Source organism: Lampetra fluviatilis, chromosome 53 (genome assembly GCF_964198595.1).
Source record: "Lampetra fluviatilis chromosome 53, kcLamFluv1.1, whole genome shotgun sequence".
In the NCBI taxonomy this organism is placed as follows: Eukaryota; Metazoa; Chordata; class Hyperoartia; order Petromyzontiformes; family Petromyzontidae; genus Lampetra; species Lampetra fluviatilis.
Genome location: NC_136327.1, coordinates 9,737,893 through 9,882,071, shown reverse-complemented (window position 1 = coordinate 9,882,071; position 144,179 = coordinate 9,737,893). Strand labels below are relative to the sequence as shown.

Sequence of the window (144,179 nt, the reverse complement as noted above, 5' to 3'; positions counted from 1 at the left end):
GGGCCCGGAAGGGGCCCGGAAGTGGCCCGGAAGTGGCCCAAAAAGTGGCCCGGAAAGTGGCCCGGAAAGTGGCCCGGAAAGTGGCCCGGAAAGTGGGCCGGAAAGTGGGCCGGAAAGTGGGCCGGAAAGTGGGCCGGAAAGTGGGCCGGAAAGTGGGCCGGAAAGTGGGCCGGAAAGTGGGCCGGAAAGTGGGCCGGAAAGTGGGCCGGAAAGTGGGCCGGAAAGTGGGCCGGAAAGTGGGCCGGAAGTGGGCCGGAAAGTGGCCCGGAAAGTGGCCCGGAAAGTGGCCCGGAAAGTGGCCCGGAAAGTGGACCGGAAAGTGGCCCGGAAAGTGGCCCGGAAAGTGGCCCGGAAAGTTGCCCGGAAAGTTGCCCGGAAAGTGGCCCGGAAAGTGGCCCGGAAAGTGGCCCGGAAAGTGGCCCGGAAAGTGGCCCGGAAAGTGGCCCGGAAAGTGGCCCGGAAAGTGGCCCGGAAAGTGGCCCGGAAAGTGGCCCGGAAAGTGGCCCGGAAAGTGGCCCGGAAAGTGGCCCGGAAAGTGGCCCGGAAAGTGGCCCGGAAAGTGGCCCGGAAAGTGGCCCGGAAAGTGGCCCGGAAAGTGGCCCGGAAAGTGGCCCGGAAAGTGGCCCGGAAAGTTGCCCGGAAAGTGGCCCGGAAAGTGGCCCGGAAAGTGGCCCTGAACTGGCCCGGAAGGGGCCCGGAAGTGGCCCAAAAAGTGGCCCGGAAAGTGGCCCGGAAAGTGGCCCGGAAAGTGGCCCGGAAAGTGGCCCGGAAAGTGGCCCGGAAAGTGGCCCGGAAAGTGGCCCGGAAAGTGGCCCGGAAAGTGGCCCGGAAAGTGGCCCGGAAAGTGGACCGGAAAGTGGACCGGAAAGTGGCCCGGAAAGTGGCCCGGAAAGTGGCCCGGAAAGTTGCCCGGAAAGTGGCCCGGAAAGTGGCCCGGAAAGTGGCCCGGAAAGTGGCCCGGAAAGTGGCCCGGAAAGTGGCCCGGAAAGTGGCCCGGAAAGTGGCCCGGAAAGTGGCCCGGAAAGTTGCCCGGAAAGTGGCCCGGAAAGTGGCCCGGAAAGTGGCCCGGAAAGTGGCCCGGAAAGTGGCCCGGAAAGTGGCCCGGAAAGTGGCCCGGAAAGTGGCCCGGAAAGTGGCCCGGAAAGTGGCCCGGAAAGTTGCCCGGAAAGTTGCCCGGAAAGTGGACCGGAAAGTGGCCCTGAACTAGCCCGGAAGGGGCCCGGAAGTGGCCCGGAAAGTGGCCCGGAAAGTGGCCCGGAAAGTGGCCCGGAAAGTGGCCCGGAAAGTGGCCCGGAAAGTGGCCCGGAAAGTGGCCCGGAAAGTGGCCCGGAAAGTGGCCCGGAAAGTGGCCCGGAAAGTGGCCCGGAAAGTGGGCGGGAAAGTGGCCCGGAAAGTGGCCCGGAAAGTGGCCCGGAAAGTGGCCCGGAAATTGGCCCGGAAGTGGCCCGGACGCGGCCCGGAAGGGGCCCGGAAGAGGCCCGGAAGTGGCCCGGAAGTGGCCCGGAAGTGGCCCGGAAGTGGCCCAAAAAGTGGCCCGGAAAGTGGCCCGGAAAGTGGCCCGGAAAGTGGCCCGGAAGTGGCCCGGAAGTGGCCCGGAAAGTGGCCCGGAAAGTGGCCCGGAAAGTGGCCCGGAAAGTGGCCCGGAAAGTGGCCCGGAAAGTGGCCCGGAAAGTGGCCCGGAAAGTGGCCCGGAAAGTGGCCCGGAAAGTGGCCCGGAAAGTGGCCCGGAAAGTGGCCCGGAAAGGTGCCCGGAAAGTGGCCCGGAAAGTGGCCCGGAAAGTGGCCCGGAAAGTGGCCCGGAAAGTTGCCCGGAAAGTGGCCCGGAAGTGGCCCGGACGCGGCCCAGAAGGGGCCCGGAAGGGGCCCGGAAGAGGCCCGGAAGTGGACCGGAAGTGGCCCGGAAGTGGCCCAAAAAGTGGCCCGGAAAGTGGCCCGGAAAGTGGCCCGGAAAGTGGCCCGGAAAGTGGCCCGGAAAGTTGCCCGGAAAGTGGCCCGGAAAGTGGCCCGGAAAGTGGCCCGGAAAGTGGCCCGGAAAGTGGCCCGGAAAGTGGCCCGGAAAGGTGCCCGGAAAGGTGCCCGGAAAGTGGCCCGGAAAGTGGCCCGGAAAGTGGCCCGGAAAGTTGCCCGGAAAGTGGCCCGGAAAGTGGCCCGGAAAGTGGACCGGAAAGTGGACCGGAAAGTGGCCCGGAAAGTGGCCCGGAAAGTGGCCCGGAAAGTGGCCCGGAAAGTTGCCCGGAAAGTTGCCCGGAAAGTGGCCCGGAAGTGGCCCGGACGCGGCCCGGAAGGGGCCGGAAGGGGCCCGGAAGAGGCCCGGAAGTGGCCCGGAAGTGGCCCGGAAGTGGCCCGGAAGTGGCCCGGACGGGGCCCGGAAGGGGCCCGGAAGGGGCCCGGAAAGGGCCCGGAAGGGGCCCGGAAGGGGCCCGGAAGGGGCCCGGAAGTGGCCCGGAAGTGGCCCAAAAAGTGGCCCGGAAAGTGGCCCGGAAAGTGGCCCGGAAAGTGGCCCGGAAAGTGGCCCGGAAAGTGGCGCGAAAAGTGGCCCGGAAAGTGGCCCGGAAAGTGGCCCGGAAGTGGCCCGGAAAGTGGCCCGGAAAGTTGCCCGGAAAGTGGCCCGGAAAGTGGCCCGGAACTGGCCCGGAAGTGGCCCGGAAGGGGCCCGGAAAGGGGCCCGGAAAGTGGCCCGGAAAGTGGCCCGGAAAGTGGCCCGGAAAGTGGCCCGGAAAGTGGCCCGGAAAGTGGCCCGGAAAGTGGGCCGGAAAGTGGGCCGGAAAGTGGGCCGGAAAGTGGCCCGGAAAGTGGGCCGGAAAGTGGCCCGGAAAGTGGCCCGGAAAGTGGCCCGGAAAGTGGCCCGGAAAGTGGACCGGAAAGTGGCCCGGAAAGTGGCCCGGAAAGTGGCCCGGAAAGTTGCCCGGAAAGTGGCCCGGAAGTGGCCCGGACGCGGCCCGGAAGGGGCCCGGAAGGGGCCCGGAAGAGGCCCGGAAGTGGCCCGGAAGTGGCCCGGAAGTGGCCCGGAAGTGGCCCAGAAAGTGGCCCGGAAAGTGGCCCGGAAAGTGGCCCGGAAAGTGGCCCGGAAAGTGGCCCGGAAAGTGGCCCGGAAAGTGGCCCGGAAAGTGGCCCGGAAAGTGGCCCGGAAAGTGGCCCGGAAAGTGGCCCGGAAAGTGGCCCGGAAAGTGGCCCGGAAAGTGGCCCGGAAGTGGCCCGGACGGGGCCCGGAAGGGGCCCGGAAGGGGCCCGGAAGTGGCCCGAAAGTGGCCCAAAAAGTGGCCCGGAAAGTGGCCCGGAAAGTGGCCCGGAAAGTGGCCCGGAAAGTGGCCCGGAAAGTGGCCCGGAAAGTGGCCCGGAAAGTGGCCCGGAAAGTGGCCCGGAAAGTGGCCCGGAAAGTGGCCCGGAAAGTGGCCCGGAAAGTGGCCCGGAAAGTGGCCCGGAAAGTGGCCCGGAAAGTGGCCCGGAAAGTGGCCCGGAAAGTGGCCCGGAAAGTGGCCCGGAAAGTGGCCCGGAAAGTGGCCCGGAAAGTGGCCCGGAAAGTTGCCCGGAAAGTTGCCCGGAAAGTGGCCCGGAAAGTGGCCCGGACGGGGCCCGGAAGGGGCCCGGAAAGGGCCCGGAAGGGGCCCGGAAGGGGCCCGGAAGTGGCCCGGAAGTGGCCCAAAAAGTGGCCCGGAAAGTGGCCCGGAAAGTGGCCCGGAAAGTGGCCCGGAAAGTGGCGCGAAAAGTGGCGCGAAAAGTGGCTCGGAAAGTGGCCCGGAAAGTGGCCCGGAAAGTGGCCCGGAAAGTGGCCCGGAAAGTGGCCCGGAAAGTGGCCCGGAAAGTGGCCCGGAAAGTGGCCCGGAAAGTGGCCCGGAAAGTGGCCCGGAAAGTGGCCCGGAAAGTGGCCCGGAAAGTGGCCCGGAAAGTGGCCCGGAAAGTGGCCCGGAAAGTGGCCCGGAAAGTGGCCCGGAAAGGTGCCCGGAAAGTGGCCCGGAAAGTTGCCCGGAAAGTGGCCCGGAAAGTTGCCCGGAAAGTGGCCCGGAAAGTGGCCCGGAAAGTGGCCCGGAAGTGGCCCGGAAAGTGGCCCGGAAAGTGGCCCGGAAAGTTGCCCGGAAAGTGGCCCGGAAAGTGGCCCGGAAAGTGGCCCGGAACTGGCCCGGAAGTGGCCCGGAAGGGGCCCGGAAGGGGCCCGGAAAGTGGCCCGGAAAGTGGCCCGGAAAGTGGCCCGGAAAGTGGCCCGGAAAGTGGCCCGGAAAGTGGCCCGGAAAGTGGCCCGGAAAGTGGCCCGGAAAGTGGCGCGGAAAGTGGCCCGGAAAGTGGGCCGGAAAGTGGGCCGGAAAGTGGCACGGAAAGTGGCCCGGAAAGTGGCCCGGAAAGTGGCCCGGAAAGTGGACCGGAAAGTGGACCGGAAAGTGGCCCGGAAAGTGGCCCGGAAAGTGGCCCGGAAAGTTGCCCGGAAAGTGGCCCGGAAGTGGCCCGGACGCGGCCCGGAAGGGGCCCGGAAGGGGCCCGGAAGGGGCCCGGAAGTGGCCCGGAAGTGGCCCGGAAGTGGCCCGGAAGTGGCCCAAAAAGTGGCCCGGAAAGTGGCCCGGAAAGTGGCCCGGAAAGTGGCCCGGAAAGTTGCCCGGAAAGTTGCCCGGAAAGTTGCCCGGAAAGTTGCCCGGAAAGTTGCCCGGAAAGTTGCCCGGAAAGTTGCCCGGAAAGTTGCCCGGAAAGTGGCCCGGAAGTGGCCCGGACGGGGCCCGGAAGGGGCCCGGAAAGGGCCCGGAAGGGGCCCGGAAGGGGCCCGAAGTGGCCCGAAAGTGGCCAAAAAGTGGCCCGGAAAGTGGCCCGGAAAGTGGCCCGGAAAGTGGCCCGGAAAGTGGCCCGGAAAGTGGCCCGGAAAGTGGCCCGGAAAGTGGCCCGGAAAGTGGACCGGAAAGTGGCCCGGAAAGTGGCCCGGAAAGTGGCCCGGAAAGTGGCCCGGAAAGTTGCCCGGAAAGTGGCCCGGAAAGTTGCCCCGAAAGTGGCCCGGAAGTGGCCCGGAAAGTGGCCCGGAAAGTGGCCCGGAAAGTGGCCCGGAAAGTTGCCCGGAAAGTGGCCCGGAAAGTGGCCCGGAAAGTGGCCCGGAAAGTGGCCCGGAAAGTGGCCCGGAAAGTGGACCGGAAAGTGGCCCGGAAAGTGGCCCGGAAAGTGGCCCGGAAAGTGGCCCGGAAAGTGGCCCGGAAAGTTGCCCGGAAAGTGGCCCGGAAAGTGGCCCGGAAAGTTGCCCCGAAAGTGGCCCGGAAGTGGCCCGGAAAGTGGCCCGGAAAGTGGCCCGGAAAGTTGCCCGGAAAGTTGCCCGGAAAGTGGCCCGGAAAGTGGCCCGGAAAGTGGCCCGGAAAGTGGCCCGGAAAGTGGCCCGGAAAGTGGCCCGGAAAGTGGCCCGGAAAGTGGACCGGAAAGTGGACCGGAAAGTGGCCCGGAAAGTGGCCCGGAAAGTGGCCCGGAAAGTTGCCCGGAAAGTGGCCCGGAAGTGGCCCGGACGCGGCCCGGAAGGGGCCCGGAAGGGGCCCGGAAGGGGCCCGGAAGTGGCCCGGAAGTGGCCCGGAAGTGGCCCGGAAGTGGCCCAAAAAGTGGCCCGGAAAGTGGCCCGGAAAGTGGCCCGGAAAGTGGCCCGGAAAGTTGCCCGGAAAGTTGCCCGGAAAGTTGCCCGGAAAGTTGCCCGGAAAGTTGCCCGGAAAGTTGCCCGGAAAGTTGCCCGGAAAGTGGCCCGGAAGTGGCCCGGACGGGGCCCGGAAGGGGCCCGGAAAGGGCCCGGAAGGGGCCCGGAAGGGGCCCGAAGTGGCCCGAAAGTGGCCCAAAAAGTGGCCCGGAAAGTGGCCCGGAAAGTGGCCCGGAAAGTGGCCCGGAAAGTGGCCCGGAAAGTGGCCCGGAAAGTGGCCCGGAAAGTGGCCCGGAAAGTGGACCGGAAAGTGGCCCGGAAAGTGGCCCGGAAAGTGGCCCGGAAAGTGGCCCGGAAAGTTGCCCGGAAAGTGGCCCGGAAAGTTGCCCCGAAAGTGGCCCGGAAGTGGCCCGGAAAGTGGCCCGGAAAGTGGCCCGGAAAGTGGCCCGGAAAGTTGCCCGGAAAGTGGCCCGGAAAGTGGCCCGGAAAGTGGCCCGGAAAGTGGCCCGGAAAGTGGCCCGGAAAGTGGACCGGAAAGTGGCCCGGAAAGTGGCCCGGAAAGTGGCCCGGAAAGTGGCCCGGAAAGTGGCCCGGAAAGTTGCCCGGAAAGTGGCCCGGAAAGTGGCCCGGAAAGTTGCCCCGAAAGTGGCCCGGAAGTGGCCCGGAAAGTGGCCCGGAAAGTGGCCCGGAAAGTGGCCCGGAAAGTTGCCCGGAAAGTGGCCCGGAAAGTGGCCCGGAAAGTGGCCCGGAAAGTGGCCCGGAAAGTGGCCCGGAAAGTGGCCCGGAAAGTGGCCCGGAAAGTGGCCCGGAAAGTGGCCCGGAAAGTGGCCCGGAAAGTGGCCCGGAAAGTGGCCCTGAACTGGCCCGGAAGGGGCCCGGAAGTGGCCCGGAAAGTGGCCCGGAAAGTGGCCCGGAAAGTGGCCCGGAAAGTGGCCCGGAAAGTGGCCCGGAAAGTGGCCCGGAAAGTGGCCCGGAAAGTGGCCCGGAAAGTGGCCCGGAAGTGGCCCGGACGCGGCCCGGAAGGGGCCCGGAAGAGGCCCGGAAGTGGCCCGGAAGTGGCCCGGAAGTGGCCCGGAAAGTGGCCCGGAAAGTGGCCCGGAAAGTGGCCCGGAAAGTGGCCCGGAAAGTGGCCCGGAAAGTTGCCCGGAAAGTTGCCCGGAAAGTGGCCCGGAAAGTGGCCCTGAACTGGCCCGGAAGGGGCCCGGAAGTGGCCCGGAAGTGGCCCGGAAAGTGGCCCGGAAAGTGGCCCGGAAAGTGGCCCGGAAAGTGGCCCGGAAAGTGGCCCGGAAAGTGGCCCGGAAAGTGGCCCGGAAAGTGGCCCGGAAAGTGGCCCGGAAAGTGGCCCGGAAAGTGGCCCGGAAAGTGGCCCGGAAAGTGGCCCGGAAAGTGGCCCGGAAAGTGGCCCGGAAAGTGGCCCGGAAAGTGGCCCGGAAAGTGGCCCGGAAAGGTGCCCGGAAAGTGGCCCGGAAAGTTGCCCGGAAAGTGGCCCGGAAAGTGGCCCGGAAAGTTGCCCGGAAAGTGGCCCGGAAAGTGGCCCGGAAAGTGGCCCGGAAAGTGGCCCGTAAAGTGGCCCGGTAAGTGGCCCGGTAAGTGGCCCGGTAAGTGGCCCGGAAAGTGGCCCGGAAAGTGGCCCGGAAAGTGGCCCGGAAAGTGGCCCGGAAAGTGGCCCGGAAAGTGGCCCGGAAAGTGGCCCGGAACTGGCCCGGAAAGTGGCCCGGAAAGTGGCCCGGAAAGTGGCCCGGAAAGTGTCCCGGAAAGTGTCCCGGAAAGTGGCCGGGAAAGTGGCCCGGAAAGTGGCCCGGAAAGTGGCCCGGAAGGGGCCCGGAAGGGGCCCGGAAGAGGCCCGGAAGAGGCCCGGAAAGTGGCCCGGAAAGTGGCCCGGAAAGTGGCCCGGAAAGTGGCCCGGAAAGTGGCCCGGAAGGGGCACGGAAGTGGCCCGGAAAGTGGCCCGGAAGGGGCCCGGAAGTGGCCCGGAAGAGGCCCGGAAAGTGGCCCGGAAAGTGGCCCGGAAAGTGGCCCGGAAAGTGGCCCGGAAAGTGGCCCGGAAAGTGGCCCGGAAGGGGCCAGGAAGGGGCCCGGAAGTGGCCCGGAAAGTGGCCCGGAAAGTGGCCCGGAAAGTGGCCCGGAAAGTGGCCCGGAAAGTGGCACGGAAAGTGGCCCGGAAAGTGGCCCGGAAAGTGGCCCGGAAAGTGGCCCGGAAGGGGCCCGGAAGAGGCCCGGAAGTGGCCCGGAAAGTGGCCCGGAAAGTGGCCCGGAAAGTGGCCCGGAAAGTGGCCCGGAAAGTGGCCCGGAAAGTGGCCCGGAAGGGGCACGGAAGTGGCCCGGAAAGTGGCCCGGAAAGTGGCCCGGAAAGTGACCTGACACGATAGATTTAGAGGTAAAACATCTGACCTGACACGGGAGATTGAGATAAAACCTCTGACCTGACACGAGAGATGTAGAGGTAAAACCTTTGACATGACACGAAAGATTTAGAGGTAAAACCTCTGACCTGACACGAGAGATTTAGAGGTAAAACCTCTGACCTGACACGAGATTGAGAGGTAAAACCTCTGACCTGACACGAGAGATCTAGAGGTAAAACCTCTGACCTGACACGAAAGATTAAAAGGTAAAATCAATGACCTGACACGAGAGATTTAGAGGTAAAACCTCTGACCTGACACGAGAGATATAAAGGTAAAACCTCTGACCTGACACGAGAAATCTAGAGGTAAAACCTCTGACCTGACACGAGAGATTTAGAGGTAAAATCTCTGACCTGACACGAGAAATTAAGAGGTAAAACCTGTGATCTGACACGAGAGATTTAGAGGTAAAACCTCTGACCTGACACGAAAGATTAAAAGGTAAAACCAATGACCTGACACGTGAGATAGAGGTAAAACCTCTGACCTGACACGAGAAATATAAAGGTAAAACCTCTGACCTAACACGAGAAATCTAGAGGTAAAACCTCTGACCTGACACGAGAGATTTAGAGGTAAAATCTCTGACCTGACACGATAGATTAAGAGGTAAAACCTCTGACCTGACACGAGAGATCTAGAGGTAAAACCTCTGACCTGACACGAGAGATTTAGAGGTAAAACCTCTGACCTGATACGGGAGATCTAGAGGTAAAACCTCTGACCTGACATGAGAGATTTAGAGATAAAACCTCTGACCTGACACGGGAGATCTAGAGGTAAAACCTCTGACCTGACACGAGAGATTGTGAGGTAAAATCTCTGACCTGACACGAGAGATTTAGGGGTAAAACCTCTGACCTGACACGAGAGATTCAGAGGTAAAAACTCTGACCTGACAAGGGAAATTGAGAGGTAAAACCGCTGACCTGACACGAGAAATCTAGAGGTAAAACCAATGACCTGACATGAGAAATCTAGAGGTAAAACCTCTGACCTGACACGAGAGATCTAAAGGTAAAACCTCTGACCTGACATGAGAAATCTAGAGGTAAAACCTCTGACCTGACACGAGAGATCTAAAGGTAAAACCTCTGACCTGACATGAAAAATCTAGAGGTAAAACCTCTGACCTGACACGAGAGATCTAAAGGTAAAACCTCTGACCTGACACGAGAGATTTAGAGGTAAAATCTCTGACCTGACATGAGAAATCGAGAGGTAAAACCTCTGACCTGACACGAGAGATTTAGAGGTAAAATCTCTGACCTGACACGATAGATTAAGAGGTAAAACCTCTGATCTGACACGAGAGATTTAGAGGTAAAACCTCTGACCTGACACGGGAAATTGAGAGGTAAAACTCTGACCTGACACGAGAGATTTAGCGGTAAAACCTCTGACCTGACATGAGAGATTTGAAGGTAAAACCTCTGACATGACACGGGAGATCTAGAGGTAAAAACTCTGACCTGACACGAGAGATCTAAAGGTAAAACCTCTGACCTGACATGAAAAATCTAGAGGTAAAACCTCTGACCTGACACGAGAGATCTAAAGGTAAAACCTCTGACCTGACACGAGAGATCTAAAGGTAAAACCTCTGACCTGACATGAGAAATCTAGAGGTAAAACCTCTGACCTGACACGAGAGATTGAGAGGTAAATCCTCTGACCTGACACGGGAGATTGAGAGGTAAAACCTCTGACCTGACACGGGAGATTGAGAGGTAAAACCTCTGACCTGACACGAGAGATATAAAGGTAAAACCAATGACCTGACACGAGAGATTTAGAGGTAAAATCTCTGACCTGACATGAGAAATCGAGAGGTAAAACCTCTGACCTGACACGAGAGATTTAGAGGTAAAATCTCTGACCTGACACGATAGATTAAGAGGTAAAACCTCTGATCTGACACGAGAGATTTAGAGGTAAAACCTCTGACCTGACACGGGAAATTGAGAGGTAAAACTCTGACCTGACACGAGAGATTTAGCGGTAAAACCTCTGACCTGACATGAGAGATTTGAAGGTAAAACCTCTGACATGACACGGGAGATCTAGAGGTAAAACCTCTGACCTGACACGAGAGATTGTGAGGTAAAACCTCTGACCTGACACGAGAGATTTAGGGGTAAAACCTCTGACCTGACACGAGAGATTCAGAGGTAAAAACTCTGACCTGACAAGGGAAATTGAGAGGTAAAACCGCTGACCTGACACGAGAAATCTAGAGGTAAAACCAATGACCTGACATGAGAAATCTAGAGGTAAAACCTCTGACCTGACACGAGAGATCTAAAGGTAAAACCTCTGACCTGACATGAGAAATCTAGAGGTAAAACCTCTGACCTGACACGAGAGATCTAAAGGTAAAACCTCTGACCTGACACGAGAGATCTAAAGGTAAAACCTCTGACCTGACATGAGAAATCTAGAGGTAAAACCTCTGACCTGACACGAGAGATTGAGAGGTAAATCCTCTGACCTGACACGGGAGATTGAGAGGTAAAACCTCTGACCTGACACGGGAGATTGAGAGGTAAAACCTCTGACCTGACACGAGAGATATAAAGGTAAAACCAATGACCTGACACGAGAGATTTAGAGGTAAAATCTCTGACCTGACATGAGAAATCGAGAGGTAAAACCTCTGACCTGACACGAGAGATTTAGAGGTAAAATCTCTGACCTGACACGATAGATTAAGAGGTAAAACCTCTGATCTGACACGAGAGATTTAGAGGTAAAACCTCTGACCTGACACGGGAAATTGAGAGGTAAAACTCTGACCTGACACGAGAGATTTAGCGGTAAAACCTCTGACCTGACATGAGAGATTTGAAGGTAAAACCTCTGACATGACACGGGAGATCTAGAGGTAAAACCTCTGACCTGACACGAGAGATTGTGAGGTAAAACCTCTGACCTGACACGAGAGATTTAGGGGTAAAACCTCTGACCTGACACGAGAGATTCAGAGGTAAAAACTCTGACCTGACAAGGGAAATTGAGAGGTAAAACCGCTGACCTGACACGAGAAATCTAGAGGTAAAACCAATGACCTGACATGAGAAATCTAGAGGTAAAACCTCTGACCTGACACGAGAGATCTAAAGGTAAAACCTCTGACCTGACATGAGAAATCTAGAGGTAAAACCTCTGACCTGACACGAGAGATCTAAAGGTAAAACCTCTGACCTGACACGAGAGATCTAAAGGTAAAACCTCTGACCTGACATGAGAAATCTAGAGGTAAAACCTCTGACCTGACACGAGAGATTGAGAGGTAAATCCTCTGACCTGACACGGGAGATTGAGAGGTAAAACCTCTGACCTGACACGGGAGATTGAGAGGTAAAACCTCTGACCTGACACGAGAGATATAAAGGTAAAACCAATGACCTGACACGAGAGATTTAGAGGTAAAATCTCTGACCTGACATGAGAAATCGAGAGGTAGATCCTCTCACCTGACACGAGAGATTTAGAGGTAAAACATCTGACCTGACACGAGAAATTAAGAGGTAAAACCTCTGATCTGACACGAGAGATTTAGAGGTAAAACCTCTGACCTGACACGGGAAATTGTGAGGTAAAACTCTGACCTGACACGAGAGATTTAGCGGTAAAACCTCTGACCTGACATGAGAGATTTGAAGGTAAAACCTCTGACATGACACGAGAGATTTAGAGGTAAAACCTCTGACCTGACACGAGAGATTTAGAGGTAAAACCTCTGACCTGACACGAGAGAATTAGAGGTAAAACCTCTGACCTGACACGAGAGATTGAGACGTAAAACCTCTGACCTGACACGAGAGATATAGAGGTAAAACCTCTGACCTGACACGAAAGATTAAAAGGTAAAACCAATGACCTGACACGAGAAATCTAGCGGTAAAACCTCTGACCTGACACGAGATTGAGAGGTAAAACCTCTGACCTGACACGAGAGATCTAGAGGTAAAACCTCTGACCTGACACGAAAGATTAAAAGGTAAAATCAATGACCTGACACGAGAGATTTAGAGGTAAAACCTCTGACCTGACACGAGAGATATAAAGGTAAAACCTCTGACCTGACACGAGAAATCTAGAGGTAAAACCTCTGACCTGACACGAGAGATTTAGAGGTAAAATCTCTGACCTGACACGAGAAATTAAGAGGTAAAACCTGTGATCTGACACGAGAGATTTAGAGGTAAAATCTCTGACCTGACACGAGAAATTAAGAGGTAAAACCTGTGATCTGACACGAGAGATTTAGAGGTAAAACCTCTGACCTGACACGAAAGATTAAAAGGTAAAACCAATGACCTGACACGTGAGATAGAGGTAAAACCTCTGACCTGACACGAGATTGAGAGGTAAAACCTCTGACCTGACACGAGAGATCTAGAGGTAAAACCTCTGACCTGACACGAAAGATTAAAAGGTAAAATCAATGACCTGACACGAGAGATTTAGAGGTAAAACCTCTGACCTGACACGAGAGATATAAAGGTAAAACCTCTGACCTGACACGAGAAATCTAGAGGTAAAACCTCTGACCTGACACGAGAGATTTAGAGGTAAAATCTCTGACCTGACACGAGAAATTAAGAGGTAAAACCTGTGATCTGACACGAGAGATTTAGAGGTAAAACCTCTGACCTGACACGAAAGATTAAAAGGTAAAACCAATGACCTGACACGTGAGATAGAGGTAAAACCTCTGACCTGACACGAGAAATATAAAGGTAAAACCTCTGACCTAACACGAGAAATCTAGAGGTAAAACCTCTGACCTGACACGAGAGATTTAGAGGTAAAATCTCTGACCTGACACGATAGATTAAGAGGTAAAACCTCTGACCTGACACGAGAGATCTAGAGGTAAAACCTCTGACCTGACACGAGAGATTTAGAGGTAAAACCTCTGACCTGATACGGGAGATCTAGAGGTAAAACCTCTGACCTGACACGGGAGATCTAGAGGTAAAACCTCTGACCTGACACGAGAGATTGTGAGGTAAAACCTCTGACCTGACACGAGAGATTTAGGGGTAAAACCTCTGACCTGACACGAGAGATTCAGAGGTAAAACCTCTGACCTGACAAGGGAAATTGAGAGGTAAAACCGCTGACCTGACACGAGAAATCTAGAGGTAAAACCAATGACCTGACATGAGAAATATAGAGGTAAAACCTCTGACCTGACACGAGAGATCTAAAGGTAAAACCTCTGACCTGACATGAGAAATCTAGAGGTAAAACCTCTGACCTGACACGAGAGATCTAAAGGTAAAACCTCTGACCTGACACGAGAGATCTAAAGGTAAAACCTCTGACCTGACACGAGAGATCTAAAGGTAAAACCTCTGACCTGACATGAGAAATCTAGAGGTAAAACCTCTGACCTGACACGAGAGATTGAGAGGTAAATCCTCTGACCTGACACGGGAGATTGAGAGGTAAAACCTCTGACCTGACACGGGAGATTGAGAGGTAAAACCTCTGACCTGACACGAGAGATATAAAGGTAAAACCAATGACCTGACACGAGAGATTTAGAGGTAAAATCTCTGACCTGACATGAGAAATCGAGAGATAGATCCTCTCACCTGACACGAGAGATTTAGAGGTAAAATCTCTGACCTGACACGAGAAATTAAGAGGTAAAACCTCTGATCTGACACGAGAGATTTAGAGGTAAAACCTCTGACCTGACACGGGAAATTGAGAGGTAAAACTCTGACCTGACACGAGAGATTTAGCGGTAAAACCTCTGACCTGACATGAGAGATTTGAAGGTAAAACCTCTGACATGACACGAGAGATTTAGAGGTAAAACCTCTGACCTGACACGAGAGAATTAGAGGTAAAACCTCTGACCTGACACGAGAGATTGAGACGTAAAACCTCTGACCTGACACGAGAGATATAGAGGTAAAACCTCTGACCTGACACGAAAGATTAAAAGGTAAAACCAATGACCTGACACGAGAAATCTAGCGGTAAAACCTCTGACCTGACACGAGAGATTTAGAGGTAAAACCTCTGATCTGACACGAGAGATTTAGAGGTAAAACCTCTGACCTGACACGGGAAATTGAGAGGTAAAACTCTGACCTGACACGAGAGATTTAGCGGTAAAACCTCTGACCTGACATGAGAGATTTGAAGGTAAAACCTCTGACATGACACGGGAGATCTAGAGGTAAAACCTCTGACCTGACACGAGAGATTGTGAGGTAAAACCTCTGACCTGACACGAGAGATTTAGGGGTAAAACCTCTGACCTGACACGAGAGATTCAGAGGTAAAAACTCTGACCTGACAAGGGAAATTGAGAGGTAAAACCGCTGACCTGACACGAGAAATCTAGAGGTAAAACCAATGACCTGACATGAGAAATCTAGAGGTAAAACCTCTGACCTGACACGAGAGATCTAAAGGTAAAACCTCTGACCTGACATGAGAAATCTAGAGGTAAAACCTCTGACCTGACACGAGAGATCTAAAGGTAAAACCTCTGACCTGACACGAGAGATCTAAAGGTAAAACCTCTGACCTGACATGAGAAATCTAGAGGTAAAACCTCTGACCTGACACGAGAGATTGAGAGGTAAATCCTCTGACCTGACACGGGAGATTGAGAGGTAAAACCTCTGACCTGACACGGGAGATTGAGAGGTAAAACCTCTGACCTGACACGAGAGATATAAAGGTAAAACCAATGACCTGACACGAGAGATTTAGAGGTAAAATCTCTGACCTGACATGAGAAATCGAGAGGTAAAACCTCTGACCTGACACGAGAGATTTAGAGGTAAAATCTCTGACCTGACACGATAGATTAAGAGGTAAAACCTCTGATTTGACACGAGAGATTTAGAGGTAAAACCTCTGACCTGACACGGGAAATTGAGAGGTAAAACTCTGACCTGACACGAGAGATTTAGCGGTAAAACCTCTGACCTGACATGAGAGATTTGAAGGTAAAACCTCTGACATGACACGGGAGATCTAGAGGTAAAACCTCTGACCTGACACGAGAGATTGTGAGGTAAAACCTCTGACCTGACACGAGAGATTTAGGGGTAAAACCTCTGACCTGACACGAGAGATTCAGAGGTAAAAACTCTGACCTGACAAGGGAAATTGAGAGGTAAAACCGCTGACCTGACACGAGAAATCTAGAGGTAAAACCAATGACCTGACATGAGAAATCTAGAGGTAAAACCTCTGACCTGACACGAGAGATCTAAAGGTAAAACCTCTGACCTGACATGAGAAATCTAGAGGTAAAACCTCTGACCTGACACGAGAGATCTAAAGGTAAAACCTCTGACCTGACACGAGAGATCTAAAGGTAAAACCTCTGACCTGACATGAGAAATCTAGAGGTAAAACCTCTGACCTGACACGAGAGATTGAGAGGTAAATCCTCTGACCTGACACGGGAGATTGAGAGGTAAAACCTCTGACCTGACACGGGAGATTGAGAGGTAAAACCTCTGACCTGACACGAGAGATATAAAGGTAAAACCAATGACCTGACACGAGAGATTTAGAGGTAAAATCTCTGACCTGACATGAGAAATCGAGAGGTAGATCCTCTCACCTGACACGAGAGATTTAGAGGTAAAATCTCTGACCTGACACGAGAAATTAAGAGGTAAAACCTCTGATCTGACACGAGAGATTTAGAGGTAAAACCTCTGACCTGACACGGGAAATTGAGAGGTAAAACTCTGACCTGACACGAGAGATTTAGCGGTAAAACCTCTGACCTGACATGAGAGATTTGAAGGTAAAACCTCTGACATGACACGAGAGATTTAGAGGTAAAACCTCTGACCTGAAACGAGAGATTTAGAGGTAAAACCTCTGACCTGACACGAGAGAATTAGAGGTAAAACCTCTGACCTGACACGAGAGATTGAGACGTAAAACCTCTGACCTGACACGAGAGATATAGAGGTAAAACCTCTGACCTGACACGAAAGATTAAAAGGTAAAACCAATGACCTGACACGAGAAATCTAGCGGTAAAACCTCTGACCTGACACGAGATTGAGAGGTAAAACCTCTGACCTGACACGAGAGATCTAGAGGTAAAACCTCTGACCTGACACGAAAGATTAAAAGGTAAAACCAATGACCTGACACGTGAGATAGAGGTAAAACCTCTGACCTGACACGAGAAATATAAAGGTAAAACCTCTGACCTAACACGAGAAATCTAGAGGTAAAACCTCTGACCTGACACGAGAGATTTAGAGGTAAAATCTCTGACCTGACACGATAGATTAAGAGGTAAAACCTCTGACCTGACACGAGAGATCTAGAGGTAAAACCTCTGACCTGACACGAGAGATTTAGAGGTAAAACCTCTGACCTGATACGGGAGATCTAGAGGTAAAACCTCTGACCTGACATGAGAGATTTAGAGGTAAAACCTCTGACCTGACACGGGAGATCTAGAGGTAAAACCTCTGACCTGACACGAGAGATTGTGAGGTAAAACCTCTGACCTGACACGAGAGATTTAGGGGTAAAACCTCTGACCTGACACGAGAGATTCAGAGGTAAAACCTCTGACCTGACAAGGGAAATTGAGAGGTAAAACCGCTGACCTGACACGAGAAATCTAGAGGTAAAACCAATGACCTGACATGAGAAATATAGAGGTAAAACCTCTGACCTGACACGAGAGATCTAAAGGTAAAACCTCTGACCTGACATGAGAAATCTAGAGGTAAAACCTCTGACCTGACACGAGAGATCTAAAGGTAAAACCTCTGACCTGACACGAGAGATCTAAAGGTAAAACCTCTGACCTGACACGAGAGATCTAAAGGTAAAACCTCTGACCTGACATGAGAAATCTAGAGGTAAAACCTCTGACCTGACACGAGAGATTGAGAGGTAAATCCTCTGACCTGACACGGGAGATTGAGAGGTAAAACCTCTGACCTGACACGGGAGATTGAGAGGTAAAACCTCTGACCTGACACGAGAGATATAAAGGTAAAACCAATGACCTGGCACGAGAGATTTAGAGGTAAAATCTCTGACCTGACATGAGAAATCGAGAGATAGATCCTCTCACCTGACACGAGAGATTTAGAGGTAAAATCTCTGACCTGACACGAGAAATTAAGAGGTAAAACCTCTGATCTGACACGAGAGATTTAGAGGTAAAACCTCTGACCTGACACGGGAAATTGAGAGGTAAAACTCTGACCTGACACGAGAGATTTAGCGGTAAAACCTCTGACCTGACATGAGAGATTTGAAGGTAAAACCTCTGACATGACACGAGAGATTTAGAGGTAAAACCTCTGACCTGACACGAGAGAATTAGAGGTAAAACCTCTGACCTGACACGAGAGATTGAGACGTAAAACCTCTGACCTGACACGAGAGATATAGAGGTAAAACCTCTGACCTGACACGAAAGATTAAAAGGTAAAACCAATGACCTGACACGAGAAATCTAGCGGTAAAACCTCTGACCTGACACGAGAGATTTAGAGGTAAAACCTCTGACCTGACACGAGAGATTTAGAGGTAAAACCTCTGATCTGACACGGGAGATTGAGAGGTAAAACCTCTGACCTGACACGAGAGATCTAGAGGTAAAACCTCTGACCTGACACGAGAGATTTAGAGGTAAAACCTCTGACCTGACACGAGAGATCTAAAGGTAAAACCTCTGACCTGACACGAGAAATCTAGAGGTAAAACCTCTGACCTGACACGAGAGATTTAGAGGTAAAACCTCTGACCTGACACGAGAGATTTAGAGGTAAAACCTCTGACCTGACACGAGAGATTTAGAGGCGAAACCTCTGACCTGACACGAGAGATTTAGAGGTAAAACATCTGACCTGACACGGGAGAATGAGAGGTAAAAGCTCTGACCTGATACGAGAGATCTAGAGGTTAAACCTCTGACCTGACACGAGAGATTAAGAGGTAAAACCAATGACCTGACACTAGATATTTAGAGGTAAAACCTTTGACCTGACACGAAATATTTAGAGTTAAAACTTCTGACCTGACACGGGAGATTTAGAGGTAAAACCTCTGACCTGACACGAGAGATTTAGAGGTAAAACCTCTGACCTGACACGAGAGATTTAGAGGTAAAACCTCTGACCTGACACGAGAGATTTAGAGGTAAAACCTCTGACGTGACACGACAGTTTTAGAGGTAAAACCTCTGACCTGACACGGGAGATCTAGAGGGTGTCTGTTTGAGTCTATGGGTCTCTGTGCGAGTGTATAGGTATCTGTTTGACACAACTTAAACCGAGAAGATGGGTACAAACTGAGCAATCATTGGAAGGACATTATTAACCAGGTAAAGTCTTAACTGACTATCCAGACATAACTTCAACCGAGAAGATGGATACAAATTGAGCAATCATTGGAAGGATGTCATTAACCAGGTAAAACCTTAAATGCTTCATGGTTGTTCCATCATATTTGCCGGGCACTAGTCTATTTTGCCGAGTTAATTGCATCCCCAGCGTTTGGCATTGCTGCTGCATTGGCTTTGTTGGCTTCATTGGCGTCGTTGCTGCAATGGCGTTGTTGTTGCTTCCACCCCCCCGTGCATCCCCAGCTCTCTCAGCCTCTCACTTCCAGCGCCGCCCACTTCCCCCCGTCCAGCTTTACGTCCCTCTCCGAGCGTCCATGCAACGCTCCCCTCCCCCTACCCCCCTCCCTTGCCCCTCCCCCCTCTCTTACCTATGTAGTACCGTTGAGGACGCGTGGACACCCGAGTAGAGGCACACGTATTTATTTCACAACAGTCACTGGGGACATACAGTACTGGAGGGGGTATCGGCCCCCTCACCCGGATAGCTGGGAACACACGGCTAGCTACCCCTAGCCTGCCTCCTAATCCTCCAAATACTGGGCTAGGGGAGGCTGTCTGGCCCGACACTGGTCAGTCGGGCTACGGTACCCGGAGTCCCAGAGCACTGGCTCTGGTTCACGGGACCACGCCGCTGGCTCGGTCCTACGCGGCCCTGACAAGGGCGGCGTCCCAGGGGAGTCCAGGGCTCTAGCTAGGCAGTCTTCGGTCTTCAAGAGTTTACTTAAACATTCTGCCCCGAGCCCTCTGACACATCCCCCTTTATACTCCACCCCCGCTGAGGGGTGGGGCCCCGGGCTGCCTGGTGCGGACGTCGTTGAGAGCACCCCCCCCCGTGTACTCACGTAGCCCCGCCCACTGTGTTTGTTTCCCATAAGCTGCCATGCATAACGGCTCTCTCTCTAACACCCCTACACATACAGCTCCTCCGTAACACCCCTACATCACCCCCCCCTGTACAGCTCGCAGCCGTCCCGGCTGCAACCTTGACAATAAAAGTTTATTGACCCCTCGATCCCCCAGCGTGTGCCTCATTTTTACAACAATAACGCAACGAGAAGAACAACAGGAAGGGAAAATAACCCGACGCACCCCACCCCCGAATAAATACGAAATCCGTACAACCAACGTATATACATTTTTTTCAGAAAACCCCCCAGCACACACACAACACACAGCGAACACAACATTCGTACAATGCAATGTGCCAGGAGCACACCACCGACGCCGCACACAGTGAGCATAACATGTGAACGTACACAGGAAAAAAATATTTCAAAAAAAAATCTTTTTTTCCTTTTTTTTTTTCCCATTTTCACTCCGTGCGTCACAAGAGTCTGCGCATTTTTGCGCGCGTCCTCGCCGCAGGCCCGTCCACACGGGATAACCCCGGCCGGCAGGCCGTCGGGTGGCAAGTGTCCATCTCCGAGTGAGTCTGTTGTTGACGTGGCAAGACCCTCGGCATCCCCCGTGGGGGTCGTCGGGCGTGAGCCCGTCACTCCCGGTGCACCTGGGGGCGGGACAGCCGGCAACGCGTCAGGCGAGAGCAGCGGAGACGAACTCTTTGAGTCGGTCGCCCCCCCACATGTTTGGCCACGCGCATGTGTAGTGGGACCTCGCACCGCAACGAAGGGTTTGAGCCTGGAGGGGTGTACAAACCACCGGCGCTTCCCCCATTTAATGCGTACGCACTGAGGTCTCAGGACCTCAACCACCTCGACGGGGCCCCGCCACGGCCGCACCAGTTTTGAGGAGGTCGCGAGTGGTACCTGGGGACAGTGCAGCCATGCCCTGTCCCCCGGCTTCCACTGTAGCACATGCGCGCGACCCAGTCTGAGGCGCTCATTAGCCCTCTGCCGCATGTCAGAATTCTGCATGGCAGCATCCCGCGCCTCTGTCAATTTTTCCAGGTTAAATTTAACATGTTCGGCCAATTGAGTTTTTCCCTGTGGCGCTGGGATCTGCAGCTGGGCCCGAACAGGTGGGTCAGGTTCGCGGCCATACATAAGGAAGAAGAGGGAAAATCCCGTCGCAGCATGGGGGGCCAATCTGTACGCTGCCAGGACCCCCTGAATTTTCAAGTCCCAATCTGTCTGTGAGTCCGAAACCTGCTGTGACAACATCGACGTGATGGTACGATGCAACCGCTCGACCATCCCGTCGGTTTGTGGGTGATATGGAGAGGTACGAATCTTTTTCGTGCCCAGGATCTCACAGACCTTTTGGAGCAATTTGCCAGAAAAATTTTTACCCTGGTCGGTCAGCAGCCGCTCGGGAGCACCTTTGTCAAGGACATATCCCTGGACAAAGGCCTCCACGATGGCTGCTGCCGACTGGTTGGCCAGGGGCCAGGCCATAGGCCAGCGCGTGAAGTACTCCACCCCGGTTAACAAATATCTATTTCCCCTGGGGGTGGCGGGGAACGGTCCCAGAATATCCAGCGCGACAAGTTCGTTCACCCGGGAGACCCTGATAGACTGCAGGGGCGGGTTCGACTCCCTCGCTGGTGGTTTCCGCTGCGCACACCTAGGGCACGACCCTAACAGATCCCCGACATCCCTTGTCATGCCTGGCCAAAAAAAAATCAAGTTGGAGCAAGGCCAGGGTCTTTTGGGTTCCCAGGTGGAGGAGGCGCTCGTGAGCGGCCCACACCACCCTACCCCGTAACCCCGAAGGGACCACCAGCCGGTGTCGATGGGATTTCCCGTCCCAATGCATTAACAACCCACCGAGCATTTCCCATGCGTCGGCATCACCCCTCCCCCGCCCCCGGTCCCCGACGCGGCGGCGCAACGCAAGGAGGGAGGTATCTTCCATCTGCAAACGCCCCCATTCCGTGGCAGGCAACCCCAACAGGGAATCAGATCCCTGTTGTGCGATGGAATTCGTCATTGACGCTGCGTCGTCAGCAGCCGCCAAGACCGGAACAGGCATTTCACCAGGATGCCTGCACCGACCCGACCCCAGGAGGCATGCGCATTCGGGGGTGGTTGGCATGCGCGACAGAGCGTCCGCGTTGGTGTGGCGAACGCCCTTACGGTACGTGGTCTCAAAATCAAAATCCTGGAGAACCTCCAGCCATCGAGACAATTGTCCCGATGGTTGTTGGACTCGCAGGGCGTACTGTAGCGCCGCATGGTCTGTACGGACGGTGAAACGCTGCCCGTACAGATATGGCCGGTACTGCTGGATGAAATAGACAATTGCCAGCAGTTCCCGACGGGTGACACAATATCGTTGCTCCGCTGGAGACAACACTCGACTACCGTACGCGACCACCCGTTCCACGCCCTCAACCACCTGGGAAAGCACGCCCCCAATACCTGTGTTGCTTGCGTCGGTATCGAGCACAAAGGGTTTTGAAAAATCGGGATAAACCAGGGGAGGGGCATTAACCAGAGCATCCCGAAGGGAGCGGAACGCAGCCTCCTCCTCCTGTCCCCAATGGAAGCGGACCCCCTTTGACGTCAAAGCGTGCAGGGGCTTAGCAATGGTGGCAAAGTCCGCGACAAAGCGTCGGTAATATGACGCGAAGCCAACGAAGCTCCTGACCTCTCCCACCGAGGTGGGAGTCGGCCAGGAGCTGACGCACTGCGTTTTGGCGGGATCGGTAGCAATACCCGAGCGTCCAACGATGTGCCCCAAATAACGTACCGATTCGCGCAATAAATTACACTTTTGGGGTCTAAATTTCAAATTAGCAGCCCGCATTTTGAGGAAAACGGCCCGCAACCTCTGGAGATGCTCGTCAAATGTTCTGCTAAAGACGATAACGTCATCCAAATAGATTAAACACGAATCCCACTGCAATCCAGCCAAAACCAATTCCATCAATCGCTGAAAAGTCGCCGGCGCCGAGTGTAATCCCATCGGCAACCGGTTAAATTGGAAGAGACCATGTGGTGTACGGAATGCAGTTTTAGGCTTAGATTCATCGTCCAGAGGAAGCTGCCAGAATCCCGAAAGCAAATCCAATGTGGAGAAGAATCGCGCCCCCGCCAAGGCGTCCAGCGATTCGTCAATACGGGGAAGCGGGTATGCGTCAGCAACGGAAATTTTGTTGAGGCGGCGAAAATCGACGCAAAACCGCAACGATCCATCCTGTTTCTTAACCAGAACGATCGGCGCTCCCCACGGGCTGGTAGAGGGAGAAATGATGTCGGCGGCTAACATGTCATCAACAGCCGATTTGACACGGTCCTTCTCGGCGGGACTCAGCCGGAAGGGATTTTGGCGTATGGGCGCGCTGTCACCTGTATCAATATGGTGACGCAGCAAATGGGTACAGCCTAAATCGAATTTGTTCTGACTGAACACGTCGGCAAATTCGCGCAGGAGTGTCCTAAGTTTTTGACGCTCTACATCCGACAGGTCCGTCGATCCCGCACAAAGCGCCTCAAGCCACCCTTCATCGGTGTCCGAATGTGGAAGCGGCAGAGTGGCAGTGCCAACGTGATTGGCGACAGGTTCCTCGCAGGGCACCGGCGTTGCGTGAGCATGCACGGTCCCTTGAGGAATTACCACGGCCTGCGACCCCACATTGAGGACCGCGATGAAAGGGTCCCCGTCCCCCCTTACGATGGTCTGGGCGGGAATCAAATGCGGCCCGCTAACCCCGGCCCTAGATGGCCCCAGCAGGACACCCTGGTCCCCAACACCCTTAGCGAAGGGCCTACAAAGTTTTAGGGGCACCAACATTTGTGCCCCCGGCGGCACGCGAACCGTTTGAACGACAAACGCCGGTACCGTCGCGAACGCCGACCAAGCCGCAGTAGGGGAAGGCAAAAACGCCATCCGTCGTCCCGACGGGAGCTCAATGCAACCTTGATCAATCAAAATCCGAATTGGCATTTTGCCCAAGAAGTCCATCCCCAGCAGGCACGGAACCGCCAGCGAGGAGGAAACAAAAATGGGGCCGGACAATTTAATATCACCGATCGAAATTTGTGCGCGAATCTGACCCATGATACCCAATGAGCCCCCGTTAGCAGCGTAGAATGGGACATTAACCGGTAGCAAAGGACGACTCTGGACGGGGAGAATGTTGTATATGAGTTCCGAAATGATAGTCGCCGACGCTCCTGTATCGACGAGGATACTCACTTCGACCCCGTCAATGTGCCCTACTACGGCCGACGACCCCGACGACGCCGCCACAACGCGGTGGGCCAACACGGACCACTGCCTGGGTTCGATTTGGGTCCCCATAGTGGTGCGTGTTGGCCCGACGGTGCGCAATGTTGGCCCCCCGTTCGTTGCGGTGTGCTTGTGTGTAACGGGTGTGTGCTTTGGCCAAACATGTGGGGTGCCGCGACTCGCCGGGTCATGTTGATGGAGCTTGGAAGGAGGAGGAGGGCCGGCGTCCCGGCGAGGCGTCGTCCCCCGCTGTCGAGGAGAGCGGCACCCAGAGGCGACGTGGCCCCGGATGCCGCAGTAATAGCAGCGCGGGAGCGCAGGCGGTGATGACGGACGGTCGGAGCGGCCCGACCCATCCCGGCCCGCCCGTACTCCCACCCTCTGCTGCTGTCGGAAGTCGGCGGCGTAGACCTCCTCCGTCGGGGGGGTGACGGCAGCCACCGTACGCCCGGCCGCTGCCCTGCTGGCCTTCCGTCGCTGTGACAGGAGGTTAGCGTGGAGGAGCTGCGCCGCCTGGAGGGAACCCATCTCAGTGTCCTCCTGTGCGACGATGGCGATGTCCAGGTCGTCCGCCAGCAGAAGAATTTTCTCAGTGACCATCGCGTCCACGCCTTGGTCATCCATACGAGGGAAGGCCGTCTTTGCCAACGCCAGAAGGCTCGTACGGTAGGCGAGGGGCGACTCCTTTGCACCCCGCTGGCGATCGTAAAATCGCTGTCTGCATTCCGCCGAAGGTCCGTAGACCCCAGCCAGCAACTGCAGCACCATCTGAAGAGTGGAGCGCTTGTCCCTCGGTGCCGACGTAAGAGCGGCGAGGGCGTCGCCGTCGAGGAGCGCCGGCAGCGCGCAGAGGGCTTCGGCGTCCGACCACCCCGCCATTTCTTGGTGTGCGAGGAAGCGCCGCTGGAACCCCCCCCAGTCGCCCTCCTCAGCTACAAACTCTTTCAGCGGGGGCAGCCTTTGGTGTAGCGCAGCGATCGCCGTGGAGGCCCGCGCTTTGCTGTCCCCGCAACTCGGCTGAGCGTCGGCACGAACGACAGATGGAATCGCCTGTCGCGCTGATGGTGACGCTCCGTCCGTTGGTGGTGACGCGGCAGCCCCTGCGAGGCCGATGTCGGACCCCAGGTTGAGGCTGGCCACGCCCTCGGCAGCTGCTGCGGCGATGGCGGGAGATTCAAAGTTGTAGTCAGTAGAAATGGCGGGAAGGCGCAACGGTCGTCGGCCGTCCTCGCCCCGCGGCGGTCCAGCAGTCCCCAGCCGAGTGATGCTCTCGAGTGTGGCGGCAGCAGCATACAGCAGCTCCGCCAGCCTCGCGTGCGCCAGCCGAAGTCCGTCGGATGGCGACTCTCCTTCCTCCCGATGCCCCGGTAAGGATGCATTCGGCCCCGGCTGCTCGTTGCCTCCATCAGCCGTCTCTGGCACCGCACTTCCCGCGGTGTCCTCCGCCTCCTGCACCCCGGCCCGAGCTGTTCGGCGCGTGTCCATGTTCGTTGTTGTTCACTTCTGTCACCAGATGTAGTACCGTTGAGGACGCGTGGACACCCGAGTAGAGGCACACGTATTTATTTCACAACAGTCACTGGGGACATACAGTACTGGAGGGGGTATCGGCCCCCTCACCCGGATAGCTGGGAACACACGGCTAGCTACCCCTAGCCTGCCTCCTAATCCTCCAAATACTGGGCTAGGGGAGGCTGTCTGGCCCGACACTGGTCAGTCGGGCTACGGTACCCGGAGTCCCAGAGCACTGGCTCTGGTTCACGGGACCACGCCGCTGGCTCGGTCCTGCGCGGCCCTGACAAGGGCGGCGTCCCAGGGGAGTCCAGGGCTCTAGCTAGGCAGTCTTCGGTCTTCAAGAGTTTACTTAAACATTCTGCCCCGAGCCCTCTGACACATCCCCCTTTATACTCCACCCCCGCTGAGGGGTGGGGCCCTGGGCTGCCTGGTGCGGACGTCGTTGAGAGCACCCCCCCCGTGTACTCACGTAGCCCCGCCCACTGTGTTTGTTTCCCATAAGCTGCCATGCATAACGGCTCTCTCTCTAACACCCCTACACATACAGCTCCTCCGTAACACCCCTACACCTATGTAATAAACCTCTTGGAGACGGCTTGTGGAATCGGTCCTCAGTTCACAAACACTCCCCGTTGCTGGCAGGCAACGGGAAGCGGGCAGACAGCCCACAAGAGACGCCGAATGTTCCAGATTCCCCATCAACTCCCGGGACCACGCCCCTTACTTGTCTTCCCATTGGCTGAGGCCAAGACCAGCAGAACCAATCACCCTAGCTGACATCCCGTGATCACGCCGAGGCCATGCTCCCAGGCTCTCCCCCCATTGGCTGTAAAGTGGGACCGGCAGAGCCGATCACCACGTGAGCCGGACATAGCCTCTTATTACACCTATATAACCTCTTACCACGGCATCTCTCTCCCACTTCAGCAAAAACAAATCTTGCTGTGGTGTTCCCACCTGATGATGATTGCTTGTGTTGCAATCGAAACGTCATGATTTTTTTTATACCTATGTGGCTTTACCGAAAAACCAAAGAGTACCTTAATTGACTATGATGTTTCCATCCTACCTGCCTATGTCAGCTGTTATTTCCGACTCTCTGAGTACGTCGTACATCACCAGGTTATATATCTGTGAGGCGGCCCAGCCACAGGAGGATCCCCGCCACTTCTGGTAGCTAGGACCGTCTCACATTGACATGCTAATCTCTCACATTTACGTTCACGTGCAAGTTCCTTCTCTAGCTCTGCCCACTTACCCTTGGGTTGAGCCCACCCACATCCTATATCGACTCTTGTTGCAGCAGCTCTTTCTGCTATGTCAGCAGTTCTCCTGCTGTAACTGTTCCAGCTGATGAGGATCGCTTGTGTTGCGATCGAAACGTCGTGATTGATTTTATTTTTTTGTTGCAGCAGCTCTTTCTGCTATGTCAGCAGTTCTCCTGCTGTAACTGTTCCAGCTGATGACGATCGCTTGTGTTGCGATCGAAACGTCGTGATTGATTTTATTTTATACCTACGTGACTTTACCGAAAAAACCAAAGAGTAGATATATTTTCCATGTTTCGACAGGTCTTTGTTTGAGTTAATTCGTTTCTGTGTGAGTCTATGGATCTATGTGTGAGTTTTGGGTCTCTATATGAGTCTATGGGTCTGTGTGAGTCTATGGGTCTATGTGCGAGTCTTTGGGTCTTTGTGTGGTGCACATAGCCTGGCATGTGAGTGGGGGGTACCGTACCCCTGTGTGTGTGTGGGTGGGGTACCGTAACCCTGTGCGAGGGGATCTTTCCCCCCCGGGGCAGAGAGAGGATCATGAAGGTGGACCTGGAAGTCTCGGCTTGGGAGACAAACCATTCTCCTCCTGCATCTTGTTGTTGTGCTGGGGGGTGGGGGTGTGGAGAGAGAGGAAGGGAGGAGGAAGAGAGGAAACTAAACTATTTATATTTTACCAGGTAAGGCCCACCGAGCTACACAGGGAAAATGCCATAAATGATAGATCAACCAAGTAGCTTATCATCACGTCGACATTTATAGAAACCAAACAATCTGAACACGACCACGGGTAGAGAGAGAGACACGCAAACTAAAAATATACAGCAGGTGAGGGTAGGGATCGCACCCACGAACTTCTGTATAACAGGCGAGGTAGTTAAGGGAGAAAGGAGAGGGAGGTAGAAAGAGTGGGGGAGAGTGAGAGAGAGAGAGGGGGGAAGAGTGGGTAAAGGGAGGGAGGAAGAATAAGTGAGTATTGCTTGCACTCACCATGATACAGTCACCATCACATCCACACTGTCACATACCATCACTCACATACTCACTACGATACTCACACACCCACACACATTCACCCATATAAACACACCCCTACCATCCAACTCACACACACGACATAATAGTCACACACGATATAATAGTCACACACTCACAACCCCACAAACTCACGACAATGGTCACCATTCACCACGATGTGGCGGTGATATCATAACAACCCAGGTGCTATGGGTTGACTGCTGTACCAGACTAAATGCAGGAGGAGAAGGTCACGAGGCAGATCCAGGTGCCATGGGTTAACTGCTGTGCCAGGCTAGGTGCAGGAGGAGGTCATGGGACAGATCCGGGTGCCACAGGTTGACTGCTGTTCCAGGCTTGGTGCCGGAGGAGGATGTCACGGGACAGATCCTGATTCTATGGGTTGACTGTTGTGCGACAATTCCACTCGGGTGACAGCCAAGGTCAAAGATCGGAGTGCAACCAGTAAACTCCTGACCCCTGAACCTGGACCACCCAAAAAGAGGGGGGGGGGGGGATGGAAGGAGGCAGAGGGAGAGAGAAGAGAGGTAGGAGAAGAGATGCAAGAGGTAAAGATGCCCCAGAATCAATAACGACTGCAAGGTCATGTGACCCATGTGGTACAGGGGCAGCAGTGCGGGCTGGAACCATCGCTGTTGGAGCCGCATGGGCAGGGGACATGGAACGCATCCTTAATCCCAGCACCTGCACCAACCACAATCACCACCACAATAATCAAAATAACCATAAAATAACCACAACAATAAGCACACCTCAAATTAGCACGGTTGGCTGGGTACAGTGCGATAGAAGTTCAAAATACATACAACTACCATAAGAACCATCATAACCACCTACACCACAACTATGACCATTACAATTATAACAACAAATATAACCACAAATGTCAATGAATCCACCCCGAATTGACCGAGGGAAAGAAGATCGAATGGCCCTATTAGAGCCTGGTACATTTTACAGAGACAAATCGTTTGAGAAAACAAAATTTTGCAAATATTTTAGAAATGTAATGAACCACCATAACCAAACAACAAAAACATTGATGCAGATACGACACAACCACTGCATGAAGGGTCTTATCCCTCTGTGGGTGTGTGTGGGTGGGTGAGAGGCTGAGTGTGAAATGGACTCGAACCTGCACCTCTGCATTGCAAGTGCAGTGAGCTGACACCCCGCGTGTGGAGAGGTAAAGTTGTGGGTACGCCAACCTCGTTCCAACGGGTCCGGACCAGCGTGGAAGAGTAGACCAAATATTCAACATCGCGGCCTCAAGTAGAGGTCATTTCTGCCATGACAACAAATCCGTCCCTCCAGAGATACAAATAAACTAAATTTAACTCATCCCATCAGCCACAATCTGGCAGTGCCTCTCCTCATCATCATCAGCAGGGCCGCGCTCTGCTTGGAGCAGTGCCGTGAACTCAGCAGGCGCCTAGAGCGTGACGGCTGTGGACCAGGCGCCTCCTCTGCCTCCCCTCCCCACCACCGCCACTACTGATGTGTCCACACTGTGCAAAGTTCTCACCTTCTTCGGGCTGAGTCGACGTAGAGGAGGCCCAGCCAACGAGCCGTCGGTTCAGAAGCTTTCGCGAGCCACCGACGGTGGCCGTGAGCGGGAAACCAAATCAGCCGCTCGCCACCCACAATCCACAGCGCGCGCCGGCCGCCTCCACTCAGCCCTGGCCTAAGCGGAAGTAGCAGCGGGGGGAGGGGGGTGGAGCATGGGGGGTGAGGGAGCGGGTGGCGAGGGGGAGGGGCATGGGCGGGGGTTGCCAGGAAGGGGGGGGAAGGGGGGGGAAGGGGGGAGTCGTGACGGCGGGTCAGGGGGGGAATGGGGGGCAAAAGGGGGGGTCACGATGGTGGGGAGGGCGGGGGGGGGGTCACGATGGTGGGGAGGGCGGGGGGGGGGTCACGATGGTGGGGAGGGCAGGGGGGGTCACGATGGTGGGGAGGGCGGGGGTGTCACGATGGTGGGGAGGGCGGGGGGGTCACGATGGTGGGGAGGGCGGGGGGGTCACGAGGGGGGTCAGGCGGGTTGCAGGGAGAGCCAAGAAGGGGGTTCGCGAGGGGGGGGCATGGGAGGGGGGCATGGGGGGTCACGAGGGGGGGCAGGAGGGGGCATGGGGTGGGTCACGAGGGGGGGGCATGGTGTTAGTCACGAGGGGGGGGGGGCTGGGGGGACAAGGGGGTCGCGAGAGGGAGGGTAGAGTGGCATGGGGGGTTGAGGGGGGGCAAGGGGGGGGCGGCATGGGGGGTCACGAGGGGGGGGGGGCACGGGGGGCATGAGGGGGCCGCGAGGGGGAGGGCAGGGGGCATGGAGGGGGGTCACAAAGGGGAGGGGCAGGGGGGGCATGAGGGGGCGCGTGGGGGTCATGGGGGGGGTCGCGAGGGGGGGCATGGTGGGAGTCACGAGGGGGGGCTGGGGGGGCATGGGGAGGAAGTCGTGAGGGAGGGGCATGGGGGGGCATGGTTGGAGTTGTGAGGGGGAAGGAACAGGGCGCAAGGGGGGTCGCGTGGGGGAGGGTAGGGGTGCATGGGGGGTTGAGGGGGAGCATGGGGGGAGGCAAGGGGGTGACAAGGGGGGGTCGCGAGGGGGTGGCGGGGCCGCATTGGGGGTCACGAGGGGGGGCGCAGGGGTAGCAGGGGGGGCATGAGGGGGGCCGCAAGGGGGAGGGTGGGGGGCATTGGGGGTCACGAAGGGGAGGGGCAGGGGGGGCATGAGGGGGGTCGTGAGGAGGGGTATGGGGGGGGGTAGGGGGCATGGCGGGTTGAGGGGGAGCAAGGGGCGGCATGGATGGTAGCGATGGGGGGGCAAGGGGGGGCATGGGGGGCCACGAGGAGGGCAGGGGGGCAAGGGGGGAATCGCGAGGGGGGGCAGAGGGGGCATGGGGGGGTGGTCATGAGGGGGGGGGCAAGGGGGGGTTGCAAGGAGGAGGGCAGGGGGGGCAATGGGGGGTGAGGGGGAGCATGGGGGGGGGGTTCGTTAGGTGGAGGGAAAGGGGGGGCATAGGGGGTCGTGACATGGGGGATTGCGAGTGTGGAGGGGTGGGGGGGCAAATGGGGGGGTCGTGAGGGGGTGGGCAGGGGGCATGGGCGGGTCACGATGGGGGGGAAGGAGGGCAGGGGGGGCATGGGGGGGTAGCGAGGGGGAAGGAAATAGCGGGCCATGGGGGGGGGTGGTCGCGAAGGGGGCCATAGGGGGGTGGGTGGGAGCATTGGGGAGTCGCGAGGGCAGGAGGGGCATGGGGGGGGGGGCATGGGGGGTTCGCGAGGGGGGGGGAAATGGAAGGTGGTCACTTTAAGATGTTTTCTTGTTCATGTTTTTGTTTTTTGTTTGTTGCGGTTGCACCGATTCAAGAGCCGAATGGCTCACAGGGCTATACCTAATAAATGAACTTGAACTTGAAGGGGGGGCAGGGGGGGCATGGGGAAGTAGCTCATGGCTGTTACGTCACGGGGGGCGTGGTTACCTTGTACCGCCCCCACGTCTCGCATCATGAGCTTTCCACTGGCAGTTTGGCCGTTAGAGACGTGCCGACAGACCCCTGAGCAGGTGAGGAGTGGAACTGAGCTGTGGGTGAGTGGTGGCGGTGTGAGTCTCTCTATGTGAGTCTGTGTGTGAGACTCTGTATGAGTCTGTGTGTGAGACTGTGATGCCACAGCAACGGAGCTCTGCCGGCGCTGCTGCCCCCTCGCAACCCGTCACACGAGCACACACACATACCCCCACGTAGGACCTCGTGGGGGAATCACCTGGCCTCTGGGTTTTCACCCGAGAGCCCCCCTCGTGGTGGTGCTCCACGGTTTCTCGGGGCCAGCGAATTGGCAGATTCCCCCCAGGTCAAATTGCACCGCGGCGCAGTGGATTGACTTAAAATTGCATGACCACGGCGAGCCACTGAGGAACCGCGGTGAGGGTACTCCCAGCACAGGGAAGGGGAGCCTTGGGGGGAGCCGAGCTTCCAGCGGGCAGCGACAGATAGTGGGGGCGGGGTAGCGGGCAGCGCCAAATAGTGGGGGCGGGGTACCGAGCAGGCTGATGGTACGCCGAATGGGCCGGAGCTGAGCCAAATAGTGGGGGCATGGTACGGACGCGTACACAAGGGACTTGGGCGCAATGGGCCTGAGGTTGAGCGAAATAGTGGGGGCGGTGTACCGGGCGGGCTGGGAGGTGCTCCGTCTGTATACCCACGCAGACAAGCGTCAGGATTGGCTGGGAGGGCCCGCCAGCTTAGCCGGGGAGTCCTTTGATGTAGGACGGGATAAACGCAGGACAGAGGAGCACCGCGAGGGAGTCTTCACTTCAAGTCAGCGATCCAGGCAGTCAAACTCCACTCGAGCGTCCGAGTGACGCGTCCGAGCGCAGCTGGAACACGACAAAGGCTGGGACCTCCTGCACCCCCGTCTCTCCGACTCCCAGCACGACCGTGAGTACGTAAAAGGGGTGAGGGATAGCGTGAGGGCTCCCCGAGGGCTTAGTGAGAGATAGATGAGGAGGGTTGGGAACAGCCAGGTGAGACGCTGCTCGCTGGGTGGTTTCAGCTCCAGGTCACGTGGTATTTACTTGCAGTTGCACCGGGAATAAACTCTAGCATAGAATGCCGACGTTGCGTGGTTTATTTGGGTGTGGAGAGGTACTGGGAGGGGTGTGGCGCAGGCGTGAACAACGGGTGAAACGTGTGAAGCAGCCTCTATTCGATTGTCATTGTATTTTTGTGCCGCACTAACCCCGCGCATTTTACGCAGTGGGGTCTCGTTGCGACGCTCGCCTTAAGGGTGTCGGCCGGTGCGTAATTCAAGCACGTGGTGCTGCTGGTGGTGGTAGTGCTGGTGGTGGTTGTTGTTGGTGACTGCGCCCGCGCCCGCAGCAGCGTTCACGGGTATGCACGCGCAAGGAGTCACCTCCGAGCATTTTTGGCGCGTGCACGTGGTGGGCAGCAGGTCCGGGTGTGCGCGCGCCCGCAGCCCCCGCAGGGTGAGGGCTGGTTTACGCGGGGGGGTGGGAGGCCAGTTTAACGTGAGGCGGTGGAGGGACAGCCACGAGCCATGTTTCACAGGGAGGGAGCTGGTGCGGGGAGGCCGATGACTCGATCCGATCGGTGGCAGCCCGGCGTGAAGAAGAGGAGGTCGAGGGGGAAGAGGAGGAGGGGGGCATCAGCCGCCACATAATGGTGTCAGAGGTGGTACGATCCCCCACACCTCCAAGGGAAAGAGGGGCTTCACTCCAAGCCAAGGTGAGATGTGTATTCACCGGCCAAGGGATTCCTTCATGGAAGTCGTTTGCCCGCAACATTACATGTGCTAAAGATATGAATGGGTTGAAGGAGACCGGGCTTGGCTTCATTGCCCTCAGGTGCCCCTGGCAACGTCTCCTAAGTTGCTTAAACCCTGGAAGGGTCCCGTCGAGATTGTCCGCGTGCTCCGCCCCCAGTGTGTTAGAATTCTGTTCAGAAAACGCTCATGGTATGTCCACCCCTCATGCCTCAAACCTTTCACTCCTCACACCTCCATGCCACTGTATATGGGCCGAGAACGTGTTGTGTCCGACGAGTCGGGTCAGGTGCCGGGGGAGTCTAACCCTCAGCCCAGTCATGTCATTCCGTCTTCTGGAGCCACAGGAGTGAAGTCGTCCCAGCCGCCTGTGACGGCGGATTCGGGGGTCGGCGGGTCACCGGCCGTCCTGTGCGTCCTGCCTCCACAGGCCCCTTCTGCTCCGGATGGGCCGGCCTTTGGGACTCGTTCTAAGTCCCGGAGATTTTCTTGAACCATCACGAACCTTGCCCCCACGCCACCCACTCACCTTGCGCCGTGTTGACAACCGTCGGTCACTTGTTGTTTCTCTGTTGTTCCGAAAAGGCGGGTGGGGCATGAGGGGTCTTCATGTATATATGTTCTGGTATTCCCTTGTACAGGTGGGCTGGGGTATTTATTAAGGGTTCGCCTGCATTTATTTTTGTTACTCGCGTTCGCACAATGAGGCACACATACACTTTGTTTGGTTATTGTTGTATTGTTGCCAGCCGGGTTGGCTGGATGCTACGAAGAGGGGGGTTAATGTAGTGCCGTAGATGGGCTGCACTTACCTGCAATGGTGGACGAGGCCCATCTAGGGCGGTACCTCGTACTGCCAGGGGAGGGGCTGCAGTGCCAGCCTAAGAGGGGAGGGGCTGCTGGGGGCTCAGGATCCCACACAGCTAAGCCCCTTGGCGCCCCAATGGGGGGAGGGGGGCTGCGGGGGATCTGGGATCCCACACAGCCCCACCCCTCGATGGGAAAGGGGCATAAAAGAGGACCTCCCCAGCCGATCTGGATCCAGTTGAAGACAGAAGCCGAAGACCAGCTAGATAGGACCCTTAGACCCCTAGCCCAGCTGTTCTTAGCAGGGCCGGGACTCTGTGCAGCTCAGTGGTGAGACACTGGGAATCCCTGGCCCGACGTCCTTGTAAGGGCTGGGTCCAGTGGGTCAGTGGTCGGAACTCGCACCCTGGCTAGGGCGAGTTAGAATAGCCTCCCCCTAGGCACCCATAGCCAGAGGACCCTGAGTGTAGTCCTGTGTCAGGGCAAATTATCCCGGAGGCAGTACCTCCCCAGACAGTGGTGTAGGAGGACAGTAACCCTGAGTGTGGTGTTAATAAAGTATTGCCTCCAAGAACCGTCTCCGATGTCTCCTGAATCCACAACACTACACTTGTATCCACGCTCTTGCGGCCGTGGCAGAGGGAAGTAGATTTACCAAAGGGGAGGGAGGCAGGATAACGTGGCTAGGCGGCAGAGAGCCAGCCACGAGCCATGTCCCACAGAGAGGACGCTGGTGCGGGGAGGCCGATGACTCGATCGGCGGCAGCCCGGCGTGCAGGAGAGGAGGAAGAAGGGGGAGAGGAGGAGGGGGAGCATCAGCCCCAGCAAACTCTAGGGGCTGGAAAGGGCTTTGTTTTATTGTTCGAAGTTGGTTAGCTTGATGCATTGTCATCAAAATATTTTAATTCTTTGAAGGTCTCAGATTAAATAGCCAATGGGCATTGTCATGCTCCAGTGAGACCACATGTGTCAATATTTACTCTCATTTTGTAAAAGTGGAAGCTTTTACCATGACAGTGATCTCGACCACATCAATTCCATACACCCAGCCATCAGATTCACCATGGAAGTCGAAAAAGATGGCAAGCTACCCTTTTTGGATGTCCTAATTAAAAGGAGACCTGATGGTTCAATGAGCCACTCTGTCTACAGGAAAGCCACCCATACGGATGCTTACCTAAAACCGGATTCCCACCACCATCCATCCCAGAAGAATTCCCTCATCAAGACTCTATACCATAGAGCCCAATGCATCTCCGACCAGGAACACATTGCCAGTGAACTCAAACACGTACGCCAAGCTCTTAAGGCTAATGGTTACTCCGACTACACAATCCGCAAAGCCATCACTCCAACTATCAAGAAGGATTCTGTTGAGGAGCCTTTCAAGACCATCACCTTACCCTACATTGCTGGGGTCACAAAAAAGATCTCCAAAATCCTGAAAAAACACAAGATCCAGGTCCGATTCAACACAGTACATAAAACCCGTGATCTGGTCCCGTCTGTAAAATGTGGTTCCAGACATACAGTACCCTGGCGTCTACAAACTAAGTTGCCTCTGTGGTAGCAGTTACATTGGAGAAACCAAACGACATGTCTCGGACCGCATCCGTGAACATAAAGCAGACTTGAAACACGGTAGGACAAACACCTCAGCCGTGGCAGATCACTGTTACTATTCAGTGGGCTCACATGATATTGACTTCTCCAAGACAGAGGTTCTCTGCAAGCCATCTGGCTACCATGAGAGATTCGTTCATAAGGCGATCCACATAAACAAACACAGAGACAATTTCAACCGAGAAGATGGATTCTGGCTCAGCAATCATTGGAAGGACATAATAAACCATTTCAGATCTTAACTGAGTGTGTTCACGTTTTCGGTGACTTTCAGACCGCAGTCCACTCATTGGCATTGACTATATAGCTTGTATTCTCCGCACGGAATGGATTCTTTGCTCCGCTGCAAGTCTCCGACCCCCACTCTCACATTGACATATTTCGTTGCTTCCTCTTAGTATCTTTCACGCGACGGTCAATGGTATAGTGCAGGGGTCTGCAACCTTTAAGACATAAAGAGCCACTTGGACCCGTTTCCGAAGGAAAAAATAAACTGGGAGCCGCAAAACCATTGCAACTATTAAAACAAATATAACACTGCATATATTGTTTCTTACCTTATTGCTATATACAGGATCGTGCAGTCAGCTGTCAATCTGAATAAAAAAAGGACTTTTTCACTTAACAATGTAAAACATATTTTTGCAAATTAATAGCTAAATTACCTGGTTAATGGGATTTTTACTCCTGAACCTCAGTGCACAGTGTCTGCACATCAGGGCTGTAAGACGTCACCTTCATTTTCACACAGGCTTGCAAGCTGTCATCTGTGAGGCGTGATCGATGTTTGTTTTTAATATAGTTCATGTTGGAGAAGACCTGCTCACATACATATGTGGAGCTGAAGATCGACAGGACTCCAAATGCATACTTTTTCATGTTTATATAAGTGTTGGGGATGGCATTCCATGTTTCGAATACAAGTTTGTCCTGTTTGGGAAGGTTTTCAATATCACTCCATTTATGATTCTGAGCCAGAATGGCCTTCTGACGGGCAACATCCTCAAGAGTAGCGGTCAAGCATTTGAACTTGGACACCCATATATCTTTGTCGGCTATATCGGCCAGTTCCATCTCAAGATCAGGTTGACTTACACCTGCAAATGCAGTCATATTCAATAGGGATGGATCGATCGCCAGGGGAGTGACAGGGAAGGATAATGTCGTTTTTTCCTCTCTGAACTCACAGAATCGTTTCCCAAACGAACTTTGCATTGTGGTGATTGCAGACTTGAAATATTCCAAATTTATCGTATCATGACTTTGTTTGAACTCTCTCAAAGAGGGAAAGTGAGACAGTGTACCTCTCTGTAAATCTTTGACAAACACTGTCAACTTGCGCTCGAATGCCAAAACCTCCTCCAGCATGTGCAGGGCTGTGCCTCCTTTCCCCTGAAGGGTTGTATTTAGCGTGTTTAGATGTGCTGTCATGTCTACCATAAAATGTAATTTTTCCAGCCACTCTGGCTGTTCCAGCTCAGCAAAGGTGAGCTCTTTGCTGCCCAGGAAGGTTTTTACTTCTTCCAAACATGTGACAAAGCAACCGCAACGTTATTGCCTGTCACCGGGCGGGCAGTGTGGAGCGGAGCGGCGACCTGTCAGCAGCGGCAACGCCAGAGCAGGTGTCACAGTGCGCCTCCTCCCCTCGCTAGCATCCGCCCCGGAGCCGCGGTCAAGGTTCAAAAGAGCCGCATGCGGCTCCGGAGCCGCAGGTTGCCGACCCCTGGTATAGTGTATAGCGGATTGTATAATAATAAATAGTATAAAATTGTAATGTTTAATACAATGTACAAAGTAATATATAGTATCGTAATTGTATAGTGAATATACAGCAGTGTGATATACAGTAGGGTGGGTAGAATACATAGTGTAATATTACAATGGTGTATAGTAATACAGTATATAATTTAATGTTGGGTTTGTCTATGGCAGTATATAGTACGGTGTAGACCCGTGTGATGTAAGAGAATAAAGTTTAGCTGGAAGCATATTATATTTTTTGCGACATAGAATTGTAATGTATTACTTACTGTTAGTAGCTCAGCTTATTGGAGAGTATATTTAGTATACTGATGATACTATGTAGTTTATACTTTAGTTGTTTACGTGGTGGTTTAGTTACTGCAGCTACAGACTATTAACATTCCTTCCCTTTATTAATGCTTCCCCCTATCCCCTCCCTTTGATGCTGCTAATCCTGCATAATGCACGGGCAAAACATAACTTTAAACCCCTCGCCAAACCTACGCATTTCTCAAGTAGTACTAAGCGCATATCTGCATTTCCCATATGCTAAAATTCCTCTTGATATGCAAATTCTGTTGTCAAGGCGCTCTTCCTCCTCCCTCCCAGCTTAAATATACGCTCCAAGCCTGGGGTGTGTCATTCAGACTCTGTCGTCTCGACAGACCTGTTCTTCACCTGAGGACGGCTGCTTGCCTTGTGGCCAAAACGTCGTGAGAATTATTTGATTGGTTTATTTTTATTATTTTATTATTTCCATTCTACGTGACTTTACCGAAAGAACCAATAAGATGAATCCCTGCAGTCACGAAAGCTTTGAATCAAGTTTGAACCACCTGTACGGGGAGGGTGTAAGTTGTTTTCGCTCTCTGTCAAATTTCACACTTAACTGGAGATCGTAATTAGCCCAGCTATGCGTTAACTGTGTTAGCCGACTCTTGCATTGCATTACATTTCCAATTTTTTAAAATAAGTTTGTTTTCTCAAACGGCCTATTTCTCTCTCAAAAATTTACCAGGCTCTCAGAGGTCCATTCGCTCTTTCTCTCCCCCCAGACGCTTCGGGTTGGATTTCCACACCTCTCTGTGTCTCTGTTCGTCAAATTTCACACTTAAATTCCAATTTTACCAATCTTTGGAGATCGTAATCAACCAGGCTATGTGTTAACTGTGTGTTAGCCGACTCTCTGTGTTGCATTACATTACATTTCCAAAAGGTTTACTAAATTGTAATCTCAAACTATTTCTCTCTCTAAAATTTACCAGGCTATCCTCATAGGGGCATTCGATCTTCTTTCCCTCGGTCGCTTCGAGGTGAATTGGCAAGAACACGAGGACACAAGCGCATTTTGTCTCTATACTCATCCCACTGATTAAGTATGTCTAAAGACGAAAAACATGTTCTGCGAAGCTTGACATAAACCATGCCTGTAAATAATTATTCCTGCCTTGTTAAGTGGTGCTCCGCTGCCGTCCGTGACCATAATTGTTTGCAAACGGCGCTCCTGTGCTGCACAGCTCAAACACGTAGGGATCCTGGAGCAGCTGAAGAAATTCAAGTTGGAGGAGCTGGTCATGCCACCGCTTCGAAAACCAAGATGCCGACATCAGGTACCACCTCTCCGTGCCTCCCCCATGACCCGGTCTCCTCTCCACTCGTGCAACATCACGCATTCACTTGCTCGCCCAAAGCAGTGGACGCCATCCACTGGCCTGCACAGGCAAAATAGAAATGGTTGTTTGTTGACCTGTCATGGTAGTCCAGGAAGCGGCGTGTGTTTCGATGCTATCTGTTGGACGGGAAACTTTGTTTTTCCGTTACCCGGCCGCGCCATTGTTGGATGTGCAAGCTTGCATTTGTGTGAAATTGAGTGCACGAAAAGGCGCTCACAAATCCATCGCTCTGACCTAAGCGAAACGACCCCTCATCCTGGCACGAGGTCTCTGATTGTCTCAATTAAATACTTTAACTATAGAATTGGAGGCACAAAGGCTAACAACTCAGTGGTTTTATAGATTATATACTGTTCTTGCAACTTATTGCTTGAAGACAATGTTGGTTAAGTGGTATTAAATAACGTGCTTAAAATAGTTCACCACTTCCAACGTGCTGCAAAGCGTCCATCACATACGTTTTCTTTCATTGTATAATTGTACTGGACCATGGACCAAATATTGTCTTGAGTCAAGCTGCAAGGCTCTTGGGTTTAACTTGGCAGCAGAGGATTGTGTAAAGGCACAGAGGAAATTAGGACCTTTGGGGGGTTTGGTAGCAAGGACGGTGCCAGTTAGTGCAATCGCCCTGTGCTCGTGTCCCATTTCTCACATGCGTGCATGTGTGCGTGTTTCAACAGCGCCATACAAATACGGTTACCTACTCTCAAGAAGTTGGTGAGTGCCCACAGATGCCTTTCCTCACACCTTCTCACCTCCTTTCGAGATTCATGTTTCCAAACATTCTGGTTTACCCACACATTCATAAATATTAATAATCATAAGTTCGTTTGCCAAATACAACCATTGAAACGCTCTTGAAACAGTTCACCATTACCAGCGATGTGCAATCCACTGCTGGATGAAGCTCTCCTCAAGCCGCTGCTATTTGATTTGATCTTTGGATGTAATAATCCACCTCATACCAGCACAGCAGCTGATTTCATAATTCAATCTCCTCGGTGGACATCTATTGGATGCGTTCCATCCGTTAGTTGCCACTCCCATCATTATTTATCACAACCATTATCACCTTCATAATTGCCATCGTCGCCATGATCACCATCACCACTACCAATTTCATTATCACCATCAGGATGGTCAGCAGCTACTGCAGCTGAATGTAACCTCAACCACGCTGGACGAAATGCCTGAGTTGGCTTCCAACCCTGCAACAGCCTCAAACCCTGTGGTGGCTTTCAACCTTGCGGCTGCCTCCAACCTTGCGAAAGGCCCCCCAAGCTTGCGAAGGCCCCTAAGCTTGTGAAGGCCCCCAAGTTTGCCAAGGCCTCCAAGCCTGCGTAGGCCTCCAAGCCTGCGGAAAATTCCACTCCTGCAGCGGCCTCCATGCCCGAGGCAATCAATGTAACATATACGGAGCAGCAAATGTTGCAGTTCTCCAACTCGGGGATTAACGTCTGATGGTCACTGATTTGAGTGAGCATGTGTGAGGCAATACGGCCCAGCGTGGCTAAGTTATTCTCCCAGCACCTTGAGGGCCGTGCAGCTCTGTGGACCCAGCCCCTTCCATTCTTTCCTGCCCCTTTCTTCCCTTGAGTTACATTCAATTTTACCAGGTTAATAATGTATGCTTGGTTTAGTTGATGTACATCCCAAGTTGATTTCTATTACACGCTTTCTTTTAACTCACGGTCTGTCGTTGTTTTCGTTGTATCCTCAAATCTTGTAACTCAAAATTTACCCACTTCCCAATGTGGTATCGACTTGGTATACTTACGTCATACTGATGAAAATACTATATTCTATCATAAAAAACACATTTTAAACGTTCTCTTTTATATGTTATGTTTCGGCTTGGGTCTAATTGTCCACGGTCAACTGACGTTGGCTGTAAATCACCACGGTTCCTTACATTATGCCAAGCTTCAGGGACACTTCCTGGAGTTGTGGAGTTCTTCCATTATTAGTAGGGTACATTTAATTAAAGCGTGTTTTTAAATTTAAAAAAGAAAATATTACTTATTTTCATCACTGCCATTGCCTCCCTTAATGCCACTACCTCCATCATCACCCTAACTGCCTTTACCTCAATAATCACCATCACCTCCATAATTACTGCTACCACCTCCATTGCCACCATCACCGCCTATAATTGCCACCACCACTTTCACCGCCAGCATGGACATGAGCACCCAGTGCTCCTGCGCTTTATTAGTCTCACGAACGCAGCAGCAAAAAAAATCTAGAAATGGACATGGACGTCCACATGAAGGCTGAGCGAGTGTACGGCACGCGGCTTCATAAATACCAGGGGGGTGGGGGGCGTGGGGAGTTCTACATTCATCGACACCGCGAGAACCTCTGCCAGACAAGAAACGCTACGAACACCGAGGTGAAGGCATGGGGGGGGGGGGTGTGCCTAGCGACCCCCTCCTCAGAGGACGGTTGTAGGTCCCTGGTGCAAATGTGTGAAGGTGCGTCAAAGAGTGTGTGCGTACGTAAGGATCTCTAAATACGTAGGGACGTATAAGTGTGTGATTAAGGATACATGGGTGTGTATGGTTTATGTGTGTCCATTCCTGAATGTTCTCACACATGCTTATCAGTGTGCCAGAGTGTAAACTAAACTAAAACTTTTTTTTTATTTTACCCGGTAAGGCCCACTGAGCTACGTATCTCTTTTTCAGAAGCGACCTCACCACAAATGATAGCGCAACGAAGTGGCTTATCATGTGGATATTTATAGTAGCCAAATACTCTAAACGCATGTTTCTAAATGTGGAGGGAAAAACTGGAGGACCTGGAGAAAAATCCACGCGACCATGAGGAGAGAGACACGCAAACTCCAAATATACAGGCATCAGGGACAGGATTGAACTCACAACCTCCTGTGTACCAGGCGAGGTAGTTGACATCTCACCACTGCGGTGTAAGGGTGTGTATGGGTGTGAGGAAGCAGGCGTGTATCAGGATGTTTATGGGTAAGTGAGCGAGTAGGAGTGTGTACCGGTGTGTATGTGGGAGCAGGAGTGTGTCAAGGTGTGTGGGAGCAGGAGTGTATCAGGGTGTGTGGGAGCAGGAGTGTGTCAAGGTGTGTGGGAGCAGGAGTGTGTCATTGTGTGTACAGGTGTGTAGGGGTGTGTCATGGTGTTAACGGGAGTGTACAGGTGTGAACGGCTATGTACTGATGTGTCCAATCTGTACACATCCGTACATCGCCGTTCACAGCCGTGTGTGGGTGTATACAGGTGTGTACGGGTGTATACGGGGGTGTATGGGTGTATATGGGGCTGTACTGGGCTCAGGCCCCGTTGATTCAAAAGGCCGCCCTCAGCGTCACAGTCGTCTCACTGGGGCACCCGTCCCAGATGCAGCGTCGTTGCTGCAACCGTGCCACACGCAGGGGCCGCTGGGCCCGCATATACGTGCGTACGTGCCACTGGAGCATGGCACCTAGTTGAGTTTGGGCGTGCGCGGGGACGTGGGCCAGTCGTAGATGTCGGGCAGGAAGGAATCGTACTCCGTGGTGTAGAGCTTGGAGCGCACGTATGCGTCCTTGTCGTGCGGCTCCGGGTAGTGGAACGCCATGTTGTTGGCGTAGACGAACTGGGACACCTGGTGGGCAGGGGAGGGCAGTAGGAGAGGGTGACAGGGTCAGCGCAAGTAGGGGGGCCCGCGCGGGCACGTGGGACGCGCGGTGGGAAGAACGCACGACGGAACACGTGCACACGCAACACATACACAAACAGCACACACAGCGCACACGCAACATGGTACGTAATACACGCACACATTGTGTACACACAAGACACACACGCACATACGTAGCGCAAACATACAAAACATGCACACAGCATACACACACACACCCAAACATTCATATCTCAAACAAAACACCCAAACATTCATATCTCAAACAAAACACAACAACCGCCATTCACCAGTAAATGGTGGTGACGTCACCACGGCGCTTGTGCCATGCTAGGTTCACTTTGAGGTCACGTGAAGTGTCAAAGACCTGCTGGCAAGAGGTCACAGAACAGACCCAGGTGCCATTGGTTGACCGACTGAGATGACTGGCAGATGCACCAACTATTTTACCCACTCTGCCAACTTTTTTTAGCCGCCCAGCGCTCCACTCGTTGTTGCGAGCGTCCCCCCTCTACCCTCCGCTGTTGCTGGAGGGCAACTGCCTCCAACTCCCCAACAGCGGAAATGCTTAGTAAACCTGCATATCTGACCTTGTGGGTTGGAGATTGGATCGACAGTTTTTTCTCTATGCAGTACTGCACGGCTCTCAGAACCTCCGAGTAAAGGCTGCGGTAAGTCCCCTCATTTTCCAACGTAAGATGCTGTAGATGGTGTAAGTGGGCCTGTCACTTTTTCTAAACTTGCCAGTACTGAACCTCATCCATTTCCCCTCGGCATCAGGAGGAGGGGGGGAAGATGCCAACTCCACCTGCAAGCGATGATGATAGTATCGCTTACAACCTTCATGAGCTAGGCGAGACCAGGCTGTGGTTTTGAATGGGTCTGAGGTGGATGCCCACCACCATATTGAAAGAATGGCAGCCACATTTTACAGGTGACAAGCTGATGGCCTGGGCATATCAGCTCAACGGGAGGTGCTGGTGTCAAGGATATGGGCCCGCATTCACTGTTCCGTCACTAAATAGTCCAGCAGGTGTTCTTGCTTGAACCCAGTGTGCATTCATGACGTTGTATGGATGTCGGAACAGCGTGTTGGTGATTAAAAGCCCATACAAACCCATGGGCTGCACAAAAATATAGCAGCCTCCTGTCGTTGTTATTGAGCTGATTTGGTCATTGCCTTCCAATCACTGCAGCCCAGGTTCCTGCGTTATTGACCCACTCGTGCATTAAGTCACCCAACTGGACGACTATCTCGAGGGCCACATTAGCTACCACCTTTGACAAGAGGTCATAGAAGGAATCAGACGCATCTGCTTTGCCTGCATCTCTCTACTGATGTTCATTTTCAGTGGCAGCGTAAGCCACCGATCACCATTTCTCGCCTCCCGAGTCCACAGTAGCCTGGAACTCAGATTCAAACATCTCACCACCACGCACCCACGCCCCCTTCATTATTTGCTTCAGAAGAAGAGCCACTCCCTGTTGTTTGGTGGTTTCCTGCCCTGAGTGGAGGACTCTCTACCCCTCATGATGACTGGAAACAGAACCAGTCTACTAGACCTCCTGTATTCCACAGATGTCCAGGCGGTACCGGTCCAGCTCCCGACAGAGGAATGGAAACCTCTCCTCCGCAGTAAGAATTCAGAAATTCCATTTGGCGGACCTCAGTAGTTTCCTGCAGTTTTTAAAGGAACTCCAGTGATCTGGCTCCGATAATGGAGTTTGGCCAGGAGACGTCAGATGCCTGTTCCACCGGGATCTCCGACACAAGCTTGTTTTGATCTTTTATTCGTGGTTTAGTGGTACTTGAATTGAAAGTAGAGAAGTTGCCAGCCCCTTGCACAAGTCCGCTATATCGGCTCCAAACAACATGAGGGGAACTAGAGGATAGAATCGGCCTTCCCCCCCAATGGCATTGCTCAAAAGTCACCACAGTGCTCCCGAGCCGCAAGCACCGAGGAGGTGGGGGTTGTTTTTCCGGTCATGTATACATTTACACAGACATATGCATGCAGCGTACACACCACACACACATGCACAGACCATGCACATAACATGCACATAACATGCACATAGCATGCACATAGCATGCACATAACATGCACATAGCATGCACATAACATGCACACACACAGGGCAAGCGGGGAATGGAGTGGATGCAGCACCTTGACGGCGATGTTGATGGACACCTCTTGAATGTCGGAGAGGGGCGGATACAGGAGACCTTGGCTCAGTGACTCCTCGGTCACCTGCTCAGCCAGAGTCTGCGGGGCGGGGAGGGCCGGGAGGAAGTCTCTCTTGAACACCCGATAATGTGGGTGACACATGGGTGTAGGTGAGGGCAGCGCGCAGACGGGGGCTACGTGCAGGTGAAGGTGACAATACCTTGGCCGCCTCGAGGAACACCTTGTCCTTAATGTGGCGCACGCCGCAAAGAATCATGGCCAGGGCCACGCCTGCCAAGGGCACACACGTACACGCACATAAACGGACGCATACACATATACGTAAAGCAATGCATGCACACATACACACACAGGCACGTGCACACACGACGTTACACACACACACATACAATGTGTTTCAGCATAAAAAGTGTGAGCATGGGGTGTATGTGTGTGCTGCAGTGTGTGCGTAGTAGTTTAACGCGCGCCAAAGGGGGTAATTGTATACACGTGCGGGTTGGGAACAGTGGGGTCGAATCGGGACATGCTGTTGTTGCTGGGGGCCAACGAGTGAGTCGGAGATGGCCCGTTAGGCAATTATGGATGCAGGGCAGTGATTGGCCAGTTGTTGTTGTTGAATACAAGGTGGCACCTCAAAGTCTGAGAATGGAGACAGGTGGCAGGGGGGCCGGGGGTGCGGGGCGTTAGGTGGGACGCCAACTAATTAATTGGGAATTAATGAGGAGGGGGATAAATAGGGGCGCGTCAGAGCAAGAGGGGGAGTTGTGCTGGGAGCTGGACGGAGTCGGTCGGAGCAGAAGAAGAAGCATAGAGTAGCAGTGGAGAAGAAGAAGAAGCATAGAGTAGCAGTGGAGAAGAAGTGTAGGGTAGCAGTAGAGACGGAGAAGCTGAACGAGAGAGATAGTCAGACAGACGGAGAAGCCGAACGAGAGAGATAGTCGGAGTGAGACGGAGAAGCCGAACGAGAGCGACAGTCGGAGTGAGACGGAGAAGCCGAGAGAGAGCGACGGCTGGAGTGGGACGGGGAAGCAGAGAAGGGAGTCGGGAGAGACGGAGAGAGAGAGGGAGGAACGGAGCGAGCGAGGCCAGCGAAGCGCGGCGAGCGAGCGGAGAACGCGTTAAAGGACGGTGGCGAAATGTGCTGTGTTGGACAAATAAAGTGTCGACAGAAAAGGAAGAAGTTGTCCGCGTAAAGTTCAGCACTACGTGTGTGAGAGGATGTCACTCCTCTGTCAGGAGCGGGACCGATAATGCCTGGAACTTTGCAGTATTCAGGAGGTCCAGTGGACTGGCTCTGGCTCCAGTCACCATGAAGGGTAGACAATCCTCTAATCGGGGCAGGAGACTGCCAAACAACAAGGAGTGGCTATTCTTAGTGTAGTGGTGGTGTTGACGTGCGCCGACAGTGATGGATTACGGGGCGGCGCGGGGTGCGGGGTTGGGCACGCATGTGGGCGTGGTGTGGACGCGCGCGCCGGGAGTGAGTGAGTACGGGGCGGCGCAGCGTAGGGGATTGTGCGCGCTGACACGAGGTGAGAAAAGGGGATCGTGGGCAGCGCGCAGTGATTGGTCAAATGGGATGGGTGCTCTCAGCGACGTCCGCAGGATGGACATAAAAGAGGACGCGCGGGAGCACTCGGGGTTGTTGTTAACCAGTTGAAGATTGAAGACGGAGTTGAAGAAGTAGTGCCCTGAGACCCCTAGTCCCGCTGTCCTTGTCAGGACCGGGGCCCTGTGTGGCTCGGAGGCGAGACTGTGGGACCCGTGGTCCGACGCCCATGTGGGTCGGGACTGTGGGACCCAGAGTCGAGACGGACATCCCGGCTGGGTGTGTTCCGAGAGGCTACGGGGCGTAAGAGCCCGTGTTGGTGTAGCCGGGAGAACCGTGTGGGTTAGGCTGGTGTTAGCCACCCGTGTAACTAAGTGGGTGTTGGTCACCCGAGTAACTATAGCTGGTGTTAGTCACCCGTGTAACTATAGTTGGTGAAATAAAAGAGTGTGCTACCCGTGAAGTCGTCTCCCGCCGAGTTACTACATTACAACTGGCGTCAGAAGTAAACCTGTCTTCAAAGGAAAGAATGGATACTAGGAAGACTACCCGTACCCACGAGCGAGATCGGGAAGACGACGGCGTACCGGAGACACAAACCTCGGAAGGAGAGGACGTGGAGTTGCCGCTGATGCAGCACTTCGCGGCGATGGCCGACGCTCCGCTTGCCTCCGACACCAGCCTACAGGACGCACACTCCCGCCTGGCGGAGTTGCTTCTCGCCGCCGCTGCAATTTTGGCGGACATCACCGTTTCAGCGGGCGGAGGGACGGCTGCGGGGTTGGAGGAGGGAGCGCGGCTGGAGGGATCCCGCCAGAAGGCGCTTCGCGCCAAAAGTTTTGAAGTTGGCGCCGTTTTTGAGGGTCCGCCTTCGGTTGGCGGGAAGCGCGGACACCACGTGGGCGGAGATCTCCTCTCAGCGCAGCCCGCGTCATCGGCGCGCGCCAGAGCTCTCCATCATGCGCCTGCAGACGGAGCCGACATTTTCTATAACCACAGCGGCGCGCGGGAAAATCATTCCTCGGAGGCCGACGACCGGGTCTTCCAGCAACGATTGCCCGCGCTGACGGCGTTCAAGGCGGACGGGGGCGACTGGGGAGCCTTCCAACGAAGGTTCCTCGCACATCAAGAAATGTCGGGGTGGTCCGACACCACTGCCCTACGCGCGCTGCCAGCGACGCTCGACGACGACGCGCTTGCAGCCTTCACATCTGCCCCAAGGTCGTCTCGCTCAACACTCCAGGCCGCGCTACATCTAATGGCCAAGGTGTTCGGCCCGCCCTCGACCTGTCGCCACCATTTCTACGAACGGCGCAAGGTGGTTGGAGAAACAACGCTCGCCTATCGCACGGCGCTGCTCGCCCTGGCGGACGCAGCTTTTCCCCGCATGGACAAGGAGGGGAAGGACGCCATGGTGACGGAGCAGCTGCTGGCGTTGGCTCACGACCTGGGAGTCCCCATCAATACGGCGGACGAAATGGACATCTGCTCCCTGGGGATTGCCACGAGTATTCACGCATACGAGGTCCTCAAGCGCAAGCGGACGGTCATCTGCGCATCGGCGGGGATCGCGGCACCTGCCGCCACGGTCGCCGAGCCTCAGCCTGATGCGGCTCGGGAGGAGGCCTTCGCCGTATCAAGTCCGGGGGAGTGGAGAACGGGAGGTCGTTCGCCCACACGCTCATCCCGCAAGCTGGAGCAACCGAAACCTACGACGTCCCTCGTCGTCTGCTACAACTGCGGCCTTCGGGGTCACGTCGCGTCCGGGTGCCGGGCTCCGCGTCAGCGCGCCACGGGACCACGTCCGGACGACGACCAGGGCCACAAGTCGTCCCAGCTAAACCCGGCAAGTCGCGGCACCTCACATGCTCGGTCCACATATACGGCACACTCGGGTCGCCGCTTCGCGGTGGGGGGACCGCGTATGGGTACCGGGGATTCGGTTCGGCGAGGGGGGTTCGTACACGGCCCGAAAGCAGTCGAATGGTCAGAATTGGCCCACAGGATGGTGGCTGCGTCGGCCGGGTCGTCCGTGGTAACGGGGTTTATTGACGGGGTTGAGGTCCGGGTGCTTGTGGACACGGGTGCGTCAGCCACTATCATTTCGGACCTTATTTATAACATCCTCCCCGTCCAATGTCGACCCCTTTTGCCGGTGGACGTACCATTTTACGCGGCAAACGGGGGATCCTTGGGGATCATCGGCCAGATTCGGGCGACTATTTCTATTGGCGATATCAAATTGGCGGGTCCTATTTTTGTATCATCATCGCTGGCAGTTCCTTGTTTACTAGGTACGGACTTTCTGGCTAAAATGCCCATCAAAATTCTCATAGATCAGGCCTGCATTGAGCTTCCATCGGGACGGCGGGTTGCATTTTTGACGAGTCCTACTAAAATACGCACGGTTTGTGCGACGGTGCAGGCGCTGGCAACTCAGACTGTACGGGTACCCCTGGGATCGCAAATGTTGGTACCCCTTCGATTGAGGAAACCCCTCGGGGTGGATGCGGGGGGACAGGGAGTTCTGTTGGGGCCGTCTAACAGAGCTGTTGGGGGCCTCGGCTTAGCGGTGGCTCAGACCATGGTGCGGGCGGACAGTGAGCCGTTCGTTATGGTCCTGAATACGGGGTCGCGGCCAGCCGTAATTACACAGGGAACAGTGCTGGCTCATGCGGCGCCGCTACCCGTCGAGGAAGAGCTCGTTGCTCACGCGGATTCGAGGGTCGATACGCATCCTCAAATTGAGGAGGGGACAGAGTGGTTGGACTCGTTGTGTGCTGGATCTAGCAACTTGTCTAGTGTGCAGTTGGGTGCGTTGAGGGGCTTGCTTCTCGAATTCGCTGACGTGTTTAGCAGACACAAGTATGATATTGGCTGCACAGACCTGTTGCGCCACCACATAGCGACGGGGGACGCGGCCCCTATTCGACAGAATCCCTTCCGGCTCAGCCCAGCCGAGAAGGAGCATGTGCAGTCGGCGGTTAATGACATGTTGGCGGCCGACATCATTTCTCCCTCTTCCAGTCCGTGGGGTGCTCCCATCGTCCTTGTTAAAAAACAGGACGGGTCCTTGCGGTTCTGTGTCGATTTCCGCCGCCTAAACAAAATCTCAATGGCCGACGCGTATCCGCTCCCCAGGATGGATGAGTCGCTGGATGCCTTGGCGGGAGCACAGTTTTTTTCGACGCTTGATCTGCTTTCGGGATTTTGGCAATTGCCCCTCGATGACGAATTGAAACCAAAAACCGCTTTCCGGACACCGGGAGGCCTATTTGAATTCAACCGATTGCCCATGGGCTTACATTCCGCTCCCGCCACGTTCCAGAGGCTCATGGAATTGGTTTTGTCAGGACTCCAATGGGACACCTGTTTGATTTACCTCGATGATATCATCGTTTTCAGCCGGACTTTTGAGGAGCACCTCCAGCGACTGAGAGCGGTGTTCCTCAGGATGCGTTCCGCTAAACTTAAATTTAAACCGGCAAAATGTTACCTGCTTCGGGAATCGGTCAGGTACTTGGGCCATATCGTTAGCCGTTCAGGGATCTCGACAGACCCTGCTAAGACGCACTGCGTCAGCTCATGGCCAACGCCAACCTCGGTCACTGAAGTCCGCAGCTTCATAGGATTCGCCTCCTACTACCGTCGTTTTGTCAAACAATTTGCCACCATAGCCAGGCCCCTGCACGCTCTGACGGCTAAGGGTGTGAGGTTTCACTGGGGGCCGGAAGAGGAGGCTGCGTTCTGCTCCCTTCATGACGCCTTGGTGCAGGCTCCCCCCTTGTGTTACCCCAATTTCACGCAACCGTTTCTGCTCGACACGGATGCCAGTAACACGGGTATCGGGGGAGTGCTCTCACAGGTGGTCGGAGGGGTCGAACGAGTGGTCGCCTACGGTAGCAGAGTTCTGTCACCTGCGGAACAACGCTACTGCGTAACGCGTCGTGAATTGCTGGCGATTGTTTTTTTTTATACAGCAGTTCAGGCCGTATCTTAACGGCCGTCCTTTTGTGGTTCGTACGGACCATGCGGCTCTCCAATACGCTATGCGGGTGGCGCAACCCTCCGGCCAATTGTCCCGATGGTTGGAGGTCCTTCAGGACTACCAATTCACGACGATTTACCGTAAGGGATTGCGCCACTCGAATGCGGATGCCTTGTCGCGATTTCCGCCGCGCACGGAATGCGCATGTCTGCTGGGATCGGCGCGGTGTAAACCCCCTGTCGCCGCCCCCGCGGAAGTTTTGCTCACAGCCACTGACACTACGGGGGTCGCCGCTCCCACGGGGACGGACTCGTTACTAGCGTTGCCTCTCATCGAGTGGGGCCGTCTCCAAATGGCCGACAGCTCCCTACTCACGCTACGTCGGAAGGTTGACGCTCCCGGAGGGGGGGAAACGCGAGTCGGTTCCTGGTTGTGCAGACAGGGCCTCTTGATGAAGTGGGACAACATGTCTCGGCGTCACGCGCTCGTTGTGCCATTTGCTATGCGGGGTAGGGTCGTTCTGGCTGCTCATGAACGACTCATGCATCTGGGTTTTCACAAAACGCTTGCCCTAATCCAGCGAGACTACTATTGGCCGGGGATGGGCAACGACGTGGCGAACATCCTTAAGGGATGTGTAGGGTGCGCCCAAAGAAAACCGCCACCGATAGCGGCTAATCCACCGCTGCAGTCCATTCAGGTTTCACGCACAAACGAACTGGTTGCCTTTTCCCGCTACACCTAGGGGTAATAAGTACCTGATGGTTGGCGTAGAGTACTTCACCCGTTGGCCCATGGCATGGCCACTCGCCAACCAGTCGGCTGCGGCAGTGGCGGACGCCCTTGTCCAGGGCTATGTTTTGGACAAGGGCGCCCCCGAACGCTTGCTGACGGACCAAGGGAAAACATTTTCGAGTGTTTTGTTGCGCGAGGTGTGCGACCTGTTGGGTACAAAGAAAGTGCGTACCTCCCCGTACCACCCGCAGACTGACGGAATGGTTGAACGTCTGAACAGGACCATTACTTCTATGCTGTGCCAACAGGTCTGCAACGATCAGGTTGATTGGGACTTACAGGTACCTGGGGTACTCGCGGCCTATCGAATGGCCCCTCATGCGGCGACGGGGTTTTCCCCATTTTTTCTCATGTATGGGCGGGAGGCCGATCCGGCCATGGACGTCCAACTGGAGATTTCCCAGCCACGCGAAAAATCTAAATTGGCAGACCACATCAAATTTAATATCGCCAAACTGGCTGAAGCGCGAGAGGCTGCGAGATTGAATTCGCGGTCTCGGCAGATCGCGAACGAAAGGTAGCATGAACGAAGGGTGCATACGCACGATTGGAAACCAGGCGATAAGGCCTGGCTGCATTGTCCACATACACCGTTGGCTACGTCCCCTAAATTGTTGAGACCATGGAGGGGACCGGTGGAAATTGTGCGTGTTGCACGACCCCAGAGTATACAGATTAAATGGGAAAAACGCCGTTGGTACGTGCACCCCTCCCGACTGAAACCCTTCGCGGCACCGCGTGACCCCACTTTGTGCCGTGGCGACCGAGCGTGTGATGTGGCCGTCGACTCGGGGAGGGATGTGTCGCAGGCTGATCCTCACGTGTCTCTGCCTGACCCACCTCCAGGTGTCTCGGACCTGACGGCTGTTGACCGTCGGGAACCGGAACCCCGCGGCATGCGCGGATCTCCGATGCCTGGCCCGTGCCTTCCTGGACTGCCGGCACCACCAGACGGTCAACCGCGTCGGGTGCCGTACGACGGACCGGCAAGGCGGACTCGTGCTAGGACACAACACTTTTCATGAAGAAAAAAAAAAAATTTCAAACCCCAGCTCGCCGCCGCGTTCCCCCTCTGCCGGGGTAATGTCCCGTTCAAGGGGCGCTCGGAAGGAATGGGACGCTGCACGAGTCGGAAATTTTTTTTTTCTTGCATACACATTTATTGTTGTCACTCGCCGGATGGTACATATTGTTCTTGTTGTGTTGTTGTGATTGTTGTTGTGTTACGGGGCACACATGGGGGGGGGGGGAGTAATAAATTTTTATAGCAGCCGGGTCGGCTGCGAGCTATGTGGTAGGGGGTGATGTAGTGGTGGTGTTGACATGCGCCGACAGTGATGGATTACGGGGCGGCGCGGAGTGCGGGGTTGGGCACGCATGTGGGCGTGGTGTGGACGCGCGCGCCGGGAGTGAGTGAGTACGGGGCGGCGCGGCGTAGGGGATTGTGCGCGCTGACACGAGGTGAGAAAAGGGGATCGTGGGCAGCGCGCAGTGATTGGTCAAATGGGATGGGTGCTCTCAGCGACGTCCGCAGGATGGACATAAAAGAGGACGCGCGGGAGCACTCGGGGTTGTTGTTAACCAGTTGAAGATTGAAGACGGAGTTGAAGAAGTAGTGCCCTGAGACCCCTAGTCCCGCTGTCCTTGTCAGGACCGGGGCCCTGTGTGGCTCGGAGGCGAGACTGTGGGACCCGTGGTCCGACGCCCATGTGGGTCGGGACTGTGGGACCCAGAGTCGAGACGGACATCCCGGCTGGGTGTGTTCCGAGAGGCTACGGGGCGTAAGAGCCCGTGTTGGTGTAGCCGGGAGAACCGTGTGGGTTAGGCTGGTGTTAGCCACCCGTGTAACTAAGTGGGTGTTGGTCACCCGAGTAACTATAGCTGGTGTTAGTCACCCGTGTAACTATAGTTGGTGAAATAAAAGAGTGTGCTACCCGTGAAGTCGTCTCCCGCCGAGTTACTACATTACATTAGGAACAAATAATAAAGGGGGCGTGGGAGCATAGCGTTGAGGTGTGGTGTGAGAAGCTGTAAGCGCCAGGCTACTGTCGACTAGCTTCCCCATTAGTGGGAGGTGAGAAATGGTGGAAGTTACATATGTTCCCACCAAAGATGAAGATCAGAGGATGGATGCACACAAGGCCGATGAGTTAGATGCCTTATATGACCTTCTGTCAAAGGTGCTAACTCAAGTGGCCCCACGGGATAGTCATAATTTTGGGTGACTTTAATGCTAGACTTCTGTGCAGAACCATGGGCTTGTAATTACAAACACACTGTTCCAGCATCGGTCCATCCACACAACATCATGGATGCACACTGGGTCCAAGCAAAAACATTTGCTCGACTATGTCGTGATGGAACAGCAGATGCCAAGACACCAAGACCTACCATGGAGCTGATCTGTCACTGACCATCGGCTAGTCATCTGTAAGATGTGCCTGCCATTCTTCCACTCCGGTGGTGAGTGTCCTTCTAGGACCCTATTCAAACCCACAGTGGCCTGGTCTCAGCTAGCTGATGAAAGTTGCAAGCAAGAATTTCATCATTGCGTGCAGCTGGAGTTGGCATCGTCACCCCCTCTTCCTGAATACCGAGGGGAAATGAGTGAGGTTTAGGACTGTGGTTCATGCATCTGCAATGGCTGTTTTGGGTACACAGTCCAAATTTCCCCAGAGACCCTAGCTGATTGAGGAGGTATTCTGGCTGGATAAGAAAAAGCGACAGGTCCACTCCTAGTCTACAGCATCCTACGTCAGAAAATTAGGCTTACCGCAGCCTTCACTCGGAGGTTCGGAGAGCCAAGCAGCGCTGCAAGAATGAGTGGTGGTCGGGGGTTGCTGAGAAGATGTAATCTGCCTCAGTAGCCCGCGATCCCAAACCGCTCTTTAATTCCATAAAAAAAAAGTCACCTGCAGCGCCACACCTATCACCATCCTTATGGGAAAGACAGGTGATGCAATTTCTGACCCCTAGGAACAGCTTTGCAGGTTTGCGGAGCATTTCTGCGATGTTTTGGGGGAGGGGAAATCCCTCAGCCCATAAAACATCATGGGGAAAAGTGGGAATGATCCTGCGGAGGCTACGGTGCCTTAAATATTGAAAGAAGTTTTCACCCCCTGTGAGTGGCTGGCTGAAGTGCCATCTGTTGAGGAAGTACGAAAGGCGATCCAGAATCTGAGACGAGGAAAAGCACCGGACAGAGATCATCTTCCAAGCGAACTGCTGAGGGAGGGTGACGTTTATGTGCAGACTGCCTTATATGTCATCGCAATAACTGTCTGAATTTTTGTTTGTGTATAGTAATACAGTATATAATTTAATGTTGGGTTTGTCTATGGCAGCATATAGTACGGGGTAGGCCCGTGTGATATAGTACGGTGTAGACTCGTGTAATGAAAGAGAATAAAGTTTAGATGGAAGCATATTATATATTTTTTACGACGTAGAATTGTAATGTATTACTTACTGTTAGTAACTCAGCTTATTGTAGAGTATAGTTAGTATACTGATGATACTATGCAGCTACATACTATTAACACTCCTTCCCTTTATTAATGCTACCCCTCCCTTTGATGCTGCTAATCCTGCATGATGCACGGGCATAATTAGTACTATTCACATTCCTGCATTTCCCATAAATATGCTAAATTCCTCTTGATATGCAAATTATTTTGTCGAAGCGCCCTTTCCCCCCCTCCCAACCCAGCTTATATATATGCTCCAAGCTCGTGTGCTGTTTCATTCAGACGCTGTCTCCCCGACAGACCTGGTTTTCACCTGTGGACGGCTGCTTGCGTTGTGGCCGAAACGTCGTGAGAATTATTTTATTATGTTTTATTTTTATTATTTTATTACATCCCTTCTACGTGACTTTACCGAAAGAACCAAGAAGACATATTATATTTTTGCGACATAGAATTGTAATGTATTACTTACTGTTAGTAGCTCAGCTTATTGAAGAGTATATTTAGTATACTGATGATACTATGTAGTTTATACTTTAGTTTTTTACTTGGTTGTTTAGTTACTGCAGCTACATACTATTAACATTCCTTCCCTTTATTAATGCTACCCTTACCCCCTCCCTTTGATGCTGCTAATACTGCATAATGCACGGGCATAATATGACTTTGAAACCCCCCACCCACCTCCTAAGCATTTCACAAGCAGTACTAATCACATATCTGCATTTCCCATAAATATGCTAAATTCCTCTTGATATGCACATTCTTTTGTCAAGGCTCTCTCCCCTCTTCCAACCCAGCTTAAATATACGCTCCAAGCGTGGTGGTGTTTCATTCAGATGCTGTCTCCCCGACAGACCTGGTCTTCACCTGAGGACGGCTGCTTGCGTTGTGGCCGAAACGTCGTGAGAATTATTTTATAATGTTTTATTTTTTATTATTTTATTATTTCCCTTCTACGTGACTTTACTGAAAGAACCAAGAAAATAACTGTCTGGACCACTGATAGGGTTCTGTAGGATTGGAAGGATGCCCGAGTGGTCCCCCTCTTTAAGAAGGGAAACCCGCCCAGACTGTAACAATTACAGGGGCATCTCCCTCCTCAGTGAGCCGGCAAAGGTCCTGGCAAGGATGATTCAACATCGCCTTGCCAGGCACGCTGAAAAGAGACTTGCGGAACTCCAATGTGGTTTCAGGCCAGGGCAGTCATGCACATACGCCATATATTCTGTCTGTCTGCTACAGCAGAGGTGTAGGGAATTCCAATAAGACCTACATCTCTGCTTTATGGACCTGGTCAAGGCCTATGATACCATCAAGAGGTCTAGACTCTGGGTTGTTCTTTGTGCTTTCGGAGTCCCTGACTATCTGCTCACAATCATTAAGGACCTTCATGATGGAGAGCAGGACCAGGTAAAGCTACATGTCTGTAAGTCGGAGCCATTCTCTGTTCAACTTGGGGTGCGACAGGGATGTCCTCTGGCCCCCACATTATTTAAAAAAAAATTCGATCACGTAGTTCGTAAAGCCTTCGATCGCTGTACCGGAGGAATTTCCATCTGGTAAAGATACAATGGGAGGCTGATTGATGTCCGGGTGCGGTCAAGGGATGGCTCCCTATTGGTCAACCATGTTACGTATGCTAATGATCGAGTGATTTCTGCTCACTCAGAGGAGGAGTTGGAGGTGCTGCTGCTGAACCTGTAGCGTGCCACTAAGAGGTGAGGCCTTACTATCAGCCACAGTTGCGGAGAGAGTGGAGAGTTATCCATACCTGGGCAGTGTGTCATGACTGGCTCCTGTTTTACAGCAGAGGTCTCACTCCAAAATTAGTCAAGTGGCATTATATTTTCATCGGTTGCGTAATGCTGTGTGGAAGCTACCTGGTCTATCGTTCCACACGAAGCTTCGGCCACGGTCATGCCCTCCCTTCTCTATACCTGCGAAACATGGACCCCCTAATGGAACAGCTTTGCCGGTTAAAAACATTTAGGCTGGCCTGCCTATGATCCATCCTGAGTTTAACCAAGTTGGATTGTGTGAGGAGCTCACAAATCCTGGAGACATCTGGACAAAGTCCCATTCGTGAGCTCCTCCGGCAGGCAAGGCTGCATTGGCTGGGTCATGTAGCCCGCATGCGCAGTCACCGCATGCCTAAACAGCGTTTGTTTTGGCTGGATAGAGAGGGATACATGGGCAAGGAATGGTCTAGAGAGGAGACAGATTGATGTGGTACAAGAGGATGTGGAGTTAAATGGACTTGCCGATGACTGGTACCAGCGGTGTCAAGATCGCCTCTGTGGAGAAGGCTCGTTAAGGATGCTACTGGGCAGTTGGAGGCAGTCGCCCTCCAGCAACAATGGAGGGCAGAGGAGCAATACTCACAACAATTGGAGTGCCGAGTCGCTAAAACACAGCAAGTTGGCACAGGAGGGGGCACAGGTGGTGCATCAGCCAGTCATCTGAGTCAGTCAACCCATGGCACTTGGGTCTATCCGGTGACTTCCTGCCAGCAGGCATTCGACACTGCAAGTGGCCTTAAAGTGCACATAACCTGGCACAAGCGCTGTGGTGATGTCACCACCACTTTGTGGTGAATGGCGGTTATTGTTGGTGTGTGTGGGAAGTGGTGGCGCAGCAGTTAGCATACTGCGCTATGAACCCTTCCACCCAAGTTCGATTCCTGCTCACAGCCAATAGCAATGACGATTATCTTAACCGGTCCTGGGCCTTCTCTAGGTCGACTCAGCCTCAAATAAGTACCTGATATGGTGTATAAGCATCGCTACTGGGGAGACAAAAGCAGTCGGGCATGGTGCTAGCCACCCACCCCCTCATGTACCATGCCAGCCTTTATTAGGTGCTTGCTAACAGCACTTATCCTACACAGTGTTAAGGCTATACTGGGGATATTTGTCTTCGTGTGCGAGCGCAGTGTGTGTGTGAAGCGCATCACCAGGAAAGATGTACGCGTTGTTGCCCTGGCCAGGCCTGAAGATGCGACCGTCCGGCAGAGTGACCGGGTCGAAGGGGCTTCCGCTAGCAAACAGGCACCGCCCCTACAATGACATGGGATCATCAGACTCAACAGCACTGCACAGCCACTCCTCTTGGAAGTACGGACGTCCATTGGTGATTGCATGTATATGACAGTCTAATTGTGTGCGTGACCGTATATTGATGAGTGCCTATGTACGCAAGCCTGTGAGTGTGTGCACATGTGCGTGCGGTGTATGTGAGGGCAGTGTGTGTGAGCACGGTGTGTGTGAGCATTCGTCTGTGAGCGTGTGAGCATTCGTCTGTGAGCGTGTGTGCGTACATCTGAGAGTGTGTGCGCATGGTGTGTGCGAGCACGGTAAGTGTACGTACGTCTGTGAGTGTTTGCGTGTGTGTGTGTGGACGTCTGTGAACATGTGTGCATACATCTGTGAGTATTTGAGCATGTATGCATATATCTGTAAGCCTGTGTGTCTGTATGTGTGTGTCCGGCAAAACAACCCCTTCCTCCTCGTGGTGCCGGACGGGCAACGCTGTCGTGGGCAGTGCTGTGGGGGGAGGGCCAATTCCAATTGGCCTTTCCCCTCATGGCGTTTGTGGCCACCACAGCAGCCAAACGGGGGCTCTGGATGGTTGCGAGGGGCTTCAATTAATTATCGCTAAACCACGACGGAAAATTTAAATTAATAAGCTTGTGCCGGAGGCCCCGGGGGGACAGACGTCTATGACATCTCCTGGCCAAACCCCATTTGGCGGAGCAAGGAGACTGAATCCTTACCCTCGGGGCTCCTCCAGAAACAACAAAAAACCACGACGTGTGGCCATGTGGAATGGTCAAAAGCTCACTGCGGACGAGAGGCTGCCACTTCTCTGTCAGGAGCTGGACCGGTACCACCTGGATCTCTATGGTATTCAGGAGGTCCGGTGAACTGGCTCTGGCTCCTGCCACCATGAGGGGTGGACAGTCCACTTCTCGGGGCAGGAGACTGCCAAACAACAGGGAGTGGCTCTTCTTCTGAACAAAATAATTAAGGGGGCGTGGGAGCGTGGTGGTGAGGTGTGGGAAGCTGTAAGCCCCAGGCTACTTTGGGCTCGCCTTCCTATGAACCAGAGGCGAGGAGTGGTGGTCGTGGTTACTTATGCCCCCACTGAAGACGAACATCCGTGGAGGGATGCAGGCAAGGCCGATGACTCAGATGCCTTCTATGACCTCCTGTCACAGGTGCTAGCTAAAGTGGCCCCTGAGGATAGTAATTTTGTTGAGTGACTTCGATGCCTGAGTTGGTCATGCTGCTGGCACCTGGTCTGGAGTGATTGGAAGGCATGGGCCAGATCAACTCAATAACAACGACAGGAGGCTGCTATATTTTGTGCAGCCCATGGGTTTGTAATTACCAACATGCTGTTCCGGCATCGGTGCATCCACATAACATCATGGATGCATGCCGGGTCCAAGCAAGAACATCTGCTGGACTACATAGTGACGGAACAGCGGATGCGGGCCCATGTCCTTGACACCAGTGGAGCTGATCTGCCCACTGGCCATCGACTTGTCATCTGGAAGATGCGCTGCCATTATTCTACTCCAGTGGTGGGTGTACACCCAGGACCCCATTCAAACCCTTAGTGGCATGGTCTCAGCTAGCGGATGAAAGTTGCAAGTGAGAATTTAATCATCGCTTGCGGCTGGAGTTGGCATCGTCCCCCACTCCTCCTGATGTAGAGGGGAAATGGGCGAGGGTTAGAACTGTGGCTCATGCAGCTGCAATGGCTGCTTTGGGTACACGGTCCAGACCTCACCAGAGACCCTGGCTGACAGAGGAGGTGTTCAAGCTGGTTGAGAAAAAGCGACAAGCCCACTCTCATCGGCTACAGCATCCCACGTCGGAGAATGAGGAGGCTTACCGCAGCCTTCGCTCGGAGGTTCGGAGAGCCGTGATCACAAATCGCTCTTTAATTCCATCAAAAAAGTAACCTGCAGCGCCACACCTATTACCATCGTTAGGGGAAGGAACGGTGATCCAATCTCTGACCCCCAGGAACAGGTTTTCAGATTTGCTGCGCATTTGTGTGAGGTCCTGGGGGAGGGGATATCCCTCAGCCAGGAAAATAACTTGGGACAAAGTGGGGATGACCTAGCCGAGGCTGCGGTGCCTCAAATATTGGAAGAAGTCACCCTCTGCGAGTGGCTGGCTGAGGTGCCATCTGTTGAGGAAGTACTGAAGGCGATCCGGAGTCTGAGACCAGGAAAGGCACCGGGCAGAGATGATCTCCCAAGCGAAATGCTGAGGGAGGGTGGCGTTTGTGCACAGACTGCCCTACATGACATCATAACAACAGTCTGGACCACTGGACGGGTTCCGCTGGACTGGAAGGATGCCCTGGTAGTCCCCCTCTTTAAGAAGGGGGACCGCACAGACTGGAACAACTACAGGGGCATCTCACTCCTCAGTGTGCCAGGAAAGCTCCTGGCAAGGATTATTCAGCATCGCCTTGTTAGGCACACTGAGGAGAGGCTTGCGGAGCCCCAATGCGGTTTCAGGAAAGGACGGTCCTGCACAGATGCCATATTTTCTGTCCGTCTGCTACAGCAGAGGTGTAGGGAATTCCAACAAGACCTACATCTCCGCTTTATTGGAGATGTAGGTCAGTAGGCCTGGGCTCTGGGTTGTTCTTCATGCTTTTGGGGTCCCTGACCATCTGCTCACGATCATTAAGGACCTTCATATGATGGTGAGAGGGCCTGGGTAAAACTACGTGGCCGCGAGTAGGAGCCATTCCCTGTACACCTTGGGATGCGATAGGGATGTCCTCTGGCTCCCACATTATGTAACATCTATTTCGACCACGTAGTTCGTGAATGAAGCCTTCAATAGCTGTACCGGAGGAATTTCCATCTGGTACAGATACAATGGGAGGCTGATCGATGCCCGGGTGAAGTCAAGAGATGGCTCCCTATTGCTCAACCATGTTATGTATGCCGATGATCTGGTAATTGCTGCTCACTCAGAGGAAGAGTTGTAGGCGCTGCTGCTGAACCTGGAGCTTGCCACTAAGAGGTGGGGCCTTACCATCAGCCCCACCAAAACTAAGCACCTGCATGGGTATTTTGTACCATCGGGCACTCCACCCCCACAACTCCCAATTGGTGATAGGGCAGTTGTGTAGAGAGTGGAGAGTTTCCCATACCTGGGCAGTATGCTCATGACTGGCTCTGGTTTAACAGCAGAGGTCTCACTCCGAATCAGTCGAGCGGCATTATCTTTTCATCGGTTGCGTAACGCTGTTTGGAAGCTACCTGGTCTGTCGCTCCGCACGAAGCTTCAGGTCTTCTCGGCCACAGTCATTCCCTCCCTTCTCTACGCTTGCGAAATGTGGACCCCCCTAATGGAACATCTTTGCCGGTTAGAAACATTTAGGCTGGCCTGCCTAAGATTCATCCTGAGTTTAACCAGGCTGAATTAGCTCACAAATCCTTTAAAGATGTGAACAAAGTCCCATCGGTGAGCTCCTCCGGCAGGCAAGGCTGCGTTGGCTGGGTCATGTAGCCCGTATGCCCAGCCACCAGGATGTGGAGCTGAGTTGACTTGCCGATGACTGGTAACAGCGGTGTCAAGATCGGTCTCCCACCCACCCCCTCGTGTCATGCCGGCCTTCATAGGTGCTCGCTAACAGCACTTCATACCAGCAGTCTGTTAAGGCTACTGGGGGGATATTTATCTTTTGTACGTCTGTGAGTGGTATGCATGTGTGCATATGTCTAGGAGCATGTGTGTGCATATGTTTGTGAGCACATGTGCATTGTGGCTGTGAGGAAACGCCATGAGGACCGATTCCAATTGGTGCTTCCCCTCACGGTGCTCGTAGCTATCGCAGCGGCAAACGGGGAGGGCTCTGGACAGTGCAAGGGGCTTGTGGCGCCTTCACATTCAACTAAATGACCACTAAAACATGTGACAAATATCAATCTAAGCTTGTGCTGGAGGCCCCGGGAGGACAGGCATCTATCACATCTCCTGGTCAAATCCCATTTGAACGAGCCAGGATACCGTACCCGTACCCTCGGAGTATGAGCTAGTGATTGCTGTCCACTCTGAATAAGGAGCTGGAGATGTGACTGCTGAACCAGGATCATGCTGCTAAGAGATGGGAGATTGGAGAAATTTCCATATCTGGGCAGTGTGCTTATAACTAGCTCCGGTTTGGCAGATGAGTTCTCGCTCTGAATCATTTTAGCAGCATTATCTTTTCATTAGCTGCGTAATGCTGTGTGGAAGCTACCTCGCCTGTCGCAACATATTAAGCTCTGGATGTTCTCAACCACACTCCCTTCTATGCTTGTGAAACATGGAGCCATTTAAAGGAATTTCTGCACTGGTTTGAAACATTTAGTCTGGCCTGCCTACAATAATTCCTGGGTTTAACGAGACTGAATTGTTTGAGCTCACAGATCCTTGAAAGATCTGGAGACAGTCCCATGAGTGAGCTCCTCCGTCAGGGGAGGCGATGTTGTCTGGGTCATATAGCCCGCATGACCAGCTACCGCATGCCCAAGCAGCTTCTGTTTGGCCGGATAGATCAGGTTAAATTGGTGTAGCACGGGCTATAGAAAAGATGGACTGATGTGGTACGGAAGGATGTGGAGCTGATTGGACTTGCCAATGACTGGTACCAGCGGTGTCAAGATCGGTCTCTGTGGACAAGGTTCGTGAAGAATGCTACTGGATAGTTGGAGGCAGTCGCCTTTCAGCAACAACGGGGGGCAGAGGAGTGGCGCTCATAACAACGACCAGAGCACCGAGCAGCTAAAACGCAGAAAGTTAGCACAGTGGGGAGCCCAGCTGGTGTACAATCACTCCCCGCTCAACGTCGGGTTTGTGTTCCTGGAAAATTTTAGTTTAAGTGAAATAACATGAAGTGAATCTTGACTTTTTGGGTCTTTCGGTAAAGCCATGTAGATAGAAAAAACAATACAATATCACGACGTTTCGATCGCAAAACAAGCAATCATCTTCAGGTGAAAAAAATAGGGGAAATCTGCCGAGGCAGGCTGTTTATAAAGGTTTAGAGATGGGCGGGCAGCTAATGCCAATGTGGCAGAGGTACTACGGAGCTGTGGGGGGTGGCCATTGTATTGTGAGAGATTAGCATGTCAATGTAAGAAATTTGAAGCTCGGCAAGAGCTCGGACAGTGCAGTGGCCACATGGAGGTGGAAGAGAATGGCAAGCCGCCATTTACTAACACAGCTAACGGTGGCTGTGTTAGACACCTATTAGCAACATCAGCAAGGATGAGCGCCTTGAACTCTCCCAACTAAAAAAAGATAGATGACATCGTCATCCTCTCAGCCGGCAAGGGCAATGCCACTGTGATCTTGGACAAAACCACATACAATAACAAAATTCAGGACCCACTAATGATGGCAGCTATACAAAAATCAATAGAGATCCTACCAACCGCCTGGTTACAAAAACCAACAACATCATCACCGATTCGACATCTTTAATCGAACCAACCAAGCGGCTTGCCTTAAAACCCTCTGCTACTAGACCACCCAGATTGTATGGCTTACCAAAAATCCGTAAAAAAGGCACACTACTCCGCCCTACCGTCTCCACCATTGGCTCACCCACCTACAAACTGGCCAAATTTCTGTCTGAGACCTTGCAACCATTCACTGGTAAGACCACTTCAGCTGTACTTAACTCAGCCCACTTTATATCTTCAAATAAGGACATCTCACTATTTCCAGGTGATTTGCTTGTCAGTTTCGATGTGGTATCTTTGTTTATCCAAGTTCATGTGCCTGACACCATTGCAATCATTGAAGATTTGGTCCAACAAGGATTGAATGCTGATGTACCAGCCCTGGTTAGACACTGCCTCACCAACACTTACTTTACCTGGAATGGAACGTTCAAAAAACAAGTTGAAGGTACCCCTATGAGTTCTCCCTTATCTCCAGTTGTAGCCAATGTTTTAATGGAGAAATTTGAGACAGATGCTATCCAGGCATCCATCCTACATCCTTCCTTGTGGAAGAGATACGTTGATGATACGTTCGTCATCTGGCCACATGGCCTACCAGCTCTGGACAAATTCTTCAACCACATCAATTCCATACACCCAGCTATCAAATTCACCATGGAGGTGGAAAAGAATGACAAGTTACCATTCTTGGATGCTTTAATCGAAAAGAGACCTGATGGCTCAATGGTACACTCTGTCTACAGGAAAGCCACCCATACGGATGCTTACCTAAAACCTGACTCCCACTACCATCCATCCCAGCAGAATTCCCTCATCAAAACTCTACACCGCAAAGCTCGTTGTATTTCCGACCATCACCACCAAGCCAGTGAACTAGAGCACGTACACCAAGCCCTCAAGAGGAATGGATATTCGGAGTACACAATCCGTAAAGCTATCAACCAAACCGTGGGGAGAGAACCATCTGAGGACCCAATCAAAACCATCACCTTGCCATACATAGCAGGGGTCACCAAAAATATTTACAAAATCATGAGCAAACACAAGATCCAGGTACGATTCAACACAGTACATAAAATTCGTGATTTGATCCCCTCTGTGAAGGATGCGATCCCTGGCATGCATTACCCCGGTGTCTACAAACTCAGCTGCATCTGTGGCAGCAGTTACATTTGGGAAACTAAGCGACATTTCTCGGACTGTGTTCGTGAACACAAGGCAGATCTGAAACACGGTAGGACCAATACCTTGGCCGTGGCTGATAATTGTTTTAACGCTTTGGGCACATGCGAAATTGATTTTGGCAAGACGAAGGTACTCTGCAAACCCACTGGCTATCAACAAAGATTTGTTAATGAAGCCATCCAGATATATAAACACAGACACAATTTAAACCGAGAAGATGGGTACAAACTGAGCAATCATTGGAAGGACGTTATTAACCAGGTAAAGTTATAACTGGCTGTGATGTTCCCTATCTTACCTACCTATGTTAACAGTTATTTTCGACTCTCTTGAGTTACATTCACTAACACAGTCACCATTAGCTGTGTTAGTAAATAGCGGCTTTCAACTCTTTTCCACCTCCATGTGGCCAGTGCGCTGTCCGAGCTCTCGCTAAACTTACATTTACAAGCAAATTTCTTACATTGACATGCTAATCTCTCACAATACAATGGCCACCCCCCACAGCTCCGTAGTACCTCTTCCACATTGGCATTAGCTGCCCCACCCATCTCTAAAGCATTTGTAAATAGCTCTTTAATTGGTGTAGACCTACTGCAGGTTACGGAGACCTCTCCTACATTAACATTAGCTGCCCCGCTCATCTCTAAACCTTTATAAACAGCCTGCCTCGGCAGATTTCCCCGTCTTTTTTCACCTGAAGATGATTGCTTGTGTTGCTATCGAAACATCGTGATATTGTATTATTTTTTATATCTACGTGGCTTTACCGAAAGACCTAAGAAAACGTCAAGTGAAACATATTTTCCCGTAATAACCAATGTAAATAGCGGAGGTTATGTTCCTGGAGAAAAGGTTAGGTTAGATAAAAGGTTAGGTTAGGTTAACACTCACCAGTGATGGTTGTGCAGCTTTCTAGAGGTAGAGTGAGGTGTTGGGAGTCACAGGGACACATGCAATGACTGTTGCACGGCTTTCTTGTTTTCTAGGTCGAGTTGCTTATATTTATTGCAAAGTATTGCTTGTTTTCCTGCACACTTGAGCACTGTGCTACCTTATTGCATCATCCTCACTAAAACTATCCTACGCCTTGTTGAAAGTGAGGGGCAGCTTTGAAAGCTACAATGACACCATGATTCACCACCCTCGGCCTTTAAAGTCCTCAAACAAACTGCCTGCCTTTGTCTAGATCACCAGTAAACGGAGAGGAATGTGTCACTGATCTTGATCAATCCACACTGATAAATAGGTGCTCCATATCTCCTACTGAAAAGTGGCATGAACGATAATAAATTTGTTTGCAAAGTGATCACCTTCATGGCACTTGAAGCAGAAGGATAACTTGGTGAAGGATGCAGCAATAAATAACCTCCCTAAATCAAAACCAAAACAGTCCACAATGAACTGAGATGAGGGTATGCGGCGGCGTGTCATAAAATTCTGTGTACCATATCGTACCGCTCAATCACGCAGCTCAAGAAGGAAGAATTTACCATACAGTATGGCCACACTGGGCCGGCAGGGGGCGTTGCCTAGCAACATATGTGCCATGCTGCCGGTTCATTTTCCGCAGTGGAAAGGAGTTGCCCATCGGCAATGATGTTCGAGCGATACCAAGCAACGTTAAATGCATATGTGGGTCGTAATTCATCGGCGACTTTGTAGAAAAACAACATTAAACAGGCCTACGTTAAGCGAGGACCGACTGCATCTGCCAGTCACCTCAGTCAGTCAACCCATGGCACGTGGGCCTGTTTAATGACCTGCTGTCAGCAGGCCCACCTAGAATAGCACCTAGAATAGCACAAGCACCATGGTGACGTCACTGCCACTTATTGGCAATGGGTGATTGTAGTTGTCTTTTGTTTGTATACGGACTACATTCGTGAGCATGTGTGTTTATGTGAGCATAATTCTGTGAGCCTGCGTGTGCATATTATGTTTGTGAGCATGTGCGTGCGCATACGTCTGTAAGAGTGTAGGCCTCCTCGGCTGTGCACTCCGCCTGTGTCGTGGGGTTGCTGAGCGCGAAGATGATTGGCCGCTCGTTCAGCGCTGCCATTGCGCGGATGACATCCGGCGTGAAGAGCCGCCCGGCACCGGCCACTCCTGCCAACGCGAGGATGAGGACAAGGGCACGATGGGAGGTGGGAAAAGACAGCAGGTGAGGTGAAGGTGGCCAGGCAGGTGGGCAGGTGAGCGAGCAAGCGGGAGGATGAGCGGGCGGGTGAGCGGGAGGGCGAGTGGGGGGGGGGTCAGGTCAGCAGGATGATGAGCGAGCAGGTGAGCATTCGAGCAGGAGGGTTTGTGGGCAGGTGAGCGGGAGAGTCAACGGGCCTGTTTTGTTGCGGTGAGCGTGGGGCCGTCTGTACGACCATTACCGATGATAGCCGTTGGCTTCAGCTGCTGTACCGCATCCAGGAAGGAGGTGACCGGCTGAGGGGGTGGCGCGTGGGCAAACAGCTCCTGGTTATGGTCGATGCCGGCTGCTCGGCCCTGAGGGCGTGCAGAGGACGGACACAGTACGGTCACACGACAGGACACGCATAGGTTAAGAAGCAGGCATGTCGTTGGTCACACAATAAACACATGGTGGTCACGTCATGGGTCACACTGCAAAGGCTCAGCAGTCACATGATGGTCGTGGGATTAAATGTGGCAATCACACGTGTGTCATGTGACGGTCACGTGACGGGAACACTCAATGGACACACAATGGATAAACATGCATGAAGGACCTGTGTAGAGGACAATGGATGTGTCACAGATACTCTGAGATCATAGGGTGGACAGGTGTCTGGGTGGATCAGAGGCCAGAGCACTGAGCCAGCACCATATCCTGGGTTTGAATCCAGGCAGTTGCTGCTACTGCCTGTGATTGAACTGAGCTGTCAACTACAGGAATACCTTGGTTAACGGAGCCTCTGGCAACGAAGCTCCTTTATAACGAAGTCAACTTAACACGATTTCACACAATTTTTGTGGAATTTTCCAGAAGCGGAATTTTTCACCATGTTCCCGTGTACAGTACAGTACCCAAGCATGAGGCAATACAAGCGTCGCAGGCAGCGAGCAGCAGCAGCGAGCCACCCCACTCAGTCTTTGTTCCGCCTCATGCTAGCTCAGACATGCGCGCGGTTAATATCGCAATTCTATACATTTGCATTTACATTCGTGATGGCTGGTAAAGGTGAGAAACGTGGTGGTGATGCTTCTAGTGGTAGTATAAGTTAGAAAAGAATAAAAGTGGTAACATGAGAGCAAAAACTTGATGTGCTTAAGCGTTATGAGAACAATGAGCGCACATTGTAATATTGTCCGTGCTACTGGCTTGCATGATGGTACACTGCGAACCATCCGACGGAATTTATAATTGCAGGTTTAAAACCTGAACAAGATAAATGTGTTATTTATGTACAAAAACGTTCGAATTTGTTAAAAGTGTTAACTAAACTGATCCGTTTTTCATTCTTACACTTTTTCGCTCTCTCTCCACTCCACCCATCACAACTCACAAGCGCAGACGACAGTATTCTTTACTTTAGGTTACCTTCATCATTGTTTCTTTTCTTTTTAAATGTTATTCGTGCATAAAATATACATAAAAAAGGAAATAATGAAAGCACTAACCAAAGTATAGTCATAATAAATTAATAAAAATGATACATTTGTCGATCGAGTTTGGGGGCTTGGAACGCAACTCCCCCTTTTTACATATATTTTTTGTGGGATAGGAGTGCTCAATTAACACTATTTTACCTTCCACAAAGATTTTCAAGAACGCATTTATCGATTTAATCGGGGACTACCTGTACTGTATGTTATTCGGTGTTTAGTTAATAAACAGGCTAATTAGTTAAGCTACGATGAGTCTGACCGCGTCCGCGGTTCCTCGAGCCCCCTATTTCCCTTAGGCCCCTATACTTTAAGAACCGTGGGTTTGTCTACCGCAGCCTTTTCCAGGAACCTAACCCCCTGCGGTTGGGAAAGGATTTCTGTATTTGAATGTAATACCTTTGTTGTAATATGAAAGTGTGTTTTGCTGTGTATTAAAATGCAAGTGTATAGTGTTGTAACGTTAATGTACCATACTGTTCTATATGCGTGAGCTTGTACATAGCTGTTGGACAACAATAAACTATTTTTATACTCTTTGGGTCTTTCGGTAATTTCATGTAGATAGAAAAATAATAAATAATAAATCACGGCGTTTCGATCGCAACACTAGCAATCGTCTTGAGGTGAAAAAATACAGCACGCGGACTGCTGAGGCATGAAGAAATATAGCGAGAGAGCTACTGCAGCCAAAGTTTATATAGGTTTGAGATGGGTACAACCCAAGGGTAAGTGGGCGGGGCTAGAGATGGAATTTGCAAGTAAATGTAAGATCGCAGAACTAGGTATACCTCGGTTATTGTGTTGCTAGAGATTAGCATGTATTGCTCGAGATTAGAGATTAGCATGTCAATGTGAGACGGCTCCCGCAGCAGCGGCTGTGTTAATGAGAGACATTCAGCCTATTAAACGAGCCCCACCACCGCATCGAGGAAAAGGGAGCAGCAGCTATATTAGTGAGACATTTAGCCTGTTAATGTAAAGGCATTTAACAAGGTAATGTAACTCAGAGAGTCAGAAATAACTGCTAACATAGGCAGGTAGGATGGAAGCATCACAGCCAGTTATGACTTCACCTGGTTAATAACGTCCTTTCAATGATTGCTCAGTTTGTACCCATATTCCTCGGTTGAAATTGTGTCTGTGTTTATATATCTGGACGGCTTCATGAACAAATCTTTGTTGATAGCCAGTGGGTTTGCAGAGTACCTTCGTCTTGCCAAAATCAATTTCGCATGTGCCCAAAGCGTTAAAACAATTATCAGCCACGGCAGAGGTGTAGGTCCTACCGTGTTTCAGATCTGCCTTGTGTTCGCGAACACGGTCCGAGACATGTCGCCTACTTTCCCCCATGTAACTACTGCCGCAGGCACAGCTTAGTTTGTAGACACCGGGGTATTGCATGTGCAGGGGTGATTGTCACTCACCATTCAACAGCCCTGTAGTTCCACTTATTGTCAATAGAGTGCAGAGGCGTTACCTCGCCAGGGCAAATGCCCATGGGCCAGAAAGAGGCCAACGGCGGATCCCAGTAAACGGATCCTGGGACACATTCCCCAGGCCCCCGGGTGGGGGGGAACGGGGGAATGATGTCACCTTCCCGGATCGCCCAGTGTTCCAGAACGAGGGCATGGCTAGGGCGGAGCAAGCCACGAACGAGTATATAAGCCAGAGCACTCAGAGCTCTGGCTCAGTTATCTGCAAACTGAAGACCGGGCTGGAGAATAGGACCCTGGACCCCAAGATCCGCAGTCCTTCTAAGGGCCGGATTTCAGTGAGGCCAGTGGTCAGGACCCACGGACCAGGAGGTCAGGGTCAGTTAGCCTCCCCTAGGTCCCAGCCGGAGGATGATAGGGAGCGGGTTACCAGTGTTAGGTCCCGCATAGTTCGGAGGCCATAGCTCCCTAGGTATCGGGTGAAGGGACCGATATACCCTTCATGATAGGGACCCTGTAGTAAAGACAAAAAACAACGTGTTGCCTCATAAGAAGTTTATTCGTCAGTATTTACCACACTACACATGTCAGGGATCACATCCTTCACAGATGGGATCAGATCACAAATTATATGTACTGTGTTGAATCGGACCTAGATCTGGTTTGCTCATGATTTTGGAAATATTTTTGGTGACCCCTGCTATGTGTAATAAAAGACTCGGACGCTTCTCTCTGTCCTGTGTCCTTTATTTGGGTTCGATCTCTTTTCCCTCACGGTACTCCCCTATAGACTCTCCACTCTGCAGCCCCAGGCTGCTGTCGCTCACGTAGCCCAAACTCCCTCCTAGCAGCCCCGCTGCTGTCACGTCGTGCAGACCCCTGCTGCCCGACTCCTCCCTTGCAGACCCGCTGCTCTCTGCAGCCTCCTCGCTGCTCCTCCTGCTCCGGGGTCGGTCACCGTTGGCCGACGGTGCCGATCCTCGTGGCTCGGGTGTGTGGCGACCTCGCCACTCTCTCCTCACCCTTCGCCCTGCGTGGCCTCTCACTTTCCCAGTCCCCGATCACTCCCGACTGCTTCCGGTTACCCCCCTTATAGACCCTTACCCTCTCCCCCACGTGACGTAACTCCTCCCCCCATGACGTCACTTCCGGGAGGTCGTTTACGCCCGCATTACATATGTATGACAAGGTGATGGTTTTGATTGGGTCCTCAGGTGGTTCTCTCCCCACGGTTGGGGTGACAGCTTTACGGATTGTGCAATCCGCATATCCATTCATCTTGAGGGCTTGGTGTACGTGCTCCAGTTCACTGGCTAGGTGGTGATGGTCGTAAATGCAACAAGCTCCATGGTGTAAAGTTTTGATGAGGGAATTCTTCTGGGCTGGATGGTGGTGGGAGTCAGGTCTTAGATAGGCATCCATGTGGGTGGCTTTCCTGTAGACAGTGTCCCAATGAGCCATCTGGTCTCTTTTCGATTAAAATATCCAAGAATGGTAACTTGCCATCCTTTTCCATTTCCGTGGTGAATTGGATGGCTGGGTGTATGGAATTGATGTGGTTGAAGAATTGGTTCAGAGCTGGCAGGTCATGTGGCCAGATGACGAACGTGTCATCGACATATCTCTTCCACAAGGAAGGACGTAGGATGGATGTCTGGATGGCATCTGTCTCAAAATTTTCCATGAAAACATTTGCTACCACTGGAGATAAGGGAGAACCCATTGGGGTAACTTCAACTTGCTTGTAGAATGTACCATTCCAGGTGAAGTGTTGGTGAGGCAGTGTCTCACCAGGGCTGGTACAAATAAACTATTTTATTTCACAAGATAAGGCACACTGAGCTACATAGCTCTTTTTCAGAAGTGACCTGGTCACAAATGATAGCTCATTAAAGTTGCTTATCAAGTATAAATTTATATCAATTAAATACTCTAAGTAAGTATAAGTGTAAGTATGGAGAGGAAAACTGGAGGACCTGGAGAAAAATTCATGTGACCACAGGGAGAACATTGAAATTCCAAATATACAGGCATCAGGGTCGGGATCAAACCCACGACCTCCTGTATACCAGGTGAGGTAGTTAACATCTCATCACCGTGGCGCCCCTCAAGGAGAGTCCAGGCTGTGTGTTGCAGCAACATGGGAAGGCCACACCTGCAAGCAGCTGATTTTAGCTACAAATAAATAAAATAAAGAGTATAAAACGATTGTGGTATAAAGTAAAAAAACAATTATACATCACAAATAAAATAGAATAAAGGTAATAAAATACACAGGAGTAGCAATAAAAACGTGCCCGTGTCCCCTGCTGAACTGGCGTAAGCCCCCTCCTTCTGTACCTTCTGGAGCACCCTGGGTACCAGGGGAAAAGCAGACAAACAATAGGTCCGACCCTGCCCCCATGGCCATGTCACTGCATCCATGGCGAAAGCGCAGGGCCAAAGGTAGTGCAACGCATAATCGGGCAGCTTTGCATTGTTCACAGCAACCCAGTCGGTGGCAGGCAACCAGAAGCGGCTAACGCGTGGACCAAAAACCACCGGGTGTAGAGACCATTCACCAGGATCTATTGACTACCTGCTTAGCCGCTTGCCCGAGACGACTAAGCGCAGCTGAATCAGCACTGAACAAATTGTGCGGAGATCGAGGACATTGATGCTGGAGGGGTATTTGTCTGCAGGAGCCCCTGCACTGCCTAAGGCTCAGAGAATGCGCCCCAGCTGAGCAGGCAGGCGTTCGTCTCGACCACGAGCTGCTCATTGAAGAAGCCCAGAGGCTCCCTCTGGTTGAGATCGGCTGCAAGGGCCCAATAGTGGAGGTCCCTGATTTTGTCTGGAGGGCCACAAAATGGCCCATAGTGCCCAAGACAGGGTCCCTTTGGTACACTGAGATCCCTGGATGAATTGCGCCTTATAAATGTCAATTGTTATTATTCTTGAGCAAAAAGACCATGTAGGGCTCACACGCGTAGACAAACCAAGGGAGGACGTCGACCGTGATGCTGGCCGACGAGCACCAGAAAAGACCGGGCTGGGCCACCATTAGTGGAAAATAGAAAAACGACCAGACCGGGCATAGTGGCTATCTTCTCGGGTGTCATGAAAGCCCGAGTCTGGACAATGTCGAGAATAGCGCTCAGTTGCTCGAGTCATTGCGAGGGGGACAAAAGACAATTAGCCCCATTGAACGTAAGGCCGAAGAGAACGATGCGGAAACGCCAGTGACGACCCATCATGCAAAAGCGCATAAAGCAGTGGTGGCCGGCAAGAATGGCCTAAGCATCATTGACAGCCCAAATCTTCACAATCGCCCGTGTGTCGGCCAACCTTGACACCTCTGTTTCCAAGGCCAGTGTCAATGCAGGGGCCTGTGGTGTACTGGAGTTGACCCAGAGAGGCCCGCGGAGATGACCATGGAACTCCCAACACACAGCCTCATTCCAAGAAGCCAAGGACCTACTTGTCCTGAGTGGAGAATGAGAGAAACGACCCACTTGCTGGTAAGGCACTGGAGCTACTAGCGCCTCAGGGCCCCCCTCACTGTTGGAGGACAGGGGGACAAGAGGACTTGTCATAGCCACCTGAGAAGCAAACTCGACCCCTGGGTTTCCCTGTCAAAGGCCCGACCCCTCCAGAAGGGCTGACCCCCTCTTTGACCAGACTGGTGGGCATAGGGCTAAATGTAGGACTGGGTACTATGAAAAAACTAGGTAGGCCATGGCCTTCTCCAGCTGCTCACTCTCCTTGAGGGCACGGGCCTCCTGGGTGTTTTTTTCCCAAAAAGGAACCGACCCTCAAGCCAGTGAGGCCTTCATAGTCTGCAGCGTGTACAAAAGAGAACAAATGGCAGTCATCACGACAACCATATCCATTCCAATTAACCAGGTAAAGGCCAGCTTAATAATTGACCTTAGACTTAAAACTGACAATGTTTCCTTGTATGTTACATACACCGTGGCCTGGACAGACAGAGAGACTGCCTTCTGAGCCTCCTTGTTAAGCAGGGCTGTCCACCGAGTCAGGAAGAACCAAAGAGAGGTATTCCCAGGCAGCGTGCTTATGAGGCAAAATGTGGCAGAACCACTAATAGCTGCTCGCGCTGGTCCTCAGACACAGCATAGCTCCAGTCCACTGATTTCAGCGACCGTAAAGCATCTAATCGGAAGTTCAGCAGAGGCAGAGGGACATAAAGGGGGGAAGTTTGTTTCTTCCTCTCCTTGTCTTTTTTGGACTTGCCCTCCGTAACCACTGAACTCAGGAGCCACAAGCCCTACGGATAAAGTGGTGGATATAAAAATCCCCCCCAGTCTCAAAGGCTGAGGAAGATGAGGCTGAACCTTCCTGCGAATCGGAGTTCCCCAGGAATTGTTATTTTTTATGGTTCAAAAAATATATCTTTTGTAATTATAATTATTACAAGGAGCCTCAGAATCACTATTTGGTGGGATTTTGCATGAATGATGCAATAAATATTTTAAAAAAATTTTTATCATACCTATCTGAAGAAAAAGAAATCCCTTGCCTTGAAGATTAAACTTTAGCCTTAGCCTTCATCTTCCTAGCCCGACTGCCCCCGAGGCTTCTCTGCGATTATTTTTCTTACGTGCATTTTTTTCTCATTATTTATGTATTCCTTTTTTTTGATAATTAGTGGGGTTTTATTTTTTTATTTTTTGTATGAAACTGGATAATGTATGCGCAGTGTTGTGGGATGAGATTGCATGAATGATGCAGTATAAAAGCAAATTATAATTATTATTACCCGGAAGGGTGCCTGTGGTGCTTGGACTTGGTCCTGGGGAGGCAACCCGGACAGGGCTGCCCTAAACCTGGCCTCCACAAGTACAAGCTCGAAAAGAAATCCATCCCAGTCAAGATTAGATGGCTGCTCAGACCAGGGTCTTCTGAGTCGCCCTGGGGGAACCTCTTTCTCCAACCCTGCGCAGGAGTAATGCTGGGTCGGGAATTCCTCAGGTGCATCTTGGAGGGGCTCCTCAAGGCCTACTTATCCTGGGCCTGGCTCTTGAGACTAATTTGGTCGAGAGATCACGGTACAGTCAGTTCAGTAGGGTAGAGTATCGGGGTCAAAGACCACAATAGTGCAGGTACTGTAACCGATAAATTATGGCGAACACAGAATATCGCGGTTAAATGAGCACTGCAACCTGCAGTGTATCGCGGCCACAATCACCGTAGAACTGCAGGTTTTCCCAATGCGGGGCTAGTGTACAGAACGGGGCTTCCGCATGGAGTTTTTACATAATATATATCTTGTACTGGCGCAGATATGGAATGTTTATTCCTTAAGAACAGTTTGAGTCTGGCGGTAGCCACTGAGTGAACAATGTTTGTTTAACACTTAAATTTTGGCTCTATTTAAGCTCTGAGAAAATGTATAAAAGTCTGGACAATTATGCCGGCACACAATGGCCAACTCCCCTTCGAATTACATCACAGGCACAGCCATCACCGCCGCCGGTCGATGTCCCTCGACGCCGATGACAGGAATGGTGGCACAAGGCCAGATCCCAGAGGTGGGGAGTGGTAGTGGGGGGGGGACGGTGGGGGGTGTGGGTACTCGTGCCCTGGATGTCATCGTTGAAGGTGCAGTATATCTCGCGGTATTTGCGCATGAGGCGGACTCTGCATAGCATCCTAAGTTTAAAGCAGGCCCGTCAAGATTCAAACCGGGCAATGTCGCCACCCATGATGAAGCTTGCAAAGATCACGAGACCACTCAATGGACATTCACGGTAATTGGCCTCGCGCCACGGGAGCTCTGCTGAGCGCAGAAGAGTGTGCAGCCCTCACCTTGACCATGAGGCCGTGCTTGTCGTACATCCACACCTGCCCGTATGCATCCACGGGTGGCACGCCCTGCTCCGTGAGCGCCATAACGATTAGATTTGCGATGCCGGTGGCCGCCTGTGCGAGATGAGGGGAGGAGGGAACGAGCACCCGTGTGAGAGAGCATAGGCTCGTGAAGGACGACGCTACTGGGCAGTTGGGAGGCAGCTGCCCTCTAACACCAACAGAGGACAGAGGAGCGAAACTACTAACAACGAGCATAGTGCTGGGTGACTAAAACGCAGCAAGTTGGCAAAGTGGGGAGCACAGGTGGTGCATCTGTCAGTCATCTCAGTCAACCCATAGCACCTGTGTCTGTCCCATGACCTCCAGCAGGCCTCCGACACTTCACGTGGCCTCAAAGTGCACGTAGCCTGGCACAAGTGCCGTGGTGACATTACCACAACTTAGCGGCTGTAGCAGTTATATACTGGTTTGTGCATGCTCCCGTTTGTGTGGGTGTTGGTGCGCTGGCCGGCTCCCCACCTCCCCGGCGCCGAGGAAGAGGAAGCGGCTCTGAGACAGCGTTGTCCCCGTCACCTTCTGCGCTGCCAGCATCCCAGCCAGTGCCACTGCTGCCGTTCCTGCACCGCAGGAGGTGGAGAGGGAGTGAGGAGAAGACCGAGTCAGGATCGGCGCACGCCACATACAGCGGCACGCTAGGCACAGCCATCACCGCCGCCGGTCGATGTCCCTCGACGCCGATGACAAGAATGGTGGCACAAGGCCAGGTCCCGGAGGTGGGGAGTGGTAGTGAGGGGGGAACGCTGGGGGTGTGGGTACTCGTGCCCTGGATGTCATCGTTGAAGGTGCAGTATTTCTCGCGATATTTGCGCATGAGGCGGAATGCGTTGTGGTTCCCGAAGTCTTCAAACTGGATCAGGGTGTTGTAGCCGTACCTGCGTGGCACAAGGAAAAGGAGGGAGAGAAGGAAGAGGAGAGTAGGAGGGAGGGGTCCCGCAAGCCGTGTTTCATTAACGAGTCGCTCATTTTGCCACTCACATCTCGGTCAAATGTGTTAGCTTTTGAATGCAGCTCCCCGTCTAACACGGCTCCCGTCCTCCAATATGGCTCCCGCCCTCCAACGCGGCTCCCCCTCTCCAACACAGGTCACTCTGTCCAACACGGCTCCCCCTCTCCAACATGGCGCCCCCTGTCCAACAAAGATTCCCCTGTCTAACACGGCTCCCCCTGTCCCAACACAGAGGTCCCTGTCAAATACGGCTCGACCCTATCCAACACAGATCGCCCTGTCTAATACGGCTCCCCCTGTCCAACCTGGCTCCCGCTGTCCAACAGGGCTCCCCCAGGCAAGTCGCTGTCACGTGACTCACTTCTCGACAACGGCCTCCATGAACTCGTCGATGAGCTCGTCGTAGCACTCCGAGCGGTCGCGCTTCTGGTAGAGCCCCATGTAGAAGGGGTCCTCCAGCAGGGACTGGGGTCACACAAAGGGGTCCTTACAATCAGACAGGGTCCTGGCCATACACACGTGAGGTCCTCACCACACACGCGTGAGGTCCTCACCACACACGCGCGAGGTCCTCACCACACACACACACGAGGTTCTCACCGCATACATACAGGGCCTCACCACACACACGGGGGTGCCTACCACACACACGGGGTCCACACCACGCAGAGGGGTGCTTACCACACAAACACCGGATTCTCACCACACACAAACGGGGAACCACACCACACACACAGGGGTCCTCACCACACACACAGGGGTCTGCAACTTCTTCTCACTTACGTCACTCTAACGCTCCTGTAACCCCTAACCCCAAAACTAGCAACAACCCTAAACCCAACTCCATCCCAAACCCTAACCCCAACTCTAAATCTAATCCCAACTCTATCCCCAACTATAACCGTAACCCCAACTCTGGTACCAATCATCGGCAAATCCAATCAGCTTCACACCCTTTTGTACCACATCAGTCCATCTCTTCTCTAGCCCGTGTCACATCCATTTAGCCCTATCTATCCAGCCAAACAGAAACGGCTTGGGCATGCAGTGGCTGGGCATGCGGGCTACATGACCCAGCCAAGGCAGCCTCGCTTACCGGAGGCGCTCACCGATGGGACTTTTTCCAGATCTTTCAAGGGTCTGTGAACTTCTTACACAATTCAGTTTGGTTAAACCCAGGATGGATCGTAGGCAGATGAGCCTGAATGTTTCAAACCGGCACAGATGTTCCTTTAAAGGGCTCCACATTTCGCAAGCATAAAGGAAGGGCATGACTCTGGTAAAAAAAACCCAGAGCTTTGTATGTAACGACAGGCCAGGTAGCTTCCACAAAATGTTACGCTGCTGAGGAAAATATAATGCCGCTCGATTGATTCGGAGTGAGACATCAGCTGCTAAACCGGAGTTGGCCATAAGCACATTGTCTATTACAGAAAATGATCCACTTTCTCCACAACTGCCCCATCACTCTTGAGGAAGACCGGCGCAGATTTTGTGGACTTGTCATCAACCTACGACATAGTCTGAATAATGGCTTGATGTCAAAGCTTGCAAGGACCATTCCTTGCATCGGGGGTTTACAATTGTTGTCATATATTGACCGCCGACTTCACCGCTGTCGGAATTCTTTATTAATCTTTCTGGTCTGCTAGACTGTGGGTCATTTGGTTCTCACTACATCAACTTTAGTGATCTGAACTGTCCTGGACCGACCGGTACAGTGATCTCGCCGAGATTATCGACAGTCAAAGTTGAACCCAACACGTCATTGGCGAAACATGTCACTCAGAAAATATACTGGATCACATCTTCACATCCACCAATGCCATAGCTGTGACCAACGTAGTTATCGAAGACGTATTTCAGATCACAGTCTCGTGACAGTCCAAAGTGGCATTACCGATTATTCGCCCACCCGTCACAACGATCACATACAGAGATTGCGAACGACTGGATCACGATGCTTTCCATCAGAAGATCCGGTTATCATCGATGTTTATAAATTCTGCATCGACTGTCGATTAATTTGCAGCTCAATTATAAAGTGACATCACTGCTGTTCTTGATGAACTGGTGGCCATCAGAACAAGCACAAAGAGAACGGGGAAAAAAGTGCGTAGTAACTAGCTGTCACCGGATAAAATCGCAGTGAAACATACCCGGAGGAGGCTGAAGTATCTTTGGAAGAAAACTGGTTCTAAGACTGTATAACTCGCTTACACAGCCGCCTGCAGATCTGCCAACCGACTCATTATTGAGTCTCGCAGATCATTCTATGCTCTGCACATCTTAGAGTCGGCTCGCGACCGCTGTGTTCTGCTGTGTGTAGTGAAGGTTCTGCTGCACTCCAATCACCCATCAACTTGTCAAACTGGTCTGTGCACAGTACTTGCAACGTTTTTCACCATTAAAAAAAGCCACGATCAAGACGGTAGTTTCTAACTTGAATGCAATACATTCTCCTGGTCTGCAATATGACTTTGATCAAACTTGAACCAATGCAAAATTCGAGACCCTGGCACCAACGTCAGTGACAAAGGTGTCAATGTTCATCGCACGGCTGCCAAATCATGCTTGCGCCGCCGATTGTCCACCTGTCAAATCTTTCACTCAGCCAGGGCTGTTTTCCAGACTGGTTAAAATTGGCACAGGTGTAGTGACTGTGAATGTCACTGTGTAGTGCTGGGCTTGTGAGGCCACGGCGGATAATGTTGTCATTATGTGGAACCCGGTTACTAGGCGTAGTACCAGCCCTAGCGGGGCTTGGGTGAGCGCTGGTTCGTGCAGAGGCATCACGTACAGTGTGCGGTGCGGGTTCCCGGTGAGGGAGCAAGAGAGAGTGTCAGCCAGTCAGGGATACGGTGGGGCATGATACGCTGGTTGACCTGCCGACACATGACCAGATGATATTGGAGGGGGGCCACCGGTGGACGGGGGCCGCTGGGTGGTCATGTGGTATAGAAGAGCTCTCGGGAGCCTTCGGGAAAGGGCCAGAGAGATGGAGAAGGTGGGCGGGGCGAGAGGCAGAGCCAGCCTCAGCCCGGGCCGATATAACGGGGGCCCCGTGTGGGGCTCGGGGTACTTGACTGTTGGTGAGTGAAGATCCACGTCGGGTTGAAGAAGCCTCGAGCCACGCGGTCCGGGACCCAGCTCGTGGTTCGAACCTGGATAGCGGGACCGTGTCTAGTTCTGCCGTAGCGTGGTTAGATGGGCGTTCAACACCCCAGTGTAGGTTACGTTATGTTGTGTTGAGTTGATGTAATAAATAGTGTTGCTCCCAAGACAATGTCTGCGACTCAGTTGGACTCACTACACAGGTAACACAGCTCCTGACAAAAGTTGGCTTGAGCCATAGTGACCTCGCAAACTATCGCCCGATCTCAAACCTGATTATTATTTCAAGGATCACAGAGCGCCTTTGTCTGAAGCGGTGAATTCCTGATGTCACTGCGACGAGCAGATTCAACCCATTACAGTCGGCCTACACGGAAGTTCCACAGCAATGAGACAGCTCTAATAAAGATCAATGATGACCTCTACAAGATTATGAATGACCGGTACGCCACAGCATTGGTTGGCCTCGATCTCTCAGCAGTCTTCGACATCATCGACCATGAGATACACATCGTGTGGCTAAGGTCAAGGTTCGGTGTATCAGGTATGTTATTGGGGTGGATTGAGTCATACCTACATGGTCGATCACAGATTATCAAGCTGGGTGATGAAGAGACATCGCCTATGCCGTGCCTAGTTGGTGTATCACAGGGGTCCGTCCTCGGGCTCTTTCTATTTTCAACATATCTCCCTGATGGCCGATGTCATCTCATTGCAAGACATCACGTTCCATCGATATGCTGATGATACACAATTGTACACCGCAGTGAAGTCAAAGTTAGATATGGAAAGCCACGGTAATCTTGAAGATTGCACGCGAGCGGTGCCCGTGTGGTTATCACGATACAAAATGCTGCTTAATCCAGGAAAATCGGAGGTTTTGCTGGTTGACACTTGGGCTCAGGTGAAAAAAATGTGGGAGCAGTAGGAGTAGTGGTTGCAGACTCCAGGATTCAGTTTGTACTCATCTAAAGAGCCTCGGCACCATACTCAACCAGAATGTCATTTGATCACCACATGCAAAATATCGTCAGGTCCTGCCATTTTCATATCAAGGCTCTAAAGACACATTCGGCCACTATTGAGTTGTGACATAGCCAACACAGTGGCATGTAGCATAGTATCGACAATGCTTGATTATTGCAACTTACTACTGTACAGGACGTCTGGCAAATACATTAGCGTGTACAAAATAATTTTGCACGTGTCGTGACGGGGACTGCAAGATCCGACCATGTCCGTCCGGTGCTCGCTGAGCTGCATTGGCTTTCGGTTGCTAAATGAATACATTATGAGGTTGCACTCCTTACACACAAAGTGCTTGCCACAAATGAACCACAATACCTTGCTGATCTCATCAAAGAGCATAAACCATCACACAAAGTCCGGACATTCTAGCAGTGGCATTTCGCTAACTATCAAACAAAGACTGTCACTGCATCGCGCGTTTTCAGATGCGCTTCTGCAGCCATCCAGAACGCTTTTACTTCCGATATTAGGAAGTGACTAGAGGTATGCACTTTCTTTTATCTAGATTGAAACCGATTTCTTTAGAACTGTTTTTCGTGTTTAGGTTGTTGTCCTTCCCCCTGCACCTCCAATTCGCACAGTTGGATACGTATGGTGCGAAATAAGTTCAACATTCATCAATGCATACACCTCACCACACAAACAGGGTCCTCACCACACAAAAGGGGACCTCACTTAACAAAAAGGGTCCTCACCACATACACAGGAATTCTCATCACACACAAAGGGGCCCTCACCACACAAACAGGGGTCCTCACGACACACAGGGGTATGCAATTTATTCTCTCATGGCGCTCTAACGCTCCTGTAATCCCTAAACCCAAAACAACAACCCTAAAGCCAACTCCATCCCAAAACCTAACTCCAACTCTAAACCTAATCCTAACTCTATCCCCAATAATAACCATAACCAACCCCAACTCTATCAACACTCTCCCCAACCCTCACACTAACATTATCCTCAACTCTATCTTCAACTATAACCCCAACTACAGCCCTAACCCGAACCCGAACCCCCTAAGTCCCTTGCCCCCCCACATTGCCCCAAGTTCCAGCTCCTGTGTCTCTCACACATCTCCATCTGCACGCCCGCCCTGCGCAACCCCCCCATATTTCCCCCATCCTACCCCCCACAGTGCCACCCCCCACACACCTCGTTGTCAGTGCCCACGTCGATGCACACCGGCAGGCAGCACTCGGGGCGGATGCCGGCGCAGGCTGTGTAGAGGCAGAGCTTCCCCACGGGGATGCCCATTCCGTACACACCCAGGTCTCCCAGGCCCAGAATGCGCTCACCGTCCGTAACCACGATTGCCTGCCGCCACAATACGGCCGGGAACAACCACGATGATGATGGCAAAAAGATGATAAAATAGCATTCAGCAATACGACCACCACCGTAACCACCAAAACCATGACCACCATAACCACTTGCATCATCACCACCATATCCCAACACCACCACCATAACAACAAGCACTATAACCACTACCATAACCACTACTACCACCACCACATCCACCCCACCACCACGAGATACACCCCCACCACCATTAACAATAACAGCAGCTGCCATTCTCCTGTGCAAGAAACTGATGTACCTTGAGGCCCCATGCAGTGCAAATGCTCGCTTACAGGAAGTCACAGGACAGACCCAGGTGACATGGGTTGACTGACTGAGATGATTGGCAGCTGCACCAGCTGTGCCCCCTACTGTGCCAACTTGCTGTATAACCAATGCCGACATGAGCCAGTCCTGAACCTCACCCATTTCCCTTAGCATCAGGAGGGGGGAGATGATACCAACCCCACCTGCAAGCGATTTCCAGTTGCTACTGTGGGCTTGAATGGGGTCCTAGGTGCACACCGACTACCGCAGTGGAAGAATGGCAGGTGCATCTTACACATGACATTCCGATGGTCAGTGGGTAGATCAGCTCCACGGTAGGTCCTGGTGTCAATGACATGAGCCGCGGACCGGTACTGGTCCGTGGCCTGTTAGGAACCGGGCCGCACAGCAGGAGGTGAGCGGTGAGTTCGCGCGTGGCCCGCCCATTATTTAATTTACCACTTCCGTCCGCGCCTCTTTCCCACACTGCGCACTTGTCTCAGTCACAGTTTTGGTAAGTCCACAAGCTAACCCTAGCCAAAATGAGTAAAAAACAAACGTCGCTGGAGAGCTTCTATTAAAAAGGAGAAAAGACCCAATGATGAACCCCCCCCCCCCCCCCCCGGTCCGTGAAAAAATTGTCTTCCACGAAACTGGTCCCTGGTGCCAAAAAGGCAGATTTTATTGCTTGAACCCGACATACATCCATGATGTTGTGTGGTTATGCCGATGCAGGAACATCATGTTGAAAATTACAAGCCATGGGCTGCACAAAAGTCTAGCAGCCCGCTACTGTTATTATTGAGCTGATCTAGCCCATGCCTTCCAATTGTAATAAAGGACTCGATCCTGGGTCTGTCTCCGTTGTCCTTTATTCGGGTTCTTACACTTTTCCCACACGGCCCTTGCTCAGAGCTCTCCCCTTGGCAGCTCCATAGCTGCTCTCGCTCCCGTAGCCTCCACACGTCTGCAGCTCCGCTGCAGATCCCCTGTGCAGTCCTCCGGCTGCCCTCACTGCAGCTCCACCGCTGCCCTCACTGCAGCTCCACCGCTGCCCGTCGTTCCTCCACGCTTGGTCACCGCTGGCCGACGATGCCAAGTCTTACTCCCCCGTGTGTGTGGCGATCTCGCCACTCCTCGACCTCCGCCCTGCGTGGCCTCACTCTAACTCTGTCTCCCACACTCTCCCGTTTCTTCCGGTATCTCTCCCTTAAGACCTCACCCCTCTCTCACACGTGACCTAACTCCTCCCCCCCATGACGTCATATCCGCGAAGCCGTTTACGCCCGCATTACACCACCCTCCCCCGTAGAGAAAATCCAGCCGACCTCGGCTGAACAATAACGAGACAAGTAATGCGAGCGAACACAACCATCACACATTCAAGGACAACGAAGCATACAATAAATATAACAACAACAACAAAACACAACAGTAAAATTTAACGAAATGTAAGGGACTTTGAGCGCGTTCGGGTCGCCGGTCCGTCCCGGACGGGCGGCGGCCCTCCTGCAGACCGGGAACGTGACGAGGTTTTAGGAGCGACAGGATGAAGTCCTCCTGTCGCTATTGGAGGCCCGTCAACGTCCCGGTCCCGTGTCCCTGAAGGCCCAGCGTCGGGGGTGCGTCGCGATCGTGTCTGCGACGGGGTCGGAAGGGCGGCGGGGCTCGGAGTCCCCGCAGCCGTGGTAGGCACACCCCGAGCAGAGTCTCCTGTCTCCAGCAATGTCACGGCCGGCTTGTCTGTAAAAGGCACGACAGGCGCTCTTGCAAGGTCAACAGGCACAGGCAAGGGTGAGTCGGCAGCCACAGACCCCGGCAAGGCAACATCGGGAGATGACGCATCGTCTCGAGGGGCCACATATGGTTTCAAGCGCGACGTGTGAACGAACCAACGCCGAGATCCAAACCGAACACGCGCAGACTGTGGGTTGGGAACCTCGATGAGGCGGACCGGCCCTTGCCATGGTTTGTGTAATTTAGGAGAGGTACCTGGCCGCACCTGCGGGCAATGGAGCCAGGCCATGTCCCCCACCTTCCAGGGGCACTCCCCCTTCGAGCGTCGAGCACACCGCTCGTTCCGGGCCTGGGCTTTGGCAGTAGCCATGCGGGCCCCCTCCCGTGCCTCAGTAACCCGGCGAACGGTATCCCGAATGTAATCAGGAAGAGGCTTAGCAGGTCCCCTCACTCCAGTTCCCAACTGCACATCCATTGGCGGCACGTTCTCGCGACCGTACATAAGGAAAAACGGCGAATATCCTGTAGCCGCATGCGGCGTCATTCGGTATGCCGAAAGTACCCCAGGGATATGTTTGCATATCCCTGGGTTAGGGTTAGGGTTTTTCACTCACGGTGTGACACAACATTGCGGACAATGTCTGATTCAGCTGTTCGACCATACCATCCGTTTGCGGATGGTAGGGAGATGTCCGTATCTTTTTAGTTCCAAGAGCCGCGCACACCTCCCCCAACAATTTAGAAGAAAAATGATGGCCTTGGTCTGTGAGGAGCCTCTCCGGCGCCCCCTTGTCCATAACGTACCCGAATAGAAAGGCGTCTGTGATAGACGCCGCTAACTGGTCAGGCAAAGGCCAGGCCATCGGCCAGCGGGAGAGGTACTCCACCCCAACTAGCAAGTATTTATTTCCCTTAGCGGATGGCGGAAAGGGTCCCAAAATGTCCAACGCCACCAATTCGTTAACTCTAGACACCTGAATAAACTGTATGGGCGGCACATATGGTTGTTTAGGTGGTTTTCGCCGGGCACAATCGGGACACGCGCGAACGTGACCGACGACATCCGTTGTCATGCCATGCCAAAAATAGTCTCGCTGCAGCGTCAATAGGGTCTTCTGCACCCCCAGATGTAAAAGCGTGTCCCCATGCAGAGTCCTAATCAACTCGTACCGCAAGGATGCCGGTACAACCAGACGCCAGCGTTCCTGTAACCCTTCCCTCCACATCAGCAGACCATCGCGGAGAGCGGTTTCCGGCATACCCCCCGTACCCAGTCCCCCACTCTTCTTCGCAGTCCGATTCCGTAACGAGACCAATGAACCATCCAACATTTGTTCCCGAATCCACACAGCCCTTGGAAGATTCAGAATCCCATCAGCCGGTCCCGGCTCCTTTGGAGCTTCAGGCACGTCGACCGCCAACGCAACAGGCTGAGGGGGTTGCTGAATCGGCGCACATCTATGCGTCCCCGACGCGCACGCGCAAGGGGATCGCTGCGGCAACCTAGAAAGCGCGTCCGCATTCGCGTGACGCACCCCCTTCCGATGGTGAATTTGGAAGGAAAATTCTTGCAGCGTGTCCAACTACCGCGCCAACTGGCCGGATGGTTGGTCCATCTTAAGAGCATACTGCAAGGCCGCATGATCCGTGCGAACAATAAACGAACGACCGTAGAGATACGGTCGAAATTGGCGGAGAAAGAAAACAATAGCCAAAAGTTCCCTGCGTGTGACGCAGTAGCGAGTTTCTGCGGGAGACAAAACCCGGCTACCATACGCCACCACGCGTTCCACACCACCTTTTGATTGAGACAACACGGCCCCAATGCCCGTGTCACTCGCATCCGTATCCAGAATGAAGGGGTGATCGAAATCAGGATAATCTAACGTCGGTGCCGTAGCCAGTCGATCGCGCAGGCCCTGAAACGCCGCCTCTTCTGGCGGTCCCCAAGCAAATTTCCTTCCTTTACCCGTAAGGAGGTGCAAGGGCCTCGCGATCGTTGCGAAATCCGGAACAAACCTCCGATAGTATGAGGCAAACCCCAAAAAGCGACGTACATCCCCCACCGTGGCCGGGGTTGGCCAGTCACGGACGCATGCTGTCTTGTCCGGATCCGTGGCCACCCCGTCCGCACTTACGATGTGCCCCAAAATAGCGCACGGCCCGTTGCAGTAGGTGACATTTCTTAGGCTTAAATTTCAAATTTGCGGAACGCATCCTGGCGAACACCGCCTCCAACCGCATTAAATGCTCATCAAATGTGCGGCTGAAGACGATAATATCATCTAAATATATCAGACATGTCTCCCACTGCAACCCCGTTAACACCAACTCCATCAACCTTTGAAATGTGGCAGGGGCAGCATTCAGCCCCATCGGAAGACAATTAAATTGGAATAACCCCTGCGGCGTACGGAAAGCAGTCTTCTCCCGCGAGGGCTCGTCAAGGGTAAGCTGCCAGAATCCCGAAGAGAGATCTAGCGTTGAAAAGAACTTCGCCCCCGACAAGGCATCGAGGGAGTCGTCCATACGCGGCAGGGGGTACGCATCTGCCACAGACACTTTATTCAATTTTCGAAAGTCGACACAAAATCGCAATTTGCCATCCTTCTTTTTAACCAAAACAACAGGCGCGCCCCATGGGCTGTTAGATGTAGATATTATGTCCGCAGCCAACATGTCATCCACTGCGCCTCGAACCTGATCTCGCTCCGCCGGACTCATCCGATGCGAGTTCAACCGAATAGGGGCAGCGTCCCGTGTCAATATGATGGTAAAGCAACGAGGTGCGTCCCAAGTCCAAATCGTCGGAGCTAAACACATCAGAATAACTCAATAATAATTTACGAAGCGCACAACGTTGTTCACCGGAAAGGGAAGAATTTTCCCCACACAATTCAGCGATCCAGCGATTATCAGCGGCACCAGGACCTGAAACACCACCAACCACGACCTGGCTGCCCAGATGATCTTGTGCCGTAAACGCCGTAGTGGCATGTGCCACAACCGTACCAGCCGGCACACACACATTTTCGGTACTTGCATTAAGCACCTGCAGAAACGGCTGCTGGTCAGGCCGGACAATAGTTTGCGCCCCAACGAGCGCCGCTCCGCCCGTTATAGTGGCGGACGGCGACAACAAAATCCCAATTGCACCCTGACGACCAGGTACAGGCTTCCGATATCGCAAGGGGATAAGCATCTGTGAGCCAGGTGGAATATCAACAGATACCTCGGACAGCGCCTGCACCTGAGCGACCGGAGCAGGTCGCCCCCAGGGCGACGGTAGAAATGTAATTTTTCGCCCACCCGGTAATTCAATGCAGTTTTGATTAATTCGAATTAGAATGGGCATCTTGGCCAGGAAGTCAGTTCCCAACAAGCAAGGAACCGCGAGGGACCTCGAAATTAACACAATTCCCGAGGCCGACACTCCCCCGATAGATATTGTAGCGTTCACCTGGCCCACAATGCCCAATGCTACCCCCGTTGGCAGCGACGCAGGAATCGTAAACCGGACGCACGGCCTCAGGTGGGATGTTCAACAGATGGAAAATGACATCGCGGACGCCCCGGAATCCACTAACACACGTACGTCCACCCCTTGTATAGAACCAGGTACAGTGGACGAACCAGTAGCGGTCGCGACGACCCGCCGTGCCAATTTACGCCACTGCGTTACCGAGCGACGTGGCCCAGTCGATGGCCTCCCCCCGTTATTAAAAACACCCGGATCGCACGACAGCGGTGATGAGTGAGGTGTCAAGCCTTGCCGGGTGTCTGGTGCGCACCGACTTGCCTGTCCTGGAGGATCCTTCCGTGGCACGTCCGCTGACGAGGCCTCCTGCTGGGGCGGACCCGGGACGCGGGCCCAGCAGTCCCTGGCGTAATGGCCTTTACGGCCGCAGCAGAAGCAGTCGATGTTGTTGCGCCGCGCCGCAGGCACCCCGTCCCGACGCTCCCGTGGCGGTGGCGCAGATCGCGGCCCCGGCGTACTGCGGGCCGACCACTGAGCAGAGGCGGCTGTCAGCTCCTGCGGGCCCCCCCCCGTCAGGAACGTACACCGCCTTCTTGGGATCCCAACCCGCGGCACCTCCCTCGACGATGGGCCCCCCTGTCCACGCCGTGACTTGCTTCCAACGGCGCAGGTTGAACTGGGCATCAAGACATTTAGCGGCCGCCCGGGACGTAAGCTTTTCGTGGCCACACACCGGCATAGGAATCCCCAAATCCCGGGACAGCTCGAGCATCTTACCCAAGATGAGAGGTTCGAGCAGGTCAGGCTCCGTCTCCGGGTATGCAGCCATGGCCAACTCCAATACCGCACCCCTGTATGCCACCGGCGACTCCTCGGGTGCTCGCTGACGTTGAACAAACCGGCGATGAGCATCATCCGGTGGCTCATATGCATCTGCCATCTCGTCGAAAACTCCTCTCAATGTTTTCTTCTTCTCCGCCTTTATGGAGCGGAAGAATCTCACCGACTCGTCATCGAGAAGAGTCGGTAAAACCTCCAATGCCTCAGCGTCCGTCCACCTTGCTGAGCGTACCGCCGCCAGAAATCTGCAGGCGAAAGCACTCCAATCGCCCCCGATGGAGAATTCTTTGACGGTCGTGAGATGACGACTGCAACTCCTTGTTGCACCGTCCTCAGCCGATGACTCACCAGGCGGCATATTCAAAATGGCGTCGCATCGCAACGTGTTCAAGATGGCGGCCTCTCGCCGCGGAGAGCGCAAGATGGCGGCTTCCCGCCGTTCTTCTCCTGCCACGCCCAAGATGGCGTCTTCTTGCCGCGTGGCCAATGGCGCCGACAGCGGAGGCAAGGCAGCGACCTGCGGACCTCCATCGGCTCTCCCCAACGCCGTCCTCGGCGTGACGAGCTCGCACAATTGCGCGAGCACGATTTTCAGCGTCTCCAGCTGCGCCGCCATCTGCCTCCATCGCCAATCCGCATCCTCTGGTGCAGGCGGATCCACCGACGCGGCGACATCTTGGACTTCCGGACCCGCACTTGTTCCCGCACGGATCTCCTCCTCCATCGCAGGCAGGTCGACCGCCCGAGGAAGGTCGTCGTCGTCGGATGATGTAGCAGATGATGGCGCAGGAATATTCTTTCTTCTGAGCTGTTTTGACATGCCGTTTCACTTCTGACACCAGTGTAATAAAGGACTCGATCCTGGGTCTGTCTCCGTTGTCCTTTATTCGGGTCCTTACACTTTTCCCACACGGCCCTCGCTCAGAGCTCTCCCCTTGGCAGCTCCATAGCTGCTCTCGCTCCCGTAGCCTCCACACCTCTGCAGCTCCGCTGCAGATCCCCTGTGCAGTCCTCCGGCTGCCCTCACTGCAGCTCCACCGCTGCCCTCACTGCAGCTCCACCGCTGCCCGTCGTTCCTCCACGCTTGGTCACCGCTGGCCGACGATGCCAAGTCTTACTCCCCCGTGTGTGTGGCGATCTCGCCACTCCTCGACCTCCGCCCTGCGTGGCCTCACTCTAACTCTGTCTCCCACACTCTCCCGTCTCTTCCGGTATCTCTCCCTTAAGACCTCACCCCTCTCTCACACGTGACCTAACTCCTCCCCCCCATGACGTCATATCCGCGAAGCCGTTTACGCCCGCATTACACAATCACTCCAGCCCAGGTGTCTGTATCATTATCCACTTGGGCATTACAATCACCCAAGAGCATGACTCTATTCACTTTAGCTAGTACCTTGAACAGGAGGATATAGAAGGCATCACACTCATTAGTCTTGCTTGCATCCCTTGTTCATATTCGGTGGGGGCTTAAGCAACCACCACCACCATTCCTCTCCGCTTGTTCATGGGAGACAAGCACACAGCAGCCTGGGACTCACAGCTTTCCACAACTTGCCTCCACGCTCCCACACCCCTTTCATTCCTTTTTTTTAAAGCAATGCCACTCCCTGTTGTTTGGCAGTTTCCTGCCCCAAGCGGAGGACTGTCCACCCCTCGTGGTGACTGGAGCCAAACCAGTCCACCAGACCTCCTGTATTCCAGAGTTCCATGTGGTACCAGTCGATCTCCTGAAAGAAGAATGGCAGCCTATCCTCTGCAGCGAGAGTTCGAACATTCCACGTGGCCAACCTCCGTGTTCTGGTATTTATTGAAAAATCCCGAGTAGAGGGGTAGAGTCTGGCTCTGCCAAGAGAGGTTTTGCTAGAAGGTGTTGTGAATACCTATTCCTTTGGGAATCTCCAGCACAAGCTTAGTTTGATGTTTCCACCGTGGTATTAGGTCGAAAATAGTTCCAGGTGGAGGGGGTTACCAGCCCCTCGCACACACTGATCTAACTACATACAAAAATCCTCTGTATAACCTTACAAGAGACTGTTGGGGCAAGCGCTGTTAGCGAGTATCTATGAAGGCCGGAATGGCACACGAGGGGGTGGGTGGCCAGCACCACGCCTTTGTCTCCCTAGTGGTGATGTTTACACAACCACACCAGGTACTCATTTGAGGCCGAGTCGACCTAGGGAAGGCCAAGGATCGGTTTAGATATTCATCACCGATGTTTGCCGTTAGCGGGAATCGAACTCGGGTAATTGGGTTCGTGGCGCACAGCTCAATAACTACATACACATATTGAAAGACTTACACACCCCCCACTCACCATCACCTCCACCAGATCTACCCCACCGCTCCCACCCCCACACCACGTCACACACCCAAACACTGCACCATACACCACACACCACAATACACACACCACCACATTCACAACATACCACACACACTGCAAGCATAAAACCACCGCACAAATAACTTCACACTACCGCACTCCACCCCACACCAGTGTACAATACACTACACATATGTAATGGTGTAAATTATGCAGTAGACGAGTTGACGGAGGCAACACGTATTTATTTATAACACTCTACAGTAACAGTCAGCTATACAGCCTAGGAACACAGCCTACGGCTACGCATGCCTGACACCGGCTACGCTCTCAGGTCCTCCGGCTATGTAATTCCTAGAGGAGGCTATCTGACCCGACCTAGCCAGGGTACGGGTCCCAACCACTGGCCCATCGGACCCGGCCCTGATAAGGACGTCGGGCCAGGGGTTCCCAGGGTCTCACCACTGAGCCACACAGAGTCCCGGCCCTGATAAGGGCGGCGGGGCTAGGGGTCCCAGGGTCCTATCTAGCTTGCTCCGTCTTCCTTCTGCACTGGCTCCAACAACTCCCCGAGCTCTCTCGCGCACCGCCCTATATACCCCCCTGCCCCCGAGGGGCAGGCTATATGCGGACGTCGATGTAGCCACCCCAGGCACGGACCGTGATGTAGACACCGGCTACATAATGGCTCGTTACACCCCGGTACGTACCACCTCTACACATAGATACAAAAACGAACACAGAACCACATCACCTATGCCAGGCTAGAGACAAAGAGAAAGACCCCCATATAGGCTAAATAGAATGTTCGGGGAAAGTGCTGCTAGTGAGCACTTATGAAGCTGAGTCGACATAGGGGAGGCCAAGACACAGTTCAGATAATCGCAACTGGTGTTGACCGTGAGCGGGAATCAAACTCGGGTTGCCGGGTTCGAGCACAACGTGCGAACCATTGCGCCACCGTTCCCCCTATAACCACCACCACCGCAACCCACCACCACGACCATAACCTCCCTCACCACCATAATGACCCCCAATATGACCATAACCAGCATCATCACAACCATAACCATCACCCCCACCACCATAATCACCACCATAATAACCATCACCATCGCTTGTGTTACCTTAACTTCAGGCCGGTGCCAGTTGTCGAGGACAGAGCGGACATGGCCCTTGTCGTTGATACTGATGAATAGACCCCTGTGGGAAAGTGAATACATGGGCCGTTACTCAGGTTACCCAGGGTGCGGCGATTCAGCTGTCGCTCCACCACCACCACATCGGTAACTCTCACACGCTAATCCCGCATATCCACTCACAACAAGTCCATTCCCCAGATGGCCAAGTGGCTGAGACGTCAGAGGGCCAAGATAGCGCCACTGAAAATTAGATCCTGGTATGAATCTGGGCTTTGGCCCCGCTCAATGAAACCGTTTCCCAGTCAACAAGGGATGATGACGGGAACGTGGGTGTCCACTGAATGTGGCTCAACTTGAGCTTTGGTCGTTAAAAACCTCAGCTGGACTTCCATGTGCAAAACACCGATCTTACAGTGCAGCATGCAGGGGTGCGTGGTCCCCTCATGAGTAGGTGGCTAAACCAATGCCACATGGAGGGTGTTTCACAAGTCTGTGAAGAATGTCTTGCAAAGCCGACCTCTGGCACACAGGATTTGCGCTCTGCATTCCCGTAGCTTAGGTTATGTGCCCAATAGAAGGAGTTGTGTCGTGGCTGTCACAGCGCCCCAACCTTAACCCCCATTGTCCTTGCCCCCGTACCTCATAGTGCTGTGCTGCCACAAGCCCCACCACTACCACACTCATGTTGCCTCTCAAATTGCCATAGCTTTAGATCAGTGTTGCCAAGCCTCACGGGGAAATGCGGCAGCGCTGCCTTTAAATAAGCCAGCCCCACACCAGGCCCACACCAGCCCAAACCCATCTCTAGAGGAAGGGGTGGGGTTACAGAAGTTGAACTTCCCTGTTAATTTATGTAAATCAAAGCAAAGAGTCCAATAAGTGCAGCAGACAATACAAATGTAATGGTGCGGAAGCAGCCAAAGGCCAACTAGTTGCAAAACACACAAGTTTTACAATCACCATACCACTCATCGGTACCGCAAGTCTCATCTGTTCAGAAGTGAAACCCCAATGAGTCTCAAGTTGTATCATTTTCATGAAGTGTACATAAAATTTTTAAACATACGCGATTTGGTGGACACAACAGGAGCTTAAGTATTGATTTGTTTTGATCTGCGAGTTCCCCTGGATAAACCCTCACGATGAAGAATCTCACTGGCAAGGCTGTCCAGGGTGTCACCCCCAAGAATGCCATGACCCTACCCTGCCACGTCGCAACCCTGCTATGACCCTACCCTGCCACCATATCACCCTGTTAGGATGCCACCCTGTCACGACGCCACACTGCCACGCCACAACGACTCCACCCTACCACGTCGCCACCCTGCCACAACCCTACACTGCCACGTTGCCACCCTGCCACGACCCCACCATGCCACGACCCTACCCTGCCACGTCGCCACCCTGCCACGCCGCAACAACTCCAACCTGCCATGTCACCACCCAGTCACATTGCCACCAAGCCACCAGACCCCTATATGCGGATCTGTTTCAGGGGTCAGATCTCAGAGGTGAGCAGGCAGGGTGTCTTACTTGGGCCGGCGGAAGATGTGGCCATACTGCGAGCAGGCGAGCCCCACAGTGGGCGTGTACACAATGGGCATCAGGTGCTCAATGTCATCCTGCAGGATGCGATAGAAAAGCTTCTCGTTCCGCTCCTGTATGCCCATCACATAGATGTACCTACACACGTCCCACACAGTGCAGTCAACACACACCGCAATATTAACACACACACTACATCACACACGGTGGAGTTATAACACAGTCACATCATCCACACCGCAGCCAACACCACAATTAGTGGAGTGATGAGGCAGTGGTGCTGCTGGTGAGAGTGGAGCAGCAAGGTCAGCGTTCATCTGCGCATGGTGCACAGTGCAGGCTGGTGGCAGTCCGGCGCCATTCTGTGAACCGCCGCCACGCGGGGCCCCAGTTCGACTGCGACGGAAATTCCACTGCGTCTCTTCAGTCTACCGTGATGCCCGTTCGGCCTCATTACACCCGTTGGCCTAAATCGAACGACTGCATTCAATTTGCATGAACCATAAACGACCGGTGTGTAAACGGTGAGGAATCATGCACAACTAAACCGGTGGTGATGGTGGCGACGCTGGACGTGGCCTGTGATCTAGCACGGTGGAGGCAGTGAGCATTGGTGGATCGCACACAAATTTTTTTTAAACTCCCTTCTCAAGGGGGACCGAAGAGGTGCCATACCCTGGCTTGCCAGGAGAAGGCAGTCCTGCAAGTAGACCAATTACCATCTGTTTCCATCTGTACAAGGACAGAGTGTTTCCTCTTCTTGGTTCTTTCGGTAAAGTCACGTAGAAGTGTTTCCTCCTCGTCATTGTGGGTTATCTCCAGGTGCTCCTGTTTCCTCCTACTTGTATAATAAACACATCAGGAGCCTTCTGCACACGAAGTGTGTGCTGGGGCCCGGCAGCAGCATCAGCGTGTGGTCGAGCAGGCCAGTAGGCGATGGAGCAAGTGGGCGGGTGGGCGGGCAGACAAGGAGCAGGCTTTGGACTTACTTCTGCAGTGGCTCAGAGAGTCCAGCCAAGTTCTCCTTAAAGCGATCGGCCTGGATATCCTGGCTCTCCACTTTTGGGGGGATGAGACCCTGCAGGCCGAGGATCTGCCGCTCTGCGATTGTGAACGCCATGCCCTGGTATCGGCGCCGGATAAGGACAGCATTATGCAGGCACAGGCACTCGTACACATACATAATCCCTCTTAAACACACACACACACACACGTTAGCTCGCAAAACACACATGTTCATACATGCAAACATAATAACACCCCATCGCTTTCACACTCACATCTGCTGCTGTGTCTTCACCGAACTCTAAGCGGATTTTGTTTTAAGCTAGCCTATCACTAATCTCAGAAAGAAAAAGATTACTACGATTTGAACTCGATAGTTTAGACAAGACTCTCTTACAATCACATTTAATGTTAACACAAAAAATGTCCCCTTCCGATTGGAACCGCATTGACAACATGACAGCTGCCTCTGCTGATTCACTGTCAGCCAAATGTAAAGCTAACCTGATCTCTAAATTCAACCTCCTATCAAAGAAGAAGCCAGAACCACACATCACAAACCTGGATGTTAACAGGATCGTTATCAATCAGAGTAACATCCCGATTTCGGACAATCTGAAAACAGTACTGGCTAAAGATAAAAAAAATTGCTGTCACCCCTAAACATATACCAGTAGAGGATGTGATCTCTCAGGTCGATGTAGCCTTCAAAAGGCATAGGACACATCCAAGCGGACGTTGCGAGAGCTGAAATAGCCACTATTCTCAAGAATGCTAAGAAACCCATTAGCAACATTAACAAAAACGAACGCTCTGAACTCGCAAATTTGAAAAAGAGGGATCATATAGTCATCCTTTCGGCCGACAAGGGCAATGCTACTGTCATCATGGTTAAAAACTCATACAACAACAAAATCCAGGACCTACTCAATGATGGTAGTTACTCCAAAATTAAAAGTGATCCGACGAACAGCTTAACGACAAAAACCAACAAGATCATCACTAGTTCGACTACCCTAATCGAACCAACCAAAAGTCCTTCCCTAAAACCCTCGGCTGCAAGACCTCCCAGATTCTATGGTCTTCCCAAGATCCATAAAGAAGGTACCCCACTACGGCCCATCGTGTCCACGATCAACTCACTTAGCCTGTTTTCTATCGGATACTCCGCTTCCCTTCACTGGCAAGACCACCTCAGCAGTACTTAACTCAACCCAATTGTCTTCTTGGTTCTTTCGGTAAAGTCACATAGAAGGGAAATAAGAAAATAATAAAAATAAAACATAATAAAATAATTCTCACGACGTTTCGGCCACAACGCAAGCAGCCATCCTCAGGTGAAGAACAGGTCTGTCGTAAAGACAGTGTCTGAATGAGACGCTGTCTTTCCGACAGACCTGTTCTTCTGAATGAGATGCTGTCTTTCCGACAGACCTGTTCTTCACCTGAGGACGGCTGCTTGCGTTGTGGCCGAAACGTCGTGAGAATTATTTTATTAGGTTTTATTTTTATTATTTTATTATTTCCCTTCTACGTGACTTTACCGAAAGAACCAAGAAGATGAATCCCTGCAGTCACGAAAGCTTTAAATCGAAATTCAACCCAATTGGTTTCTATGGTCAAGAACATTGTACTCTCTCCTGACGAGGTCCTCGTCAGTTTTGATGTGGTCTCTCTGTTCACCAAGGTTCCAGTGCCTGACACCATAACAATAATTGAAGACTTGGTCCAACATGGACTGAAACCGGATGTACCTGCGCTGGTTAGGCACTGCCTCACCAACACTTACTTTACCTGGAATGGTACCTGCTACAAACAAAATGAGGGCACCCCTATGGGTTCCCCCTTGTCATCAGTGATAATCAATGTTTTCATGAAGAAATTCGAATCAGATGCCATCCAGACATCCACCCTTCGTCCTTCTCTATGGAAGAGATATGTGTATGATACTTGTCATTTGGCCACATGGCCTCCCAGCATTGAACCAATTCCTAGCCCACATCAATTCCAGACACCCATCCATCAAATTTACCATGGAAGTGGAGAAAGATGGCAAGCTACCATTCCTGGATGTTCTGTTTGAGAGGAAACCCGATGGCTCTTTGGGACATTTAGTGTACAGGAAGGCCACCCACACAGATTCCTACTTGAAGCCTGACTCCCACCACCACCCGGCTCAAAATAATTCCCTCATCAAAACACTATTCCATAGGGCTCATTGCATCTCAGACCAATACCACCTGGCCAGTCGTTTAAAACATGTACATCTGGCCCTCAAGATGAACGGCTACTCTGATCGTACTATCCGCCAAGCACAAGATCCAGGTCCGATTCAATACAGTACACAAAATCCGTGATCTGATCCCATCCGTAAAGGATGTTATTCCTGACTTACAGTACCCCGGTGTTTATAAATTGAGTTGTACTTGTGGTGACTGCTATATCGGGGAGACGAAACGACATATTTCTGACCGAATTCGCGAGCACAAGTCAGATTTGAAACACGGCAGAACGAATTCTTCGGCCGTGGCTGATCAGTGTTTCAACACAGCGGGTTCTCATGATATCGTTTTCTCCGATACCAAAGTACTCTGCAAACCTCCCGGACACTACCAAAGATTTGTCCATGAAGCCATCCAGATATACAAACATAGACACAACTTCCACCGAGAGGATGGTTTTAAATTAAGCAATCATTGGAAAGATGTCATCAACCAAGTCAAACTTTAACTACCTTATAATTGTACAGCCATATCCATTTGTCTTACTCCGAGTCTAATACACCACCAGCACTCGTCGGGTCACAAACTCCCCTCCCCGGTACCCGTTGGGTCACAAACTCCCCTCTACTGACATTACAAAAGAATATAGATGGTCATCTAGATGGTTATCTATCGGCTTAACTCATGCTAATCCGGTGGACAACCGTACACACTGCTTGCCACATGCCCCCCCCCCCGACCCCCTTGACTCCTCGCCCCCCCCGATAACACCTTATATAAACACGTTGTCTCGCATTAACTCTCTTCAGATGCCTCAGTAATTTTTCTGGAGCAGGTAACACCTGATGACGGTTGCTTGTGTTGCTTCCGAAACGTCGTGATTGAATTTATTTGTTTTCTCTTTTTTAACCTACGTGACTTTACAAAAAAAAACAAAGAGTATAATAACACCCACCATTCGCCACTAAGTGGCGGTGACGTCACCACTGCACCTGTGTCAGACCAGGTGCCCTCTGAGGCCACGTGATGTGTCGAAGGCTCGCTGACAAGAAGTCACGGGACAGACCCAGGTGCCATGGGTTGACTGAGATGATTGGAAGATACAGTCGCTCCTCGCTTAACGTTGGCCCGTTTATCGTTGTTTTGACGATGAATCACGACCCATGTATATGTGAAGTATTGGAATGACGGCAGGAAACCACTTGACGGGTAGCACACTTTTTTATTAAACCTTGACTTGTCACGATACAACGTGTGGTCACTATTCCTCTGACTACACACACTTCACTTGACACGTGTGGTCACTATTCCTCTGACTACACACACTTCACTTGACACGTGTAGTTACTATGCCTCTGACTACACACACTTCACTTGACACGTGTAGTTACTATGCCTTTGACTACACACACTTCACTTGACACGTGTAGTTACTATGGCTCACACTGCATGCTCACACTGCACTCCGCCCCGTAACGTCCGTGGAGCCTACAGGCCCACCCCAGCTTGGGCGTGGGCCACAACCTCTGAGTCCCAAGGGCCGGCCCTCTCACGGACGCTCGGCCCCGGGTCCCAGGGTTCCGCCTCTGGGTCACACAGAGCCCCAGCCCCTACAGGACAGCGGGACTAGGTACCGCAGGGCCCTATCTCTTCCTCCTCCGTCTTCAGTCTTCGCTGGTCACTCGCTCCCCGTGCGCCTGTGCGCACCACCTTATATAGCCCCCGCTCACGGGAGACGGAGCGTATGCGGACCTCGACGTGAGCATCCCCCTTAGTTGACCAATCCCCGCGCGCTTGCCCCAGGATCCCATCGCTGTCAGCGCGCGTCACTGATACCCAACCAATCACTGCCTCATAACCCCCGACCCCGCGCTGACCCCTGATCCTTCACCGTCAGCGCGCGTCACCAACACACACAGCCAATCACTACGCGCTGGCACACGATCCCTACCCCAGCGCGTATCACCACTACATATGTAATGTGAGGGTATACCTGGGTGATTGAATGGTCACACCCCGTTTATAATGATTGGCTCTACCAGTCCAGACCCATAACCAATGGGGAGAGGTGTAGGGGCGTGGCCCTGACGTAATGGGAAGGTGACACCTGGAAGGAGATGATTGGCCTTGCTGGCTTTGGCCACAGCCAATGGGGGGGTGCGAGTTAGGGGCGTGGTCCTGGGACCGTAGGATGGAATCTGGAAGATTCCAGGGAGGTTACCCAGGACTGGTTGAAAGGCACCACGTGACCCAGGGATTAAAAGGGGTGGAGACAGGTAACACGTGGTCAGAACTAGAACGAAGGGAGAAGCCACGCAGGAGCCGGGGGTCCAGAGCCTGCCACGTGGCAGCAACAGTCTCTCTCTCTATCCCTCCCTCTCACGCTGTCTGTCAACAGCGTGAAGGAGTTAGATAGCAGAAGAGTCCGTATGATGAGAGCTGTGGAAGGAAGATAATAAACAAACCTGATTTCAGAAGTTGCTTTCGCGACCTTTATTACATATACATTTAAGGTCGCATGGTATCGCTCGGGCGTCATTGCCGGCAGGCAATTGTTTTCCACCGCAGAAAGAGAAGCAGCTGCATGGCAGCCGCCGGGCGTGCCGCTCATTGTTGTGAGCATCACTCTTTTGCCCTCTGTTGTTTTTGGAGGGCAACTGCCTCCAACTGCTAGGTAGCATCCTTCACGAGCATCCTCCATAGAGGTCGATCTTGACATCGCTAGTACCAGTCTTCGGCAAGTCCACTCAGCTCCACATCCTCATGTACCGCATAAGTCAATATATTTTCCAGCCCATGTCATGCCTGTTTGGCCCCCTCTATCTGGCCAAACAGAAGCTGCTTGGGCATGTGGTGGCTGGGCATGCAAGCTACATGGCCCAGTCAACGCAGCCTTGCCTGGAGGAGGAGCTCTGAGGGAAATGTGTCCAGATCTTTCAAGAATTTGAGAGCTCAACACAATCCAGCCTGGTTAAACCCAGGATGGATCGTAGGCAGACCAGCCTGAATTTGTATAACCAGTGTAAATGTTCCATTAGAGGGGTCCACGTTTCACAAGCATAGAGAAGGGGGGGCATACAGTGAGGGAAAAAAGTATTTGATCCCCTGCTGATTTTGTACGTTTGCCCACTGACAAAGAAATGATCAGTCTATAATTTTAATGGTAGGTTTATTTGAACAGTGAGAGACAGAATAACAACAAAATCCAGAAAAACGCATGTCAAAAATGTTATAAATTGATTTGCATTTTAATGAGGGAAATAAGTATTTGACCCCCTCTCAATCAGAAAAATTTCTGGCTCCCAGGTGTCTTTTATACAGGTAACGAGCTGAAATTAGGAGCACACTCTTAAAGGGAGTGCTCATAATCTCAGCTTGTTACCTGTATAAAAGACACCTGTTCACAGAAGCAATCAATCAATCAGATTCCAAACTCTCCACCATGGCCAAGACAAAAGAGCTCTCCAAGGATGTCAGGGACAAGATTGTAGACCTACACAAGGCTGGAATGGGCTACAAGACCATCGCCAAGCAGCTTGGTGAGAAGGTGACAACAGTTGGTGCGATTATTCGCAAATGGAAGAAACACAAAAGAACTGTCAATCTCCCTCGGCCTGGGGCTCCATGCAAGATCTCACCTCGTGGAGTTGCAATGATCATGAGAACGGTGAGGAATCAGCCCAGGATCTTGTCAATGATCTCAAGGCAGCTGGGACCAGTCACCAAGAAAACAGTTGGTAACACACTACACCATGAAGGACTGAAATCCTGCAGCGCCCGCAAGGTCCCCCTGCTCAAGAGAGCATTATGCTTTGGGGGTGTTTTTCTGCTAAGGGGACAGGACAACTTCACCGCATCAAATGGACGGGGGCCATGTACCGTCAAATCTTTGGTGAGAACCTCCTTCCCTCAGCCAGAGCATTGAAAATGGGACGTGGATGGGTATTCCAGCATGACAATGACCCAAAACACACGGCCAAGGCAACAAAGGAGTGGCTCAAGAAGAAGCACATTAAGGTCCTGGAGTGGCCTAGCCAGTCTCCAGACCTTAATCCCATAGAACATCTGTGGAAAGAGCTGAAGGTTCGAGTTGCCAAACCTCAGTCTCAAAACCTTAATGACTTGGAGAAGATCTGCAAAGAGGAGTGGGACAAAATCCCTCCTGAGATGTGTGCAAACCTGGTGACCAACTACAAGAAACGTCTGACCTCTGTAATTGCCAACAAGGGTTTTGCCACCAAGTACTAAGTCATGTTTTGCAGAGGGGTCAAATACTTATTTCCCTCATTAAAATGCAAATCAATTTATAACATTTTTGACATGCGTTTTTCTGCATTTTGTTGTTGTTATTCTGTCTCTCACTGTTAGAATAAACCTACCATTAAAATTATAGACTTATCATTTCTTTGTCAGTGGGCAAACGTACAAAATCAGCAGGGGATCAAATACTTTTTTCCCTCACTGTAAATGTGGCCGAGAAGACCAGAAGCTTCATGTAGTGACAGACTAGGTAGCGTCCACACCGCATGACGCAGCCAATGAAAAGATAATGCTGCCCAACTAATTTGGAGTGAGACTTCTGCTGTCCAACTGGAGCTGGTCATAAGCACACTGCCCAGGTATGGGAGCTCTCCACTCTCTCCACAACTGCTCGATCACCAATGTTGAGTTGAGAGAGTTGAGTGTTTGATGGTACAAAAAACCCAGGCAGGTGCTTAGTTTTCATAGGGCTGATGGTAAAGACCTTTACCTCTTCATAGCACGCTCCAGGTTCAGCAGCAGCACCTCCAACTCTACCTCTGAGTGAGCAGTAATCACTAGATTATCAGCATACATAACATGGCTGACCAATAGGGAGCTATCCCCCGACGGAACCCGGCCATTAATCAGTCTACCATTGTATCTGTACCAGATAAAAATTTCTCTGGTTCAGCCACGGAAAGATTCTCAAACTACGTGGTCAAATACTCTTTGGTTCTTTCGGTAAAGTCACGTAGGTATAAAATAAAATAAATCACGACGTTTCGGGCGCAACACAAGCGTCCATCATCAGGTGGGAAAGCAGAGTACATCCCTGTCGTACCCCAAAGTTAACAGGAAATGGCTCCGACTCCTGGCCACGTAGCTTTACCTTGGCCAGCCAACCATCATGAAGGCCCCGAATGAATTGTGTGCAGAGTCAGAGACTCCGAAAGCATGAAGAACAGCCCAAAACTCTGGCCTGTTGATGGTATCATATGCCTTGACCAGGTCAATTAAGCAGATATATAGGTCTTGGTGGAATTCCTGACACCTCTGCTGTAGCAGACGGACGGAGAATATGACATCCATGCAGGTCCGTCCTGGTCTAAAACCATATCTGGGCTCCGCAAACCTCTCCTCAGCTTGCCTGGCAAGGCGGCGATGCTGAATAATCCTTGGCAGGACCTTTTCCGGCTCACTGAGAAGAGAGATGCCCCTGTAGTTGTTAAAATCTGTGTGCCAATCCCCCCCTTCTGAACACTGTACAGTAAGCTACAATAGGATGTACCAAACACTAAAGTACACAGTATAATACATAAAGTACCAACGCACAAATAAGCATAAACAGACACGAACACAAGCACACAGATACACCAACAGAAACAGGGACACAAATAATACAAATATACAGATGCAAGTGTTAGCTCACAGGCACACGAACGGAAAAACGCGTATCAAACAAACTGCCAAGGAAAACGTTAAACGTGTAGTGGTGTTAACTACTCGCTGTTCGCAAACTGTGACAGCAGATCTAAACAAGGTTTTCCCGCTCAATCAAACGGTCAGGGTCAAATGGGGTGAGGTAGGATCCAAACCCAGATTGGGAAGGACCAATCAGAGGGTCTCACAAGGTGGCCGGGGATTGGACAACCCGGCCACGAACAGGTATAAAAGTCAGAGCGCTGAGAGCTCTGGAGGGGTTCTGCTACACGAAGACCCAAGTCGGCCGAAGACGTCTAGGACCCTGGACCAAGCCCTCCAGCCCTTATCAGGGCTCGGGCTCAGAATAACCAGTGGTCGGGGAGAGATCCCCTAGGTCCAGCCAGAGGACGCTGGGAGAGCAGGGAGATTAGATAGCCTGCAGGGTCCGGAGGCTTGTACCTTCTGAGGGAAACGGGTGAGGGGACCATATACCCCTTAGTGTGATAGGGACTGTGTTATTAAGATAATAAACGGTGTGTGCCATAAAAGACGTTTAGAAGTCCGTCCTTACAACACTACAAACGATTACACTGGTCAACACACTTTTTCCAACGGTTTTAAGGTAATTTTGGGGTGCTGATTCCAAATCTGGCATCAGTTTTTGTCTATCACATAAGGTTTTTGAGATATCAAATATTGCATTTTCAATAAAAACAGCAAATTTATGCTCATATACGAATAGCTAAACAGATATCCTTACAAGAATAAGATAAGATACAATAAACAATAATAATGAAACAAACATTTAATGAGCCGTAGCACAAAGTTGTGAGAGTGACTGCATATCAATGTGAGTGAATGCATATTACCATGTAAGAATTGAATTGTGAAGATAAGAAAAATATGTACAAAAAGGTCATTCACAATAGTGATGTTACATCTGCATAAACGACCTCTTCTTTGACGATCTCTGATGTACAGCTTGTGGAATGTTTCTCATCAAGGACCAGCAGTAATCTGCCATCATGTTTGAGTCCCATCGGCCTTGGTAACGTTCTTCCATAACTTTAATGTCTTGATGAAAGCGTTCACCTTGCTCTTCGCTCACGTGACCCATGTTCTCTGGAAACTGGGCCAAGTGACTATGTAAGTAGTGAACCTTTATGCTCATTCTACATCTAAGTGCTTGGAAACTCAAGAGCAGCTCCTCCACAATCGCTCGATAGTTGTCCGCTTTCCTGTTTCCAAGGAAATTCCACAACACATCAGATAATGCATTCCAAGCTCTAGCCTCTGCCGCAGTCATTGTTGTAACAAAGTGTGGATCCCTGATGAGTGTTCTTATTTGAGGGCCATCAAATATTCCTGCCTTTTTCTTCTCGGCACTGAAACTTTAAAAGGTTGAACATATATAGCTGAAGCAGTCTCCAGTGTGATCAAGAGCTTTGACGAATTGCTTCATTAACCCAAGTTTTATGTGCAGTGGGGGAAATACAATTTTATTCCTATCAACCAGAGGCTCATTCTTGATGTTCTTGTCACCAGGCGTCAAACTGATTCTTGGTGGCCAGTTCTTTTTAACCCAGTGTTCTAATGTAGCCCTACTGTCCCAGTAGCACAGGAAACAAGGGTATTTGGTGTGACCTCCTTGCTGATCCAGCAAAAAATTTACCATTTTCAAATCAACACAAATTAGCCATCCATGAACATGGTATTCCAATCTATCCAGAACAATCTTGATGTTGGCATACTCTTCATTCATTTTTACAAAGTGTTCTATTGGGATTGAACCATAAATATTTCTGTTGTGAAGTAACACACATTTCAAACTCCTTTTACTACTGTCAATAAAAAGTCTCCATCACTTGAATCATATGCGGGCAGTCCCATATTGAGAAGAAGCCCTTCAACATCATTACAATAAACAAGTTGACCATCTGAATGGAAGTACTTTCGCAGTGCTGCTTCTCTGTTACGATAAAAGGAGACACTAGTGCCAGGTCTGAGTAGTCCTTTCTCTTGCAGCCTGGAAGCCAACAATTCAGCAGACTGCTTTGGCAAATACAAATCTCTTACAAGATCATTCAATTCAGGCTGACTAAACAGAGAAATGTTATCACAATCTGCATCAGATGGCGTATATTCGATCTGAGCATCATCATCATCATCATCTGTAGAAGCAGGTAAACTGAGGGATTCAACATCAATCTCTGGTAGCTCAGTAAATACAGGCACAGGTATTTCCTCACAGTGCTCAACTGGTCGTCTGGCAGATGGGATATCTGGGTATTGTAAGTGTTGTTTGTATTTCTTATTGAAACCTTTTACATTGACAAGGCAGAAGTGGCAGTTATCCAAATGGTTTGTAGGTTCTCTCCAAACCATTGGCACACCAAACTTCAGCTTAGCATTCTTTCCTTTAGACCATGATCGCAAAGTTTCAACACAGGTTTTACACACTTTGTGAGGAGCCCCATTTTTGTCTTGGTCTCCAAGTCGTACTTTAAAGTAGGCAAGATAAAACTTCTTGACAAAGGTATTTATGTTGCGCCTTTGATCCTGCAAAGTGAAGCTGCCACAGATGTAGCAGAAGATATCTGGGTCATTACTGCATTTCCTTCTTTCGGATGTTGTAGCCAGTTAGATCACGCCCTGCAGAAGAAAAATATTAAATAAATGTGGATATCTACATTAAATGATATTATAAACACACTATTCTAAAAATACAGCACCATATTTTAACACTAAAGCAGTCACTGACTCGCAACAACTTGCAATCATAAGTGACAGAGTTAATTTCGCGTAAAATCAATGAAAGTGGGGTATGCCGATAGCATAAAAATGAGATGTGATAGAGCAAATCTGAGATCAGATTTGGAATCAGCACCCTGAAATTAGTCTAAAACAGCTGCAAAAGTCCAGGCCAGAATTTATTGTTGTTGTTGTTGACCAGTGTTATTAACGCTACAAAAAAAAACTATACACACAGCTACACAAACTGTTATACGGCTACACACACACGCTGCTACACACACAGTTACAGGGCTACACCACACACTCATTTTCACTGACATCCACACTCACTTTCACACACAATCGCGCGCGCACACACACACACATATGCTCGCTAGCTCGCACAACAAAAGCGACCATTTGCCATTAAGTGGCAATGACATCACCACAGCGCTTGTGCCAGGCTAGGTGCACTTTGAGGTCACGTGAAGTGTCGAAGGCTTGTGGACAGGTTTACTGAGATGACCGGCAAATGCATCACCTCTTTTCCCCACTTTCCCGACTTGCTTAGTTGAGTGCCCGGCGCTCCGCTCGTTGTTGAGAGCGTTGCTCCTCTGTTGTTGAAAGGCAACTGCCTTCAACTACCCAGCAGCGTTCTTCACGAGCCTCCTTCACACAGATTCTCCCTCGTGCCACATACACGAACATTCCCTCATACACACAACCGCTCCCTCATGCACACACTCCCTCAGGTACATACACACAAAAGACAAACATCCCTCATATAGCCAAAACAGACTGTAGGAGCAAGTGCTATTAGCGAGCACCTATGAAGACCGGCAAGGCACACGAGGGGGTGGGTGGACAGCACCTCGGTCAACTCATTCTCAAATGAGTACCTGGTGTGGTGTATAAACATCGCCACTGGGGAGACAAAGGCAGCCGGGCATGACGTTGGCCACCCACCCCTTCGTGTTCTGTCCCGACCTTTATAGGTGCTCACTAACAGCACTATCCCCAGTAGTCTCTTACAGGCTATATGGGAGACCTTTGTCTTTGCTGTACCGTACACTGCAGTGGTGCGCAGTACAGTAGCGTGAAGTGGTTTGTGAGGTGGTTCTGTAGTTGGAATGTGGTGAACAATGCTGTGTGGTACATTGTAAGTGTGATGGTGTGTGTGTATTGTAATGTGTGGTGTATGGTACAGTGTGTGGATTTATGATGTGGTGTGGTGTGGGAGAGGTGGACTTGGTTGGGTGTGGGTGGGGGGTAGTAGGTGGTGAGGATGGGTAAGCAGCGGGTGTGATGTCTGTCGGTGTTAGTAGGTCAAGGGTCACACCCAGAGATGATGTGGGGGGTTCACCTTGTTGGTGCGGGGGTTGAGCATCAGGGGTCGCCCCGTCTCCTTGGTGTTCAGGCCCCGCACGCCGGCCACACACACCCGGCCCGCCACACACGCCCGGCCAGCCAGGCAGCCCCTCGACAGCATCGTGCCTCCTTCTGCATGCAAGACCACAGGCTACTATTATTGCATCTTGCTCTCCAATCACAAAATTCGCGTGGCTTTGCGGTGTAATGGTGTTGCGTGGTGTGGCTTTGTGGCACACGGCAGTGCGGTGTGGCAGTGCGGTGGAAGTGTATGCATTACCAGCCCAGGGCCCCCACACCACCAGTGTCACTCACAGCTCGTCACGACTGAGGTCTTGGTTGATTGGTTTATTCCGTTTCAATTGTACGGTAGTCATTAGCTCCTTTCGCAGCAATGTAATACTAACAGCAACTTGCACATCGCGTCACCGTGTAACACCAGACCCAACGGAACAGCTGTTCCCACACGCACGATTCAGTCCAAGTATCATGAATCGCTACAAGGCTCTCTTATGCCACAGGTGTTGAGTTCAGACCACGGTCCACCCCAACCTGCAATCCTCTGGGGCTAGTAAAATAACTACCACTCTGCATATATGTATGTTGAAATTATTTTACACCGTACGTAGCCAACCGTGTAATCGGAGGTGCGGGGGAAGGACAACAAACTAAACACAAAAAGCAGTTTAAAAAAAAATAGCTTTCAATTTCGATGTAAAATGACAGTAGTTGACCTAGAGAGATTCGGGCCCACCATTGCAATTAGCAATTTCCACTAACGGCTTAGGGCAGTGGAGGGGGCATGAGAACGGCCCCCCAGGAAGAAGAGTGGTTATGCCGAGTCTCCTGGCAGGCTCGTTGCTACGTTGACTCAACGGGACTCGTTAAATCCTTCCCTTGTGCGTTTGTAATCCTGTGACATATGAACCTTATGGCGGGACCCTGGGGTCCCATAAGCCCCCAGCTCTCGCATAAACTGCGTTGCGACGTCATTTTATATCTGTTGAAGGCGAACGATACGGCAATCTATTCCTCTTGACGAGCTCTATACGATGCGCTAATCAAAGTTTCAAAGTTTTGTTTATGACTACGGCAATTTTGGCAACGACAGGTGCTTGGTGAATGATCCGCGCTAGGTGGGTCGCGGCGTTGATGTGCGTGGTGGGACGGAGTCGCCAAAAATATATTAATTAATTACGATTTTGACTTCCGTTTATTCGGGACCCCGGGGTCCCGCCATAAGGTGAAACACAGCAGCAGCAGCTTCCTATGCGGTGATTGCACTATTAAAATGATAGCGCCAACATCAAGCGAACCAATTATTTCATTTTATGCGAGGGGGGGGGGTGCATTTCCACCTCATTGACTGCGACCCAGGCCTCCCTCGCAAGAGACCGGTGTCTCAATGGAGCCTCGCCGTGCTCACAGCAATGAGAAATGCCACAGCAGGGAACACTACGGCAACGGACAAGCAGCTTCACGACATACGATGGCGATTTCACAACGAACAGCAGCAGCCACAACAGCAGGGGGTTCATGGTCACTGGCGGGGATAGAGAGAGGGAGCTCTCCATGTTGTGATCGATAAACGCTCTCCGTGGAGCTGCAACAGCCACCGCGGTGCAGTGCTGTCTGCTAACCGAAAAAGGCTAGTGAAACGGAACATTAAGCTCTCTTCTCTCAGCAATACTCAAAACATAATTACAGATGTATTTTGAGACGCATATCGGTCGTTCCGCCAATCACTCGGGATATAGAAGCAGCAGTCAGCAAATCAGCAGTCAGTTCCAAAGTGTGAAACACGAATACAGTGGTACCTCAGTATACGTCGTTAATTGGTTCCAGAAGGACTTAAACGAAAATGACGTATACCAAACGAATTTTTACCATAAGAAATAAAGGAAAAATAAATAATGTCTTACAGAGTATAATAATGATATTTTATATGGCATATTATACATTAATGGGGTTGTATAATATAATTTAGACACTACTTATTACTAAAATGCATACATAAATTAAAATAAATGCATACAAATTTTAAATAAATTGAAATAAAAATAAAATGTAACATCACTTTACCTTGCTGAGAGGAGTTGATAGCCTACGAGGATGGTGGTAAGGAAGGGGAGGAGGAGATGCTATTTTTTGAAGGAGTCCCCTTCCATTAAAACTACTGTACAAACAGACTGAGGAGCGGCGCTTTGTTTCAGTCGTGAACGGGGTATATGCGGGTACGCGGTGACTCATCCCGACCCAAACAAGTTCTAGCAAGCGCGTCGTATCCCAAGCAAGACGTCGTATCCCAAGACATTTTTTTTCTCGTCAAAATACGACGTATACCAAATTCGACGTATTCCAAAGCGAGGTATGTTAGTTGTTTTTTAGCGAAGCAGCAGCTATGGAGAGAAAACCAGAGAGTGAACAAGAGTGCATGTTTGGACAAGCCAAAGACAGAGAGTAGGGAATAGAAGCTGCTCCCCGCGTCTCCACTGTGTCAAGGGGACGACCACTGCGAACGTGCAGCCGCAGAAACGAGACCGTGTCAAAGGCACCGCCGAACCTGGTGTTTAACCGACGCATCGGTCACGCGGTTCAACAGGAAAGCGCTGACCGCCGCAGCATCACCGTGAGTTCGAAGAGAATCCCAACGAGCGGCGTCACCTCGGCAATGTCCTTGTCCCCCCCGTGCCACTCATACCTGAACACGCATCGCAGGCAGGGGGCCCTTTGGCCTGCCTGCCTACCTGAGAGGGGGAGGGGCCCACGCTAGCCGAGGGTCCACAGTCCCCATGCTGCACCCTGCCCTTACCCACAGCCCGTGCTATCACAGCTGCCAGCTCGAGCTGGAATCGGACGCCACCCCCCCCCCCGTGCAGTGCCGCGCCAGCAGGTGCCAATTGGCAATGGCAACCCCAGGCGGTGGTTGGCCCAGAGTCACAGAAAATTGGAGAGAGACACAATAAGAGAGGCAGGGTAAGGGGGAAGATAGGGAAGGTGAGAACTCAGGAGACCAGGATTTAGAGTGACCTGGGGCAGTAGTCTGCCAGTAGGAGGTGATTATCACTGTGTATAATTCCAATTGCGTTCTTTGTCGTGTAATTAACAAATTTGGCAAATTTAGCCCGTGATGTCTGCGAATGACGTCACGGGTCACTGTGAGGCAGGCGGCAGGTAGTATTTCTTTGGAAATTATACCGTCAGTAATAATCAGGGTGATCTGGGATTCAAACTGTGAACCTTGACAAAACGCGTACATCAACAATCGAGACATCTCCAATTTGCACTTTGACAGTCCTGCTGACAGTCCTGACGGGCTCTATAAACTCCATGGAGGAAGTTACAAGAGTATCTAAAACAGGACTTTGATTATCTTCCAATTAACTTAAATACTCTCCGGCTGCCTTAAACCTGTCCCACCACCTATGCATATTGCGGCTCTGGAATCGCATATTATTGAGGTCAACTTTAAATATCTAGGCGTTATTCTGGACTCGATCCTGTCTTTTGAGATGCATATTGACCACGTGGCCAACAAGATAAAAACAAATTAAATTGGTTACTATACAGAACCAAATGCTGCATTCCACCTCGAATATAGATACAAGGACTCCTCTACTTGCAGTCGACCTATGAACTTTAAAAGATACGAACAAACCTGTCCGTATGTGCAGTTGCCTGTTTTGACCGAGAGTTCTAAGTTCAACTGCCGCGCAATATAGGCCGTAAGGTGAAGACGTTTTACGTTTAATCCCGTTCCCATATATGGGGCACTAAATTCTTTTCATTCTAATAAAAAGATCTATTGCTGTTGGCCGTGAAAATAAAAGTTCTCCATGTCTAATCCTGCAGTTTATTTTTTATTATTGTTTAAAGTCGGCAATATTTCTTTCCTCGCGTAATAATATTTTGATCATCAGTGATGAGGCGTTGCGTCACGTGCTTCCCGCTAGACCAATAAGGTGGCTGCTTTTTGGGACGAGAGGTAAACATTAGTCCAAGATGTCTGCGCCCTTGTTGTCAATGTCGAGTAGTGAAGAGGAGGAAATTACGGCCAGACCTCCTTCAAAAGTCCGTAAAAAGTATTTTAAACAATGCTACATGCATCTCACATCCATAAAGAAAGAAGAAACAAAGGATTTTACACGGACACGGTGGGATACACTCAGAAACTGCGTCAAACGGTGGCTTTTTTTGCAAGGTGAGAATCGGAGAATAGCAGAAACATACAAACATTGTCTAGAAATCGAGTTTGACAATGTTTCCGAAGACGCTGGGTTTCACTCCACTTGCTACAGGCGTTTCATTGACAAAAAGCGCTTGGATGCGGCCGAGAAACGGGCCACACAGCGTCCTGATGCTCAAGATCAAGGCCAGTCTGTGCCATCGGGTAGTAACGTTAGTATCGCTGCAGTTGATTGTCCCGCAAAAAAACTTAGGTCCAGGACCGGCCTGTCAGTAGCTTGTGCTGGTCCTGTGCTTTCTGCCTTGTGCATAATTTGTAAGAAAACGGACAAGTACATTACTGTGGGAGGCAAACGCCAGAAGGACCATCTTTCACAGGCAGAAACGTCAGCACGTAGGTAAAAACAAAACACACACAAACACACACGTTTGATCGTTTATTCCCTTATGCTGGGTACCATGGCTAACTTTCAATTACAATTACATAATTTATGTAATGTTTATTTTACAGTCAGAAACAGATTTGCATTGTTTTGCATACAGCTACAGCCAGAACACTCAATATTGTTTAACTCTTAACACAGTTTTTTATTAGTTGAATTAGTTTTATTTATTTATTTACAGGCAATTTGCTGAAAGCTGCTGAGATGAAGGAAGACACTAGCATTCTTGTGCATATTCGAGACAAAGACTGTGTGTCTCTGGAGGTGCGATACCACAAGTCCTGTTATAGACAGTACACCAGGTTCTTGACAAAGTCTAGTGCATCAGTTACTGTGACCTCAGAAGAACAGTGAGTTAGCAATATTTTATATTAATAAATATTAATGAATAATTTCCTCACATTTTCACATTTCAAAAGTAGGAGGTTGGCCCGTGATTTCCCCCAGCTGGTGTTTCACTCCCTCAAGAAGCGCAACATAAGTGAGATGGTTTTCGTTGAGACATTGTCTGCAGATAAGCTGATAGACAGGCTACCTCATCCATCAAGTACAGAAACAACAGAGTCAACTGAGGTAACTAGCGAAATGACTGAAAACAGGGCTAGTGCAAAAGCTGGTCCACAAAGACCAAGTTCAATGGCCTCCATCAATACTGCAGAGGACACGAGGACACTTTACAGTGCGGCATTAATATTAAAGATGCTTCTGTGTGACTCTCCCGGTATGAAATGCCCGTGGCTACCCACATCAGATGACCTAAATGTGAGCGAGGCAAAATCTGTTGTTCAAATTGAACTGTACAATCTGATTTCCTGGATTATTGGTGCAACTGAGGAACCAACACTGGCCCATTATGTTGATATTCCAAATGATTTGAACCTAAAAGTGATATGTATCTGTCAAGACATTGTGTATCTTGCATCTAAGGGTCGGAGGCAGACCCCTAAATCATTGTCTTGGTCTAACGGTTCGCCATTTAACAGGTTCATCACAAATTGTGTCACTTCTAAATAGACTTGGACATTGTGCAGCATGGGACACAGTTGTCAGTCTAGACACTAGCCTTGCCCAACTTCAACTAGTAGAGGGCAGAGACAAAATACCAAAGGGATTCTCATAGAAGGTTACTACAGTACTTGTGTGGGACAATATTGACTTTGGGGAGGAGACACTGTCAGGTCGTGGAACTACCCACCACACAAATGGGATTATGCTGCAAAGTTCTGTAGTTGAACCTGTGTCAACAACAAACAGACAACCACTACAGAAGGGAAAAACCTCATTGAAAGTACCCCCTAGCATCCCTGTCGAACAGTACCATCAGTCTAATAGACAAGGACCATATAACTTGTTTCATCAGGAAAATGTTCCATTACAGGCAGACACATACAAATTGAACACGGTGTCTGCTGTACAAACTGAACTGGCATATGTTTTTGTAAAGTCCATAGATGCTGAAAGATGCACAATACCAAGCTGGACAGGTTTACATACATTACTTCGAGGTGATGGCACTCTGCAAAAGTCAGCACTGTATTATCTTCCAGTCAATGAGGCTTCACCGACAGAGATGTCAACAGTAAACACAATTCTGAAGCTAAGTGTCCAAATTTATAATCAGCTAGAACTGGACCATATAGTGTTAGTTTTTGAAAAAGCTATATATGCCAAAGCTCAGCAAATCAGCTGGAAAGATGATGACTTTACTCAGCGTAAAGCGATTAGATTAGGTGAATTTCACACATGCATGTCCTACCTGAGCATTCTAGGAAAAAGGTTTGAAGATGCAGGACTGCAAGACATAGTCATTGAGTCCAAAGTTGTTGCCCCAGGATCCATCAATGGAGTGATCAGTGGTCATCATTACAACCGCAGCATGAGGGCACACAAACTTCTGTATGAGAGTCTGCAACGCATGAGACTTCTCACCTTCTTAGATTCTCTGCCACAAGAGGAGAGATATGAGTGTCTGGATGTCATCAATGAGATCAAATGTGCATTCCCGGACAGAACAATGGTTGTTTTGTGTGCAAATGAGATATTTGACAAAATGTGTTCGAAATATGAAGACTTTGTTAAAAGAAGAAATGCAGAAAACCCAACGTTTGCCTTCTGGAGTTCATACATCGACATGGTACAGATACTCCTTCTATTTGTGAGAGCAACACGAGAATCGGATTGGCAGCTTCACCTGTCAACAGTGCGCTTGATGATGGCATGGTTTTTTGCGTACGATCGTGTAAATTATGCTAGGTATTTATCTTCTTACTGGCTGGAAATGATCAAATTGCCCCTCACACATCCTTCTTGCCACAGTGAGCTCAGTGTTAAAGGCCAGTGGACTGTCCAACGTCAAAGTGTCCATGGATTTGCCTCGATTGCTTGTGACCAGGCCATTGAGCAAACATGCAACAGAGATTCCAAGACAAAGGGTGGTTGGACAGGGTTAACACAGAATCGGGCTGAAGTATATCGCTGGATATTGTCGCAACATGAAAGGGCTGCCATAGCAAGCCAATGTGAGGCAATGGCAGGTAAATCTCCCGATATAAAGAAACGAAAAGACCTTGACAACACACGAATTCATGCTGATGAAAGGGCTGTGACCAAAATAATTTCCACCCTAGATTCCATGCTGAATCCTTTTGACACACACCAAGATGGCATTGTGTGTCTTAGCTCTGGGACAGTAGCAGCTGAAGAAATCATGTGGGATTTGCTCGCAGCTCCGGAAAAAGGGGGAAAATGCTGTCAAAGAGTTTATGGACCAAAGACTGTTATCACCATCAGTTGACATAGTTGCTCCCATCAAAACACAAAGACCTTTAGTGACCAAGCAAAGACAAAGAAGAAATCTGCAGCAGGCAAGGAAGTGATTCTACATGCCGACAAGAAACTATTCTCCAGATTACTCGTCATAGGTCAAAGTAGAAAAATTTACCTGCAGGAAATTCTGTCTTATTCCTTGGGAACTGTGTCATATCCTTTAGGCAGTGCTGGCATCGTCAGCTTTTCCAGAACTATCCATGCCCCTTACAAGTGACGCCCTGTACCAACACTGCAAAAGGGCAAACTACCAAGCAGCCATAATGAGACATTCTCTGAAAAGGTATAATGTGTGCCCCTTCACCCGTTGGCAATGGATGGCACCTTGAGGATGGTGAGTTAACAGTGACCTGGATGACTAGAAATCCTGCCCCTGAAAGTGTGTTGCAGGCAGTCCACTGCAGTTGCAAGCACAGCAAATGTGAGACGGGAAGATGTTCCTGTATGTCTGCAAGACTGTCTTGTACTGATTTATGTCGGTGCCAAAATTGTGCAAATGTCTCACAGGAAACAGAAGAAAAACCTACATGGGATGATGGCTCTGATAGTGATAGGGATGATACCGATGAGTAAACATGCGCTGTGTTATAATTTAAGGTGATTTTGAGCTGTAAAGAATCTGTGGTAGAATTGTAATTTTTTTGGCAGCATTCCAAAACAAGGGGACAGTGTAGCATTTCGAGTCGTTTCAGCCAACTTGGGCCAAAGTGTGCTTATATTTGTATCTTTCTGTGATTACACAGTACCTACTGAAAATTTTGATGTACAAAACATCACAGTTTTGCTAAATTTAAAATGTTTATGTTTAATTTTGCTTAGTGCCAATCCATGAAGTTGAAGCATATTTTCTACAAATTTGCCATATTTCATGGTCTACATTCACACTTGAGTATATAATGCACCAAAACCTGTCTCAAGTGTTTAGGTACATGTATAAGTGTCAGTTTGAGAGATATTTTGTGTTGCTAAAATGTATAGAAATAAAGTTACAAACAAAACCAGCAGCATAAGATTTTCGTTTTTTCCCAATTCACAATTATATACATTTATGGATTTTGAAAAAAAACTGCAGGGTATTTTGCGGAGAACTTTTAACATAAAGTCGAAAATGGTTTTGTCTATGAAAAAATTCATTTAAAAAGTAGTTCCCAGGTGTGGGAACGAAAATCATTTTCTAGCCACTTTTCCCTAGTTCACCTTACGGCCTAATAGATCTGCAGAACATAATGAACCAGTGGCATCTACATCTATATGAGATTATGCAACTTTTAAAACCATTCCCCATGTTTAGTGTACATGCCGTACAACATGTTTGGAATGGACAGGAGTAAAGATAGACAAACTGACCTCTGGAACCTAACTCGTTCGTAAGTAGAAGAGTCCTTCTACTGCCACCATCCTGCCCATGTCTGATTACTGTGACACCATCTACCACCTAGCTTCTGAATCTACCTTAAAACGTCTCATTGCACGACACCACTACTGTGCTCTCCGTGTTGCCCTTGACCGCACACCTATGGAACTCACAATCGCAACCTGTACACTCACTGTCACCTGTCTCCCATGGATATCCAGAGACCAGCACTGTGCTATTTTCATCCGAAAGGTCTTCTTCAACAAATCGACCAATTACCTAAAGGGCCACTCAGCTCCTCTACACCCCCCCCCCCCCCGTAGCCTCACAAGTGCCTCCTTATCCCTATAAACAATTCCAATTGTTAAAACTTTGTTTGGTAATAAGTATTCCCCCCCTTCTCTCTCACCCCTACTGCCGAGGCCTATATAACCTCGTGCCATGGCAGATCTCTTGCATACTTAAATTTTTTCTTGCTGTGGTTGTCCCACCTGATGACGATTGCTTGTGTTGCGATCGAAGCGTCGTGATCTATTATTTTTCTACCTACGTGACTTTACCGAAAGAACTATATTTATAAAGGACCCAGTACTCGTTCACTGCAACCTTGACGCGTTTTTATCTCCTGTTGCTGTGCTTACGCCGCGCGGATCTCCCATGTAAAACAGCCGGGAAACTGGCTAGATGGGATTGTCCGTGGAACAAGTCAAATATAGTCAAACTCAAGTAGCGAACGCATCACCGCTGAGTTCACGCCACCGCCCAGAGATAAAAGTGGAGGAGCGTGAGAAAGAAGATAAGGCGTTGAGAAATATCTTGCGGGGCTGCGTTGCCATGCGAGCCACTGTTTAGGGGGCCCATATTTTGAGGGCCGACAGTGACACGTGGGCGAGGAGCCCAACCGATGTGAGAGAGCAGGGCAGTCAGAGAGTCCGTGGCACCAAGGAGTGGAGTCTATTTAACTACAGTATTTACATTTTACCAGGTAAAGCCCACTGAGCTGCTAGCTCTTTTCAGAGGCTACGTGGTCACATGTGATAGCTTATCGAAGTATCGTATATCAGGTGGGAATTTTGAGGAGCAGCCAAATAATCTAAGACCCACGTTTGTAAATGCGGAGGGGGGAAAACACGGTGAGAACCCACGCGACCACCACGGGGAGAGAGATCATGGAAACTCCAAATATACAACAGGCATCGTCCGCGGTCGGGGTCGAACCCACGCGGCCTGCACGCCAGGCGAGGCGAGGGAAATGACATCTCCTCTCTCGCCTGTGTATCAAGGTCACTGCCTGCGCCGGTGTCTCCGGCGTCGGCCGTGGAGTCGCGCAGGGGAGGGTGGGGAGAACCCGGCTACTCTCGCGGCCTCAACTGCCCTCTCTGGCGCCGCTCACCGCCGAGTTGGACACGAGACGGACGCGGGGCTATAAACGTCCGCAATGTTCCCCCAGGAAAGCAGCGGGCACCGAAGAGGGGGGGGGGGTAGCACCACCCCGGCGCCGCTATTACATTTGAGTGACTCGATCCCTGCCAAAGGAACGTAGGATGTCCCAACACTGGGTCAAGTACATAACGAGTGGGTGAGGGCCGCCCCCGTGCTGCCTTGAGCCGAGAAAGGAGGGTCCCAGGCGCGCGGTTGTTGTTGTTTGTGATGGGGAGCGGTGGCCGAGTAGTTTGTGCTGCATTGGAGGCTAGAGTTAGATTCCCGCTTACGGCCACCAACACCAGTGACGATTATCCGAACCGGTCCTGGGCCTCCCCTAGGTCGACTCATCCTTAAATAAGTACCCGATGCGTTGTGTAAATATCAGCACCAGGGAGACGAAGGCCGCCGGAACTTGGGTCTGGCTACACCGCCCTCTCGTGCAGTATCGGCCTTCACAGGTGCTCGCTCACAGCACTAGCCTCAACAGTCTGTTGAGGCTATAACGGGGGATCTTTATCTATGCGATTGTTACGCAGCCATAACTGTCTCGGTGCCTCCGCGCGTCGCTCGGCGTGCGGTTGTTGATGGACACCGCACAGACGCCACGCGAAGCTTCCACACAAACAGAACCGAAACGATGCGCCCCGCGTGATCAGTCGGGGGGGGGGGGGACAAGAGATTCTGGCGCGCAGCCTCTCACGGCTCCTTCATGGGTTCAGCACAGGAACATCCACCTAAACACCGCGACCACTGACGAGCTACACTACAGGGACCCCTCCAAATCCCCTTGGAGACCGCCAGCCCCTGATAACTTAGTCTCCTGATCCCCCCAAATCTACTCCCCCGCCCCCATACTCGGTCCCCCGAACACCCCGACACTCGGCGATCCTGGCTCTAACACCGTTGCCGGCGCAGCACTTCCTCTACGACCCACCTTTTCGTTAAGGCGGCGGAGGCGGCGGCGGCGGCACCAGCAGCCGGAGCAAGCAGCAGGGTGAGGAGTGTGTGAGGAGCGGTGGGATGCGCAGTTGGCGAAGTCTTCCTCACGGGGTCACGCGCTGCCCCCACCCCCTCCTCGCCCTCACACTTGCCCCGGACGTGACGTTTTTAGCCCCCGTTTCGGTCGTGACGTCGTTAGCCACGATTCGGCCGTGACGTCATGCCCCCGAAACGAACGCGCGAGGTTATCTGAGGTCGGCCCACGCGCCGCACGCGCCCCCACCCCACCCCACGTGGTTGCCATAGCAACATCAGCAGCAGCGCCTCCGAAAATTGCCCGCGGCGACTCGAAGGTCCGCGACAAAGACGAGTCGTGGTGGGCTGCGACGCTGCTGTACCCAACTGCTGCTGCTGCTGCTGTACCCAACTGCTGCTGCTGCTGCTGTACCCAACTGCTGCTGCTGCTGCTGTACCCAACTGCTGCTGCTGCTGTACCCAACTGCTGCTGCTGCTGTACCCAACTGCTGCTGCTGCTGCTGTACCCAACTGCTGCTGCTGCTGCTGTACCCAACTGCTGCTGCTGCTGCTGTACCCAACTGCTGCTGCTGCTGTACCCAACTGCTGCTGCTGCTGTACCCAACTGCTGCTGCTGCTGCTGTACCCAACTGCTGCTGCTGCTGTACCCAACTGCTGCTGCTGCTGCTGTACCCAACTGCTGCTGCTGCTGTACCCAACTGCTGCTGCTGCTGTACCCAACTGCTGCTGCTGCTGTACCCAACTGCTGCTGCTGCTGCTGTACCCAACTGCTGCTGCTGTACCCAACTGCTGCTGCTGTACCCAACTGCTGCTGCTGTACCCAACTGCTGCTGCTGCTGTACCCAACTGCTGCTGCTGCTGTACCCAACTGCTGCTGCTGCTGTACCCAACTGCTGCTGCTGCTGTATCCAACTGCTGCTGCTGTACCCAACTGCTGCTGCTGTACCCAACTGCTGCTGCTGCTGTACCCAACTGCTGCTGCTGCTGTACCCAACTGCTGCTGCTGTACCTAACTGCTGCTGCTGTACCCAACTGCTGCTGCTGCTGTACCCAACTGCTGCTGCTGCTGTACCCAACTGCTGCTGCTGTACCGTACCCAACTGCTGCTGCTGCTGTACCCAACTGCTGCTGCTGCTGTACCCAACTGCTGCTGCTGTACCCAACTGCTGCTGCTGCTGTACCCAACTGCTGCTGCTGTACCCAACTGCTGCTGCTGCTGCTGTACCCAACTGCTGCTGCTGTACCCAACTGCTGCTGCTGCTGTACCCAACTGCTGCTGCTGCTGCTGTACCCAACTGCTGCTGCTGTACCCAACTGCTGCTGCTGCTGTACCCAACTGCTGCTGCTGCTGCTGTACCCAACTGCTGCTGCTGTACCCAACTGCTGCTGCTGCTGCTGTACCCAACTGCTGCTGCTGCTGTACCCAACTGCTGCTGCTGCTGTACCCAACTGCTGCTGCTGCTGTACCCAACTTCTGCTGCTGCTGCTGCTGTACCCAACTGCTGCTGCTGCTGCTGTACCCAACTGCTGCTGCTGCTGCTGTACCCAACTGCTGCTGCTGCTGTACCCAACTGCTGCTGCTGCTGTACCCAACTGCTGCGGCTGCTGTACCCAACTGCTGCTGCTGCTGTACCCAACTGCTGCTGCTGCTGTACCCAACTGCTGCTGCTGCTGTACCCAACTGCTGCTGCTGCTGTACCCAACTGCTGCTGCTGCTGTACCCAACTGCTGCTGCTGCTGCTGCTGTACCCAACTGCTGCTGCTGCTGCTGCTGTACCCAACTGCTGCTGCTGCTGCTGTACCCAACTGCTGCTGCTGCTGCTGTACCCAACTGCTGCTGCTGCTGTACCCAACTGCTGCTGCTGCTGTACCCAACTGCTGCTGCTGTACCCAACTGCTGCTGCTGCTGTACCCAACTGCTGCTGCTGCTGTACCCAACTGCTGCTGCTGCTGTACCCAACTGCTGCTGCTGCTGTACCCAACTGCTGCTGCTGCTGCTGTACCCAACTGCTGCTGCTGCTGTACCCAACTGCTGCTGCTGTATCCAACTGCTGCTGCTGTACCCAACTGCTGCTGCTGTTGTACCCAACTGCTGCTGCTGCTGTACCCAACTGCTGCTGCTGCTGTACCCAACTGCTGCTGCTGCTGTACCCAACTGCTGCTGCTGCTGTACCCAACTGCTGCTGCTGCTGTACCCAACTGCTGCTGCTGTACCCAACTGCTGCTGCTGCTGTACCCAACTGCTGCTGCTGCTGTACCCAACTGCTGCTGCTGCTGCTGTACCCAACTGCTGCTGCTGCTGTACCCAACTGCTGCTGCTGCTGTACCCAACTGCTGCTGCTGCTGCTGTACCCAACTGCTGCTGCTGCTGTACCCAACTGCTGCTGCTGTACCCAACTGCTGCTGCTGCTGTACCCAACTGCTGCTGCTGCTGCTCTACCCAACTGCTGCTGCTGCTGTACCCAACTGCTGCTGCTGCTGTACCCAACTGCTGCTGCTGCTGTACCCAACTGCTGCTGCTGCTGCTGCTGTACCCAACTGCTGCTGCTGTACCCAACTGCTGCTGCTGCTGTACCCAACTGCTGCTGCTGCTGTACCCAACTGCTGCTGCTGCTGTACCCAACTGCTGCTGCTGCTGTACCCAACTGCTGCTGCTGTACCCAACTTCTGCTGCTGCTGCTGCTGTACCCAACTGCTGCTGCTGCTGCTGTACCCAACTGCTGCTGCTGCTGCTGTACCCAACTGCTGCTGCTGCTGTACCCAACTGCTGCTGCTGCTGTACCCAACTGCTGCTGCTGCTGTACCCAACTGCTGCTGCTGCTGTACCCAACTGCTGCTGCTGCTGCTGTACCCAACTGCTGCTGCTGCTGCTGCTGTACCCAACTGCTGCTGCTGCTGTACCCAACTGCTGCTGCTGCTGTACCCAACTGCTGCTGCTGCTGTACCCAACTGCTGCTGCTGCTGTACCCAACTGCTGCTGCTGCTGTACCCAACTGCTGCTGCTGCTGTACCCAACTGCTGCTGCTGCTGTACCCAACTGCTGCGGCTGCTGTACCCAACTGCTGCTGCTGCTGTACCCAACTGCTGCTGCTGCTGTACCCAACTGCTGCTGCTGCTGTACCCAACTGCTGCTGCTGCTGTACCCAACTGCTGCTGCTGCTGTACCCAACTGCTGCTGCTGCTGTACCCAACTGCTGCTGCTGCTGCTGCTGTACCCAACTGCTGCTGCTGCTGTACCCAACTGCTGCTGCTGCTGCTGTACCCAACTGCTGCTGCTGCTGCTGTACCCAACTGCTGCTGCTGCTGTACCCAACTGCTGCTGCTGCTGTACCCAACTGCTGCTGCTGTACCCAACTGCTGCTGCTGCTGTACCCAACTGCTGCTGCTGCTGTACCCAACTGCTGCTGCTGCTGTACCCAACTGCTGCTGCTGCTGTACCCAACTGCTGCTGCTGCTGCTGTACCCAACTGCTGCTGCTGCTGTACCCAACTGCTGCTGCTGTATCCAACTGCTGCTGCTGTACCCAACTGCTGCTGCTGCTGTACCCAACTGCTGCTGCTGCTGTACCCAACTGCTGCTGCTGCTGTACCCAACTGCTGCTGCTGCTGTACCCAACTGCTGCTGCTGCTGTACCCAACTGCTGCTGCTGCTGTACCCAACTGCTGCTGCTGTACCCAACTGCTGCTGCTGCTGTACCCAACTGCTGCTGCTGCTGTACCCAACTGCTGCTGCTGCTGCTGTACCCAACTGCTGCTGCTGCTGTACCCAACTGCTGCTGCTGCTGTACCCAACTGCTGCTGCTGCTGCTGTACCCAACTGCTGCTGCTGCTGTACCCAACTGCTGCTGCTGTACCCAACTGCTGCTGCTGCTGTACCCAACTGCTGCTGCTGCTGCTCTACCCAACTGCTGCTGCTGCTGTACCCAACTGCTGCTGCTGCTGTACCCAACTGCTGCTGCTGCTGTACCCAACTGCTGCTGCTGCTGCTGCTGTACCCAACTGCTGCTGCTGTACCCAACTGCTGCTGCTGCTGTACCCAACTGCTGCTGCTGCTGTACCCAACTGCTGCTGCTGCTGTACCCAACTGCTGCTGCTGCTGTACCCAACTGCTGCTGCTGTACCCAACTTCTGCTGCTGCTGCTGCTGTACCCAACTGCTGCTGCTGCTGCTGTACCCAACTGCTGCTGCTGCTGCTGTACCCAACTGCTGCTGCTGCTGTACCCAACTGCTGCTGCTGCTGTACCCAACTGCTGCTGCTGCTGTACCCAACTGCTGCTGCTGCTGTACCCAACTGCTGCTGCTGCTGCTGTACCCAACTGCTGCTGCTGCTGCTGCTGTACCCAACTGCTGCTGCTGCTGTACCCAACTGCTGCTGCTGCTGTACCCAACTGCTGCTGCTGCTGTACCCAACTGCTGCTGCTGCTGTACCCAACTGCTGCTGCTGCTGTACCCAACTGCTGCTGCTGCTGTACCCAACTGCTGCTGCTGTACCCAACTGCTGCTGCTGTACCCAACTGCTGCTGCTGCTGTACCCAACTGCTGCTGCTGCTGTACCCAACTGCTGCTGCTGCTGCTGCTGTACCCAACTGCTGCTGCTGCTGTACCCAACTGCTGCTGCTGCTGTACCCAACTGCTGCTGCTGTACCCAACTGCTGCTGCTGCTGTACCCAACTGCTGCTGCTGTACCCAACTGCTGCTGCTGCTGCTGTACCCAACTGCTGCTGCTGCTGTACCCAACTGCTGCTGCTGCTGTACCCAACTGCTGCTGCTGCTGTACCCAACTGCTGCTGCTGTACCCAACTGCTGCTGCTGCTGTACCCAACTGCTGCTGCTGCTGCTGTACCCAACTGCTGCTGCTGCTGCTGTACCCAACTGCTGCTGCTGCTGTACCCAACTGCTGCTGCTGCTGTACCCAACTGCTGCTGCTGCTGTACCCAACTGCTGCTGCTGCTGTACCCAACTGCTGCTGCTGCTGTACCCAACTGCTGCTGCTGCTGTACCCAACTGCTGCTGCTGCTGTACCCAACTGCTGCTGCTGCTGTACCCAACTGCTGCTGCTGCTGCTGTACCCAACTGCTGCTGCTGCTGCTGTACCCAACTGCTGCTGCTGCTGTACCCAACTGCTGCTGCTGCTGTACCCAACTGCTGCTGCTGCTGTACCCAACTGCTGCTGCTGTACCCAACTGCTGCTGCTGTAACCAACTGCTGCTGCTGTACCCAACTGCTGTTGCTGCTGCTGTACCCAACTGCTGCTGCTGTACCCAACTGCTGCTGCTGTACCCAACTGCTGCTGCTGTACCCAACTGCTGCCGCTGCTGTACCCAACTGCTGCTGCTGTACCCAACTGCTGCTGCTGTACCCAACTGCTGCCGCTGCTGTACCCAACTGCTGCTGCTGTACCCAACTGCTGCTGCTGCTGTACCCAACTGCTGCTGCTGTACCCAACTGCTGCCGCTGTTGTACCCAACTGTTGCCGCTGCTGTACCCAACTGCTGCCGCTGCTGTACCCAACTGCTGCCGCTGCTGTACCCAACTGCTGCCGCTGCTGTACCCAACTGCTGCCGCTGCTGTACCCAACTGCTGCCGCTGCTGTACCCAACTGCTGCTGCCGCTGCTGTACCCAACTACTGCCGCTGCTGTACCCAACTGCTGCCGCTGCTGTACCCAACTGCTGCCGCTGCTGTACCCAACTGCTGCCGCTGCTGTACCCAACTGCTGCTGCTATACCCAACTGCTGCTGCTGCTGTACCCAACTGCTGCTGCTGTACCCAACTGCTGCTGCTGCTGTACCCAACTGCTGCTGCTGGACCCAACTGCTGCTGTACCCTACTGCTGCTGCATGCTGCTGCTGTACCCTGCTGTTGTACCCTACTGCTGCTGCTGTACCCAACTGCTGCTGCTGTACCCAACTGCTGCTGCTGCTGTACCCAACTGCTGCTGGACCCTACTGCTGCTGCTGTACCCAACTGCTGCTGTACCCTACTGCTGCTGTACCCGGCTGCTGTACCCTACTGCTGCTGCTGTACTCTACTGCTGCTGCTGTACCCTACTGCTGCTGCTGTACCCTACTGCTGCTGCTGCTGTACCCTGTTGTTGCTGTACCCTACTGCTGCTGCTGCACCCCACTGCTGCTGCTGTACCCTGCTGCTGCTGTACCCTGCTGCTGCCCCTGCTGCTGTACCCTACTGCCCCTGCTGCTGTACCCTACTGCTGCTGCTGTACCCTGCTCCTGCTGTACCTTGCTAATGCCGCTGCCGTGACCCTGCGCTCAGCGCTGCAGTCCTAAATATACTGCTCATTGCACTGTAAACTTACACAGTAGACCCCCTCTTAACTACCACCCTTGTTAACGACTAAACGCTTTACGACGAGCCTCCAATAGAGCCCAATATGGAATTGTGTGTGTAGTGGGTTCACAAGCGACAGAGACGGTGTAGTCGAGGCAGCACTATTTATTATTACTCAACAGGATTATACAACACTGAAAAGGGGTAACGGCCCCTTCACCCGTACTATACTGGAATACACCCCTCGGCTATTTGCCTAGCTATCTATGCTCCCGGGTCCTCCGCTAAGGGTGCTAGCGGAGGCTACCTGACCTGGCCCAGCCAAGGCACAGGTCACGACACCCAGCCAGACAGACCCGGCCCTTAGAAGGACATCGGCTCTGGGGCCGCACCGCTGGCTTGCTCTGCCCGGCTCCGAGAAGGAAAGCGGGTCAGAGGAGTTCCAGGGTCTATCTTGCCGGCCTTCAGTCTTCAACTGGTTTTTCGTTCTTCGGCTCTCGAAAACTGCCCCGAGCTCTCTGGCTCTCCGTCTTTTATACCAATTGCCCACCGAGGGGCTGGCTTCTGAGGGATCGAAACACACCACGCAGCCCCCACCCGTTGGGAGGGGCGCGAGGGATCCAAAACCCACAGCCCCCCTGGGTGCTAGCTGCAACTGACGTGTTTGTCCCGTAGCATCCTAACGGCTGTAACAAATGTGTTTCTACCATAACACCCCTACATGTGTATGGTATTTTGTGTATAGTACGGGGTGTATGGTATTGTGTATGGTATTGTGTGTAGCACGGTGTGGATAACATGGTGTGTATGGTATTGTGTGTATACCATGGTGTGTATGGTAGTGCGTGTAAACCATTTGGTACAGATACATATGGGAGGCTGATCGATGCCCGGGTGCGGTCAAGGGATGCCTCCCTATTGGTCAACCACGTTATGTATGCCGACGATTTGGTAATTGCTGCTCATTCAGAGGAGGAGTTAGAGACGCTTCTGCTGAAACTGGAGTGTGCCACTAAGAGGTGGGGCCTTACCATCAGCCCCACCAAAACTAAGCCCCTGCCTGGGTATTTTGTACCATCAGACACTCCACCCCCACAACTCGCAATCGGTGATGGGGCAGTTGTGGAGAGAGTGGAGAGTTTCCCATACCTGGGCAGTGTGCTCATGACCGGCTCCGGTTTGGCAACGGAGATCTCACTCCGAATCAGTCGAGCGGCAATATCTTTTCATCGGTTGCGTAACGCTGTGTGGAAGCTCTGGTCTGTCGCTCCGCACGAAGCTTCAGGTCTTCTCAGCCACAGTCATTCCCTCCCTTCTCTACGCTTGCGAAACAAGGACCCCCCAAATGGAGCATCTTCGCCGGTTAGAAACATTTAGGCTGGCCTGCCTACGATCCATCCTGGGTTTAACCAGGCTGGATTGTGTGAGGAGCAGAGGTCGCAAACGGGTTTTGATTCCTTACCCGTACCCGTACCCGGCCGCACCAGGGTCGCAAATGGGTACCCGTACCCGTACCCGGCCGGGTACGGGTACGGGCAAAGTGCCATCGGTGAGCTCCTCCAGCAGGCAAGGCTGCGTTGGCTGAGTTATGTAGCCCGCATGCCCAGCCACCGCATGCCTAAACAGCTATTGTTCGGCCGGATCGAGGGGGCTAAACGGACGCAGCACGCGCTAGAGAAGAGATGGAGTGATGTGGTACAGGAGGACGTGGAGCTGAGTGGACTTGCCGATGACTAGTACCAGCGGTGTCATGATCGGCCTCAGTGGAGGAGGCTCGTGAAGGACACTACTGGGCAGTTGGAAGCAGTCGCCCTCCAACAACAACGGAGGGTGGAGGAGCGACGCTCACAACAACGAGCGGAGCGCCAGGTGGCTAAAGCACAGCAAGTTGGCACAGTAGGGGGCACAGGTGGTGCATCAGCCAGTCATCTCAGTCAGTCGACCCGTGGCACCTGGGTCTGCCCCGTGACCTCCTGCCAGCGGGTATTCGACACTTCACGTGGCCTCAAGGTGCACATGGCCTGGCACAAGCGTCGTGGTGACGTCACCACCACTTACTGGCGAATGGCAATTGTTGTTGTTGTGTGTAAGCACATGTGTGCTTAGGTCGATGTGTGTGTGAGAGTCTACGTATGTGTGTGTGAGTCGCTGTATGTGTGTATGTCGATTTGTGTGTAACTCCATGTGTGTGCATCTAAAGTGGATGTCTGTGTGTGAGTCCATATCTGTGTGTGTGTGTAAGTCGATGTGTTTGTGTGTGGGTCGATGTCTGTGTGTGTCTAAGTCGATCTGTGTGTGTCTTTTTCGGCGGGCAACACCGGGTACTTCCGGCTCGTTAAATATATAGCCGAAAATCAACGTAACACAACAAACACCGTGTCCTTGCCAATATGTTGAGGAGTTCCCAGGACGCACTCGGATATGGAGGTAAGGTCATGGGCTTCCGCCAAAGGTTTATTAAGATCTGTTACAATCTAACACAAGGGTATACAACTCCCAGGGGTTAGGGGTCCTACACTGAGTCCTGGTCCCTGCCCGGCTAGCTCCGGTCTCTCTCTCGTGTCGGATCGGGGACTCTGCCAACTCCACCGACCGGAGAGAGAAGCACCTCTATTGGCTACCACCGGTTTCCTTCCAGACTCACTACTCTATCCCTCTACCCCTGGTTCCCTCTTCACCCTTCTTATTCTACCCGTTCCCACAGTGACCCCGCATTCGTCACGGGGTCTCCCTTAAGTACTCCACGAATGATGACGTCATCGAGCTGCCCAGCGCGCATGACGTCACGTCCCCATTCTACTCTACAAATATACCACGACTGCTGGGCTCCTGTCTATTGCTGCAGCTGTGCCCCCTTTGATAGCAGTGCGGGGGATTCAAATCCACGTTGCGATCCAGAGTCACCGATCCGTTCATGGTGGTTCTCGTAGCATCGCGGCGAGGGGCAGCCGGCACTGCTGCCTGACGATGGCTGCGGGGTTCACGTGAACGCGGTACACACCAACACATTAAAAGTGATACGTGGTGGGCCACGGCTGCAGGCCGTGTCAGTCATGCAGAGGCAGAGGTCGCAACCGGGTACCCGATACCCGTACCCTACCTGATACCCGGCTACCCGTGCCCGGCCGGGTACGGGTACCCGTTTGCGACCCTGGTGCGGCCGGGTACAGGTGGGCCGTGAGTCACTGGTGAGTAACCGTTTGTCACTCATTTCCCAACGTCTTGTCTCTTTTACACCATTGGAACCTCATTTGCCAGTAAAAAATATGATAATTGTTTTTTTACCCTTTTGGCGTCATCTGGTCCAGCCCATGTGAGACTAGGCTCTAAGGAAAGCTGTCTCGGGTGTGGACCAATCAACTTCAAGGACAGTGCACATTATCAGAGTTATGTTTTTTTTGCATTACGACTGCAGGTATTGTGGTCTATGTAAACATGACTCCTTATAAAAAAAAAGGTGTCAGTTTTGTTGCCAGATAGAAGGGTAAAAAAATAATTATCGTCTTGTCTCTTCTCACAATTCAAGTTCCTAGAATCAACCCACCCGCACCTGCAACATGGCTTCATCCCAGAAGTCGCAATCGGGTACCCGATACCCGTACCCTACCCGATACCCGGCCGGGTACGGGTAGCCGGGTATCGGGTAGGGTACGGGTACCCGTTTTCGACCCTGGTGCGGCCGGGTACGGGTATGGGTAAGGAATCAAAACCCGTTTGCGACCTCTGTGCAGAGGTCGTTTCGCCGGCGACCCGGCCTAGATTCCCACGTATGGCCACCGATAACCAGTGACGATCACCTGAACCACTCCTGGGTATCCCCTAGATCGACTCAGCCTTAAATAAGTACCCAAGACCGGCCGGACCGTGGGTCTGGTTTCTGGCCACACCATCCGCTCGTGTGCCGTGGTCTGCCTTCACAGATGCTCGCTAACAGCACTTGCCCCAAGTCTGCTTAGGCAACATGGGGGATCTTTGTCTTTGTTTCACCATACTTCATGCTGGTGAAACGGGTGGCCCGGGACCAGTTGACAACACTTGGCGTTGGTTTAAACAGTACAATAATTGTAAATAATATATAGTACTTCATGCTGTACAGTATTACAAATAAAACTGACAAATACAACACTGAATAATTGTATGATTTATGTTTTTCTTTATTTCAGTGTATGTTTATTTTACTTTAATTTTAGCTGTGTAACAATGGTAAAAATCCAAAGTTCGCTCGATACCGAAATTTATTTGATCGATTCTGCGTATATGGATGTATTATGACTGTGTATGTGTAATGTAGTAACTCGGCGGGAGACGACTTCACGGGTAACACACTCTTTATTTTACCAAACTCGTTCACAGGTGACTAACACCTTTGTATCTCGGGTGACAAACACCCACTTAGTATCTCGGGTGACAAACACCCACTTAGTATCTCGGGTGACAAACACCCACTTAGCTACCCTGGCGACTAACGCCCACTGAGCTACTCGGGTGACCAACACCCACTTAGCTACTCGGCGACTAACGCCCACTGAGCTACTCGGGTGACCAACACCCACTTAGCTACTCGGCGACTAACGCCACTGAGCTACTCGGGTGACCAACACCCACTTAGCTACCCTGGCGACTAACACCCACTGAGCTACTCGGGACACTCCCTGCCCGGGGTGTCCGTCTTGACTGTGGGTCCCCAGCCCGACCCACGTGGGCGTCGGACCCTGGGTCCCACAGTCTCGCCTCCGAGCCACACAGGGCCCCGGTCCCTACAAGGACGGCGGGACTAGGGGTCTCGGGGCACTAGGTCTTCAGCTCCGTCTTCTGGTCTTCAACTGGGTAACTCTCCCCGAGTGCTCTCGCGCGTCCCCCTTTATACCCCACCTGCGGACGTCGCTGCGAGCACCCATCCTATTCGACCAATCACTGGGCGCTGGCTACGATCCTGTTTTCCCACATCTCAGCGTGCCTCACCACCCACGCCGCGCCGCCCCGTCATCTGTCACTCCCGGCGCACGCGTCCACACCACGCCCACAACGCGTGCCCAACCCCGCACCCCGCGTCGCCCCGTGATCCATCACTGTCACAGTCGGCGCACGTCAACACCACCACTACATCACCCCCTACCACATAGCTCGCAGCCGACCCGGCTGCTATAAAAATATACAAACCCCCCTGTGTGCCCCGTAACACAACAACAAGAACAACAACTAACGTAACAACACAACACGACGCGAACACTACCATCCGCAACCATCAACCAATGCCACCGCGACAATAGAACAATATATACAATCCGGCAAGTGACAATAGCAATGTGTATGCAGAAAGAAAAATAAATGGAAATTTTTTTTTTTTTTTTTTTTCTCTTCTCGACTCGTGCAGCGTCCCATTCTTTCCGAGCGTCCCTACAACGGGACATTACCCCGGCAGAGGGGAACACCGGGCGAGCTCGGTGTCGGAAAAAAAATGTCTTCATGAAAATTGTTGTGCCCTAGCCCGAGTCCGCCTTGCCGGTCCGTCGTACGGCACCAGACGCGGTTGAACGTCCGGTGGTGCCGGCAGTTCAGGAAGACATCGGCCAGGCATCGAGGACCCGTGCGTGCCGCGGGGTTCAGGTTCCCGACGGTCAGCAGCCGTCAAGCCCGAGGCACCTGGGGGTGGGTCAGGTGGAGACACGTGAGGATCAGCCTGCGACACCTCCCTCCCCGAGTCGACGGTCACATCACACGCCCGGTCGTTACGGCACAGAACGGGGTCACACGGTGCCGCATAGGGCTTCAGTCGGGAGGGGTGCACGTACCAACGGCGTTTTTCCCATTTAATCTGTATACTCTGGGGTCGTGCAACCCGCACAATTTCCACCGGTCCCCTCCAAGGTCTCAACAACTTGGGGGACGTAGCCAACGGTGCATGTGGACAATGCAGCCAGGCCTTATCGCCTGGTTTCCAATCATGCGTATGCACCCTCCGCCCATGCAATCTCTCGTTCGCGATTTGCCGAGACCGCGAATTCAACCTCGCCGCCTCCCGCGCTTCAGTCAATTTGGCGATATTAAATTTGATGTGGTCTGCCAATTTTGATTTTGCACGTGGCTGGGAAATCCCCAGTTGGACGTCCATGGCCGGATCGGCCTCCCGCCCATACATAAGAAAAAATGGGGAAAACCCCGTCGCCGCATGAGGGGCCATTCGATAGGCCGCGAGTACCCCCGGCACCTGTAAGTCCCAATCGACCTGATCGTTGCAGACCTGTTGGCACAACATAGACGTAATCGTCCTGTTCAGACGCTCAACCATCCCGTCAGTCTGCGGGTGGTAGGGGGAAGTACGCACTTTCTTTGTACCCAACAGGTCGCACACCTCGCGCAACAAAACGCTCGAAAAATTCTTTCCTTGATCCGTCAGCAAGCGTTCGGGGGCGCCCTTGTCCAAAACATAACCCTGGACGAAGGCGTCCGCCACCGCTGCAGCCGACTGGTTGGCGAGTGGCCATGCCATGGGCCATCGGGTGAAGTATTCTACGCCAACCAGCAGGAACCTATTTCCCCTTGGTGTAGCAGGAAAGGGCCCCAAGATGTCCAACGCAACCAATTCGTTTATGCGCGAAACTTGAATGGATTGCAGCGGTGGATTAGCTGCCAATGGTGGCGGTTTTCTTTTGGCGCACCCTACGCATCCCTTAAGAATATTCGCCACGTCGTTACCCATCCCCGGCCAATAATAGTCTCGCTGGATTAGGGCGAGCGTTTTGTGAAAACCCAGATGCATGAGCCGTTCATGAGCTGCCAGAACGACCCTACCCCGCATAGCAACAGGCACAACGAGCACGTGACGCCGGGACATGTTGTCCCACTTCATCAAAAGGCCCTGTCTGCACACCCAGGAACCGACCCGTGCATCCCCTACCTCGGGAGCGCCAACTTTTCGACGTAGCGTAAGTAGGGAGCTGTCGGACATTTGGAGACGGCCCCACTCAATGAGGGGCAACGACAACAGCGAATTCCTCCCCGTGGGGGCGTCGACTCCCGGGGTGTCAGTGGCGGCGAGCGCAACTCCCGGGGTGCCGGCGACCGGGGGTTTGCACCGCGCCGATCCCAACAAACATGTGCAGTCCGGTGGCAACCACGACAAGGCGTCCGCATTTGAGTGTCGCAATCCCTTGCGGTAAATCGTCGTGAATTGGTAGTCCTGAAGGACCTCCAACCATCGGGACAATTGGCCCGATGGCTGTGCCACGCGCATAGCGTATTGTAGAGCCGCATGGTCCGTACGGACCGTAAAATGACGGCCGTAAAGATACGGCCTGAATTGCTGTGTAAAAAACACAATCGCTAACAATTCACGACGAGTTACGCAATAGCGTTGTTCGGCGGGGGAAAGAACTCTACTACCGTAGGCGACCACCCGTTCAACCCCCCCGACCACCTGTGAGAGCACCCCCCCGATACCCGTGTTGCTGGCATCTGTGTCAAGCAAAAACGGTTGTGTGAAATCGGGGTAACACAAGGGGGGGGCCTGCACCAAGGCGTCACGAAGGGAGCAGAACGCAGCCTCCTCTTCCGCCCCCCAGTGAAACCGCACACCCTTAGCCGTCAAAGCGTGCAGGGGCCTGGCTATGGTGGCAAACTGCTTGACAAAACGACGGTAATAGGAGGCGAAACCAATAAAACTGCGAACCTCCGTGACCGAGGTTGGCGTTGGCCATGAGCTGACGCAGTGCGTCTTAGCAGGGTCCGTTGAGATCCCTGAACGACTCACGATATGGCCCAAATACCTGACCGATTCCCGAAGCAGAAAACATTTAGCCGGTTTAAATTTAAGCTTAGCGGAACGCATCCTGAGGAACACTGCTCTCAGTCGCTGGAGGTGCTCCTCAAAAGTCCGACTGAAGACGATGATATCGTCGAGATAAATCAAACAGGTATCCCATTGGAGGCCCGACAAAACCAATTCCATGAGTCTCTGAAACGTGGCGGGAGCGGAATGTAAGCCCATGGGCAAACGGTTGAATTCAAATAGGCCACCAGGTGTCCGGAAAGCGGTTTTAGGTTTAGACTCGTTATCGAGTGGCAATTGCCAAAATCCGGAAAGCAGATCGAGTGTGGAAAAAAACTGTGCTCCCGCCAAGGCATCCAGCGACTCATCCATCCTGGGGAGCGGATACGCATCCGCCATCGAGATTTTGTTTAAGCGGCGGAAATCGACACAAAACCGCAAGGACCCGTCCTGTTTTTTTACTAGGACAATAGGAGCACCCCACGGACTAGAAGAGGGCGAAATGATATCGGCCGCCAACATATCATTAACCGCCGATTGCACATGCTCCTTCTCGGCTGGGCTGAGCCGGAAGGGATTCTGACGAATAGGGGCCGCGTCCCCTGTAGCTATGTGGTGGCGCAACAGGTCAGTGCAGCCGATATCGTACTTATGTTTGCTGAACACGTCAGCAAACTCGAGTAGCAAACCCCTCAATGCTCCCAATTGCACCTTGGACAAGTTAGCAGAACCGGCACACAACGAGTCCAACCACTCAGTCCCCTCATCACTCGGAGGATGCGACTCGACAGTGAAATCTGCTTGAGCCACGAGCCGTTCCTCAACGGGTAGCGGCGCGGCGTGAGCCAGCACCGTTCCCTGCGCAATTACGGCCGGCCGCGACCCCGTATTCAGGACCATTACGAACGGCTCACTGTCCCCTCTCACCATGGTTTGAGCAACCGCTAAGTCGAGGCCCCTTCTGGCCCTGTTAGACGGCCCCAACAGCACCCCCTGTGCCTCCGCACCCACCTCGAGTGGTTTCCTCAACCGAAGGGGTACCAACATTTGCGATCCCGGGGGCACCCGTACAGTGTGAGTTGCCAGCGCCTGCACCGTCGCACAAACCGTGCGTATTTTGGTAGGGCTCGTCAAGAACGCAACCCGCCGACCTGACGGAAGCTCAATGCAGGCCTGATCTATGAGAATTTTGATGGACATTTTGGACAAAAAGTCCGTACCTAGCAAACAGGGAACGGCCAGCGATGATGATACAAAAATAGGGCCCGCCAATTTGATGTCACCAATGCAAATAGTCGCCCGAATCTGGCCGATGATCCCCAGGGATCCCCCATTCGCCGCATAAAATGGCACGTCTACTGGCAGAAGGGGTCTACTTTGGACGGGAAGAATGTTATAAATAAGGTCCGAGATGATAGTGGCCGACGCACCCGTGTCCACAAGCACCCGGACCTCAACCCCGTCAATAAACCCCGTTACCACGGACGACCCGGCCGACGCAGCCACTATCCTGTGGGCCAATTCGGACCACTCGACTGCTTGCGGGCCGTGTACGGACCCCCCTCGCCGAAGTGAACCCCCGGCACCCAGCCGCGAACCCCCCACCGCCAAGCGGCGACCCGAATGTGCCGTGTTTGTGGACCGAACGTGTGAGGTGCCGCGACTTGCCGGGTTTTGTTGGGATGACTTGTGGGCCTGGTCGTCGTCCCGACGTGGTCCTGTGGCGCGCTGACGCGGGGCCCGGCACCCGGCTGCGACGTGACCCCGAAGGCCGCAGTTGTAGCAGACGACGAGGGACGTCGTAGGTTTCGGTTGCTCCAGCTTGCGGGATGAACGTGTGGGCGAACGACCTCCCGTTCTCCACTCCCCCGGACGCGATGCAGCGAAGGCCTGCTCCTGATCCGCAGCTGGCTGAGGTTCGGCGATCGTGGCGGCCAGTGCCGCGTTCCCCGCCCATTTGCAGACGACCCCCGGCTTGCGTTTGAGGACCTCGTACGCGTGAATGCTCGTGGCGATCGCCAGGGAGCAGATATCCATTTCGTCCGCCACATTGATGGGGACCCCCAACTCGTGGGCCAACGCCAGCAGCTGCTCCGTCACCATGGCGTCCTTCCCCTCCTTGTCCATGCGGGGAAAAGCTGCGTCCGCCAAGGCGAGCAGTGCCGTGCGATAGGCGAGCGTCGTTTCTCCAGCCACCTTCCGCCGATCGTAGAACTGGTGGCAACAGGTGGAGGGCGGTCCGAACACCTTCGCCATCAGGTGTAGTGCGGCCTGGAGCGTAGAGCGGGACGACCTTGCAGCAGATGTGAAGGCTGCAAGCGCGTCGTCGTCGAGCATCGCTGGCAACGCACGCAGGGCAGTGGTGTCGGACCACCCCGACATCTCCTGATGAGCGAGGAACCTTCGTTGGAAGGCTCCCCAGTCGCCCCCATCCGCCTTAAACGCCGACAGCGCGGGCAATCTTTGCTGGAGGACCCGATCGTCGTCGACGTCGGAGAGATTTTCCCGCGCTCCGCTGTAGTTGTGTAAAATGTCGGCTCGGTTGTCAGGCGCAAAATGGAGAGCTCCGGCGCGCGCTGATGACGTGGGCTGCGCTGAGCGGAGGTCTCCGGCCACGTGGTGTCCGTGCTTCTCGCCAATCGATGGCGGCCCCTCAAAAACGGCGGCAACTTCCAGACTTTTGGCGCGAAGCGCCTTTTGGCGGGATCCCTCCAACGTCGCTTTCTCCACCAACCCCGCAGCCGTTTTTCCGCTCGCCAGAACGGAGATGTCCGCCAAGACAGCGGCGGCGGCGAGTAGCAACTCCGCCAACCGGGAGTGTGCGTCTTGGAGGCTGGTGTCGGAGGCGAGCGGAGCGTCGGCCATCACCGCGAAGTGCTGCATCGGCGGCAACTCCTCGTCCTCTCCTCCCGAGGTTGGTGTCCCCGGTACGCCGTCGTCGTCCCGACCTCGCTCGTGGGTACGGGTAGTCTTCCTCGTGTCCATACTTCTTGAAGACAGGTTTACTTCTGACGCCAGTTGTAATGTAGTAACTCGGCGGGAGACGACTTCACGGGTAACACACTCTTTATTTTACCAAACTCGTTCACAGGTGACTAACACCTACTTTGTATCTCGGGTGACAAACACCCACTTAGTATCTCGGGTGACAAACACCCACTTAGTATCTCGGGTGACAAACACCCACTTAGCTACCCTGGCGACTAACGCCCACTGAGCTACTCGGGTGACCAACACCCACTTAGCTACTCGGCGACTAACGCCCACTGAGCTACTCGGGTGACCAACACCCACTTAGCTACTCGGCGACTAACGCCACTGAGCTACTCGGGTGACCAACACCCACTTAGCTACCCTGGCGACTAACGCCCACTGAGCTACTCGGGACACTCCCTGCCCGGGGTGTCCGTCTTGACTGTGGGTCCCCAGCCCGACCCACGTGGGCGTCGGACCCTGGGTCCCACAGTCTCGCCTCCGAGCCACACAGGGCCCCGGTCCCTACAAGGACGGCGGGACTAGGGGTCTCGGGGCACTAGGTCTTCAGCTCCGTCTTCTGGTCTTCAACTGGGTAACTCTCCCCGAGTGCTCTCGCGCGTCCCCCTTTATACCCCACCTGCGGACGTCGCTGCGAGCACCCATCCTATTCGACCAATCACTGGGCGCTGGCTACGATCCTGTTTTCCCACATCTCAGCGTGCCTCACCACCCACGCCGCGCCGCCCCGTCATCTGTCACTCCCGGCGCGTGCGTCCACACCACGCCCACAACGCGTGCCCAACCCCGCACCCCGCGCCGCCCCGTGATCCATCACTGTCACAGTCGGCGCACGTCAACACCACCACTACATATGCAGGCAAAGGGTTCTCCGGCAAGCCAGTCGACGAGCGCCAGGGTCAGACCGGACTCGATGCATTTGCTCGAAAACGCGCGATCTGCTGCTGCTGCCTAGGCAGTGTGGTTCTAAAATGATTATGTAATAGGTGACGTTTCAGACAATGTCCCTTCTTCATAGTGCAGACTGCTGCACTTGTTTATATGGTGGGGCCTGATAAGGACATTTTTGAGAAAATGTTATCCGATGACCAGTGTTTAACATGGTCTATGTAGAGTTACCGAAGGAAGAACCGGGCAACGTGCATGTAAACTACGCATGTTTATGCCAGCACTCACCTGCCACATCTTTTCTCTGGTTTCCAATCCTCTTCAGTTCGTAAAGTTGGTGTCTTGGGAAATCACCGTCGTGACCACTAAATTATACTTGGCATTAGATACACGATACTGCTTAAAAGCTCTACGTAAGATTACGATTCAACGCTTTTTAAATAATTTTACAATCAGGTTTTCATCCACGACATCACTAATTCTGACCGAACTTATGCCTGTAATATTCCCTTTTTGAACACCGATCGGTCTTTTTTTCGATAGACGTTTCTAGTGTTGACAAACATGCTCCTTGAAAAAAAAGTTGAGTCAGGGGAAATCAAGCCTCCTGGGTTCAAACTAGAAACTGCGCAGCTCATCTGCTCCAAAAGGCAGCTTGAAAACGTACTAAACGCACGGGTTTGGACTGAAATTGGGCTAACTAGAAGAGTCATAGGAACCGCTGCACCCAATTAGTCCGACAAAACAAATACCATCCCTTTCAGTAGGATTCAAAAGATTATCCCAAACGTTTATGGAAATCCATGAAGGCACGTGATGGTAAAACGTGAATATGGTGGAGTACTGCCAAGGCTGCCGCCTTTGACCTGCACCTTATGACAAATTTCATTGCAAAACCGATAGCCCATGAAATCAACCATTCCATTTCAGAGGAATCCGTCTGTCCTGAATGGGAAAACTGCTTAATGGAGGTGTCGTTACATTCTTTGGGTATTTCGGTAAAGCCACGTAGATATAAAAAAAAATCACGACAATCGTCATCAGGTGATGACGATTGCTTGTGTTGCGATCGAAACGTCGTGATATTTTTATTTTTTTATATCTATGTGGCTTTACCGAAATACCTAATGAATATGAATTCCTGCAGTCACGAAAGCTTTGTCAAGATTTGAGGTGGAGTGCGTGAAGGTGATGCTACAGACGACACTATCTCAATCCTCTCCCCTCTCAAGATCTTTGAGATCTTAAAATCACAAACTGCATCTCAGAATATGCCCTATTTCATTCAAAGCAATCTGGCTTTAGATTTTAAAAAAATATATAGTACGTGGACAGCCTCTACGGTACTTGATACTCTGAACTATATATTCAACAGTCCTGAATCTCGTCATCATTGTGCCATCTTATTCCTCGACTTATCTGAATTGTTTGACCGTGGATCACGCTGTATGGTTGCAAAGGCTAAATGCCTTATTTTATCAGATTGTGCAATAAACATGATTTGCAACTACTTCTCTTACCGATTTCAAATCGTCTCTGCCAATAATATCAGCAACACGACAGGACCCCTATGGCTAAGCGATTTCCTCAGCGCAGTGCTTGGCCTTATCATGTTACCTCTGTAGGTAAACAATCTAGCCATTTCCAATCTGTACTAACATTTAAAATAATTGCTGGCACAGCCCTGATGGCTTATATAAAGTCCAGAGTAGTTACAACAGTGTCTATGTGATGCCGCCGCGAAGCCGCTCGGCGAGCGCCCCATCTACGACCTCGCCACCACCAAGTGACGGGGCCGACCCCGCTTCCCCCTCACCGCCCCCCACATAAACACACCCTCACACATTTCCCCCCCATAGAGCTCCGAGGGGAGGTCACCTGGCCAACAGGTTTTCACCCGGAAGCCCTTCATAGGGATAATCTTCACGGTTTCCTGCGGCCAGGGATTTGGGCGATCTCCCCCGATGCTAATTCGCACCGCGGCGCTGTGACCTGGGTTGAGATTACATGGTCACGGCGGGGGCTATCCAGCCACCACGGTTAAAACGCACCCGCACACACGGATCGGCAGGCGGGCAGGGGGGGCGCAGCCACGAACGAAGGGAGAAACCGGGGTGGGCGCTGATTAGCATAGCAGGTGTGCTCGTGGACCGCCGCCGGCGCCGCAGTCAGCGGCGGGCCCTTTGTTAGGGAAACCGGGAGTGGCGGCCTTCTTTGATGTGGGTTAGCCATAAAAGGGGGGCGCAGAAAGGTAGAAGCCGTCTTGCTCCTGAAGTCAGCGCCCGGAACGGTCCCCAGTTCGGCCACTCGAATGTCCGTGCGACGCATCGAAGTGTGCAGAGAGGACGAGACCACCGGAGCGCCGTACGCATCGAAACTGTAAGTAAGAGGAAAGAGAGTATTGGGATTGAGGCTAGAGAAACCAAAACCGCTTAGAGCCTATCAAATTAGATAAATCGGGTACAGACCCTCAGGCGATAGTGTAGGCCTGCCTTGCCGATCCCTACTGACCCAACAGTGAATCACAGTCGGCCGATAATAAATCATTAATAACTAATCGCAGCCTCGTGTGGTTTTGACGAGCGGGTGAAAGCACGTGGTGCTGTGTGTGTGTGTGCGCTCGCAACGTGGGTGGTCGGTGTTTCCGCGGGTGCCCGTTCCGTTGTCACTGTGGAGACTCGTGCTGTGTGAGGGCTCACACCCATCGTAAACACCTGTTCCACAGCCCCTTTAAACGAGCGTTATCACCCGCTCGCGGCGGCCGCGCGTGTGCGAGCAACGTCATTCGCCTTCTGACCCCTGACCCCCCGTTCAGAGCGTGTGATTGCTGCGCGGGGCTGTGTGAGGGGAGGCGTCGCGTTTGATTGGCGGAGAGGCAACGCAGTGTTTACAGGCGTCCGTGAGCCGGTGACGAGCCATGCCTCTCTCGCGAACTCGTGGGGGTGCGACCCAGGGAGGGGAGCCGTGTTGTATATGTTGGGTGTGAAAATTTTGATGTGTTGTATGCGTGCGTGGGTGAAATGATTATGTTGTATATGTGGGTTATGAATATTCAGTGAAAATAATAATAATCAATCGAAATTTGGCCAAAGGTGTAATTATCCGGAAATACTTTAATCCATGTAATTACGCACATTTAATTATGCCAATTCGAGAGGTAATTGTAGTAATTATGCGAGTGGGTGTAATTATGATAATGCAAGTCGTTATGATAACCAGACCCCGCCTCGGTGACGAGGGTGGGTTATCGATCGGAATAAGGCAATTAATCGTATGCAGTTATGCAGGTGTGGTGTAAGTATACAAGATTAACTTAGATTAACTCGGCCTCGTTGTCTAGGTTCGTCTCATTCTCGCTTATTTAGGTCCCCGGTTCGCCCCGTTATCGCTTTAACATTTACTGAGTATGTGTTAGTGTGTTTATTAAGGTCACCAAGTTCAGATCTCAACGCAGAAGCAGATCTTATGCATAGTTCAGGAAAGAATCACACAACCACTTCTGTATTAATCAATTTATTACTAATTCAACCTCAACTATGATATAGTATGCGAACTCTCAATCCCGGAACGTCAACACGGCATCAATACAGTATCATCAATGATTGTCTGATTTCACTTGACAACGGCACATGGGTCCCGCGTAACGCGATGGTTGTTAGTGAGAGAGAGAGTCGTTAAAACGTGCAAATACTATGCTAAGAAAACCTTAACGTTAATGAATGAAAGATGCTTGAAAGATTATACGGCGATAAAACACAATCAAAACAGTTATTATTCTTAAAGGCACCAATCTCAACAGATACATCGCAGGTTATCTGACAACAGAGTGGCTCGGCGGAAGGAGGTGCCAAGAATCAATTCGTATTGATGGATCTGTTGGGAATTTATGCGATTAAGAGTACAGTCCACTAAATATTAAAGATAATACTCTTATAAATGACGGATGGCCATCACTCGGTCTCGAGTTTTTCTTCACAGCCACGGATGGCTTATGGGTTCGAGTGGGTTTGAGTGGTAAGAGTTGTCTTCAATAGTCAGTGTTCGGAGTCGGTTCTTTATGTCAAACAACGCCTGGTGGTCGTGTGGTGAGGGGGCGGTGCGCGTCATACGTATTAGTCGCTCCTCTGTCGCCGTGGGGAATTGGTTGGATGCCTGTTGATACGCTGTCGTAGTTCGGAACCCGGTCGGTAGGTGGCGCCCGCAGCTCGCTCGCAGCGCACCGTCGTCCTCTCGTCGCCAGACCGCGACCCTGGCTGCCAGCAGGGGCCTCTGACGCGGCAGGTTGAGCTGTCAAGCGGGTCTTGCCCGCCTGCAGAGGAGACGGGGAGCCGCTCGAGTCGAGCCCCGAGAGCCGGCTGAACTCGGCTGAGTCCCAGAAGCTGAAGAGTCGAGCCGACCCGCTCGGTCGAACTCGCTCCGGAGCCGACCCGCTGTTCGAACTCGTGATGAGATGACTCCCCTGGTCGAACTCGGCTGATGAGTCGAGCCGACCCTTCCGGTCGAGCTCGCTCATGAGTCGACCCGTTGGTCGCCCTCGTGATGAGTTGACTCTCCTGGTCCAACTGGTTTCCAATGCTCAGAGTCCTTTCTTTTATGCCGAAAAATCCCTTTGGGTCCTGCCCACAAGGCGGGGTTTTCTTTTGATTTACTGTGTCAGGATCTGTCCGTGTGTAGGTGTGTTCATGTGTGTGTCCGTACGTCCGTGTGTCCTTGTGTGCATCACCCATGGTATTTTCCGTTGTCATACTCCCTCCATAAAATCCATGAGCAAACAATCAGATGTTACAAATTGCCTCGAAGTCGTCTCTCGGTCTGGGTGCAATATTATCTCTTGTCTGGCCTCCTTCATGAACCAAAACACAGACGTTACAAACCGTCTCACAGGCACCTCTGTCCGTGTTGCACGACCTGGAGGGAGGGGCAAACTCCCTCCGATCCTCACAGCACACAAAGACATGGTTAAAAAGTTTTAAATTAACACTTGTCCCTTACCATTTCCCAGTTATGATTCTGTATGTAGCCTAAGGTGTGTCGTTTCCCATCGTGGTGCTTGGCCCAAGTGGAGGTGCCTCCCCGAGCACATACACACTCCCATCCCGCGCTGCGGGGATACAAAGACGGCCGGGATCTCCCTTTCTCTCCGACCCTGGGTTTAACATCGCTCTTTTATTATGTATTTTATTTCGACCTGGTGGTGATTTATCCCGCTATCCTGGCTTTTCATAAGTTTTACTTTTGTCTTTCATGCATAGGCTTGTTATTATTAATTTATTTCCGATATCTTAGGTTAAGGGGTAAGTTTCTTGATCCTAGGAATTCGTATTCCTTGGTGTCTGCATGGTTATATAAGCGGAATATAGTTGACGGTGAATAGCGTTAACATTGATGTTATGTACGATATTATGTATTGTGATGTCATTAACTTAACTTGTTGGTCAGGCTTCACTGACATGAAGTTGCATTTCATAGCCTCGCAGGTTTTTGCCTCACTCTGTCTCTGCTCGCCGGTTGTTGTTGCTGTCCAGCTGACGCCGTTAACTCAAGGCCTCATTAATTTCCGTCACTCCTTGTAGGTGAGGGCGGTTGAACCTTGGAGTCAGTTCTGGTTTTTGTCTGCTTGCTTTTTCTGATGTCCCCTGACCCCGAGAGTTATTATTTCTACTTTTATGGCCTGTCGAAGCCCGACTCGCTGTTGCTGGCTGGTGTCGCTGGGTTGGTGTCGTTCCCGGCTTTTGCTTACGTTTGCAGTTCGCCGCGCTCTTATTGTTCATACCCTCTTCAACCTTATATCGACTATTCGCTCCTGTCTGGGTGCGATTCAATTTTGACTTAGGAAGGTTCTGATTGTCATATGCTTTGGGTCGAGTTGTATATTAAGGTATGGAAATAACATTTCATATTGACTTAATGATGGTGATGGTTCAGTAGGCGTAACTTGTGGCCTGGTTTAATTGGAGTGGGTGTGAATATCAATAACTTTAGCCTACCCTGTTGTTAAATTCTGACTTTAACGTGTTACTTTAATAGCAATACAGAATAATTGAGCTTTTCGACTTAACTAGGCGAACACGAACTTTTGGTGACCTCCGCAGCCTTGTTATTCAGCTGAGTCTGCATCCTTGATATACAACGCTCTTATTCGTCTCACTGTGGTCATCCAACCTTCTTAACTTCAGGTCAAAGGCCCCCTCACGTTCAGCCGCGCAGGGTTGTTAATCAGCTCCCTCCCCTGTGCACACAGCGTTGCTGACCCACTTCATTTGACCACTCACCCTGGATTTAATAATTTAACTCCTTAAAACCATGCAGGATGGTTGGCTTTTTGCCTTAATTATGTCTGGCTGACTCTCCCACTGTCTCTGCCGCCTGCACGGGTGACATATGCCCGTTCATCAGGCCCCCTCCTTCCTTGAAGCAAGGTTGCAAATTCTGCCATCCTAGACCTCCTCCAGTCCATTACTTAGTGACACCTGGTGTTTTGCAGTCTGCTGCTTTTGGTGTGTTTTCATTCATTATATATCAAGTAAAAAGATAATATATAAAAATCTCAAGTTTGGAAGAAGGGTTAGGATACAACAGGCAACAGCCCTTATCCCGCGAGCGATGAGCCCAGCGGCGGCAGCAGCTGTTCGCACACCAGCGAGGGATCGGGAAACGACGGGACCCCTGCAGTCGGCGCCCAGCAGGGAGAGGCCTCGGGGGCCAGCGGCCCGAACAATTTGGTGTCAGAAGCGGTACGATCCCCTGCACCTCCAAGGGAAAGAGGCGCCCCACCCCAAGCTAAGGTAAGATGTGTGTTCACCGACCGAGGTATTCCTTCATGGAAGTCGTTCAATGGCTGGACAGACACGTTAGAGCAGCTTAATATGTATTTGGATGGACGGGCAGCCGACTTTGTGGAAGCTTTACCCGCGAGTACACAAACACAGTGGGGGGAAGTAATACGCCGGCTCAACCTGCGCTTCGGCATGAAGAATGAGGAGGAGGCACAGGCGGCCTTAGAGGCGAGCCGCCGCCGCCAGCCCGACAAAGATTTTCGCGATTATGCCGAGGACGTGCGCTCGCTAACACAGATCGCACACCCGGGGTACGCGACAGAGATAATTGAGGATCTCGCCGCCCAGAGGATCAAGCGGTATTTGGCTCGCACCTCGTGGTGGCAGCCCAATGTAGACTCTGCACGCCTTCCCTTTGACTCCCTTGTCGAGCGCGCGCGTGCATGCGAGAGACTCTCTGGTGAGCGCACGCAGTTCCGAGGGAGGGGACGGGAGGGTGCCGTAGCGAGCCTACTCCCAGACGAGGAAGAGGAGGAGGAGCTCGCCATCGCGGTAAGGGGACGGGCAAGGGAGCCCCAGAGACCCCGCGAGACAACCCTGGGGTGGGAAGACGGGATACAGACTGGTATCGGGGGGATAAACGACAGGATAACCCAAGTAGATGACAAAAAGAGCCGAAATATGACCAAGCTGCAGTCCTCCGTTGAGACCATCCAGTCTAAAGTGGGGGAACGACGCTCCATGGTAGGAGGGCTAACTGGAAGGGTAGCCCAACTAGAAGTAGAGTCTAGGCAGCGACAGACTGGGGGGAGAGGAAGTGGGCAAGGAGCCCACTACGGAGCCACCACCCTTCCCTGGGCATGTTATATGTGCGACCGTCGAGGGCATCTTATGAGAGACTGTCCTGAGCTCGCCCGTTCTGGGCAGGCGCGGGGGTTAAACTCCAACGCCCCCTAGAGCGTGGACCAACTAGGGGTGCAATCGATGTGGTCCCGATAATGAGAATAATGGCGAGCGAGTGACCTCCACACAGATCCCAGCAACAACACCCAAGAGCGCGGTGACTCCTGGCGACTGGCTGCGGGAACTGGTGGCGGGAATCACGGGGGCTACGTCGCTGGTGGAAGGGCAGGTCAACGGGTGGCGTACCCAGATCCTGCTGGACACGGGGGCGGTAACCTCACTCGTGAGCACGGCGCACTGCAGCATGATCGGGGTCGATGTGAGCCGCCTGCAGGCCCCGGACCGCGCGCTGTACACGGCGAGCGGAGCCGGAATGGGGCTACTGGGGAGGGCCACCCTAGAGGTCCACATAGGCAGCCAGGTGTGTACCCAGGAGTTCTAAGTCTCAAGTGTGTTGTGCCACGAGTGTATTGCAGGTACCGACCTCCTGGAAAGGCTGGGACTCAACGTGCAACCCCGCCAGCAGTGCGCCACCATGGAGAGCAGCGGGGAGCGGATACTATTCCTGGGACGAGAGCCGAATCAACCCCTCTTCGCACCCGTGGCCGCTACCCTGGTGACGGCTGTCACCATCGGGCCGCTCGCCGAGATGCTGGTACCGGTGACAACACCCTCCACCGACCCCGCGCCGACCATCGGGTGAGGTAATGCTAACCCCCCCACCCGGAGTTGGCGAAATGGTATGGGGTGGTGGGTTCAGCCACTTTTGTAAACGCAGATGGAGGCCGATTGTTTATGCGGATGTTTAACCCTCACAGTACCCCGGCGATACTGCGACAGCGCACCCCGATAGCCACCGTACACCCCCTGTACGCACGCTACTCTGACGACTCGGTGTTTGCACTCTGGGCTGAGGACCCCGGTCGCCCCGAGGGCGACCAGGACCTGGCCTGGCGAGTCGGCCCGACTCCCCGAGCCGAGGTCGTTCCCCTGCTCGACGCGTTACACGTACCTTGGGCAGATTTACCTAAGGGGGAGGCCGATCAGCTGCGCGAGTTACTGCGGGAGTATGCCGACGTGTTCAGTGAACACGACTCGGACGTGGGTCGGACAGACCTTGTTAAGCACCAAATTGACACCGGTGCAGCCCGACCCATCAAACTCCCCACGTACCGAGTGGACGCACCCGAACGGGCCCAGATCAAGGAGGCGGTCAGGGACATGCTCCGCGATAACATAATCCAGCCCTCGACGAGCCCCTAGTCAGCCCCGGTGGTACTAGTAACGAAAAAGGATGGGTCAACCCGGTTTTGCGTCGATTACCGCAAACTGAACGCGGTCACCCTCGGCAATGCCTTTCCCATACCCCGCATCGACGACACCTTTGACAGCCTCGCCGGAGCGTGGTATTTTTCCACCCTCGATCTCGCGTCCGGGTACTGGCAGGTAGAGATGGCAGCAGAGGATTGACCAAAAACTGCCTTCACCACCCCGATGGGACTATTCGAGTTTTGAGTACTCCCGTTCGGGCTCACCAACGCGCCCGCGACGTTCCAGCGGCTGATGGAGCTGGTGATGAGGGGCTTGCAGTGGGAACAGTGCCTGATTTACCTGGATAATGTGATAGTGTTCAGTAGATCTCTGTCTGAGCACTGGTCCAGGTTACGGGAGGTGTTCCAGCGACTGCGAGCGGCCCATCTCAAGCTCAAGCCGCGTAAGTGTTACCTTGCACAGCGCGAGGTGGGGTACCTCGGACACCGCGTCAGCGAGGCAGGGGTGCGCACCAATCCGGAGAAGGTATGCGCCGTAGTGGATTGGCCACGGCCAAGGAACCTGACGGAGATCAGATCATTCTTGGGGCTCGCCACCTATTATCGTCGATTTGTAAAGGGATTCAGCGAGATTGCATGCCCC

General features: G+C 52.5%; 1 protein-coding gene across 1 annotated transcript; it reads right to left on the bottom strand.

Annotated features, from left to right (window-relative positions):
• Positions 1 to 40,625: 40,625 nt before the first annotated feature.
• On the bottom strand, positions 40,626 to 116,766 carry ME2 (malic enzyme 2). The gene is made up of 16 exons (XM_078879382.1): positions 116,610 to 116,766; positions 105,438 to 105,574; positions 93,440 to 93,573; positions 92,439 to 92,588; positions 90,891 to 90,966; positions 80,927 to 81,088; positions 75,992 to 76,095; positions 75,447 to 75,556; positions 75,144 to 75,241; positions 74,622 to 74,735; positions 66,141 to 66,255; positions 65,726 to 65,868; positions 57,043 to 57,145; positions 44,487 to 44,557; positions 44,267 to 44,365; positions 40,626 to 42,062 (listed from the first exon to the last, which is right to left on the bottom strand). The coding sequence occupies exons 2-16, from the start codon at positions 105,561 to 105,563 to the stop codon at positions 41,901 to 41,903; spliced, it is 1,767 nt and encodes a 588-aa protein (XP_078735508.1). The 5' UTR covers positions 105,564 to 105,574; positions 116,610 to 116,766; the 3' UTR covers positions 40,626 to 41,900.
• Between the last annotated feature and the right edge of the window lie 27,413 nt (positions 116,767 to 144,179).

Bases quoted from the DNA above. Each gene is read 5' to 3' on its own strand.
- ME2 (XM_078879382.1), bottom strand. From the start codon at position 105,563: ATGCTGTCGAGGGGCTGCCTGGCTGGCCGGGCGTGTGTGGCGGGCCGG. The intron at 93,574-105,437 runs GTGAACCCCCCA...CGCCGATACCAG, and splicing joins TCAACCCCCGCACCAACAAG to GGCATGGCGTTCACAATCGC. The intron at 75,557-75,991 runs GTGAGTCACGTG...TGTGCCACGCAG, and splicing joins ATGGAGGCCGTTGTCGAGAA to GTACGGCTACAACACCCTGA.